Source organism: Macrobrachium nipponense, chromosome 3 (assembly GCF_015104395.2).
Source record: "Macrobrachium nipponense isolate FS-2020 chromosome 3, ASM1510439v2, whole genome shotgun sequence".
In the NCBI taxonomy this organism is placed as follows: domain Eukaryota; kingdom Metazoa; phylum Arthropoda; class Malacostraca; order Decapoda; family Palaemonidae; genus Macrobrachium; species Macrobrachium nipponense.
This window is the reverse complement of record NC_087202.1, coordinates 133,376,417-133,508,325: the sequence shown is the minus strand read 5'-3', so window position 1 is coordinate 133,508,325 and position 131,909 is coordinate 133,376,417. Positions and strand designations below refer to the sequence as shown.

The 131,909-nt window shown below is 42.9% G+C and overlaps 1 long non-coding RNA gene across 1 annotated transcript; it reads right to left on the bottom strand.

The window, feature by feature from the left end:
* Positions 1-10,287: 10,287 nt before the first annotated feature.
* On the bottom strand, positions 10,288-95,442 carry LOC135222293 (uncharacterized). The gene is made up of 3 exons (XR_010316268.1): positions 95,265-95,442; positions 50,895-51,025; positions 10,288-10,425 (listed from the first exon to the last, which is right to left on the bottom strand). It is a non-coding gene; the product is annotated as an uncharacterized LOC135222293 (long non-coding RNA).
* Positions 95,443-131,909: the final 36,467 nt, after the last annotated feature.

The following is a 131,909-nucleotide window of genomic DNA, read 5'->3' as shown; positions in this document are numbered from 1 at the left end:
TTTACGTTTGTTTATCTTTGTTTCGGCAAAATTTCATCATGCCAAAGAGGAAAATACAACGGAAAACATCTCGCTAACATACAGAAGAAGAAAATTCGCTGTAATAAGCCGAGTTAGTGAAGGGGAGAGAGAGAGTTGCGTAGGAAGGAGTGCCCCATCTTGCCTCAAGCAGTGCCCCAGGCTACTATATATGAGCAAAGGGATCATCATTTATGATTAAAATTATGATAAATAAAATAGTTTTGGTTTATTAATACACAAAAAAGAAATATACATTCATAATGATCATTATTTATTAACATTGTCTTTATAGAAATACGAAGAAAAACTTTGAACGCCCGTATCTCAAAACTATACTTATTGACCTTCAAAATCTATCTCCTCATTTAGTTTTAAAGCTATAACATTGGAATTTGGTATATAACTCAGAAAGACATAGAACAATCAAATGGAGCCCTTTTTTCCAATTTTGTTTCGTCTTTTTTTTTTTTAAATTTTTTTCTCCTGATTTATAGGGTTTATTTTTTTACCATATTGAAAAATTCATATCTAGCAAAAAATGACTTTTAGAAAAAAAACATCTCCATTTGATTGGAGCTCTACATCAGGTCTATATATGGTAGTTTTTTTTTTTTTTTTTTTTTTTTTTTACTTTAGTTTAAACCAGACCACTGAGTTAATATTAACTCTCCTAGGGCTGGCCCGAAGGATTAGACATGTTGATTTAAGAAAATCAGTATAATTTTATTATTAAAAATAAATAGATAAATATATTTATATCTGGAATATATATTATCTGAAAAAAAATAAATAAATTACTATCTGGAATATATTATAAATTACTATATATTATATTTTGTCGTATAAATTATTAAATTTAAGGAATTTTAAAATATTAAATAGTGAAAATTTTGTCACTTTCTGATAATATTTCTTTAAAAGAATATCTTCTGAATAATATGTCTCTTTGGGTTTTATATTTTGGACAGATTTTAAAAATATGTTTTACTGTTATTTGTACATTACATATTTCGCACATAGGTATAGGGGCATGGGGGTTACTCATTAGGTAACCATGTGTCAGTTTGGTGTGACCAATTCTTAGCCGTGTCAATATTATTGAATTCTTGCGGCATTTCTGATAGGATGATGGCCACGGGTCTACAGTTTCTTTTATTTCTCTTAATTTATTGGTAGGATGGTTTTCCCCCCCAGTTATTTTGCCATTTTTTCTTAATAACCGACTTGCTGTGCCTAATATAATCTTCTAGTGGCAATAATTCTGCTGATATTGGGAGTGTTCTAGCCTCTTTTGCATAAGTATCTGCTTTTTCATTGCCTTCTAATCCTATATGAGATGGTATCCAACATAGAGTAACAGATATTTTTTGTCTTTTCATTTCATGTAATATATGTCTAATTTCATTTACAATTTTGTTTTTTGGAGTATAAGAGCTTATTGCAGTTATTGAACTTAGTGAATCGCTAAAAGATGGTTACTTCACTAAACTGGTTTTCAGATATAGTTGTTAATGCTGTTTTTATTGCTAGTAATTCAGCAGTGAATACTGATGCTTTGCTTTGTAAGGAGACTTGGATCTTTATATTGTTTCCGTAAACAGCGAATCCAACTCCCATATCATCTTTGGAACCATCAGTATATATGTGATTATTATTGTGTATCTTGATATGTTCCAGAGCATATTGTTTCATAGCAAGGGGATTATTCAATTTATTACTGGGTATTGTACACAATTTCCTACATATCTGGGGAGCACTTATCAACCATGGGGCATTATTTTGCTAAAATTGTAAACTTTAATATTATAAAGGTCATTGTCATTAAATAATCTATTAGCTCTAACGGGGAAGGATGGGATAATTTTTGTATTCCAGAAACAATCTGGATCTTTAAATAAATCTTTGGTTTTTGCTGGACTATTTACAATTTTTAAAGCTCTGCACATCGTTGTTATTTTGAATCTATAAGATAGTGGCATTTCTCCACTTTCTACAATCACGATTGGACTGGTGATGATTTGAATGCTCCAGTGGCTAAACGAAGCCCAAGATGATGCACTGGGTCTAGCATTTTGAGAGTTGTCTCACTAGCAGAACTATAAATTGGACTGCCATATTCTAATATTGGTAGAACTGTAGCCTTATAAAGTTTCAATAATGTTTCTCTATCAGCACCCCATGAAGTGTGGGCTAATTTTTTTTAATATATTTAAAGCTTTCAAGGCCTTTGCTTTGGTATGTTTCACATGGGTGCCTTCCAGTTCAAATGATTGTCAAATATAAGCCCAAGAATTTAACTTCTGGATAAAATTGGATGGGAGTGTTATTCATGGTAAGAGATATAACTTGATTTTTGAGCCAGCGCTGATCCTTATAAAATGTTATTGCTTGTGTTTTTTCAACAGAAAATTTAAATCCAACAGATAATGCCCATTGTTCAATTTTAGCTATGGAGATATTTAAAATTCTTTGGATGTGGCGTAGGTTGTTTGAAGTGTAAAAAATGGCAAAATCATCAACATATAAGCTGTTGTTTACATCTTTTGGAAGCATTTTAACAATATTATTGATTGCTAATGCAAATAATGTGCTGCTTAGTACGCTGCCTTGTGGGATACCTTCTTTTATTTCAAATGTTTCTGATAATACCGTTTCAATTTTAGTCTGGAATGTTCTTTCTGTTAGGAAATTTCGTATAAAAATTGGGAGTTCACCCCTTAGATTTATGTCATATAGAGATTTTAAGATGAATATCCCATGTTGTATCATAAGCCTTTTGAATGTCGAATAAGATTGCGACAGTAATTTTCTTTTGTACAAATCCTCTTTTGATTTGTGATCTTCTAGTGATGTTAATGAGTTTAATGTTGAATGATTTTTCCTACTTCCAGATTGAGTTGCTGCTAGAACTTTATTTTTCTCTAAATACCATATGAGTCTATTATTTACCATCTTTTCCATGAGTTTACAAAGACAACTAGTTAGTGATATAGGTCTATAATTATTTGCTGATGTTGGATCTTTGCCAGGTTTTGGGTATAGGAATTACAATAGCATGTTTCCATGCTTTGGGAAGTAGTTTCTTTTTCCATAAGTGATTATAAAATTTTAATAAGTATTCTTTGGCTTTAATGTTCAGATGTATAAGGAGTTCAAAAGAGATATTATCCTTTCCTGGGGCAGAGTTACTACAAGTTTTTTAGCGCAGCATCAAATTCTTCTAATGTAAATGGGACATTGTAGTATAATTGTTGACTTGTTTCGAAATTAATTATATGTTTCTCTTCATTCTTTTTCCTAATGCGAAAATGTTCATCTAAATTCAGGCTATTGCCTACTGATTCTAGGTGGCGACCTATTATATTTGATATATCTTTTAAATCATGAACTTTTTTCCCATTATGTAATATTGGGGATCTAGGTGATCGACTATATTTGCCATAATTAATTTTTTCTAAATCTATCCCACATTTGTTTAACAGTGTCACCGGAGAAGTCTGCGACGTAATTATGCCAAGATGATTTCCTATTGCTAATAACTTTTTTCCTGAATTGAGCAGATATTTTATTCAATAAAGGTTTGATATAATCAATTTCCATAGCTATTAATACTAACCCTTTCAATGTATATCTATTACTTTTATATAATTTGTTATATCTTTGGTTTAGTCTGTCTAATCGTCTACTCATCTTGTGCTTCAGTATGATAATATCTGAAAGTTCTCTAGACCACCATGGAACAGGATTTATTTTTGGCTTACAAGTTGTCATTGGTATTGATTTATTTCCAGAACTAATTACGAAATCTGTAAAATATTCATTAATTTCATTGTGATCATTGTTACTTTGGAAAGGGGAAACATTTTTAGTAATTAAATCATACTTTTCCCAATCAGCTTTTTTAAAATTAAATTTTGGTACAAATTGTTGATGATTATCTTCAAGACATGTGATTACGATTGGGTAGTGATCACTAGTATAAAGGTCATCCAGAGTATTCCATTCTAATCTGTCTACTAACGAAGTGGAACAAATAGACAGGTCTACAGATGATAGGGTCCCATGAGTTTTTGAAAAGTATGTTGGGATTTCATTTTCATTCAGACAACAGTAGTTTTCTGTAGTTAAGTATTAGATTTAACCTTATGTCTTTCTTACCATGCTCTATCTGCGTCGATGGTACTGGCATCCCATAAAGGGTGGTGAGCATTAAAATCACCTAAAACTAGAATTGGCTCATTGAATTGTGATAAAATATTTGATAATTGAGCCATATCATAATTTTCATTAGGTTGATTATATAGACTGCAGACTAAAATGCTAGTTTTGTTTATCATATGCAGGCGAATTGAAGATATTTGAAATGAATTATTGTTAACTGTAACTTTATCATAGGTTACACGATTATGAACATATATTGCTGTTCCTAACTTGCCTTCTCCTGAAACGGAGGATGCCAGAAAGTAATTACATATTGATGGGACTGGATTATTAACGTGTTGTAAACATATGCACATTGGTTCATGTTGCTTTAGGAGTCTTTGTATTTCACCCAAGTGCATTCGTGTTTTCAGACCGTTTATGTTCCATTGGATAATAGTATAATTGAATGGAACGAAAGTTAAAAGATTATTTTGTATATTTGGTTTTATATATATATAAATTATATATTTTTTTTTAAACTATGGGTAATTATTCGCTTAATTAGCTTTTTCTTTTTGGGTTTTTGACATTTCTGTGTTATCTTCTGATTCAGTGGTGAATTTAATTTCTTCTTGTTTGGCTAAGAAATTGTCTAACACTGCTATTTTACTCTCACGATAGTACTGTAAGTGTCTAATACACATACAATCTTTGGTATGTAATTCTAGCTGGCTTGAGATGTTATCTTTTCTAGCTAAGAAATTCCTTATCACGTTTATCAATTTTTCTTTATTTAAAGGTTTCGTTTCTTTGCAATCTTGCAAAAAACATGTATGGCATCCACACCGTTCATGGTGAGATTCAGTTGGAGGTGTTACGCCTTCTTGGATACACTGCTGACATTCACAATTATCGTTTTGTCTTCCTTGGACAGATTGAAATTTGTCTTTAAATTTTCTTGGAAAGACTGGCGAAGGGTTTAGTTCTTCAGATTTACTTTGAAAAACTATAGAAGAATTCATTGCTTGAAATTTACTTGGAAAGACTGGTGAAGGACTTATTTCATCATTATTATCTAAATTAGGGGATGTTTTCCTGTTGATTTTAGGCATTTTCTTCTTCTTGACGTCATTAGTATTAATTAGAGTTTTTGGAGGGGAAATTATTTCTCTTTCTCGTTTTCTTCTTGTTTGTTCAGCATGATCTTCATTTCCAGTGTCTAGAGATGGCAATTCTTCATCTTTCATTAGTACGTCATAAGGGTTGCTTATTGATACTGTATTGCTAGATTCTCCAAGAGATTTTTTGTTAATTTCTAAGTTTGATGACCTCGTTGTTTGTTTTCATTAGTTTTTCCAGGTATTATAAAATGTTTCTTGGGCATTACTTTTTCTACAGCGTCTCGATATGATTTATTTCTAGAAGGGTCCATTAAACCTCTTGATTTTAATTCTTGCTTTCCTTCTGGAATTGACATGCCAGACCTGCTTATTAGTAGTTTTAATTCAGTGTTATATGTAGAATGGGCATATCTTGATCTCGCATGATGGTCTTGTCCACAATTACAACATTTGGGAACGCCACAGTTCCAGGTGGTTTCATGATCTTCTGAACCACAGAATGCACAAATTGGTTCATTTCTACATTTGTTTTTTGTATGTCCATACTTAGAGCAATTTGTGCATTGAAGAGGCTTTGGTACATGGGGTAATACCTCTCTTCTCTGGCCTTCTATTTTAATATTAGGTGGAAGTGTCTGCCCTTCAAATTTAATTTTAGCTATTCTCAATTTTTTTCCCTGCTGTCTTTTATTTGGGATTTCATATACTTTTACGTTTTCAATATTAGGATATCTAATTTTTAATGAGTTCAATAACAATGTCTCATCTGGTAGGCCATCACAATCATTATTGGGTGGTAACATTACTGTTCCCTCAATGCTGTTCAACTTGTCATGTCTTTCGACTGTGACATTTATCCCATTCATATTATTAAGCATTTGATAATTTTCTGATTGAAGTTTTGTGGTAGCTTCCACTATCCATTCTTTTCTTGTTATAGATCTAAAAGTCATTTCTTTGGTTGGGTACTGAGCTAATAAAATATTTTCAAATTTAGCAGCTGTCAGCTCGGTTTCTGTTTTAAAAACTAAGTATCTTGGCCAAGTGCCATATCCAAATAATGAGTCAAAGTGTACTAATGTAGGATCTGCTCTGTATTTAGGTCGTCTGTTTCGAAAACTATTAATATTTTCCTTTTTTTCATTTATTACTGGAGGAATTTCCTTTTGTGGCATTAAGTATGGTTCCATAGTTATTATATTTGATTTGGGTACGGATCTAGAATCATCGTTTACTTCTTTGTTTACATTTTCCTGAGCCAGTTCCAAGTCCATTCCAGGGTGGTCAACAATGGGGGCCAATGTATCATCCATAGATACGAGTACTGTAATTTTTTCAGCCAGGTAGTCCTCCGCCCACCATATTCCTCAGTAAAACGGAGCCCAACAAGGGAGGGATGTGTTATGCAACTTTAAGTGGCCACCCCTAGAGGCTACAACCTGGTTATACACATGGCTCCCAGAACTTGAGGCGTCATCAGTCCGTCGAGATCAGACCCAGCTCTGGGGGCCATGTTTGACATAAGACTTTCCCCTCGCTCGGGCACGTCAGGTACTCGAATTCTACGGATGGAGAGACATGTCAGTCCTCTTCACCCTCCATCAAATCAGAGGAGCAGTCAGAGCCGTAATCCAATGTAGGTCCAAGGTTGTCAACTAATGGTCACTCATGACAGGGGAAGAAGTTGAGGATTGAAAATAGGAGAAGGCTCAAAAGTGGACCGATCTTAGTCTGGATGCTCAGAACTGGCCTGTGTAGCATGGTTAGACCTGCCAGGGTAGAGCACTACTCCGCTACTGTAGCCCAGTTCATCCTTGCACCACACAAGCCCCACCACCACATCAAGGTGCCGGGCCACTGGTGGGGTATATATGGTAGTAATCCCAGGTCTTAATATTAAATATCAAGGGAGGAGATAGAATTTGAAAAATGGTTATTTTCGGGATAAATTGCCCTGGCGTCACAAAACCGAAGGTCAGAGGCGAAAATCATATGCGGTTTGGAGATGTCCCAAGTCACCTTATTAAGTGGTATGAATGTCAAAGTCCTGTCATTAAAAAACGGCATTAGCCGGCCGCCCCCTTAACCAGGACTGGCCATTTTGTTGGTTCCAGTTGGGTTTGCACTCTTAACTCTTGTTGGGGCAGATTTGGTTTCAACTCTCCCTATTCTATTGCAAGATGCAAGACGTTTACATTTTGGTGTATCATGCATTATGTCCATTATCTAAGGTTGCCTTTCAGCAGCAAAAGCATCTTTGATGTCACTCATTATTTCCTTACAGGAGTGATCTACTAATACCGCAAACTGTGTATCCCTTTTGGGGGAGCTTGCAAAACCTGATTGTGTATCTACAGCTGAGCTGCAGCTGTCTGTTCCCCAGGGGGCAGAAGTCCTGGGTGAATTACTATAACCCTCTGAAATTGCTGCTATTTTCATTGGGTTCAGGTAGATCCTTATACAGATACCTCTCAATTAACGAGAGGGTTACCTTCCTGGAGAGCTCGTGTTAATTAAAAAAATTTTATTTAAACTTATTTTTTCCATAAAAATAACAGGAATAAGGGGGGTTACATTCTTGGACTTGGGGAATGCTGTGCTTTTTTGCTAAGTACAACCGAAGTGGATAACAGTAACATCCGTTTGGTGTATTTCAACCATCATGCGATAGTAAACAAGTACACTGTAATTATGTTATAAACGATGCTATGTAGAACAGGACTGATAAATTTTTATGTCATAACTTCATTTGTGATTGATCGAAGATCAGCAAGGAAATATGCTGTTAAATTTGAACCAAGTTGTAGCTGAAGCTGAGAAAACTGTTCAAGCTGCTAATGACAGTTATTGTGCATTGGCAACAAGGATAAAACTCCAGTAAAGTTATGCCATCAAACACAACCGTAGATAAAATCAAGAGAAAATCAATTTAATCAAAACTAGTGGGCTTAAACAACCAATTTTTCTGTTGTTTTCACACAAATAAAAGGCAAATAACATAACGCTCATATTACAATGAAATCAAGTGAAAATAGCGAACAGGATAGTTTTTTATGCAATAAACATGCTCCCAATGCAATCTGTTAATGAAAAAAATAAATCAGTTCACAACAAGAATTATTCAAGCCATATTTCAACTTCAAAATGTGTCGTATAACAAAAAATTACCTTGTGTCATAAATAATGTATCTAGAAATTCGTGTATGTTAACTATAAGCAAGAAAATTTGCCACAGAACGAGTTAAAATACGGCGAAATAAACTCGTACAGTGAGCCCCCGTATTCGCGTTCTCCGGATTCGCGGACTCACACATTCGCGGATTTCTCTCGGGAACGTTTCGCCGCATTATTCGCGGAAAATTCGCGCACTCGCGGTATTTTTCTATGATAAATATCCACAAATTCCTGGTTTTTTTGATGAATTTCATCATAAAATGCACTTTTTGTGATAAAACTATTAAAAAAACCATGTAGGAAAATTTTTAGTGGGTTTTTCTTGAGTTTTAACTAACAAAATAGGCTGTTTTTAGCATTTTTATAAGGGTTCCAAACATTCGCGGGTTCTAACTATTCACAGGGGGGTCTGGAACGCATCCCCCGCGAATACGGGGGACCACTGTATTTGCCATCAGCTGTTTTTCAAACCAAACCATTGACTGCTATGTTATTATTTTATAACACAATAATATGAGAATACATACAATATTATTAGATACAGTGAAGTAATGTATAACTTTTTAAAAGATCCAAGGAAAAGAGGTATACAGTGGACCCCCCGTATTCGCATTCTCCGGATTCGCGGATTTCTCTTGGGAAAGTTTCCCTGCATTATTCGCGGAAAATTCGCACATTCGCTGTATTTTTCTATGAGAAATATCCACAAATTCCTGGTTTTTGTTATCAATTTCATCATAAAATGCACTTTTTGTGATAAAACTATTAAAAAAACCAAGTATGAAAATTTTTAGTGGTTTTTCTTAAGTTTTAACTAACAAAATAGGCTGTTTTTAGCATTTTTATAGGGGTTCCAAACATTCGCGGATTCTAACTATTCGCGGGAGGGTCTGGTACGCATCCCCCGCGAATACGGGGGGACCACTGTATTATTCATTACGTATGTAATTATACGTAGCTATCAGCAGTGCGACATCGCTCAATTATGCTGATGTCAGAACAAAGCTGGTTCTCATTGTGTCAAATTTTTTTTTTTTTATTAATGAATAAAAAAAATCTTTCGCTTTACTAATAAGTATGTTTTTCCCTTTATTAATAAATAAATACATTTGTTAAGTCACCATGGGGCAACTACAATATCAAAAGATAGTATTTATTTTACTTACAAAATTTAAATTAAATATTTATTTTATTTGAAAAAACTAAATTAGGTGATGTGTAAAAATGACCATTTGTCATTAAAAAGTGCTGGACTGGTCAAGATGGTGGAGCTGGGACACCTTAGACGGCAAAAAAGAAACTTGCCAAGTTTGCCACATCAACTAGGGAAGGGCAGTTGGGATGGATTTAGAAATTATTTACAAAAAGCTGAGGAGGAAAAGATTAAGTATGGAAAAAAGAGCTTTCCAGATAATCTATCAAGCAACTTTTGCCTTCTCATCAGCCTTTGCTACAAACTTCGAAAAAGCAGGAAAGAGAACAAAATGGATGAAATATGCTTGATTGTACCCTCAAGCAAGGGAACTCAAACCTAAGACCATGGAAAGCTATGGTACAATAGCTTTGGCACAGTCCGAATGGAGAACAAGGTTTATATTCAGAGAAACTTTCACTAAGGTGGGTTGTCTTCAAATTCTAAAGGGTCCCTTCCACTTTTTGCTTTGATTTTGGAGTATCCTCCTCCTAGAAAACTTGCCTTCTACAGCTAAAGTCTCTTCTACACTAACTCCTGTGAGCAGGACTGTCAAACCTTGGAGTGAACGTTGCTAAGAAAAAGCCACATTAACCCACTACCATTTCATAAGTACTAATATAAAAAGCATAAACTACTTACTATACTAAGCAGATGACCAACATGGTTGAAATAAAGATCACTGTATTTATTACTTGGATCCAAAGGACATAACGGAATTGACTGCTCTTGTGTATATAAACTTTTGTAGCTTGAAACATGTTTACAATGATCCTGAAATAAATAAATCTTATTAATAATTATATTCACATATAACTCTTGTCAAGGAAAAACATTTCCCTAATATAAAAATTAAAACACTGTTAACTGTGTTATTAATCACTATTTTTATCTGAGCAAATAAAAACTGCAACTTTAGACCACTAACAGTTAATCTTTAATTAAAAATAATAGCTTTTCTATTTCCATCACAATATATACTACAAAATCCTTATTATGTACTTAATCTAAGAGTATGTACATGCAATCTTGACTAAGTTACAAAAGCTTTCACTGCGCACACCAACATAGCATGGCGAGTATGTATAACACCTTGAACTACTATATCAGAAATTTATACATATTAGCAAACACAGTAATTCACTTCTCTATTCTTATAAGTACTACTAAGTGATTTCAGTTTCTCTCAAGTGTGAGCTTTTATCAGCCTTTTCATTTCCTTGAATCCCTACATGGGCAGGGGGGGATCCAACACATTTCAATATTTTTTTCCATTATTATACAATTTGTGAAGTTCAAATTTAATTTGCTTTACAATATTGTTTTTTGGGTCGTAACTTTGAATGGCTTCTATAGCGCTTCTCAAGTTGCTAAAAATCACAAAATTATTGAATGATATTTGCGTGATAATTTTGATGGCTACTGCAATTGCACACAACTCTCCTGTGAAGACTGTGGCATTATTAGGTGTAGAGAATTGATGTGTCTTGTTCTGGGATATAGCTGCATACTCTACTCCATGTTGTGTTTGATTTAGACCCATCTGTATACACTGAGTAATGTGAACTTTTTGTTTTATATGATCTATGGTGTTCTGGGTTACATATATGAGTAAATTTTTTTAATACATATATGAGTAAATTTTTTTTAAACATTTCAACGGTGTGCAAGTCTTTATACTTTATTTATAGTCCAACAGGGTGGACACTTCACTGTTGAAGGTATTTGTACATATCTATATTTAGTGAGACAAACAAACAATCTATTAGCTCTAATTGGGAAAGGTGGTGGATTATTGTTTATAAATAGTATATGTACAGTGGGCCGCCCGTATTCAGGTCTCCGGATTCACGGATTTCTCTCTGGACCTTATCTACCCATTATTTGCGGGGAATTAGCCTATTCGCGGGGTTTTCCGATAAAAATAATCACTAATTAGTGTATTTTGATGTTATTTTCATGACTAAATACATTTTTATGATACAAAAATCATTTAATAATTTTCAAATATTAATACATACTGATTAATACTGCATTAGTAAGTATAATAAGATTAAATGACATCATATAATAATAAAAATAATAATTCTCTCTCTCTCTCTCTCTCTCTCTCTCTCTCTCTCATTTACTGAGACTCATGAATTTTTATAATACATGTACTATATGTGTATAAACCCTTTAACGCCAATTGGACGTATTAAACGTCGATATAAATTGTCTGTTGGGTGCGTGCCGATTGGACGTATATATGTCGATATAAAAAAGTATTTTTAAAAATTCGCGGAAAAATAGTTATAAGCCTACTAGGCGAAAACTTTTAAATCACGCGCCTTGGGGGACGCTGGGAGCTCACGGATCAAGGCGTTGTTTTGTTTACAATCATTACCCAGGTGCGCACGCATGAATTTCTTTCTCCTCGCACTAAAAAGCATCAGTGACACATCTCAGAAATTATTTAGTCACTTTGACATAATTTTTGCGCCATTTCTTATTAGCCGTTACATGTAGTATTATACTATATGAAAATGTGCGCAATTTCATGTAGAATACTACAAAAGACAACTCATGGTTGTAGCTTTTATCAGTTTTGAAATATTTTCATATAAATAACGATAAGAGCTAAATTTTCAACCTTCGGTCAACTTTGACTCTCCCGAAATGGTCGAAAACCGCAATTGTAAGCTAAAACTCTTATATTCTAGTAATATTCAATCATTTACCTTCATTTTGCAACAAATTGGAAGTCTCTAGCACAATATTTCGATTTATGGTGAATTTATGAAAAAAACTTTTTCCTTACGTCCACGTGGTAACACTTCCGAAAAAATCATAAATTTTTTTGTCTGATTGTAGTAATGTTTGCACCATTTTAAATTAACCGTTACATAAAGTTTTATAGTATATGGAAATGTGCGCAATTTCATGTAGAATACAACAAAAAATAACCCATGGTTGTAGCTTTTATCAGTTTTGAAATATTTTCATATAAATAACGATAAGTGCCAAAATTTCAACCTTCGGTCAACTTTGACTCGACCGAAATGGTAAAAAACGCAATTGTAAGCTAAAACTCTTACATTCTGGTAATATTCCATCATTTACCTTTATTTTGCAACAAATTGGAAGTATCTAGCACAATATTTCGATTTTTGGTGAATTTAGGAAAAAAACTTTTTCCTTACGCCCACGCGGTAACACTTTCGGAAAAATCGTCCGATTGTCGTAATGTTTGCACCATTATAAACTAGCCATTACATAAAGTTTTATATGTGAAAATGTGCGCAATTTCATGTGGAATACAACTTTAAATAACCCATGGTTGTAGCTTTTACCAGTTTTGAAATATTTTCATATAAATAACGATGTGCCAAAATTTCAACCTTTGGTCAACTTTGACTCGACCGAAATGGGAAAAAAATGCAATTGTAAGCTAAAACTCTTACATTCTAATAATATTCCATAATTTACCTTTATTTTGCAACAAATTGGAAGTATCTAGCACAATATTTTGATTTATGGTGAATTTAGGAAAAAACTTTTTCCTTACGTCCACACGGTAACACTTTCGGAAAAATCTTAAATTTTTTCGTCCGATTTTCGTAATGTTTGCAGCATTATAAATTAGCCATTACATAAAGTTTTATATGTGAAAATGTGCGCAATTTCATGTGGAATACAACTTTAAACAACCCATGGTTGAAGCTTTTACCAGTTTTGAAATATTTTCATATAAATAACGATGTGCCAAATTTTCAACCTTCGCTCAACTTTGACTCGACCGAAATGGTAAAAAAACGCAATTGTATGCTAAAACTCTTACATTCTAGTAATATTCCATCATTTACCTTTATTTTGCAACAAACAGGAAGTATCTAGCACAATATTTCGAGTTTATGGGGTGAATTTCTTCAAAAAAACTTTTTCCTTACGTCCACGCGGTAACACTTCCGGAAAAATCATAAATTTTTTTGTCCGATTGTCGTAATGTTTGCACGATTATAAATTAGCCATTACATAAAGTTTTATATGTGAAAATGTGCGCAATTTCATGTGGAATACAATTTTAAACAACCCATGGTTGTAGTTTTTACCAGTTTTGAAATATTTTCATATAAATAACGATAAGCGCCAAAATTTCAACCTTCGGTCAACTTTGACTCAACCGAAATGGTAAAAAAACGCAATTGTAAGCTAAAACTATTACATTCTAGTAATATTCAAATATTTACCTTTATTTTGCAACAAATTGGAAGTCTCTAACACAATATTTCGATTTATGGTGAATTTATGAAATAAACATTTTCCTTGCGTCCGCGTAGTAACTCTTCCGAAAAAATCATAAATTTTTTTGTCCGATTGTCGTAATGTTTGCACCATTTTAAATTAGCCGTTACATAAAGTTTTATATATGAAAATGTGTGCAATTTCATGTAGAATACAACAATAACAATCCATGGTTGTAGCTTTTATCACTTTTGAAATATTTTCATATAAATAACGATAAATAGAAAAAATTTGTCCTTCGGTCAACTTTAACTCAACCGAAATGGTCAAAAACTGCAATTGTAAGCTACAACAATTACAGTTTAGTAATATTCAATCAATTACCTTCATTTTACAACAAACGGGAAGTCTCTAGCACAATATTTCGATTTAAGGTGAATTTTTTTAAACTTTTTTTTTTATGTCCACACGTTACGAATTCGTGCATCATTTTGTGATCATATTTTCTCTGTGTTGCCTTGATTGTTTTACAATGTGTTATATACCAAAATGATTGCAATTTAGTGTACAATACAACGAAAAAAAATTAACTTGTTAGCTTTAACCGTTTTGCTCACAGCACGATTTGTATACAATTATGTATGAAATTTTTTTTTGCGCTGTCATATATCCCAATATTTATATAAGATAATGATATTTTTTCTCATTTCTGATGGTTGCATACTAAACTTCAGGCAATAACAAAAAAAGGAGCCAAAAATGAACTCTTAATCTTGAAAACTAAGCGTGCTGTGATTTTTTGAAAAAAACATTTTTTTCGCTTCGGTGCTCACTCGCTAACGTTGCCGGCATAGGGGAGACTATTTTTAAAATACTGCTTCGACGTTTAATGGTTAACGCAGTGGTACCTCGACATACAAAAGGCTCAACTTACGAGGTAAAAATATCATCATATATAAATATTGGGATATATGACAGAGCAATAAAAAATTTCATATATAATTGTATACAAATTGCGCTGTGAGCAAAATGGTTAAAGCTAACAAGTTATTTTTTTTTCATTGTATTGTACACTAAATTGCGCTTATTTTGTTATATAATAAATTGCGATTATTTTGTTATATAACACATTGTAAAACGATCAAGGCAACACAGAGAAAATATTATCACAAAATGATGCATGAATTCGTAATGCGAGGACATAAAAAATTCACCATAAATTGAAATATTGTGCTAGAGACTTCCCATTTGCTGCAAAATGAAGGTAATTGATTGGATATTACTAGACTGTAAGTGTTGTAGCTTACAATTGCAGTTTTTGACCATTTCGGTCGAGTTAAAGTTGACCGAAGGACAAATTTTTTCTATTTGTCGTTATTTATATGAAAATATTTCAAAACTGATAAAAGCTAAAATCATGGGTTGTTTTTAGTTGTATTCTACATGAAATTGCGCAAATTTTCATCTATAAAACTTTATGTAACGGCTAATTTAAAATGGTGCAAACATTACGACAATCGGACGAAAAAATTTATGATTTTTTCGGAAGAGTTACCATGCTGACGTAAGGAAAAAGTTTATTTCATAAATTCACCATAAATCGAAATATTGTGCTAGACTCTCCCACTTCATTGCAAAATAAAGGTAAATGATTGAATATTACTAGAATGTAATAGTTTTAGTTTACAATTGCGTTTTTTTACCATTTCGGTCGAGTCAAAGTTGACCGAAGGTTGAAATTTTGGCACTTGTCATTATTTATTTGAAAATATTTCAAAACTGATAAAAGCTACAACCATGGGTTGTTTTTGGTTGTATTCTACATGAAATTGCACACATTTCCATATATAAAACTTTATGTAACGCCTAATTTAAAATGGTGCAAACATTACGACAATCGGACGAAAAAATGTATGTTTTTCTGGGCTCAGCCCGTGTCGCTTCGTGAAATATCCTTTCAGTTCATATTTCTAAGGTAAATAATGCTAACATTACCAGAGAAAAATAAAAAGGGGATGTCAGAGCATTCTGACTCGCTCACCCTAAATAAAAGAGGGTGTCGGTATGGTACTGGGGCGAGTGAAACCACTACCACGGGCCTCTTGTCATTTAGATCTCTCCTCCACAAAATCCCCTTGCTAGAGAGAGCTGGTACACAGCCAGCGCCAGCAACTACTACTACTTGCTCACCCACGCCAACACCAGCGCCTCTAGCGGCCATCCTTTCCGTTAGCAGCATCCTGCACACGCGTTTTTCTTGCACAGCGATTTTGTGCTTCCGTTTTGGGATTTTTTCTATATCATGGAACTTCAAGCCATCACCGCAGCTAAGTTAAGTACTGCCTAAGTGTTTCACGTAATTTTAGCCAGCTAGGACCCATTTTACCGCTGTTTTTAGGTATTATTACAGTGCCTCCTGCGACATCGCTTCAGGCTCGCCATACCGGCTCGCCTCGTGTGATTCATTCTAGCTCCTTCGGTCTCCCATACCGCTGTAGCTATGTCTGCGCAGTATTTATGCTTATTTCTACATGTGGTGCAAGATGTGCTATTTGTATTTTACTTTTATGGGAATCCTATGCCTTTATGTCTTAGCTCAGTGTTCATGCATGCATGAGCCTTTGTCTAGGTCTGTTAGGGATGTGGGGTTGTATGCCCCTCTCTCTCTTTTTTAGTCCTACCACCCTGGCCGTCGCCCTCCGTTTCTATGTATAGGAAGAGGCCAGTTTCCGAGTAGCTGGGCTTCCTACCTTCCAGGTAGATTAGCCTAGCTTCTCTAGGACGTTGTTTTCCCTTTGTCTTATGATTCCCTTCCTTTCTATTTTGATAACTGTGTTTTTATTATATTGCATGTAGGAGACGGTTTGTGCTAGCCTAGGCTACCTCAGTTCGCCTGGTCTATCCGTCTGCATGGTCCTACCACGTTCGCGGTGGGCCAGACGATCGCCACGAGCCATCAGCTCAGTCCCCCTCCCCTACGCGGGTGGGAAGGCAGGTCGCGCTTGCTCACGGCACCCGGGCTCTCCTCCCCTCCTCCTCTCTCCCCAGAGAGGATACGGGAGTCACGGGAGGGGATTCCTGAGTCTGGCTCTTCATACCGTTCTCACCCTGGGTTCCATGGGGGGGTGGGGTCTCTTGTACACTCGGGTTGGGTTGGCCACCTCGCTCGCTTGTACTCGGACCTCCTCGGTCCCCTCCTTAGCTCTCTCCTACCCCGATGGTCACCCCCCTGTCTACCCACCGCGCCAGCGGCGGCCTCAGCTGGCCCCGCCAGTTCTTCTAGGGGGTGACGGAGAGTAGCACTACTACAAGCATCTATATAAATATACATTTCTGGGCTCAGCTCGTGTCGCTGCGCGAAATATCCTTTAATCTATTATTTCTAGGGTAAATGTACTAACACATACCAGAGAATAAATAAAATAAAGAAAAAGGTCAGTATAACTGACTCGCTCACCCTCCAAGAGGGTGTCGGTATGAACACTAGGCGAGTGAGACCACTACCACGAGCCAAATACCAATAGAAATCTCCCACAACAAAAACCCTCCATGAGGATAGCCGACCCACAGAGGTGGAGCAGCTCGTTACTAACTACTACTCCATCCCACCATGCTGCCGACTGCTGCGCCTCTGGTGGCCATCCTTTCAAGTTAGCGCACACGAGTCGGTTGTGATATTTTTCTCTCTGTGTTTTTTGTGCCCTTTCGTTGGATTTATCTATAATGGAGCGTGCAGCTATTGCAGCAGCTAAGTTAATACTCAGTAATTATGGTTACTTGATTCTTTTCGGCCCTCAGTCAGTATTTACCGTTTTGTTTTTTAGGTATAAATACGAACTCGGGGTCGGAAGCATGGCAGCATGGTTCTGCCGCGTGGTGGGTTCGTTCTCGGTCTCCCATACCTAGAACACCCCTCCCCTATATGTACGCTCTATATTAATTATCGTTTTACCTAGGGTACTGTCTAACTCAGGTTTGCCATGCATGCATGTCTTTTACCTTATTTGGTAGTTTTTCTTCTTTCCAGACCCTAGTCCCGGCTCTTAGTATCGGCCTCTGACTAGCTTTGAGTGGTAGACTTTCCTTCGGGTTAGTCGTACACTCCTGGATTTTTTCTCCTACTTTATTGTTTTCTTTCTTTTATTTATTTAATGGAATTTTGTTATGGTTAGGTTAGTTAGGCGTCTGGCTTAGCCTAGGTCCTGGCTCATCGAGCCTATGCTACCGCTCATCAGTTAGGTTGCTTCCTATAGCATCTCTCTGATCAGCCGGTTTTGGCCCAGTGGGTCTCCATGCTAACCGCTTTTCAGTTCAGTTGCTCCCGATAGCATCTCTCTGATCCAGTTGGTTGGTCCTAGGCTTAGTTGTCTTATGTTAGTCTTACCGTCTCGTGGTCACTACGCGATCACGAGACAGCCAGACGCCTGCCCAGTCCCCTTCCCCCCTCCTCTCGCTCTTCCATTGAGTCGGGGGAGGGTGGGTCGGTCTGCCCACGCTCGCTCCACATACCCGAGCATGCCTCCCTCTCCCCCCCTCAGGCGGAGGGGCCAGGGAGGCGGGACAGACCCAGACTGGACGCGATCTCTCCGGCTCATCGGTCCGGCCCGGTGGTAACGTGGTGGAGGGTACTGGCCTTTCCCCCCATCCGTTGCTTCCTGGTCGCTCCGGTTCGCTCGAGCCTGTATGTCTCCTCGCTCTTCCCGTCCTTACTTGGACTCCTTTCCTGATCGGAGTCCTAGCATCTAGCGGGAAGATGTTAGTCCATCCAGTAGAGTGGACCGGAACATACAGTAGGTCCCTACTAACCTTACCGTATCGCTGAGTTACTACACTCCGCCACGCACTGGACTCGTTCCGGTTCGTTTGAGTTTTAGGTTTAAGTGTTATTAGATTAACTATAAGTTTATCTTAAGTACCTTAAACCTTCCCCCCCCCTTATGTCTTACCGGATATCTCCGGGATTATAGCCTATTCAGGCGATGCAGGGGGGGGTTATGCCCAAATTTTTTCCGAGCTCCGGCATGCAACGGAGTTCTTCTGTCCTTTAGCCTGTAAGTGTTATTCTTTAAGATACTCATGTGTCTTCCCACTTACAGGCCACCAACTGTGAGCATCCGGGATGCGCCGCCACACTTCAGGACCATGTGGACACGAAGTTTGCCGGTCCCATGCTCCATGCGCGACTCTGCACGGGGACATCCAGGTCTGGTACCATGAGACGTGTACCATATGTTACGATCTGGTGAGCCAGCTTTTAGAAGGGGTGAGTATTCCATCTCCGCTTCTGTTTTAGTGCTTAAGTTTTCATCATCCACTTTAACTTAAGGCATCTAAGTTTAAGTTATATTTTAAGTTTAGTTTTAAGTGATTCTTAAATCTAATCTTCGCCCTCTCTTCCAGGCGCCGGCAGTGAAAGATACCGCTCTGGCAACCCTGCGGGCCTGGGTCGGCGGTTTTGGGAAGAACGCCGCCAAGGGTATGCCCTACATCTTGGAGAAGCGGTTGGCGCTGTTAATCTTCCCCGGAGGCAAGGCGACAGGATACGTCGACCCAGTAGAGGCGGCCCCTACTATCGCCTTCATCCAACAACAGCTGGCTGCCTCATTAACCGACCAAGACCAGGATATCTCCACGGACGTCGCGACTTTAGATATTAATGTGGAACCTATGGTAGGTGTAGACGACCTGTTGGTCGAGGTAGGTATGGTGGACACCCAAGGGTCACCCTTGGGTGTGACTGTTTCTTCTACTCCTGCAACCTCTCCATCCTTCCAAGGCTTTACAGGCGATGAATATTATACTCCTCCTGACGCTTCGGTTAGACCTAAGGTCAAGGGTCAAGCAGTGAAATCCTTGACTAAGACGTCGTCGTCTTCTAAGAAGTCGACTTCGGCGTCTTCCTCCTCACGTAAGTCTCCGGCTGGCAATCCCGGAGCAGATAGGTCTAAAGCTTCTGGCTCCGGCTCTAAGTCCTCGAGGAGTAAATCCTCTAGAGAGAGATCTCGCACCCCGGCAGAGTCACCAGTTCCGCTACCCTTAGTTCCGGTTCAGAGCCACCCCTCCACCTCCGCAGCAGCTCCGGCCTTGGACTCCAATGCTGGCCTGTTGCAACAGGTGGGCGACCTGGTTGGGTCCTTAAAGAGTAGCATGGAACAAATGATCTCTCGTCTGTCGGATAGGATTACTTCCCAGGACTCCATTATAGCCGGACTGAGAGAAGCCCCTCTAGCCTCTCCTTCACTTTCCAATACGAGTGGAACTCAGCTTCCTCCGTATGACTCACTACCTCCGTTCTCGATGAACAATCCATGGAGAGTAGCATCATACGCCCCCTTCCAAGACGGTCTCATCTCCATACCGGAATTCGGAACTCGAAGGATAGAGGACTTCGAGTTCTTTCCGGAAGGCCTCCAGCCTCCGTTCATAGGCTACGCAAGGCTTACAGCTTCACCATGGTTCGGGATGATAGGGTACCAAAGGAGACAGTCCTCTATTCACGAGAACCAGGCTCAGAGAGAATGGCTCAGATGTTTAGAGGACATGGATTGTTCTAATACCAGGATACAACCTTTCAAGAGTCCCTTTACCATTTTCACAATGGAGGAGAGTACCCCGCTCCCGTTCCTGACAAAGATCGCTAGGTCTACCATCCCAGCGGCCCAGAAGGGGGAATCCATGCCTCAATTAAAGGAAGCAGATCCCACATCTCCGTTGCTCCCCTCAGCCGGAGAATTGTGGGAGGACTTGCCAAACACCTTCTCAGCTGGCAAACTCAAACCGGACTGTGCTATGGAGCAGTTTGGTGAAAAGCTACCCAGGCTCCCAGATAGCCTTATTCAGGCTGATTTGACGCGAAATCGCGATTAGCCAGATCGATTAACTCTATGGCTATGTCCGAGGTAGCAACCATAGCTTATGGCTCAGAACCGCTTTTTAAGCTCATGACCAAAGCCCTGACTCAAACGGTACAGTCGGATATGTTTGAGTTTGCCACTGCTAGAACGAATTGTAGGAAGCATGTCCTGCAAGAGGCAACCATTCGACATGAGCCGAATAGGTTACTCTCGTCTAAACATCTGGGGAGCAGATCTCTTCCAGAAGCTATGGTGAAGGAAGTACAGTCAGAGGCTACGAGGCTAAACCAGAGCCTTAAGGACCGTTGGGGCCTTACGGCTAAGAGGAGCAAAGACTTAACACCTAAAGGTAAGGGACAGAGGAAACCTAGGCGTTTCCATCCTTACCAGAAAAAAGCAGCCACGCTTTCCTCAGCAAGTTCCAACGGTGCACTTAGTGCAAACTGCCCAACCTTCCACCTCTAAGGCTCAATCACAGCCAATTTATGTGATATCCCCTCAGCCTCAGCCTCCACCTCTTACGCCATCTCCCCAGCTTACAATCAAGCCTTCGAGAGTCAAGCTTCGCAGAAGTATGACCGCTCGGGTAAGGAGCAGAGGTAAGCGTTCCTTTCGTGGAGAGGATCGGGAGGCCCCTTTAACAGGGGAAAGCACTTCAGAGGAGGCCGAGGCGGTTACCAGAACCAATGAAGAACTTCAGGTAGGAGGGAGGCTGTTTCACTTTCGCCACCGGTGGAACTTCAGCGAATGGGCTCAGAGCATAGTGTCAAAAGGCCTGGGTGGAGCTGGTTGACGAACCCACCTCCATCCAGACCTTTCCGTCAACTTCCTTCCAAGGAATTGACAGAGTACGCAGACGACCTCCTTCAGAAAGGAGCTATAGCGAGAGTCAAGAGATTAAAATTTCAAGGTCGCTTGTTCAGCGTGCCAAAGAAAGGCTCACAAAAAAGAAGGGTAATCTTAGACTTGTCCCGCTTAAACTAGCCATCCGCTGCGACAAGTTCAAGATGCTCACGATCTCACAGGTGCGGACCTTACTTCCCCGTGGGGCCGTCACCCACCTCTATCGATCTTACAGACGCCTACTATCATCCCTCCATTGTCAAGACACTTCCGTCCATATCTGGGTTTCAAGATAGGAGACCAGACATTCTCCTTCAAGGTAGTCCCCTTCGGACTCAACGTGGCACCCAGGGTGTTCACGAAACTAGCGGAAGTGGTAGTACAACAACTCAGATCGCAAGGGATTATGGTAGTAGCGTATCTCGACGATTGGTTGATCTGGGCTTCAAACAGTCGAGGAATGCAACAGAGCTACACTGAAAGTGATTCAGTTCCTGGAATATCTAGGCTTCAAGATAAACAGGACCAAGTCAAGACTCACTCCAGAGTCAGACTTTCAGTGGCTGGGCATTCAATGGAATCTATCCTCCAATACTCTGTCGATTCCATCAACCAAAAGGAAAGAAATAGCGAAGTCAGTCAAGCAATTTCTAAGTCACAAACTGGCGTCAAGGAGAGCTCAGGAGAGGATCCTGGGTTCTCTCCAGTTGCATCATTGACGAACGTCTTAATGAAAGCCAAACTGAAAGACCTAACCAGAATCTGGCGCTCACGAGCAAATGTCAGGTCCAGGGGACAAACTATCCTCAGTCCCTCTGATTCTAAAGAATCGACTTCGGCGTGGTCGAAAGCAAGAATTTGTCAGTGTCAGTACCCCTTCAGTTCCCTCCACCAGGGATTACCATCCACACAGACGCGTCCTTAAGCGGTTGGGGAGGGTATTCCCAGGTCCAAAAGGTTCAAGGAACTTGGTCACCTCAGTTCGAGTCAGTTCCAGATAAACGTACTGGAGGCAATGGCAGTGTTCTTGACTCTAAAAGGTTGGGCCCACCAAAGTACTCCCACATAAAGCTAGTTCTGGACAGCGCAGTGGTAGTACATTGTATAAACAGAGGAGGCTCCAAGTCACGTCATCTAAATCATGTGATGGTAGCCATCTTCTCTCCCTGGCAGACAAGTTCAGTTGTTGGCATCTCTCCTCCACTCACATAGCTGGAGTGAGAAACGTCATAGCAGACGCGTTATCCCGATCAGTACCACTAGAGTCGGAATGGTCACTGGACAACAGTTCGTTCCAATGGATCCTCCAAAGAGTCCCAGGGCTACAGGTGGATCTCTTCGCGTCCCAAGCGAATCACAAAACTCCCCTGTTATGTAGCCCCCAACCTGGACCCTCTGGCTTATGCCACGGACGCCCTGGCTCTAGACTGGAACAACTGGAAGAAGATTTATGTCTTCCCCCAGTGAATCTTCTTATGAAAGTTTTAAACAAACTCAGGACGTTCAAGGGTCAATGGCTCTAGTAGCCCAGACTGGCCGAAGAGCAATTGGTAATCCTCTTAATTCTGGAGCTGGGCCTTCGTCCTCTTCGGATCCCCAATCCCAGGCTCTCCCAGTCAGTACAAACGAAGACTGTGTTCGCTCCTCAGGGATTCTCAAAACCCTAACTTTATGGATTTCATGAAGTTTGCGGCAAAAAAAAAGAGATGCGAATATTGACCCTCAGAATATTCTCTTCCTGGAATCCGATAAAAGGGATTCAACTTTGAGACAGTATGATGCTGCTGTCAAAAAGTTAGCAATCTCTGAGAGAATCTGATATTAGAATCATGACAGTTAATTCAGCTATATCCTTTTTCAGATCCTTATTTGAAAAAGGTTTAGCAGCTAGCACGATTACGACAAACAAGTCAGCCTTGAAAAAGATATTTCAATTTGGGTTCAACATAGACTTGACGGATTCCTACTTCTCGTCTATTCCTAAGGCATGTGCTAGACTTAGACCTTCTGTAAGGCCTACGTCAGTTTCATGTTCTTAAACGATGTTCTAAAACTGGCTTCAGAAACCGATAATGACACATGCTCGTTTATAATGCTCTTAAGGAAAAACACTGTTTTTATTAAGCTTAGCTTCAGGAGCAAGAATTTCAGAACTGTCGGCTTTGTCCAGAGATCCGGATCATATTCAATTCCTTCCCACAGGGGAGGTACTACTTTCTCCGGAACGTAGCTTTTTAGCAAAGAATGAAGACCCTTTGATGAGGTGGGAACCTTGGAAGGTACTACCCCTTCCACAGGACATATCTCTTTGCCCAGTTACAACTTTACGAGCCTTTCTGTCCAGGACCTCCTCATCCTCATAGGGTCCCCTCTTTAAGAGGGAAAAAGGTGGAACTTTATCCATTAAAGGCATCAGGCAACAAATCCTGTACTTTATTAAGCAAGCCAATCCTGACTCTTTCCCGAAAGTACATGATGTCAGGGCAGTAGCCACCTCATTACTTATTTCCAACACATGAACTTCGATGAGTTGAAAAAGTATACCGGATGGAAATCGCGACAGTGTTCAAAACGCCATTACTTAAGTCCTTGGAAGCTCTGAAATTTTCAGCAGTAGCAGCGGGAAACATAGTTTCCCCTGATTCTAGTTAAATTGTAGTAGAAGATTCAGTCCTCCTTTCTACCTGCTTCACCCAACAGTTCGTCTATTCCTACCGTGTTCATTTACATTCACCTGGTGTCTTAGCTGCTTATATGATGATGTAGTGTGTGCCCCCTATTTTTTGACTAGGGACACTCACAGATGATTATGGATTTTTGATCTCATGGATGTTACCCCCTTATTTTTATGCTAGGGGATACATCTCATTTATAATGGTTATGGGTTTTGTATATTAAGTCATATGCATTCCTTATATATATCCTTGTTGTTTAATTTCTTCATTTGATTATTTAATTGCTATTATATTTTGATACATGCCTTTACACAGATACCATTTTGTTACATGTAAGCCAATTTACCTCTGTACATATGTAATTACCTTATGATAAGAAACTGTTTAGAATTAAGGGTAATTTAAGCATATTTCTATTTTGTATCACTGTGTATTTGTATCTTTTTAGCAATTATATTCTTTTTTATATTTACTTTATTTTTTATTTGAGACCTATTCTGATTTATTTTATTACTTTTGTTTACAATCTTGTGCTATTTCTCTGGTACGATTTCGCGCAGCGACAGAGCTGAGCCCAGAAAAGGGATTTTGACGTAAGGAAAAATCTATTCTGGGCGATTGGCTCGTGTCGCAGCGAAATCCCACCCTACCCATCCCTTCGCCAAGATTGTCTGCTAACTTCAGGATGGGCCACCAGAGGCGCAGCAGTCCGGCAGCATGGGATGGAGTAGTAGTAGTACGAGCTGCTCACTCTGTGGGTCGCTCTCCTCATGGAGGGTTTTTTGTTGTGGGAGATTTCTATTGGTATTTGCTCGTGGTAGTGGTCTCACTCGCCTAGTGTTCATACCGACACCCTCCTGGAGGGTGAGCGAGTCAGTTATACTGACCTTTTTCTTTATTTTATTTATTCTCTGGTATGTGTTAGTACATTTACCCTAGAAATAATAGATTAAAGGATATTTCGCTGGCGACACGAGCCAATCGCCCAGAAATAGATTTTTCCTTACGTCAAAATCCCTTTTCTGGGCTCAGCTCGTGTCGCTTGCGCGAAATATCCTTTAATCTATTATTTCTAGGGTAAATGTACTAACACATACCAGAGAATAAAATAAAATAAAGAAAAAGGTCAGTATAACTGACTCGCTCACCCTCTAGGAGGGTGTCGGTTAGAACACTAGGCGAGTGAGAACCACTACCACGAGCCAAATGCCAATAGAAATCTCCCACTACAAAACCCTCCAAGAGGGGAGCCGTCCCACAGAGAGAGCAGCTCGTACTATACTACTCCATCCCACGCTCGCGACTGCTGCGCCTCTGGTGGCCATCCTTTTCAGTTAGCTCACACGAGTCACACGTGTTATTTTTCTCTCTGTGATTTTTGTGCCCTTTCTTCGGATTTTCGATAATGGAGCGTGCAGGCTATTGCAGCAGCTAAGTTAAGTACTCAGTATTTACGGTTAGCGAGTTTTTTCCGTCCCCGAGACAGTATTTGCCGTTTTTTAGGTACAAATACGTTTCTCGGGGGCTGGAAGCATGGCAGCATGGTCCTGCCGCATGTTGGGTTCGTTCTTGGTCTCCCATACCTAGAACATCCCTTATTATTTACGCTCTATTTGATTATCCGCGTCGTTGTAGGTCTACTCAGGTTGTCATACATGTATGTATTTCACCTTATGTAGGCTTTTTCTATCCAGACCCTAGTCCAGGTTCTTAGTATCGGCCCTGACTAGCTTTGAGTGGTAGACTCGCCTTCGGGCTAGTCGCACACTCCTGGATTTTTTCTCCTGCTTTTTTACCTTCTTTCTTTCATTTTTATTATATATATTTATATGTTTTGTCACTGTGAGGTTAGTTAGCGTCTGGCTTAGCCTAGGTCCCGGCTCGTAGAGCCTAGTCTACGTTGATCGTTCGGTCGCTTCCACATAGCTTCTCTCTGATCAGTTGGTTTAGCCCTATGGGCTATATGCTACCGCTTTTCAGTTCAGGTTGCTTCCCGATAGCTTCTCTCTGATCAGTTGGTTGGCCTAGGCTTGGTTACCGTATCTTAGTTTACCAGCCTCGTGGTCACTACGTGATCACGAGTCAGCCAGACGCCTGCCAGTCCCCCTCCCCCTCTCCCGCTCTCCCATAGAGCGGGTCGGGGGGGGTGGGTCGGTCTAGGTCCTTGCTCGCCCCGCATGCCCGAGCCTGGCTCCCCCTCTCCCCTCCACCGGAGGGACCTGGGAGTCCGACAGTCCCTGACTGGTTCCGACCTCTCCGCTTCTCGGCTCGGCCGGGTGGTACGTTGTGGGGGGCCCTGGCCTTGGGCCTTTACTTCCTTGCCGCTACTTTGGGCTAGCCGAGTCTGTATTTTCATCTTGGGCCCCCCCATCCCTTATAGAGCTCCCTATCGGAGCCCTGGTATCCAGCGGAAGGGTATAGTCCACCGTAGTTGGACCGGAGCATACAGTAGGTCTTTACTAACCGTACCGTATTGCTGAGTTACTACACTCCGCTTCACTGGACCTAGTCCGGTTCATTGCATGTAGGTTTAAGTTATCTTTAAGTTTATCTTAAGTTTCTTAAACCATCCCTACCCCTCCCTTTCATTTTACCGGATCTCTCCGGGATTATAGCCTATTCAGGCAATGCAGGGAGGGGTTATGCCCAAATTTTTTCCGAGCTCCGGCATGTAACGGAGTTCTTTGTCCTTAGTCTGTAAGTGTTCCCCCTTTAAGATACTCATGTGTTCTTCCCACTTACAGGCCACCAACTGTGAGCATCCGGGAGTTCCGCTACACTTCAGGACCCCACCGTGGACATGAAGTTTGCCGGTCCCATGCTCCATGCGCGACTCCGCACGGGGACATCCAGGTCTGGTACCATGAGACGTGTACCATATGTTACGATCTGGTGAGCCAGCTTTTGGAAGGCGTAAGTATTCCATCTCCGCATGCTGCTCCGCTTCTTTAGTACTTAAGTTTACGTTATTTTACTTTAACTTAAGGCATCTAGTTTAAGTTATATTCTAAGTTTTAGTTTTAAGTGATTCTTAAATCTAAAATATACCCTCTCTTACAGGCTCCGGCAGTAAGAGATACGGCATTGGCTACCCTGCGGCCTGGTCGGAGGTTTTGGCAAGAACGCCGCCAAGGGTCAGCCCTACATACTGGAGAAGCGATTAGCTCTGTTAATCTTTCCCGGAGGCAAGGCGACTGGGTACGTCGACCCCGGTAGAGGCGGACCCCTCTATTGCCTTTATCCAACAACAACTGGCGGCCTCCTACACAGAACAGGACCAGGATATCTCCACGGATGTCGCAACCCTGGATAAAATAATGTTGAACCTATGGTAGGTATAGACGACCTGTTGGCCGAGGTAAGTAATGCAGGATACCCAAGGGTCTCCCTTGGGAGTGACTGTTTCTTCTACCCCTGCAACTCTCCATCCTTCCAAGGCTTTACGGGTGATGAGTTATATACTCCCCTCCAGAGGCTTCGGTTAGACCTAAGATCAAGTCCAAACATATGACCTTGACTAAGACGTCATCGTCTTCGAAGAAGACGTCCTCGTCTTCTTCCTCGCGCAAGTCTCCGGCTCGTAATCCCGGCCCAGACAGGTCTAAAGGGTCTAGCTCCGGCTCAAAGTCCTCAAAGAGTAAACCTAAGGAGAAATCCCGCACCCCGGCAGTATCACCAGTTCCACTACCTTTGGTGCCTATTCAGAGTCTCCCCTCCACCTCCGCAGCAGCTCCGGCTTTGGACACCAATGCTGGCCTGTTGCAACAGGTGGGCGACTAGTGGGCTCCCTTAAGACGAGTATGGAACATATGATATCCCGCTGTCGGACAGGATCACTTCTCAGGACACTATTATAGCCGGTCTAAGAGAAGCCCTCTTGCCTCTCCCTCAACCTCCAACACTAGCGGCGGATCTCAGCTTCCCCCGCATGACTCGCTGCCCGCTTTCTCCCATGAACAATCCTTGGAGAGTAGCATCATACGCCCCCTTCCAAGATGGTCTCATCTCCATAACCGGAGTTTGGAACTCGAAGAATAGAGGACTTCGAGTTCTACCCGGAAGGCCTACAGCCTCCCTTCATAGGCTACGCTAGGCTCACGCCTTCGGCTATGGTTAGGGAGATGACAGGGTTACCAAAGGAGAACAGTCCTCTATTCTCGAGACCAGGCTCAGCGAGAATGGCTCAGTGTTTAGAGGGACATGGACTGTTCGAACACCAAGATCCAACCATTCAAAGTCCCTTTACCATTTTCACGATGGACGAGAGTACCCCGCTCCCTTTCCTAACCAAGATAGCTAGGTCGACCATCTCAGCAGCTCAGAAAGGGGAACCCATGCCTCAGTTAAAAGAAGCAGACCCCACATCTCCGTTGCTCCCTTCAATTGGAGAATTGTGGGAAGACTTGCCTAATACTTTCACAGCTGGCAAACTCAAACCTGACTGTGCTATGGAGCAGTTTGGTGAAAAGCTGCCAGGCTCCCTGATAGTCTTATTCAAGCGGAATTTGACTCGAAAACACGACTAGCCAGGTTCAATCAACCTGATGGCTATGTTCTGAGGTAGCAACCATGGCTTATGGTTCAGAACCAATTTTTAAGCTTATGACCAAAGCCCTGACTCAAACGGTGCAGTCAGATATGTTCGAGTTTGCCACTGCCAGAACGAATTGTAGGAAGCAGTCCTGCTAGAGGCAACCATTCGTCATGAACCGAATAGGTTACTCTCTTCTACATCTGGGGCGCAGATCTCTTCCCAGAGGCTATGGTAAAGGAAGTCCAGGCAGAGGCTACGAGGTTGAACCAGGAGCCTTGAAGGACCGTTGGGGTCTTACGGCTAGGAGAAGGCAAGACCTGACACCAAAAGGTAAGGGGCAAAGGAAACCAGACGTTTCCAGCCTTACCAAAAGAAGCAACCGCGCTTCCCTCAACAAGTTCCTACAGTGCCGTTAGTGCAGACAGCCCAGCCCTCCACGTCTAAAGGTCAATCACAAATCACTAGCCTATTTATGTGATATCCCCTCAGCCTCAGCCCTCTACCTCATACGCCATCTCTCCAGCTTACAATCAAGCCTTCGAGAGTCAAGCTTCTCAGAAGTATGACCGCTCGAACAAGGGAGGCAGAGGTAAGCGGTCCTTTCGTGGGAGAGGATCGGGAGGCCCCTTCAATAGGGGAAAGCACTTCAGAGGAGGTCGAGGGGGTTTTTACCAGCACCAATGAAGAACTTCAGGTAGGAGGGAGGCTGTTTCACTTTCGCCACCGGTGGAACTTCAGCCAGTGGGCTCAGAGCATAGTGTCAAAAAGGCTGGGTTGGAGCTGGTTGACGAACCCACCTCCAGCCAGACCTTTCCGTCAACTTCCTTCCAAGGAATTGACAGAGTACGCAGAGGACCTCCTTCAGAAAGGAGCTATAGTCAAAGTCAAAAGGTTAAAATTTCAAGGTCGCTTGTTCAGCGTTCCAAAGAAAGGCTCAAACAAAGAAGGGTAATCTTAGACTTGTCCCGCTTAAACTTAGCCATCCGCTGCGACAAGTTCAAGATGCTCACGATCTCACAGGTGCGGACCTTACTTCCCCGTGGCGGCCGTCACCACCTCTATCGATCTTACAGACGCCTACTATCATATCCCTATTGCAAGACACTTCCGTCCGTATCTGGGATTCAAGATAGGAGATCAGACGTTCTCCTTCTTCAAGGTAGTCCCTTCGGCTCAACGTGGCACCCAGGGTGTTCACGAAGCTTAGCGGAAGTAAGTAGTGCACAGCTCAAGAGCTCAAGGGATTATGGTAGTAGCGTATCTCGACGATTGGTTGATCTGGGCCCCATCAGTCGAAGAATGCAACAAGGCCACACTGAAAGTGATCCAATTCCTAGTAAATATCTAGGATTCAAGATAAACAGATCCAAATCAAGACTCACTCCAGAGTCAAACTTTCAGTGGCTAGGCATTCAATGGAATCTATCCTCACACACTCTGTCGATTCCATCCACCAAAAGGAAAGAAATAGCGAAGTCAGTCAAGCAATTTCTAAGTCACAAACTAGCATCCAGGAGAGCTCAGGAAAGGATCCTCGGCTCTCTCCAGTTTGCTTCAGTAACGAACATCTTAATGAAAGCCAAACTAAAAGATCTAACCAGGATCTGGCGCTCACGAGCAAATGTCAGGTCCAGGGACAAGCTATCCTCAGTGCCTCTGATTCTAAAGAACCGGCTTCGACCGTGGGCAAAAGTCAAGAATCTGTCAGTGTCAGTTCCTCTTCAGTTCCCTCCACCAGGGATCACCATCCACACAGACGCGTCCTTAAGCGGCTGGGCGGGTAGGGGTACTCCCAAGTCAAAAGGTTCAAGGAATTTGGTCACCCCAGTTCCGTCAGTTCCATATTAAACGTACTGGAGGCAATGGCAGTTTTCTTGACTCTGAAAAGATTACGCCCACCAAGGTACTCCCACATAAAGCTAGTCTTGGACAGCGCAGTGGTAGTACATTGCATAAACAGAGGAGGCTCCAAGTCGCGTCATCTAAACCACGTCATGATAGCCATCTTCTCCCTGGCAGACAAATTCAGTTGGCATCTTTCCTCCACCCCACCCATAGCTGGAGTGAGAAACGTCATAGCAGACGCCCTATCCCGATCAGTACCCCTAGAGTCGGAATGGTCTCTAGACGAGAGTTCGTTCCAATGGAATCCTTCAAAGAGTCCCAGGGCTACAGGTGGATCTCTTCGCATCACAAGCAAACCACAAACTACCGTGTTATGTAGCCCCCAACCTGGACCCTCTGGCTTACGCCACGGACGCCCTGGCTCTGGACTGGAACAACTGGGAGAAGATTTACGTCTTCCCTCCAGTGAATCTCCTTATGAAGGTATTAGACAAACAAACTCAGGACATTCAGGGGTCAAGTGGCTCTAGTAGCCCCAGACTGGCCGAAGAGCAATTGGTACCCATGATTCTGGAACTGGGCCTTCGTCCCCTTCGGATCCCCAGTCCCAAGCTCTCCCAGTCAGTACAAACGAAGACTGTGTTTCGCTTCCTCAGGGATTCTCAAAACCCTAACTTTATGGATTTCATGAAGTTTGCGGCAAAAAGAGATGCGAATATTGACCCTCAGAATATTCTTTTCCTGGAATCCGATAAAAGGGATTCAACTTTGAGGCAGTATGATGCTGCCGTTCAAAAAGTTAGCAATCTTCCTGAGGGAGTCAGATATCAGATTCATGACAGTTAATTCTGCTATATCCTTTTTCAGATCTTTATTTGAAAAGGGTTTAGCAGCTAGCACTATTACGACAAACAAGTCAGCATTGAAAAAGATATTTCAATTTGGATTTAACATAGACTTGACAGATACCTATTTCTCGTCTATTCCTAAAGCATGTGCTATACCTTAGGCCCTCTGTCAGGACCTACGTCAGTTTCATGGTTCTTAAACGATTTGTTTCTAAAACTGGCTTCCCCGAAACCGATAATGTCACATGCTCGTTTATGATGCTCCTAAGGAAAACTCTGTTTTTATTAAGCCTAGCTTCAGGAGCAAGAATTTCAGAACTGTCGGCTTTATCCAGAGATCCGGATCATGTTCAATTCCTTCCCACAGGGGAAGTGCTACTTTCTCCGGAACGTAGTTTTTTAGCAAAGAATGAAGATCCTTTGATGAGGTGGGAACCTTGGAAGGTATTACCCCTTCGCAAGATGTTTCCCTTTGTCCAGTTTCAACCTTACGAGCCTTTCTATCCAGGACCTCCTCTTCCTCATCGGGCCCCTCTTTAGGAGGGAAAAAAGGTGGTACTTTATCCATCTAAAGGCATCAGGCAACAAATCCTGTACTTTATCAAACAAGCCAATCCTGACTCCTTTCCAAAAGCACATGATGTCAGGGCAGTATCCACCGTCAAATTTAAGTTACTTCCAGCATATGAGTTTTGATGATTTAAAGAAGTATACCGGATGGAAATCGCGGCAGTGTTCAAACGTCACTACCTTAAGTCCTTGGAAGCTCTGAAATTCCCAGCAGTAGCAGCGGGTAACATAGTTTCCCCTGACTCTAGTTAGATTATAGTAGAAGATTCAGTCCTCCTTTCTACCTGCCTCACCCAACAGTTCGTCTATTCCTACCTTGTTCATTAGCTTAGCATTCACCTTGTGTCTTAGCTTGCTTTTATGATATATAGTGTCCCTTTTGTCTGGTTAGGGACACACACAGCTGATTACCATACTGATCTCATAGATGTTATCCCCTTATTTTTATGCTAGGGGATACATCATATTACAATGGTTACGGTTTTGTATATTAAGTCATAATACATTCCTGAGATATATATTTTTGTGATTGATCAAATATTTATGTAACTTTATATTAATTGCTATTTCTATTTTGATACATGTTGTTACACAGATTTATTATGATAGGTAATCATTTTACCTATTTGTATATATGTAAATTACCTTATATTATTAACATAATTAGTTTTAAGGGTAATTTAAGCATAATTCTGATTTTGTTTTACTGTGTATTTGTATCTTTTAGCAATTATATTCATTCATTTATTTGTATCTTTTATTTGAGACCTATTTTGTTTTATTATATTCTGTTTACTTTCTTTACAATCTTGTGCTGTTTTCTCTGGTACGATTTCGCGCAAGCGACACGAGCTGAGCCCAGAAAAAGGATTTTGACGTAAGGAAAAATCTATGTCTGGGCGATTGGGCTCGTGTCGCCAGCGAAATACCCCCCTACCCGTCCTTCGCTCAAGATTGTCTGCTAACTTCAGGATGGCCACCAGAGGCGCAGCAGTCGCGAGCGTGGGATGGAGTAGTAGTAGTACGAGCTGCTCTCTCTGTGGGACGGCTCCCCTCTTGGAGGGTTTTGTAGTGGGAGATTTCTATTGGCATTTGGCTCGTGGTAGTGGTCTCACTCGCCTAGTGTTCATACCGACACCCTCCATAGAGGGTGAGCGAGTCAGTTATACTGACCTTTTTCTTTATTTTATTTATTCTCTGGTATGTGTTAGTACATTACCCTAGAAATAATAGATTAAAGGATATTTCGCTGCGACACGAGCCAATCGCCCAGAAATAGATTTTTCCTTACGTCAAAATCCTTTTTTGTTCCTATTGTTATCCTTCAATGTTATCATTATTGTTTGTACATTCCGCTAAGCCGGCGGAGTGCCCGCTCACCAACCGGGTTCTCCTCCTGCCTGCAAAATTTTTATACGGCGGAGCTGCGCTCCACCGATCCTTTTTTTTTTTTTGCTTAACACTCTCACGTTCCTCCGCCGTCCTTGTACTCCTCACCCCGGCGTATAGACTGGTGGCAAGTTTGGGGAAACTCCTTACTCCGGTGCCCCGAAACTATCTGACTAATATACCAGGCCTCACGGACATATCTCTTCAGGAGAACAGGAGAGGGCTAATGCCGAAAATTTTTCACTCCAGCATATAGCGGAGTATTATATCTCTTAACGGGCTAGTCCTGTTAGTAACCGCCAATACTCATGTATCTGTTCACTTACAGGCTACCAATTGCCAGGAATCCGGCTGCAATGCTATATTGCAGGACCCCTGTGGCCACGAGGTCTGCCGGACTCACACCCCCTGCGCCATCCGCTATGGTGACATAGCGGTAATTGGCACCCACGAAGCCTGCTCGATATGCTACGATCTGGTAGAGCAGTTTTCCTCTGGCGTAAGTATATACCGGAATACATTGCTTATAACTGATTATTCAAACAGTCCTATAAGAGATATAAATGACATATAGTTTTAGATAATTAATCATATAACTTTGGGGCTTCGTTGTAAGGATTACAATGACCCTCTCTTCCAGGCTACCGCCGTGAAAGACGCCGCGTCAGCAACCCTGAGGGCCTGGGTCGGCAGGTTCGGGAAGAACGTGACTAAGGGGGCAGCCATACATCCTGGACAAGAGTATGGGCTGTCCCCGCCTCTTCCTGGGCAGGAAATCAAATGGTTACGTCGACCCAGCAGCGGCGGCCCCTTACATCTCCGCGAATCAGCAGCAAGTGGCGCAGGCGCTGGCGGCCCAAGGCAATCCTGGGATCGCGGACGATGTGGCTACTCTGGACCTGAATTTAGAGCCAATGGCAGTAGGTGAATCAGGTAACTTGTTAGTTGAGGTAGGTTTGTTGGGGGCTCAAGGGCTTCCCTTGGGTCCTTCTGGATCTTCATCCCCTAATTACTCTTCTACTTCTTTCCAAGGCTTTTTGGAGAGTGAAATTTCGGTTATGCCGAAATCCACTTTCAGCTATCCCTAAGGGTGAAACGGGAAGCGTGGGGAGCTGATACCCTAGAGAAGACGTCGTCTAAGAAGACCACGTCTTCCGCATCTCATAAGTCTCCGGCTCACCTCCCCAGAGCAGAAAAGTCAAAGTCCTCTTCTACTTTGCATTCCAAAGGGTCCAGGGGCAAGTCCTCGAAGGATAAGGCCCGAGCTTCTACGGAGCCTGAGCCTTCAACTTCTACAGGGACACGTCCCAAGACTCCTATGGTTATCAAGGACCCTAGTCCTTTTGATACTGAGGCATTTACTGCAAATATAATGCAGCAAATGGGGAACTTGGTCGGAAACCTAGTTAACGACAAGTTCGAACAGATGTTTTCACACATCTCCACCTCGTTCGAGGAGTCAGGTCAGTCGATCCGGAGCATTTTGGAGAGACTGACAAACCAAGAGAATCTGATGGTGGGCCTCAGGGAGAATCCCGCAGCAGCTCTCCCACAGTCTGGCATGGCGACGCAACCCATGCCGGACTATGATTCCCTTCCTCCCTTCTCGCAAATAATCCATGGAGGGTTTCATCATACGCCCCCTTTAAAGACGGCATGCTGACGTTGCCGGATTGCGGTACTCGAAGATTAGAAGACTTCGAGTTTCACCCCGCCAACCTCCAACCACCATTTATTGGCTATGCCCGTCTGACAGAGGCGGCAATGAGAAGGGACGATAGGATCCCGAAAGAAACGGTGATCTACAGCCGGGATCAAGCCCAAAGGGAGTGGCTCAGGAGCTTGGAAGATTGGGAGTGTGTAAACACCAAGCTTCAGGCTTTCAAAAGCCCCTTTACTATCTTTGTGGCAGAGGAAAACACCTATCCCTTTCACCACAAAGCTAGCAGAGTTGACTCTACAGGCTGCCATGAAAGACGAGCCTATGCCCCAACTTTGGGAGACGAAGCCAACATCACTTCTCCTTCCAGGAACCGAAGACCTTTGGGCGGATCTCCCAGCTACTTTCCACAGTAGGGAAGCTTAAGCCAGATTGTGCAATAGCACAATTTGGCGAGAGACTCCCTAGGCTTTCTGATAACCTCATCCAAGCAGAATTTGATGCTAGGACTAGGTTAGGGAGGACTTTAAATGATGACGGAGGTTGCCGTGGTGACGTACGGGACAGAACCTCTATTTAAGCTTCTGGCCAAAGCACAGACACACACCGTTCAGTGTGATCTTTGTAGACTTTTGTCCGATAGCAAGATGCAACTGCAGGAAACATGTACTCCAAGAGGTGACTATCATCATGAGCCGAATAAACTACTTGCGTCTTCAATCTGGGGTGATGACCTCTTCCCTGAGGCTGTGGTTAACGAGGTCCAGCACGAAGCAACAAGGCTTAACCAGAGCCTTAAGGTCCGCTGGGGCCTGTCAGCTAAGAGGAAGCCCAAACCTACTTGCTCCGCTTCAAAGAAGCTGAAAAAGCCTAGGAAGTTCCCACCTTTCCAGGCTGCTCAGCAACAACAGGTGGTACACGCTGTGCCAGTGTCCCAGATGGTACAACCATCCACCTCCAAGAACCAGTCCCAACCAATACTCCTACTGACCTCGCAGAATCAGCCCTCTACCTCATACGCAGTATCTCTGGCCTTCAACCCAGTCTTTGAAGGTCAGGCGTTCCAAGCCTTTAATAGGTTTGGAAGAGGAAGTAGGGCCAGAGGTGCATTTTGCTAAAGAGGTGGCGGGGAAGAGCACCTAGCAGAGGCAAGCACTCCGGGGAGGACGTGGATCACGCCCTGCCCCAAGTCAGTGAGAACCCTCAGGTAGGAGGAAGACTGTTCCTCTATCGCCACAGATGGGGATTCAGCAATTGGGCACAAAGTATTGTGTCCAAACGACTGGGATGGAGTTGGACCAAAGGTCCTCCTCAATCCAAGACCTTCCTTCAAAAACCAACAAAGGAATTGACGGAGTATGCACAAGAACTCCTTCAGAAAGGGGTAGTATCAAGAGTCAAGCATTTAAAGTTTCAATGACGCTTGTTCAGCGTGCCAAAGAAAGACTCAACCAAACGAAGAATAATCTTAGACTTGTCCCGTCTAAACTTATTCATTCGTTGCGACAAGTTCAAAATGCTGACTATCTCGCAGGTGCGGACCTTACTTCCCCGTGGGGCCGTCACCACCTCTATCGATCTTACAGACACATACTATCATATTCCAGTTGCAAGACACTTCTGCCCGTACCTAGGCTTCAGACTGGGAGACCAGGCATTCTCCTTCAAAGTGATGCCCTTCGGGTTGAAACGTGGCCCCAGGGTATTCACGAAGTTGGCTGAATCAGTAGTTCAACAACTAAGATCACAGGGAATAATGGTAGTAGCGTATCTGGACGATTGGCTCATTTGGGCAACAACCGTCGAAGAATGCCACAAAGCTACGGTCAAAGTAATACAGTTTCTGGAACATCTGGGGTTCCAAATAAACAAGTCCAAGTCCAGGCTAACGAACTCCCGCTTTCAATGGCTCGGCATTCAATGGGGCTTGAACTCCCCACTCTGTCAATTCCGTTGGTCAAAAGGAAGGAAATAGCCAAAGCAACAAGGCAATTTCTCAAATGGAAATTAACATCAAGGAGAAACCAGGAAAGAATCCTAGGCTCTCTCCAGTTTGCATCAGTTACAGATGTTCTGCTGAAGGCAAGGCTGAAAGATATAAACCGGGTCTGGCGCTCAAGAGCAAACAACAAATCTCGAGACAAGTTGTCAGCCATCCCGCCGATTCTCCGCAAACGACTCCACCCCTGGGCGGAGGTCAAGAACCTATCTAAGTCGATCCCTCTTCAATTTCCCCCTCCGGCGTTGGTTATCCACACGCAGAGCTGGGCACTAAGTACTTTTAATGTACTTAAGTACTATACTAAGTACTCATGCAAAAAGTACTTAAGTACTAAGTACTAAGTACATTTTCTAAAAGTACTTAAGTAGTAAGTACTAAGTACAATAAAGTACTTAAGTACATTTGTATCTATTGTATCACTAAATAATAATTGTTCAACCAAGTGGTATTTACTGAATAGTTACCTTTCAGTTTCCTGCAATTATGAATTTAATACAGTTGTAAAAATAGTAAACAAGTGGTTAAAAAATAGTAAATAAATAAAAATGAACTGACAGGTTACATTCATTTAATGCTGAAGATTATAGATGGCACATTTGGAACAATAAAACTAAACCAAAATAAACTTAAAAGTTACTTTTTGTTAACTTTTTCATAAATGGCACCTTTTCTCACAAAAGACTTGAAGACTTATAGCTACTAATTGAATACAGATTTGTTAAATATTACTAGTATCACAAAAATATGAGTACTAAATTCTTTCACAACACAAAAATACCATCTATTGTATCACTAAAATAATAATTGTTCAACCAAGTGGTACTTATTGAATAGTTACCTTTCCAGTTAAATTCATAATACAGTTTGCAGTGGAAATTTATGTTAGTGGAAGATAACTCAGGTGCAAAATTTATTATTAGCTCTTATTAACATAAGTCGCTCAAATGTTTTGTCAGCCAATGAGGACCTCTTAGGTGTGAGGATCATTCCAGCCACAGAAAAAAGCCTCTCAACTGGAGCAGACGATGGTATAGTTGTATTGTATCTTAAAAATAAAGATTTCACATAGCTCTGCCTGGCTAACCAGTTCAGAACTTGTTCAAAACTCGTAAGAATTTAAAAATCCCAGAAAGCATAACATAACAACAATGGAAATCTTTTTACTATAAACTATTGTGAGTAGCTATGTTAAAATACTTTCAAAACATATGGATTAGGATAATTTAGATGGGAATTACGCATTATTGCGTACATCACAAACAAGGAACTGCACAGATTTTGATTGATCTAGAGCAGTTTAAACAGTCTTTGAACGTCTCAGTTACGCACGTCAGTGTTAGTGAAATTCAACTCTACAGACTATGCATAACATGATCATAGCTATTATTGAATTTACTCAAGTATGTAAAAAAAATCATATAGAACTAAATAAATAATAATTTTATAAAATATTTAATGCAAAGTACTTAAGTACAATAAAAAAGTACTTAAGTACTGTACTTAAGTACTCATTTCTAAAAGTACTTGAAGTACATTTTTAAAGTACACAAATGTACTTAAGTACGTACTTAAGTACTTTTGTACTTAAGTACTGCCCAGCTCTGTCCACACGGACGCTTCTCTAAGCGGATGGGGAGCATACTCCCAATTCAGGAAAGTACAAGGGACTTGGTCACCTCAGTTCCGCCAGCTTCACATAAATGTATTAGAAGCTATGGCAGTATTCCTCACATTGAAGAGGCTTCTACCAGCCAAGAAATCCCACATCAAGCTGGTATTGGACAGTGCAGTAGTAGTACACTGCATCAACAGGGGAGGATCCAAATCAAGTCACGCGAACCACGTCAAAATAGCCATTTTCTCACTAGCAGCCAAATACAAATGGCATCTATCCTCCACTCACCTGGCGGGAGTAAGGAACATGATAGCAGATGCCTTGTCTCGCTCAGTTTCTCTAGAATTGGAGTGGTCTCTGGACAGGCGCTCATTCCAGTGGATATGCCAAAAGGTCCCAGGCCTCCAGGTGGATCTTTTCACATCACAATCGAACCACAAGCTCCCATGCTATGTGGCCCCCAACCTGGACCCTCTGGCTTACGCCACAGACGCCATGTCCATAGATTGGAATCAGTGGAAGAAGATATACATCTTTCCTCCAGTGAATCTTCTATTGAAAGTCCTGAACAAACTCAGGTCTTTCAAAGGGCAAGTTGCTCTAGTAGCCCCGGATTGGCCCAAGAGCAACTGGTTCCCTCTTCTTCTGGAATTGGGTCTCCGGCCTCAACGGATTCCCAATCCCAAGCTATCTCAACCAGTACAAATGAGGACTGTGTTCGCTTCCTCAGGAATTCTCAAAACCCTAACTTTATGGACTTCATGAAGTTCGCGGCTAAAAGAGATGCAAACATTGATCCTCAAAATATCCTTTTCTTAGAATCGGATAAAAGAGAATCAACTTTACGTCAGTATGACGCAGCTGTTAAAAAGCTAGCAAATTTCCTGAAGGAAACAGAATCTCGAACCATGACTAATCTGGCTATCTCCTTCTTCAGATCCTTATTTGAAAAAGGTTTAGCAGCTAGTACTATTACTACCAATAAGTCAGCCTTAAAGAAAATCTTCCAGTTTGGCTTTAAGATAGACTTAACAGACTTATTTTTTGTCTATTCCTAAAGCTTGTGCTAGGCTCAGACCATCAGAGAGACCTAGCTCAGTTTCATGGTTCTTAAATGATGTTCTCAAACTGGCTTCAGATACTGACAACAATTCATGTAGCTATATACCACTCCTAAGGAAAACGTTATTTCTGCTAAGCCTGGCTTCAGGAGCCAGGATATCTGAACTGTCAGCTCTCTCTAGAGACTCTGGCCATATCGAATTTCTTCCATCAGGAGAAGTTCTTCTATCCCCAGACCGTAGCTTTTTGGCCAAAAATGAGGATCCTTTAATGAGATGGGCTCCTTGGAAGATCCTCCCCTCGACCTTACGAGCCTATCTGTCCAGGACATCTTCTAGGTCCTCAGGTCCCTTATTCATAAAAGAGAAAGGTGGCACTATTTCCTTAAAAGGAATTAGGCAACAAATCCTATACTTTATCAAACAAGCCAACCCTGATTCATTCCCCATAGCCCACGACATTAGGGCAGTAGCCACCTCAATTAATTATTTTCAACACATGAATTTCGATGATCTAAAGAAGTATACGGGCTGGAAGTCACAGACAGTATTCAGACGTCACTACTTGAAATCCTTAGAATCTCTTAAATTTCCAGCAGTGGCAGTGGGAAACACAGTTTCTCCTGACACTGCCTAAGTAGTTTTAGTCATAGATCCAGATCTCCTTTCTACCTGCCTCACTAACATTTTTCCTGTGATCCTGCCACCAGGCTCTACCCTAATTTCGAGCCTTAGCTGCCAAAAGGCTATATCGTGATGTTTTCCCTTATTTTTATGCTAGGGTTACTCGCAACTGTATATAATGTATTATTCTAGTTTTAAGTTATCGTAAGTTAGCATAAGTATACTGTTAATTCCTGTTACTATTTTAAGGCTAACATAAGTTACTATAAGTTAGTTTAAGTATTTATACGATAACTTTGTAATATTTAATCTAGATTATACTCATCTTATTTTTTTGTTTTTTACTTGTTTTCTTATTACTTATACTGTTACCTTTTCCCCAAGCTTGTGCTAATTCTCTGGTACTATTTCACGAAGCGACACGGGCTGAGCCCAGAAAAGGGATTTTGACGAAGGAAAAATCTATTTCTGGGCAAGGGCCCATGTCGCCCAGTGAAATCCTGTTTTTTTTTTCTTTCCCACCCTTGTGCCCAAGCTTGGTCTTCTAACTTCAAGGATGGCCGCTAGAGGCACTGGCGTTGGCGTGGGTGAGCAAGTAGTAGTAGTTGCTGGCGCGGGCTGTGTACCAGATCTCTCTAGCAAGGGGATTTTTTGGAGGAGAGATCTAAATGACAAGAGGCCCGTGGTAGTGGTTTCACTCGCCCCAGTACCATACCGACACCCTCTTTTATTTAGGGTGAGCGAGTCAGAATGCTCTGACTTCCCCTTTTTATTTTTCTCTGGTAATGTTAGCATTATTTACCTAAGAAATATGAACTGAAAGGATATTTCACTAGGCGACACGGGCCCTTGCCCAGAAAAAGGATTTTGACGTAAGGAAAAATCTATTTCTGGGCGATTGGCTCGTGTCGCCAGCGAAATATCCTTTAATCTATTATTTCTAGGGTAAATGTACTAACACATACCAGAGAATAAATAAAATAAAGAAAAAGGTCAGTATAACTGACTCGCTCACCCTCTAGGAGGGTGTCGGTATGAACACTAGGCGAGTGAGACCACTACCACGAGCCAAATGCAATAGAAATCTCCCACTACAAAACCCTCCAAGAGGGGAGCCGTCCCACAGAGAGAGCAGCTCGTACTACTACTACTCCATCCCATGCTGCCGACTGCTGCGCCTCTGGTGGCCATCCTGAAGTTAGCAGACAATCTTGAGCGAAGGGATGGGTAGGGTGGGATTTCGCTGGCGACACGAGCCAATCGCCCAGAAATAGATTTTTCCTTACGTCAAAATCCTTTTTCTGGGCTCAGCTCGTGTCGCTTGCGCGAAATCGTACCAGAGAAAACAGCACAAGATTGTATATAAGGTGAACAAGTAATAAAAATAAAATAAAATAGGTCTCAAATAAAAGATAAAATATAAATGAATGAATATAATTGCTAAAAAGATACATATACACAGTAAATTAAAATTAAAACTATGCTTAAATTACCCTTAAAACTAATTATGTTAATAACATAAGGTAATTACATATATATAGGTACAATGATTGCATATCATCAATGAAATCTGTGTAACAAAATGTATCAAAAGAGTAATAGCAATTAATATAAAAATCATAAATACGTTGAGCAATCACAAAAATATCTATCAGGAATGTATATGATTAATAATACAAAACCCGTAACCATTGTAATATGATGTATCCCCTAGCATAAAAATAAGGGGTTAACATCTATGAGATCAATATTGTAATCATCTGTGAGTGTCCCTAACCCGACAAAAGGGGCACTATACAATCATAAAGCAGCTAAGACACAAGGTGAATGCTAATGAACAAGGTAGGAATAGACGAACTGTTGGGTGAGGCAGGTAGAAAGGAGGACTGAATCTTCTACTACAATTTAGCTAGAGTCAGGGGAAAACTTATGTTACCCGCTGCTAATGCTGGGAATTTCAGAGCTTCCAAGGACTTCAGGTAGTGACGTTTTGAACACTGTCGGCGATTTCCATCCGGTATACTTTTTTAAATCATCAAAGTTCATATGTTGGAAGTAATTAATTGAGGTGGCTACTGCCCTGACATCATGTGCTTTTGGGAAAGAGTCAGGATTGGCTTGTTTAATAAAGTACAGGATTTGTTGCCTGATGCCTTTAATGGATAAAGTACCACCTTTTTCCCTCTTAAAAAGAGGGCCCCGATGAGGATGAGGAGGTCCTGGATAGAAAGGCTCGTAAGGTTGAAACTGGACAAAGGGATACATCTTGTGGAAGGGGTAGTACCTTCCAAGGTTCCCACCTCATCAAAGGATCTTCATTCTTTGCTAAAAAGCTACGTTCCGGAGAAAGTAGAACTTCCCCTGTGGGAAGGAATTGAATATGATCCGGATCTCTGGATAAAGCCGACAGTTCTGAAATTCTTGCTCCTGAAGCTAGGCTTAATAAAAATAAGGGGTTTTTCTTAGGAGCATCATAAACGAGCATGTGTCATTATTGGTTTCGGAAGCCAGTTTTAGAACATCGTTTAAGAACCATGAAACTGACGTAGGCCTCACAGAAGGCCTAAGTCTAGCACATGCCTTAGGAATAGACGAGAAGTAGGCATCCGTCAAGTCTATGTTAAATCCAAATTGAAATATCTTTTTCAATGCTGACTTGTTAGTCGTAATCGTGCTAGCTGCTAAACCTTTTTCAAATAAGGATCTGAAAAAGGATATAGCAGAATTAACTGTCATGATTCTGATATCTGACTCTCTCAGGAAGGTTGCTAACTTTTTGACAGCAGCATCATACTGCCTCAAAGTTGAATCCCTTTTATCGGATTCCAGGAAGAGAATATTCTGAGGGTCAATATTCGCATCTCTTTTGCCGCAAACTTCATGAAATCCATAAAGTTAGGGTTTTGAGAATCCCTGAGGAAGCGAACACAGTCTTCGTTTGTACTGATTGGGAGAGCTTGGGACTGGGGATCCGAAGGGGACGAAGGCCCAGTTCCAGAATCAGGGGGTACCAATTGCTCTTCGGCCAGTCTGGGGCTACTAGAGCCACTCGACCCTTGAATGTCCTGAGTTTGTTCAATACTTTCATAAGGAGATTCACTGGAGGGAAGACGTAAATCTTCCCCAGTTGTTCCAGTCTAGAGCTAGGGCGTCCGTGTGGCGTAAGCCAGAGGGTCCAGGTTGGGGGCTACATAACACGGTAGTTTGTGGTTCGCTTGGGATGCGAAGAGAATCCACCTGTAGCCCTGGGACTCTTTGAAGGATCCATTGAAACGAACTTTCGTCTAGTGACCATTCCGATTCTAGGGTACTGATCGGGATAGGGCGTCTGCTATGACGTTTCTCACTCCAGCATGTGGGTGGAGGAAAGATGCCAACTGAATTTGTCTGCCAGGGAGAAGATGGCTATCATGACGTGATTTAGATGACGTGACTTGGAGCCTCCTCTGTTTATGCAATGTACTACCCACTGCGCTGTCCAGGACTAGCTTTATGTGGGAGTACTTTGGTGGAGTAATCTTTTCAGAGTCAAGAACACTGCCATTGCCTCCAGTACGTTTATATGGAACTGACGGAACTGGGTGACCAAATCCCTTGGAAAACCTTTTTGACTTGGGAGTACCCTCCCCAGCCGCTTAAGGACGCGTCTGTGTGGATGGTGATCCCTGTGGAGGGAACTGAAGGGTACTGACACTGATAGATTCTTGACTTTTGCCCACGCGGCCGAAGCCGATTCTTAGAATCAGAGGCACTGAGGATAGCTTGTCCCTGGACCTGACATTTGCTCGTGAGCGCCAGATCCTGGTAGGTCTTTCAGTTTGGCTTTCTCATCAAGCATGTTCGTTACTGATGCAAACTGGAGAGAGCCGAGGATCCTTTCCTGAGCTCTCCTGGATGCTAGTTTGTGACTTAGAAATTGCTTGACTGACTTCGCTATTTCTTTCCTTTTGGTAGATGGAATCGACAGAGTGTGTGAGGATAGATTCCATTGAATGCCTAGCCACTGAAAGTTTGACTCTGGAGTGAGTCTCGACTTGGACTTGTTTATCTTGAATCCTAGATATTCTAGGAACTGGATCACTTTCAGTGTGGCCTTGTTGCATTCTTCGACTGATGGGGCCCAGATCAACCAATCGTCGAGATACGCCACTACCATAATCCCTTGCGCTCTGAGCTGTTGCACTACTACTTCCGCTAGCTTCGTGAACACCCTGGGTGCCACGTTGAGCCCGAATGGAACTACCTTGAAGGAGAATGTCTGATCTCCTATCTTGAATCCCAGATACGGACGGAAGTGTCTTGCAATAGGGATATGATAGTAGGCGTCTGTAAGATCGATAGAGGTGGTGACGGCCCCACGGGGAAGTAAGGTCCGCACCGTGAGATCGTGAGCATCTTGAACTTGTCGCAGCGGATGGCTAAGTTTAAGCGGGACAAGTCTAAGATTACCCTTCTTTTGTGTGAGCCTTTCTTTGGCACGCTGAACAAGCGACCTTGAAATTTTAACCTCTTGACTTTGGCTATAGCTCCTTTCTGAAGGAGGTCCTCCGCGTACTCTGTCAATTCTTTGGAAGGAAGTTGACGGAAAGGTCTGGCTGGAGGTGGGTTCGTCAACCAGCTCCAACCCAGCCCTTTTGACACTATGCTCTGAGCCCACTGGCTGAAGTTCCACGGTGGCGAAAGTGAAACAGCCTCCCTCCTTACCTGAAGTTCTTCATTGGTTCTGGTAACCACCTCGGCCTCCTCTGAAGTGCTTCCCCTATTGAAGGGGCCTCCTGATCCTCTCCCACGAAAGGACCGCTTACCTCTGCCTCCCTTGCCCGAGCGGTCATACTTCTGAGAAGCTTGACTCTCGAAGGCTTGATTGTAAGCTGGAGAGATGGCGTATGAGGTGGAGGGTTGAGGCTGAGGGGATATCACATAAATTGGCTGTGATTGACCTTTAGACGTGGAGGGTTGGGCTGTCTGCACTAACGGCATTGCTGGAACTTGTTGAGGAAAGCGTGGTTGCTTCTTTTGGTAATGGTTGGAAACGTCTGGGTTTCCTCTGTCCCTTTACCTTTAGGTGTCAGGGTCTTGCCTCCTCCTATCCGTTAATACCCCACGGTTCCTTTGAAGGTCTCTGGTTCAACCCTCGTAGCCCATCTGCCTGTACTTCCTTAACCATAGCCTCTGGGAAGAGATCTGCGCCCCAGATGTTAGAAGAGAGTAACCTATTCGGTTCATGTCGAATGTTGCCTCTAGCAGGACATGCTTTCTACAATTCGTTCTAGCAGTGGCAAACTCGAACATATCTGACTGCACCGTTTGAGTCAGGGCTTTGGTCATAAGCTTAAAAATTGGTTCTGAACCATAAGCCATGGTTGCTACCTCAGACATAGCCATCGAGTTGATTGATCTGGCTAGTCGTGATTTTGAGTCAAATTCAGCCTGAATAAGACTATCTGGGAGCCTGGGTAGCTTTTCACCAAACTGCTCCATAGCACAGTCCGGTTTGAGTTGCCAGCTGAGAATGTATTCGGCAAGTCTTCCCACAATTCTCCGATTGAAGGGAGCAACGGAGATGTGGGATCTGCTTCTTTCAACTGAGGCATGGGTTCCCCCTTCTGGGCTGCTGAGATGGTCGACCTTGCTATCTTGGTTAGGAACGGGAGCGGGGTACTCTCATCCATTGTGAAAATGGTAAAGGGACTTTTAAATGGTTGTATCTTGGTGTTCGAACAATCCATGTCCTCTAAACATCTGAGCCATTCTCTCTGAGCCTGGTCTCGAGAATAGAGGACTGTCTCCTTTGGTACCCTATCGTCCCGAACCATAGCCGAAGGCGTGAGCCTTGCGTAGCCTATGAACGGAGGCTGTAGGCCTTCCCGGGTAGAACTCGAAGTCCTCTATTCTTCGAGTTCCAAACTCCGGTATGGAGATGAGACCATCCTGGAAGGGGCGTATGACGCTACTCTCCAAGGGTTGTTCATGGAGCGGGAAGCGAGTCATACGGAGGAAGCTGAGATCCACTAGTGTTGGAGAGTGATGGGAGAGGCTAGAGGGGCTTTCTCTTATGCCCGGCTATAACAGAATCCTGAGAAGTGATCCTGTCTGACAGGCGAGATATCATTTGTTCCATACTACTCTTAAGGGACCCCACTAGGTCGCCCACCTGTTGCAACAGGCCAGCATTGGAGTCCAAAGCCGGAGCTGCTGCGGAGGTGGAGGGGAGCTCTGAATAGGAACCAAAGGTAGTGGAACTGGTGAAACTGCCGGGGTGCGAGATCTCTTCCTGGGTTTACTTTTTCGAGGACTTAGAGCCGGAGCTAGACCCTTTAGACCTGTCTGGGCCGGATTACGAGCCGGGAGACTTACGCGAGGAAGAAGACGAGGACGTCTTCTTCGAAGACGATGACGTCTTAGTCAAGGTCATCACTTTAGACTTGATCTTAGGTCTAACCGAAGCCTCAGGAGGATTATATAATTCATCACCCGTAAAGCCCTTGGTAAGGATGGTAGAGGTTGCAAGGGGTAGAAGAGACAGTCACACCCAAGGGTGACCCTTGGGTACCTGCATTACTTACCTCGACCAACAGGTCGTCTATACCTACCATCGGTTTCAACATTAATATCCAGGGGTTGCGACATCCGTGGAGATATCCTGGTCTGTTCAGTTAAGGAGGCCGCCAGCTGTTGTTGGATGAAGGCAATAGTCGGGTCCGCCTCTACTGGGTCGACGTACCCTGTCGCCTTGCCTCCGGGAAAGATTAATAGTGCTAATCGCTTCTCAAGTATGTAGGGCGACCCTTGGCGGCGTTCTTGCCAAAACCTCCGACCCAGGCCCGCAGGGTAGCCAGTGCTGTATCCTTACTGCCGGAGCCTGTAAGAGAGGGCGTATTTTTAGATTTAAGAATCACTTAAAACTAAAAACTTAGAGTATAACTTAAACTAGATGCCTTAAGTTTAAAGTAAATGATGAAAACTTTAAGTACTAAAAGAAGCGGAAGCAGCTATCCGGGAGATGGCGAAATACTTACGCCTTTCCAAAAGCTGGCTCACCAGATCGTAAACATATGGCTACACGTCTCATGTACCAGACCTGGATGTCCCCGTGCGGAGTCGCGCATGGAGCATGGGACCCGGCAAACTTCGTGTCCACAGGGGTCCTGAAGTGTAGCGGAACATCCCGGATGCTCACAGTTGGTGGTCTGTAAGTGGGAAGACACATGAGTATCTTAAAGGGGAATCACTTACAGACTAAAGGACAAAAGAACTCCGTTAACATGCCGGAGCTCGGAAAAATTTGGCATAACCCCTCCCTACATTGCCTGAATAGGCTATAATCCCGGAGAGATCCGGTAAAATATGAAAGGGAGGGGGGGGGGCTGGGGGATGGTTTAAGGATAACTTAATATAAACTTAAAGATAACTTAAAACCTAAACCACAAGGCGAACCGGACTAGGTCCAGTTGAAGCGGAGTGTAGAAAACTCAGCAATACGGGTAAGGTTAGTAAGACCTACTGTATGCTCCGTCCATCTAATGGGTGGACTAGCTCCTTCCGCTGGATACCAGGACTCCGATCAGGGAGGAGCTCTAGTAAGGAGGGAAGGGCGAGAGGACATACAGGCTCGACGCCTAGCCCGGAGCGACAAGGCAGTAACGGAGGGGGGGAAGGCCAGGGCCCCCACAACGTACCACCCGGCCGGACCGAGAAGCGGAGAGGTCGGGACCAGTCTGTGTCTGTCCGACTCCCTAGCCCCTCCGGCGGAGGGGAGAGGGGGAGGCAGGCTCGGGTATGTGAGGCGGAGCATGGCAGCCGGCCCACCCCCGCCCGACTCTATGGAAGAGCGGAGGGGGGGGGGGACCTGGGGCAGGTGCGTCTGCTGTCCCCGCCGTGATCACGCCAGTGACCACGAGGCGGTAAAACCTGAGATACGGAAACCAAGCCTAGGCCAACCAACTGATCAGAGAGAAGCTATCGGGAAGCAACCTGAACTGAAAAGCGGTAGTATATAGGCCCACAGGGCTAAAACCAACTGATCAGAGAGAAGCTATGTGGAAGCAACCGAACTGATCAGCGGTAGAATAGGCTCCATGAGCCGGGAGCTAGGCTAAAGCCAGACGCCAAAACTAACCTAACAATGACAAAATATATATATATAAATAAAATAAAAATTAAAGAAAGAGGTAAAATAGCAGGAGAAAAAATCCAGGAGTGTACGACTAACCCGAAGGCAAGTCTACCACTCAAAGCTAGTCAGGGTCCGATACTAAGAACCTGGACTAGGATCTGGATAGAAAAAAAGCCTCATAAGGTGATATACATGCATGCATGATAACCTGAGTAGACCTTAAACTAAATAAAGCGGATAATCAAAATAGAGCGTAAACGAATAAGGGATGTTCTAGGTATGGGAGACCAAGAACGAACCCATCACGCGGCAGGACCATGCTGCCATGCTTCCGACCCCGAGACGTATTTATACCTAAAAAACGGCAAATACTGTCTCAGGGACGGAAAAAACCAACTAACCGTAAATACTGAGTACTTAACTTAGCTGCTGCAATAGCTGCACGCTCCATTATCGAAAATCCGAAGAAAGGGCACAAAATACACAGAGAGAAAAATAACACGTGTGACTCGTGCGAGCTAACTGAAAAGGATGGCCACCAGAGGCGCAGCAGTCGGCAGCATGGGATGGAGTAGTAGTAGTACGAGCTGCTCTCTCTGTGGACGGCTCCCCTCTTGGAGGGTTTTGTAGTGGGAGATTTCTATTGGCATTTGGCTCGTGGTAGTGGTCTCACTCGCCTAGTGTTCATACCGACACCCTCCTAGAGGGTGAGCGAGTCAGTTTATACTGACCTTTTTTCTTTATTTTATTTATTCTCTGGTATGGTTGAGTACATTTACCCTAGAAATAATAGATTAAAGGATATTTCGCGCAAGCGACACGAGCTGAGCCCAGAAATCCCTTTTTTTTTTCGGAAGAGTTACCGCACGGATGTAAGGAAAATTTTTTTTTTTCATAAATTCACCAAAAATCAAAATATTGTACTAGAGACTTCCAATTTGTTGCAAAATGAAGGTAAATGATTGAATATTACTAGAATATAAGAGTTTTAGCTTACAAGTTGCATTTTTCGACCATTTTTGGTTAGAGTCAAAGATGACCGAAGGTTGAAATTTTGGCACATCGTTATTTATATGAAAATATTTGTTTTTGTTGTGTTATATACATGAAATTGCACAATTTTTCATATATAATACTCCATGTAACGGCTAATAGAAAATGTTGCAAAAATTATGTCAAAGTAATGAAATAATTTCTGAGATGTGTCGCTGATGCTTTTTAGTGCAAGAAGAAAGAAATTCGTGCTTGCACGCCTGGGTACGATTGTAAACAAACAACGCCTTGATCCGTGAGCTCCCAGCATCCCCCAAGGCACGTGATTCAAAAGTTTCGCCTAGTAGGCCTATAACCACTTTTCCGCGAATTTTTGAAAAAACTTTTTTTTCGTTGACGTACTATAAGTCCAATCGGCACCCGACACAGACAATTTTCGTCGACGTTTAATACGTCCAATCGCGCTAAAGGGGTTAATTTTGCAACTTGACTTTAAAATATTAGGGTGTTATGGGATGATACTCTGAGGTATATTTTGTTTGCTTTCAGAGGGGTCTTTTGCCATTTCGTGGTAGGTTCTGGAACCTAGGAGGGGCACTGTATTTGTTATTGATAAAGTACATTCAGATATATTTAACAAAAAAATTGGTATGTTTTTTGGGGGGCTGGAATGGATTAATAATACATTCCATTCACTTTAAACAGGGAAATTCAATTTGATCTATGAACAAACTGAGTTACGAGCTCCATCACAAAAGAATTAAAACTCGTACATTAAGCTGCCCCGTGCACTACCTATCAACTTTTCCTACAGAGTCGTGTCCCATGAGAGTATTTTATCTGCATCATGCATTCCAATCTTAAACTTCCCTCAAAAAACCCTCTCATCAAGCATGGTCTTCACATGAATCTCTCAAACCTCTGTGTAAAGACCACCAAGTGCTATCCCAAGATCATTAAATAATAGTCTTCAAGGCTGATATTCAGAAGTCCAGTTGGGTAGTACAAAGAGATTGGTAACTCCTTGAAAGACACTAATTTCAAGATAAATTTCTCACTTTATATCAATAGCAAATTAATACAGGCTAGAATCTGAGTAAGGAACAGTGGAGATTACCCAAGGACAGCAGTGTTGCCAATTCACTGGCATCCCCAGTGGTTTTTCTAACTCTTAGTTGGAGATCAAGCCCTTGGTCTCCCTGCCCTCCATTTCGAATTCGGGACCAGCATTGATATCTTACTAAATTCTATAGTGCCAATCAACGACAACTTGTAATCTACTAGTTAGATAAAATTAGAAGACATGAAGTAAAATGTCTCCAAGTTAGAAAATATAAAGTAAAAAGTTTCTAAGTTGGTACACAAGATAAATAAAACTATTAGTACTTACTTTCACATAGTCATTAATATAGCTATTAATGACATCAGGAACATCATATATGATTTCAACTGTAATCTTGCCACCTGATATGCAAACCTCATAAAACACTGTTGCTCTTCATAGACCCGATTCTGAAGCCTCTGTAAATATCCAAGATATGTTTATTGAACAACAATAACATTTTCATTAAAAATAAATGACTCTTTCTTGTTTAGATGGATGCTTGGAGATTTTACATATGTTAATCATATACCATACCCTTTACCAAAATTAATAATTGTTCGGTAAGAATGCAATAAAATTCAATTTTATAATAAAAATGATATTGTTATTGTACAATAAAGTTTCATACATACTTACCTGGCAAGATATATACTTAGCTATAGACTCCGTCGTCCCCGATAGAAATTCGAATTTCGCGGCACACGCTACAGGTAGGTAGGTCAGGTGATCTACCGTCCCGCCGCTGGGTGGCAGGAATAGGAACCATTACCTTCTAGAACCAGATTTTCTCTTCCACCTGTCTCCTGAGGGGCGGCTGGGTGGGCCATTCAATCGTATATCTGCCAGGTAAGTATGTATGAAACTTTATTGTACAATAACAATATCATTTTCATACATTCAACTTCCCTGTCAGATATATACTTAGCTGATTGGCACCTTTGGCGGAGGGTAAGAGACAGCTAATTACTGATTAGACAGGTAAACAACATACGTTTGTAGGTAATAAATAAATAAACCTTGGTTCCTATGTGTTTAGACGAAGGGTCGACTTCCTAGTTATTGCTAGTCGTTAGTCTGCTTCGTCTCAAGAGCCTCAGCGAGGTGTGACCTATGGTTGAAAGCTCTTGTAAGGACTGTCAATGGGGTCTTATCCACTTATTCGACAGAACCTGATGGCAATTGTCACTGGGGTCTTATCCCCTTACATGACAATACACCTATGCCTAGGGGCATAATTAAGGAGCACAACACCGATCCCGATCACCTGCTCCATAACACGAGGGTTTGTGCTTAGTTTGAAAAGAGCTATCCCCAAACTCCTTTCAAACAAACCAAAGAAAAAACACTATGTTAACATAAAAATTAACTCACTTAGTTAAGGATCAGTGTCGGCTCCCTATCCCAGCAACGTTTTCCGTAGACATGTAAAACCACGAGAGAAGGATCTCTTGTAGGTCAACTTGACCTCCTTCGTGCAAAGGGAAGTCAACACAGAGTTGCATCTCCCGTAAGTTACAGCCAATATGTCCTTCACGACATATTGTTATGGAACGAACAAGAATTCCTAAAAGCTCGTACTTCAAGCGCTTTTAATTCTCAGCTGTTTGAGGGAATCATCAAGTTATTCATGAAGTGCTTTAGCGATCACACTTATTTCAAAGAAGACCAGGGCTTCCTTTGAAATGGATCTTTTCTGGATGAAGCCTAGAGCCTGGCTTGCGCCTGGGTGGCGCTTCGCGCCTGGGTGGCTCCTCCCCACTTGCCGGAGTTTCGAACTTGGTAGAGTCTCGAGGATGTCTGGCGATGTCCACATCGGACACTCTTATCTATACGATTTGTTCGCCTCTAGCACATCTGTGCCAGGTTGTAGGCCAGCTCTTTCTCCTCAGACAATGACAGTGTTCTTGTTACTGTTTGCCTCTGGCGTTTTTTTACGCCTGTTTTTGGCATCTGCACCCTGGTTGGCACTACATTGTCCAAAGTCCTGAACATCCACAATAGTTTTATCAGGAGACTGGAGAAGAGTGGAAGAAGTTCTTCCACTTTGAGCTTTGGCCTCTCTCCGGCAAGGGGAGGTGATTGTAGTCCCTACATCAGTAGACAATAGGATATCTAACCGTACGAGAGATAAGAGTCTTCCTCCGAGGAGGGTCCTTCTTGAATACTTCCATTGCTCACGAGATCTCTTCTTACATGTTGAAGGGGTTTCTCGTTGCAGAATCTTCCCTATCCTTGCCCGAAGGAAGGGAAAAAGCCTGGAAGTCGAAGGAGACTAAGAGCTGAAATTGGGAGTACTCCTGATTTCTAGCTCTTTATTGTATCCCTCTGAACACCTTCTGGGAAGCATTTCGAGCCGTCATCGCCTTCCAAAGACTCTGTAGGCAAACGTTTGAACCATTCTACTGTAGATGAAACGTAAGTACCCTGCCTGGACATCGAAACCTCTATCTGAAAACATTGAATCAGGAATAGGGGGTTTTAGTTCTTTTACCAGACATACTATGCTGGCAAGAACCCATTGCCTAATCTCCATAGAATCTGATGCGAGATTCCAATGCTCAAAAAATTCACTTGTCTTCTTGATCGTTTAGGACCCAAGAGAAACAAAGAATTCCCTCATAAAATTTCTCAAAGAAGTTTGATGAGGAGCAGTTCCATCTTGTTGGAACATAGAATCTGTGGCCCACAAAAAGATCCCATTAGAAGTACATGATATCCTACTCTTGTCATATTGAGGTATCGTATAAGATCCCGAAGATCTTAATCCTCTGCTATCTCCAGTTCCTTTATAGAGACAGAGTATAGCCTTTTACTGCATTCTTTGATAGCAGATATATACAAAGGTGATTCTTCCCTCTGAAAGGGAAGAAAAAACCGCTGTGTGGTTCACAGAGGTATCGGAAGAGGACAGTTTCCTCATTCCCTCTAGCACGATCTGCAGCAATTCTATATCTTGTCCATGACTACTTATTGTCATTTACCTTGAAAAATCCTCTATTCATGTCCACTTCGTCGTCAGTCTGCACGCAGACAGACTCAGAGTGGAGAGGTTGTTAAGGTCCATTTATAATAGATGCTGATAGAATATTCAGACTGTCTTGGAAAAGACTTCCAAAACATGCTGTGAGAAGAATGTGACCTCTGTGAATCCAACCTCTCTAAGGCCAAAATGAGGCATAAAGTATTATCCTCTCTTTCTTTGACGCCCAGAATTTATATTTAGGGGAAAAAAGACTAAAGTTTATTTCCCTTTCTATAAAAGATGGCGTATATGCTACCTCTCTTGGTTCGAGGGAAAAGGAAGCAGTTCCTAGCACGGAAGCCTGTTCGTCTTCTACCTTGCTAAGAGATCTATGAAGAAGACTTTTCGCACTTCTCACAACTCTTTGCAATAAATGTTAAACATACATTAACAGTTATTATCGTCGATCGAGAAGGTTCTCACGGACATGCAAAATCTTGCATCGAACCTCTTAAGGATCGTTACATTCCCTGTCTGTTTTCCAAATAGGTTCTCTTTGTTAACGCGAACAGGAGTGAAAAAAAGAGATTCTCGATGCTCTTTGCGATATGAGAGAGTCGTGGAATTGGCCTAAGTGATTAAATAGGTAACGAAATCAGGAACGAATCTTGCCGTTACCGAGCGTGCTGTCTGAGAGGCTACTGGACTCTTAGGTTAATAACTCGCTAAAACGAGAAAATATCTTGGATGGTGCTCTTGGCTCATTGCGCCAGGCTGGCGCTTCTGGCGCAATTTTGCGCCAGGCTGGCGCTTCTGGCGCATTGCGCCAGGTTGGCGCTTTCTTCTAATTCTCTTTATGTTATGTGCCAGAACATCTGTGCCTTTATGGTACCCGACATCCTTTCACATGTTAATTCCGTTCTTAGTAGGAAAAAACTCTTATATACGTAGTATAGTCCATTCAGGGAAACCATTTCTGCCACGAAGAGAATGTTTCCCATCCCACTCATCCATCTTCTCTTGAGCAATATCCGATTCTAAAAAGGTTGTGTGCGTTTCTCGAAAGACTTGACCATACCAGAGTCTTAAAGTTTAATTCTCTACTACATCCATCTTCTCACCTAAGCATGTATTCTAATAAGCCAAGCTTTCGTAAGCATGAGAGCATTTCATTATATAATATAATGTTCTGCTGCATTAGAATCCTTTAATAATGTTACCTACGGTAAACAGCATTGAAAGGTTATAATATCTTTCTTATTGAAAGCTTCTTAGCAAAAGGCAGACAATATTTTATTTATGTTAGCTTAACTATCCCCTCCATTCGAGACTAAGTCCATGATTGTAGGGGGAATATACGGTTAACCATTCGATCCCGTCCCGGTTGGAGAGAGATGTAACCGACTGCTCATGACCGAGAACTGGATGGTACTGTATTGGCCTTACAATGACAGCCCGGCCGTCTCGTTCGCTGCCTGGCTGCATTCATCCTGAGTTGCCAGTTACTTCATTCAATGAAGGAATATAATAAAATTATTCTCGAGCCTAAGGAAGCTCTCAATAATGCAAATTTAAGCCAAACAACCTTTGTTAAATACCGAAGCTGAGTAGGTATTGTCGTAACAAACCTTTTAAGCGAAGTCCTTACCAGGAAAATCCTGTAAGGATATAGATAATTCCGTAGCGAACCACAAAGGCAACTATGGTATGCGTAATGACTTGTCATTCAGTAGTCGTATACACCAAGTCTTCTAACTACATTCTTTCCTCTCCGATGCAGAGAGAGAATGAAAATCTTGCCCTCTTCGTTCTTTCATCAATAAACACGAATTAGTATTAGTAGAAAGAGATCGCAATGAAAACCTAGGATCGAAGAGAATCCCTTCAATTTTTTATTTCTCTTGGAGTGTAAGGCCGTATTCTACGCCTCTAGTTAGTCTTGGAATGGAGCCTCTAATCAATGAATGAAGCTCATACGAATCTTGTTCAATTTGCAAACAATTGCCACTCTTTCTGTAAATGGTTGGTTGCATTATTTTAGAAGGGGAAGATTTTTTAATATCGTCTATTAGTAATGAACTAATTTTTTCAATAAAAAAGGTCGCTAAGGTCTTGTAAACTGAGAGACCTGCTCCCTTATTGGCTTCCAATTCCGATCTATCTTCCATTTCCTGTCCATCAAGTTGGGAGAAGAATGAGCAACCGGAGGAGAGCGCCTCCTTTCGTAGGTGAAGAGCTTCTAGCAGTACCAATTCTAACCTGACAAGGGCTACGGCCGCCTGTGCGACATCTTGAGTCCCCGCCAGGAAAAAAGCCGATCTTGCTCTTGCCTTTACTTGCATTAAGACTATCCTGAGAAGGGCGACGGCCGCCTGTGCAACAACTCCCGTCCTTATCAGGAGAAGGCCTCGAATGTCTTTCACCTTTTGCAGAATCAGGCTCTAACTCCATATCCGATGAAGATCCTGGTTTATAGCTTCAGGTGCTTTGCGCCTCATTTCAGGCGCTTCAGGCGCTTTGCGCTCATTTCAGGCGCTTCAGGCGTTTAAGGCGCTTTGCGCCTCGCTTCAGGCGCTTTGCGCCTCAGTTCAGGCGCTTTGCGCCTCATTTCAGGCGCTTCAGGAGCTTTGCGCCTCGTTTCAGGCGCCCCCCAGGCGCGTTGCGCCTCGTTTCAGGCGCCTCAGGCTCTTTGCATCTAGTTTCAGGCGCTTTGTGCCTCATTTCAGCCGCTTCAGGCGCCTCTTTAGAATCCTCTCGCCTTGTCGGCGATTTGCGCCTGGCCGCCTCGTCCGAGATGTCAAAGACTTCTATCGGACGGGATTTCTTAACGGGAAGGAAGCGATCCTTTCTCCTGGGAGGATCCTTCTTCAAAACTTCTATTAACGAAGATATCTACTGTTGCCTTTCTCCTAGGATCTTCGTAGCGTCGTCTTCTTTCTCCGTATCCAATCTAGGGGAAGGAGGATTTAATGAATAAATGCCTTTCTTCTTCTTCACAGGTGGATAGTCTTCCGGAAAACTTTCCGGGCTAGAATCCCAAGCTGGCGATTTCCACGATCTTTTAGGTCTCGACAGCTTGTCAGAACTCCACCCTATTTTCCTTTCAATGAAGACTCGGATGACGAAAAAACACTGTTTTAGGATGCCTTTCCAACGGCTATCTTTGGCAGTCTGGGACGCTACTACAGATCCTGCCGAGGGGGCGCCCGACCGGTGGGGATTCTCTGAAACCTCCTTAAGGCTTTCGACATTCCTTCTCCTCTGGGCTTGTGAGCTTGGAAGAGGTCTAGGCCTGAGAGCGAGACAGAGCCGATTGGAACGCACCCTCCACTATTTTAGGACGCCTTCCAATGGCGAACTTGGCAGTCTGGGACGTTCGCTACCAGAGTCTGCCGAGGGGATGCCTGATCGGTGGGGATTCTCTGAAACCTCCGTGCGGCTTTCGACATTCTTCTCCTCTGGGCTTGTGAGTTTGGAAGAGGTCTAGACCTGGGAGCGAGACAGAGCCGATCAGACGCACCCTCCACTTCAATGGGAACACTATATTCACTTCTTACCTTTTAACGAGCTCGCATTTTGAGCTACATCCATTATCTTCAAATTTGCATATATAAATTTGTAGTTTCTGTGGAGTAAGAAGGTGATGAGGATGCAACAACTACTAGTAATGCTAATACTCTAACTGCTCGTTAGCACAAATGCTATTAAAAGCTTCTAAAGTAAGCGTATCTAGTTATATGCTTTTCTGACTTCCTAAAGTAGGAAATTAGAGTTTAATATTTCCTCAATAAAGTTGTAACCTTTATTACATGTAATAATGAATAAATATTAATAATTCCCTTTATTGCAAACTATGTGAGTGTCTACCGATAATTTCGGTAGTTTCACTTAATATTTCTTTGAAATTTCGAAGCGAAATTCATTAAAAAGTTAATAAAAAGCATATGCCGAACCAAAGACCCAGTACTTCCCTGCAAAAGACAGCCCAAAAGATCGATGGCGATGAAACACGAAAATCAAGTCAGGAGGAACCGCAACGTATGTTTACATTCCAACCGATAGAGAAAATCTGGTTCTAGAAGGTAATGGTTCCTATTCCTGCCACCCAGCAGCAGGACGGTAGATCGCCTGACCTACCTACCTGTAACGTGTGCCGCGAAATTCGAATTTCTATCGGGGACGACGGAGTCTATAGCTAAGTATATTTCTGACATGGGAAGTGAATGTTTGAAAATTACATTTCTGGGCTCAGCTCGTGTCGCTGCGCGAAATATCCTTTAATCTATTATTTCTAGGGTAAATGTACTAACACATACCAGAGAATAAATAAATAAAGAAAAAGTCAGTATAACTGACTCGCTCACCCTCCCAGAGAGTGTCGGTATGAACACTATGGCGAGTGAGACCACTACCACGAGCCAAATGCCAATAGAATTCTCCCACTACAAAATCCCCCAAGAGGGGAGCCGACCCACAGAGTGGGCAGCACCTACTACTACTACTCCATCCATGCTGCCGACTGCTGCGCCTCTGGTGGCCACCTCCTTTTCAGTTAGCGCACACGATACACACGTGCCATTTTCTTCTCTGTGTTTTTGTGCCCTTTCGTTTGGATTTTATTACAATGGAGCGTGCAGCCATCGCAGCAGCTAAGTTAAGTACTCAGTGTTTATTGCTATTGGTTTTTTCCGGCCCTGAGCACGTATTTGCCGTTTTTTAGGTATAAATACGATCTCTAGGTCGGAAGCATGGCAGCATGGTTCTGCCTCGTGATGGGTCCGTTCTGGGTCTCCCATACCCAGAGCATCCCCTGTCTTTGTACGCTCTATTTTATTATCCGCTTTGTTTAGAGTAAGGTCTACACGGTTTTGTCATGCATGCATGTCTTTTACCTTATGTAGGCTCTTCCATCCAGACCCTAGCCACGGCTCTTAGTATCGGCATCGGCTAGCTTTTGAGTGGTAGGACTTGCCTTCGGGTTAGTCGTACACTCCTGGATTTTTTCTCCTACTATTTGTTTTCTTTCTTTCATTTTATTATTCATATTGTTATCTATGTGATTTTGTTAGGTTAGTTAGGCGTCTGGCTCGCTTAGCCTAGGTCACGGCCTATTGGGCCTTTATGTTACCGCTGGTCAGCTCGGTTGCTTCCCGATAGCATCTCGCTGATCAGTTGGTTATATTTTAGGCTTAGTTGTTGTTCTTATCGCCCCGTGGTCACTATGTGATCACGAGGCAGCCAGACGCCTGTCCAGTCACCTTTCCCCCCTCCCGCTCTTCCATAGAGTCGGGGGGGGTGGCTAGGCCTGCCCATGCTCGCTCCGCATACCCGAGCCTGCCTCCCTCTCTCCCCCCAGGCGGAGGGGGTAGAGGGACGGGACAGACCCAGACTGGACTCGACCTCTCCGGCTCTCGGTCCGGTCGGATGGTAAGGTGGGGGGGGGACTGGCCTTTCCCCCTCTCCATTACTACTTCGTCGCTCCGTTACTAGCCCGAGTCTGTATGCCCCCGCTCTTTCCCACCTTACTAGGGCTCCTTTACCACCGGAGGCCTGGCATCTAGCGGAAACGTGCTTAGTCTACCCCACGGGGTGGACCGGAACATACAGTCGGTCTCGTCTAACCTCTCCGTTTCACTGAGTTATCACTCCGCCACGCACTGGACTTAGTCCGGTACGTTCGTGCTTTTAGGTTTAAGATGTTAAGTTTATTTTAAGTACCTTAACCATCATTCCCCCTCCCTTCTTTTCACCGGATACCTCCGGGGTTTATAGCCTATTCAGGCTAGTAAGGGAGGGCTATGCCCGAATTTTTTCCGAGCTCCGGCATGCAATGGAGTTCTTCTGTCCTTTAGCCTGTAAGTGATATTCTTTAAGATGGCCTCATGTGTCTTTCCACTTACAGACCACCACTGTGAGCATCCGGGATGCGCTGCCACACTTCAGGACCCGTGACACGAAGTTTGCCGGTCCCATGCTCCATGCGCGACTCCGCACGGGGACATCCAGGTCTGGTACCATGAGACGTGTACCATATGTTACGATCTGGTGAGCCAGCTTTTAGACGGGGTAAGTATTCCATCTCCGGTAGCTGGTCCGCATCTGTTTTAGTGCTTAAGTTTGCATCAATTACTCTAACTTAAGGAAATTCAAAGGGCCTTATAGCCCTATAAGTTTAAGTTATACTTTAAGTTATCTTTAGTTTTAAGTTATTCTTAAATCTAATCGATACCCTCTCTTCCAGGCGCCGGCAGTGAGGGATACCGCACTGGCAACCCTGCGGGCCTGGGTCGGCGGTTTCGGGAAGAACGCCGCCAAGGGTATGCCCTACATCCTGGTGAGAAAAGGTTGGCGGGGTTACTAATCTTCCCCGGAGGCAAGGCGACAGGATACGTCGACCCAGCAGAGGCTGCCCCGACTATTGCCTTCATCCAGCAACAGCTGGCTGCCTCATTGACTGACCAAGGCCAGGATATCTCTCGGAAGTCGCGACGTTGGATATTAATGTAGAACCTATGGTAGGTGTAGACGACCTGTTGGTCGAGGTAGGTAAGGTGGACACCCAAGGGATACCCATTGGGCGTAACTGTTTTCTTCTACTCCTGCAACCTCTCCCATCCTTCCAAGGCTTTACGGGTGAGGAATTGTATACTCCTCCTGACGCTTCGGTTAGACCCAAGGTCAAGGGTCAAGCAGTGAAATCCTTGACAAAGACGTCGTCGTCGTCTAAGAAGACGACTTCGGCCTCATCCTCCTCTCGTAAGTCTCCGGCTAGGAATCCCGGAGCAGACAGATCTAAAGCTTCTGGGTCCGGCTCTAAGTCCTCGAGGAGTAAATCCTCCAGAGAGAGATCTCACACTCCGGCTGAGTCGTCAGTTCCGCTACCTTTGGTTCCAATTCAAAGCTACCCCTCCACCTCCGCAGCAGCTCCGGCTTTGGACTCCAATGCTGGCCTGTTACAACAGGTGGGCGACCTGGTTGGGTCTCTAAAGAGTAGCATGGAACAAATGATCTCTCGGTTGTCGGATAGGATTACTTCTCAAGACTCCATTATAGCCGGAACTGAGCCAAGCTCCTCTAGCCTCTCCTCCACCTTCCAAGCAGGTGGAGCCTCAGCTTCCCCGTATGACTCGCTACCTCCGTTCTCGATGAACAAACCCCGTGGAGAGTAGCGTCATACGCCCCCTTCCAAGACGGACTCATTTCTATACCGGAATTTGGAACTCGAAGGATAGAGGACTTCGAGTTCTCTACCCGGAAGATCTTCAGCCTCCGTTCATCGGCTACGCAAGGCTCACCGCCTCAGCCATGATTCGAGATGATAGGGTACCAAAGGAGACGGTCCTCTATTCACGTGACCAGGCTCAGAGAGAATGGCTCAGGTGTTTAGAGGACATGGATTGTTCTAATACGAAAATCCAACCCTTCAAGAGTCCCTTTACGATCTTCACGATGGATGAGAGTACCCCGCTCCCTTTCCTGACTAAGATCGCGACGTCTACCATTCCAGCGGCCCAGAAGGGGGACCCCATGCCTCAACTGAAGGAAGCAGATCCTTACATCTCCATTACTTCCTTCAGCCGGAGAATTATGGGAAGACTTACCGAACACCTTCTCAGCTGGCAAACTCAAACCGGACTGTGCTATGGAGCAGTTTGGTGAAAAGCTACCCAGGCTTCCAGATAGCCTTATTCAGGCTGAATTTTTTGACGCTAAATCGCGATTAGCCAGATCAATAATTCTATGGCTATGACCGAGGTGGCCACCATAGCCTATGGTTCAGAGCCGCTTTTCAAACTTATGACCAAATCCCTGACTCAAACGGTACAGTCAGATATGTTTGAGTTTGCCACTGCTAGAACGAATTGTAGGAAGCATGTCCTACAAGAAGCAACCATTCGGCACGAGCCGAATAGGTTACTCTCGTCAAGCATCTGGGGAGCAGATCTCTTCCCAGAAGCGATGGTGAAGGAAGTCCAGTCAGAGGCTACGAGGTTGAACCAGAGCCTTAAGGACCGTTGGGGCCTTACGGCTAGGAGGAGGCAAGATCCTGCAGCTAGAGGTAAAGGGCAAAGGAAACCCAGGCGTTTCCAGCCCTACCAGAAAAAGCAGCCACGCTTTTCTCAGCAAGTTCCGGCGGTTCCCTTAGTGCAAACAGCCCAGCCCTCCACTTCAAAGGCTCAATCACAGCCAATTTACGTGATCTCCCCTCAGCCTCAACCCTCCACCTCTTATGCCATCTCTCCAGCTTACAATCAAACCTTCGAGAGTCAATCTTCACAGAAGTATGACCGCTCGGGTAAGGGAGGCAGAGGTAAACGTTCCTTTCGTGGGAGAGGATCGGGAGGTCCCTTTAATAGGGGAAAACACTTCAGAGGAGGCCGAGGAGGTTACCAGAACCAATGAAGAACTTCAGGTAGGAGGGAGGCTGTTTCACTTTCGCCACCGGTGGAACTTCAGCAAGTGGGCTCAGAGCATTGTGTCAAAGGCCTGGGTTGGAGCTGGTTAACGAACCCACCTCCATCCAGGCCTTTCCGTCAACTTCCTTCCAAAGAACTGACGGAGTATGCGGAGGATCTCCTTCAAAAAGGAGCTATAGCGAGAGTCAAAAGATTAAAGTTTCAAGGTCGCTTGTTCAGCGTGCAAAGAAAGGCTAACAAAAAAAGAAGAGTAATCTTAGACTTGTCCCGCTTAAACTTAGCCATTCGCTGCGACAAGTTCAAGATGCTCACGATCTCGCAGGTGCGGACCTTACTTCCCCGTGGGGCCGTCACCACCTCTATCGATCTTACAGACGCTTACTATCATATCCCTATTGCAAGACACTTCCGTCCTTATCTAGGCTTCAAGATAGGCGACCAGACATTCTCCTTCAAGGTAGTTCCTTTCGGGCTCAACGTAGCACCCAGAGTGTTTACGAAGCTGGCGGAAATAAGTAGTTGTTCAACAACTCAGATCGCAAGGGGTTATGGTAGTAGCGTATCTCGACGATTGGTTGATCTGGGCTTCAACAGTCGAGGAATGCAACAAAGCAACACTGAAAGTGATTCAGTTCCTGGAATATCTAGGCTTCAAGATAAACAGGACCAAATCAAGACTCACTCCAGAGTCAAACTTTCAGTGGCTAGGCATTCAATGGAATCTTCCTCCCTCCATACTCTGTCGATTCCATCGTCCAAAAGGAAGGAAATAGCAAAGTCAGTCAAGCAATTTCTAAGTCACAAACTGGCTTCAAGAAGATCTCAGGAAAGGATCCTGGGTTCTCTCCAGTTTGCATCAGTGACGAACATCCTAATGAAAGCCAAACTGAAAGACCTAACCAGAATTTGGCGCCTGCACGGGCAAATATCAGGTCCCAGGGACAAATTGTCCTCAGTCCCTCTGATTCTAAAGAATCGACTTCGGCCGTGGGCGAAAGTCAAGAACCTATCGGTGTCAGTGCCCCTTCAGTTTCCTCCTCCAGGGATCACTATCCACACAGACGCTTCATTAACGGTTGGGGAGGATATTCCCAGTTCAAAAAAGGTTCAGGGAACGGGTGGTCACCTCAGTTCCGTCAGTTCCATATAAACGTACTGGAGGCAATGGCACTGTTCTTGACTCTAAAAAGGTTACGTCCGCCAAAGTACTCCCACATAAAGCTAGTCCTGGACAGCGCAGTGGTAGTACATTGTATAAACAGAGGAGGCTCCAAGTCACGTCATCTAAACCATGTCATGGTAGCCATATTCTCCCTGGCGGACAAGTTCAGTTGGCATCTCTCCTCCACCCATATAGCTGGAGTGAGAAACGTCATAGCATGCTCTATCCCGATCAGTACCTCTAGAGTCGGAATGGTCACTGGACAACAGTTTCGTTCCAATGGATTCTTCAGAGAGTCCAGGTCTACAGGTAGATCTCTTCGCATCCCAAGCGAACCACAAACTCCCGTGTTATGTGGCCCCCAACCTGGACCCTCTGGCCTATGCCACGGACGCCCTGGCTCTAGATTGGAACAACTGGGAGAAGATTTATGTCTTTCCTCCGGTGAATCTTCTCATGAAAGTGTTAAACAAACTCAGGACATTCAAGGGTCAAGTGGCTCTAGTAGCCCCAGACTGGCCGAAGAGCAATTGGTACCCTCTCATCCTGGAACTGGGTCTCCGTCCTCTTCGGATCCCCAATCCCAAGCTCTCCCAGTCAGTACAAACGAAGACTGTGTTCGCTTCCTCAGGGATTCTCAAAACCCTAACTTTATGGATTTCATGAAGTTTGCAGCGAAAAGGGATGCGAATATTGACCCTCAGAATATTCTCTTCTTGGAATCAGATAAGAGAGATTCAACTTTGAGACAGTATGATGCTGCTGTCAAAAGTTAGCAACCTTCCTGAAAGAATCAGATATTAAGATCATGACAATCAATTCAGCTATATCCTTTTCAGATCCTTATTTGAAAAAGGCTTAGCAGCTAGCACAATTACGACAAACAAGTCAGCCTTGAAAAAGATTTTTCAATTTGGGTTCAACATAGACTTGACAGATTCCTACTTCTCGTCTATTCCCAAGGCCTGTGCTAGACTTAGACCTTCTGTAAGGCCTACGTCAGTATCATGGTTCTTAAACGATGTTCTAAAAACTGGCTTCAGAAACCAATAATGACACATGCTCATTTATAATGCTGTTAAGAAAAACCCTATTTTTATTAAGCTTGGCCTCAGGAGCTAGAATTTCAGAACTGTCGGCTTTATCCAGAGATCCGGATCATATTCAGTTCCTTCCCACAGGGGAAGTGCTACTTTCACCGGAACGTAGCTTTTTAAGCTAAGAATGAAGATCCTTTGATGAGGTGGGAACCATGGAAGGTACTACCCCTTCCACAAGATATATCTCTTTGCCCAGTTTCAACGTTACGAGCCTTTCTATCTAGGACCTCCTCATCCTCATCGGGTCCTCTCTTTAGGAGAGAAAAAAGGTTGGTAGTCTTTATCTATTAAAGGCATCAGGCAACAAATCCTGTACTTCATTAAACAAGCCAATCCTGACTCTTTCCCAAAAGCACATGATGTCAGGGCAGTAGCCACCTCAATTAACTATTTCCAACATATGAACTTCGATGAGTTGAAAAAGTATACTGGATGGAAATCACCGACAGTGTTCAAACGTCATTACTTAAAGTCCTTGGAAGCCCTGAAATTTTCAGCAGTTGCAGCGGGTAACATAGTTTTCCCCTGACTCTGACTAATCCTTAGTAGAAGATTCAGTCCTCCTTTCTACCTGCCTCACCCAACAGTCGTCTATTCCTGCCTTGTTCATTTACGATCACCTTGTGTCTTAGCTGCTTTAATGATGATATAGTGGGTGTCCCTTATTTTTTTGCTAGGGACACTCACATTTGTGATGATTACTGATCTCGTGGATGTCATCTCCTTATTTTTATGCTAGGAGATACATCTTATTATAATGGTTACGGGTTTTGTATATTAAGTCATATACATTCTTTTATATTTTATTATTGTTGAGTTTGTTTTATTCAACTTGTATATTAATTGCTTTACATAGTTTTGATACATAAGCTTTACACAGATACCATTGTTGTACATATATGATATTTCTCCTGTATATATGTATATTACCTTAAGTTAAGAAATATTATTAGCATTAAGTATAATTAAGTAATATTTCTATTTGTATCACTGTGTATATGTATCTTTATAGCAATTATATTGATTTATTTTTATTTTATCTTTTATTTGAGACCCTTTATATTTTGTTGAATTTCTTTACAATCTTGTCTATTTCTCTGGTACGATTTCGCGCAGCGACACGAGCTGAGCCCAGAAAGGGATTTTGACGTAAGGAAAAATCTATTTCTGGGCGATTGGCTCGTGTCGCCAGCGAAATCCCGCCCTACCCATCCCATCGCCAAGATTGTCTGCTAACTTCAGGATGGCCACCAGAGGCGCAGCAGTCGGCAGCATGGGATGGAGTAGTAGTAGTAGGTGCTGCCCACTCTGTGGGTCGGCTCCCCTCTTGGGGGGATTTTGTAGTGGGAGAATTCTATTGGCATTTGGCTCGTGGTAGTGGTCTCACTCGCCATAGTGTTCATACCGACACTCTCTGGGAGGGTGAGCGAGTCAGTTATACTGACCTTTTTCTTTATTTATTTATTCTCTGGTATGTGTTAGTACATTTACCCTAGAAATAATAGATTAAAGGATATTTCGCTGGCGACACGAGCCAATCGCCCAGAAATAGATTTTTCCTTACGTCAAATCCCTTTTTTATTGCAGTCTTGCTGAACAATTAATTATACAGCTAATTACCCATTGCAAGGATGGGGGGGGGGGGGATCTGTGGATGTATGCTTAATTCAAAAATATTGTAGAATTTTGAAAAAAGGCAAAAGAGCACTGTTAGTGCTTGTTGTACCTTACCTTGTAAAAGTTACTGCAGGAGAATACTGCCTCTGGTCAGAGCTCATCTTACATAATAGGAAGGCTTGGTGTATGACCAAAGAGTAGCCTCTACATTGAGTGGAGTATCTTTGTAGTCATGGTAGTTCACCGCTGACTTAAGATACAAAATAAACTATTGCCCTTGCCCTGGGCAAAGACCAGAAATAACAACCATGAAAGGCAAACAGTAACTGTCACCTACACCAAATTAAAAAACCCTTTTAACCCACCATACTAAACCAAATGAACCGGTGAGCACTCCAGGTACCGAGTACCCCCAAGCTTCCCTTGAACTCGTCAACCTTGATAAAAGGTGAAAAAATTAACAGAGAGGGTACCCCCCTATGCCGTTTCTCCCAACACCATGCCAGCTACCGATAGTGGACTGAGGGATTTACAATCTTCGAACACTGTTTTGATTTCCTTCAAATAATGTACCTCAAAGATGGATCTGGACCTCCAAAAGGTATTTTGAATGATAGCAGATAGCGACAGGTTGTGAAAAAAAGCAAGGGAAGTCGCTACCGCTCAAACTTCATGGGCTTTCACTCTCAGTATTGGGAAATCCGCATTGTTCGCTTGAGAATGAGCCTCTACAATTAACTCTCTCAGAAAGAAGGAGATTGCATTTTCTGAGAAAGGCAGAGAGGAATTCTTAACAGAACACCATAAGCGAGGTGACTGACCTCTAATCTTCTCCATTCTGCGGAGGTAAAACCTTGATGCCCGCACAGGATATAAAAGTCTTTCTTCCTCCTCCTGGCCTAGTAAGACTGTTAAGTTCCTGAGAATGAAGGAGCGTGGTCATGGATTAGAAGGTTTTTCTCATTTTAAGTAAGAAAATCTAGAGCTACAGAGCAAAGCACATCGCTGTAAGAGAAGCCCAACTTCTTATCCATTGCTGCAGCTCGCTAACTTGTCTTGCTGACGCTAAGGCTACTAAAAATAAAGTCTTCTTGTTTAGACTTCCTAACGACAAAGAAGGTAAAGGCTCAAAGGAAGGACCCGAAAACCATTTAAGTACAATATGTATTGAGATTCCAAGATATTGAGTTCTTCGACAATTTGGAAGTCTCGAAGGATTTAATTATTTCAGAAAGATCCATATTCATGGAGAAGTCTGAACTTCTGTGTCTGAAAATCATTTAATTGTTGATGGGGCTAAATGCTTCATGTCCCTTAGGAAGAGAAGGAAGTCTGCTATTTTGCTCACAGACGTCTCGGAAGAAGAGACTTTAGTTTGTCTACACCATCTTCGAAATATTCCCCATTTACCTTGGTATAGTCTGTTAGAAGAATTTCTTCTGCAGTTCGCAATAGCTTCTGCAGCTCATTTCAAAAAACCCTTCGCTTTGACAAGACTCCTGACAGTCTGAATCCTTTCAGACCTAGAGTGGATAGTTCTTGGTGGGATCTTTCAAAGTGTGGTTGTCTGAGTAGACATTTCTTTAGAGGTAAAAGTCTTGGAAAGTCTCCGAGCAGGTCGAGGAGATCTGGAAAACCTTTCCTTCCTTGGCCAGAATGGGGCAACTAGTGTCAGAAAGACATTTTGATGAAAAGGAACCTTGTTCAGCACCTGTCTTATCAGACCGCATGGGGAAAGGCGTACGCATCCAGGCCGTACCAGTCTAGTAACATTGTGTCGACTGACCATGCAAGCAGATCTGGGACTGGCGAGCAGAACAGAGGAAGCGGTGGTTCCTCGAGGTTACATAAAGATCAACTGTAGGCTTCTCCCAGAGTTTCCATAGGTCTAGGCAGACCTTAGCGTCAAGAGTCCATTCCAATGGCAGTACTTTGTGACATCGACTTAGCTTGTTCACCAGCATGTTCATTTTCCCATACACAAAATGAGGGATCAGCGAGACTTGAAATTTCTCTGCTTACAGTAGCAGATCTTTCACCAGGTTGTATAGAGCGAAATAACGTGATGTAGGAAAGAGCGGTAGAATTGTCCACATGAACTCCAGTTAGTCACAGAGAGAAAGAACCACAGATCAGATTATCAGTGAGAGATCAGCAGCAGTGATCGTTAGAGAGAGACTAGAGACGAAGGAACCGACGAAGTATCAATCAAAAGAAGAGATGTTCGAGAGTTGGTTGGATATTGGTCTAGTCGTCTTCAGGAGTGGACGGTCATGTTTACTCGACGTCGAGCAGACTTCAGAGAAGAAAAGGTCCTGCTACAGGTTTTGGGGAGTTTCTGCCTTTCAAGTAGACTAGTTTCTGCAATACGGAGTCAAGAGGACGACTGCAATTGCCGCTCTACATTTATGAAGCCAGCGCGTCGAATTGTCAAATTGACTAGCAAGTATTTGAATTGCCTCACTGTTCCCCCAGTTCATGCAGTGTAAGATTCTATCTTTTTATGTAAATAGGAGATACCATTCTGCATTTACCTTTGTTAGTAAGCTTGTAAATAAACCTTTGTTGTGTTAGTGTTTCTTTCTATATTCGTATCCCCAGTTTCAACTATTGGTGTTGAAATATTTTTTTTTATTATTATTTCATATCGAACCTGAAGCGGACCTCTCTCAGAGGCCGTAACACTGTGTCAACCCTGGCCAGGATATTTCGACACCGTAACATTGTCTCTGAGATCTCAGAGGCCGTAACAAAACTCATACACACTCTCAGGCACAGTCGCCAACAACTTCCTCACTAACTCTTTATACTCATTTATCCCTTCGTCCAAAAACTTTTTCCTGGCTAATGTTTCCAACCTGCACACATACATCAACAACGACTCACCAACATTCATTTTTACCTCATCAAAACCGTTTTCACCTATATATCTAACACTACTCTTTATCCTCTTCGCCTGTTCCACAATCCTGGCTTTCACCCTCTCATAAGGCACATTCCCTACACTCATCATTACCCCATACATACTCAACAAAAATCCCATCAAAAAGCTACCCAACTCTCTTCCCCAGACTCTCTTGTTATCCCCATACTTTGCCTCTCAATACCTCTCATATTCCTTAAAAAAAGTCCCCTATGTCCCTACTACCATATTCCTCGTGTTGTGCACATTGGGGTACCTCTCTCACATACACAGCCTTTCGTACTTCCCGCTCACTCTCACTCTCACTTTTGCTACTTCCATTCTGATCTCTCTTAACCTCGTCCAAATACAACGAATCAACTTCCATACTAACATCCATCCTCTTGCTTACGCTCTTCTTACCCTTCTTTCTACCTACCTGTTTCCACTCACCGCTATCTAAACCTCTCTCAGCCCTTTCCCTAATGTATTCAGTCCTAGTCTCATCCTGTCCGTCATCCTTACTAGCCTTCTTTCCCTAAGTCTTCTTTTCCTCAGTCCCCTTCTTAATCTTGTCCTCAGGTTTATCCTTCTTTCCCTTACTTATCACAGCCAAATCACCTTCGTCACTCGTAGTTTCATCCACTCGCTCTTCCCCTTTCTTTACCACTCCTGGCCCATCACAAGACCCAGTAGGCCTACCTACTACTGCTCCCTCTCCCATGAATCCCTTCACCATCTCCTGCACTGCCTTCATCATTATTCTGAATTTTTCATCCATTATTTCAACCACTCTCTCTTCTGCTCCTTTCACTTCTTTCATTTCCACTTTTGCACTCCTTAGCATTCTCTGATTTCTTCTAACTCGCTCTCCAGCTCCTCACACTCAATCCTTAACCTCTCATTCTCCACTTCCAACCTTTGCTTAGCTTCCCTCGCCAAACGCAACTCATCCTTCAGCCTCTCCACCTCACTAAATCCTTCCATCCCAAATTTCTTTCACCAATCACACAACTCATTACCACAATAGTCCCTGCAGCTGCCGCACCAACAGTCCCTGTTCGGGTGCCAAAAAATAATGTGACGGGATCACAAGCTTAAAAACAAGCGGTAAATCCCCCCCACATAAACTTAATCTATCTGGCTACCAAATCACACTTTCCTCTTTACACTACAGAATACAGCAGGACAATTGACCCATACCTACACAGAACAAAAAAAATGCAAACACATGTACCTACCCAACTCCAGATACTCCGGGGTAGGCTGTGCTGTCCGCTGGATAGGCTATAGGCTAGCCGACACACAACCACTGTTGATAACCAAACACAACCCAACCAACCATGACCCACGACCCCACAACAACCTAACAACCCGACAAATCACTGTGCAGACGAACACCAACAGCCCGAAGGAACATGGCAACAACACGACTTACCCCAGCACAACAACCCACCAACACTGCCCCAACCACCACTCACAGACACTGAAACGCACTACCAACCTCTTCAACCTCACCACAACCAGACAGACACACGCACAACAACTTTACAACACCGAAATCAATCAAATAACACATCAACAGACAAGACTGCTGCCAAAACTAACTTTATGCCTTCCACGAATGCCTTACTTCTTACGACCCTCATAACAGACTCCTGCCACCGATCTAGAAAACAGAGCACCACAACAGACACGCTTCCGACCGCAATTTAACCCTTTCCATTTATTCTTCCACCAATCTCTCTCTCTCTATCTCTCTCTTCTCTCTCTCGTCTCTCTCTCTCTATCTCTCTTCTCTCTCTCTCTCTCTCATGCAACCCTTGGAGACGTTGTCAAATATAAACTACTATCATTACTCTTCCATAGCTCGAGTCAGTCGGTAACTTAGCACTGAACGACACACCTTTCCAATGGTGCTCAGTCGAATCCTGCTGGAGCATTCCAGGATCGACATAGGGAGCAACTGCCTTTGGGCAAACCCCAACATTCTCCCTTGGACACCGTATTCTCTCCCTGGGCAGGAGGCAGGGGCCAGTGACCTTTGTCTAGCAGAACTGTCAGGACAAACAGCTGCCCCCTCAGACTGCACTGAACTGACACTTTTCACTTCACTTGGAGCCTTTTCCATGAAAGACTTAACAGATAACCCTAACTGCATAACAGTATTGGATAATACATCGAACTTTTTCTCAAACATAGACTTGAGACTGGCAATGGTGTCAGGAGAAACTGCACGGGAAGCTGGAGAAGGAGTTACAGGAGCAGGAGTAGGAGGACTCAAGATCAGAGACATAAACAGAGAAGAAGGAGAAGGAATAGGCACAGGTGTTTCGATAAAAGAAGCAGAAGCTAAACTAGCTTTACTCTCAGCTCTAAGAGCCGCTTTCCTCTTCCTATCCTTAACTATCTTCTCAGAGTGAGAAACAACAACTTTCCATGGTTGCTCACTCCAATCCTTGCATTCTTAGCAAGTAGACTCCCTAGAACACTCAGATCCCCTACATTTAATGCACTTGGAGTGCAAATTATAGATGGTTTTAACTAGTCTAGTTTTGCAGCCCCCAATGCAAAACCTAACTACAATGGTATCTCAACATACGAAAGTCTCAACTTACGAAAAATTCAAGTTACAAAAGCAAATACGAAGATTTTTTTGGCTTTATATACGAAAATAGTTCAGGTTACGAAAGGTTGTTGCTGTAAAGTCCCGAGATTCGCCTGGACCACCGACGACAATTTTAAAATTCGCGCGCCGCCAACTGAGTAGACTCGCCACCATCCTCCCACTCTCCCATTGGTTCCTGATGCTAGTCACTGCCATCAGATCCTGCTCTCCTATTGGTCAGCATCTCTCCCATCGTGCTCTACGTAAAGGCGTCTTTCGCCCACTGCTTCGCACCTTCGTTCATTCTATACAATTTAGTTTATTAACATAAATTCGTTAGTGATTTCGTTGTAGTACTACTTTATCGTGTTGTGTGAGAACTTTAGTACATACGTATACTACACAACTTAATTACGTACAGTATATACGTAGTCGTGGGTCCCAAGAAAGTTACTGAAGTTCATGGAAAGATGATGTTTTCTTTGGAGACAAAGATGGAGATCATTAAAAAATATGAAGTTGGCATGCGGTTGAGTGTGATCGCTAAGGAATATGGCCGAAATCCATCGACGATAGGCACCATCCTTAAGCAGAAGGAAGCCATCAAAGCAGCTACACCTTCCAAGGGTGTGACTATTTTGTCTAGCATGAGGAGCCACGTGCATGACGAGATGGAGAGGCTGCTTCTAGTCTGGATAAAAGACAAAGAAATCGCTGGCGATATGATAACTGAGACGGCAATCTGCCACAAGGCCAGCGCTGTTTTCGGCGATTTGATTGCCCAGGCCGAAGACAACTGAGAAGGGCCATCGACACCAACCCCAGACTTCAAGGCTTCTCATGAGTGGTTTGAAAAATTAAGGAAACTGACTGGCATCCATTCGGTGGTGCGGCATGGGGAGGCGGCCAGCTCAGACACGAAAGCGACCAAAGCCTTTATTAAGATGTTTGACAAGATGACGTTCAATAAGGCTACAGTTCTCTGCAAGTCTTCAACTGTGATGAGACTGGCCTTTTTTGGAAAAAATGCCTCGTCGGACGTACATCAAGCAGGAAGCGAAGAAGCTACCAGAGCATAAGCCTATGAAAGACAGGCTTACGCTCGCACTTTGTTCCAACGCCAGTGGGATTGCAAGGCGAAGCCCCTACTTGTCTATCATTCAGACTCCTCGAGCCTTCAAGGCCCACAAAGTGCTAAAGGAGAACCTTCCAGTGATGTGGAGGGCTAATGCGAAAGCCTGGGTAACGAGACTTTTGTTTGCCGAGTGGGTAAATCTGTGTTTCGGCCCAACAGTGAAGAAATTCTTGGAAAAGAAGCACCTCCGTCTGAAATGTCTGCTGTTGTTGGACAATGCCCCTGCTCACCCTCCTGGCCTCAAGGAAGATATCCTAGCAGAGTATTCTTTTATCAAGGTTCTTTATCTTCTGCCTAACACCACCCCTCTCCTCAAGCCCATGGACCAGCAAGTGATATCGAACTTCAAGAAGCTGTATACGAAACATCTTTTCAAGAGACGTTACGACATCACCGATACCACAAACCTCACCTTACGTGAATTTTGGAAGGAGCATTTCGATGTTGTGATATACATCCGACTCATCAATCAAGCTTGGCAGGAGGTTTCGAGGCAAACCTTGAATTCTTTGTGGAGGAAACTCTGGCCTGATGCCGTATCCACCAGAGACTTCAAGGGATTCGACATGGGCGAAGCTGGTGCAGATTCAGAATCAGTTGATGATCCTGAAACTGTTTCGCAACCAGATCTTGATGAGATCGTTGAACTCGGCAAGTCCATGGGGATGGTCATCGACGAGGATGACATCAATGACCTTCTCGAGGAGCACTAAGAGGAGCTTACAATGGATGACCTGAAGGAGTTAGAGGCCATGCAACATAACGTCGTTCAAGAAGAGTTCGGAGGAGGAGGACGACCCTAAGACAACGGCAGAGATTAAGGATGCTCTAGCTGCTTTTCATAGGTGCAATCATTTGTAGAAAAGAGACACCCCGCAGAGGCTTACACAGGTCGTATGCTTGCGCAGTTTGATGACGTTTGTCCAAGTCGTTTCAGGAACATTGTCAAAAGTAGGCAGAAGCAATCTTCCTTGGATAGTTATTTTTTAAAGAGAACTTTAGTAGGAGTAAGCAAAAAGGAAGATCCAATTGATACTACAAAAAAAACAGAAAGTTGAAAGTGGTGAAGAAATTGAAATTTTGTAAAAATAAAAAAAAAAGGTAAAAAAAAATTTAAAAATAAAAAAAAGAAAAAAATTTTAAGTTTTTTGTAAAGTTAAGTGCTACGGTTTTGTTAATGTGTTTCATAAAGTTTAGCTATGTTTCCTGACATTTTTTAATGTGTTTTGTAAAGTTAAGTGTACGTACTAACAAGTTTTCTGCCGTCTGTCCTCCTACTCTGTCGCCACTTTCGGAGATAGGTTCACTCGAAAGGTAAGGTTCCAAATTTTACTACATACATACGTATGTACATACAGTATTTCTTGTATACCATGTACACTAATACACTTTATTTACAGGGACTATGTAGTACATATTAGTAGTACGTATTAAGTTAGGTATTGAATGGTCCAAATTGTTGTATTTCATTGTTTATTGGTCAATTTAGCTTTATGATAAAGTTTAATGGGGTGTTTTTGTAGGGCTTGAAACGAATTAGGCAATTTACATGTAAAATGCGGTTCAAGATACAAAAAACTCAGGTTACGAAGGCCGTCTCGGAACGGATTAATTTCGTATGTTGAGGTACCACTGTACCGATAGACTAGAGTCCGATATGATGGTATGACCACATATTGGAGAAATGAAAACTAGCTAAAATAGTTTCAAATCAACAATACAATGTTTTAGGTCTTACCGATATTGATAAGAAATACTTCCCAAAAGATGAAGAACAAGTCTGCACTGACCACTGATGTTCACCGCTGGCAAAGAACGAATTGTTGTTATCTGAACAGTTGTACCTGCACCTCCCTCAAATGGAGGGAGATGACTCCACCTCCATCGGTGATGGCGGCGCCACCACGAAGTTTTAAATCTATTGTCTGCCATTGTAGGGAACCTACAGCTGAATAATTTTTTGGTAAGACACTGCAATAAAAATATTATTTACCACCAATCAGCATGCGTACTTAGTCTCCCTTACTAATTTTTAGGCTGATTCAATTCTAGTGGAAGCAGTTGGTAAGCATCAACACTACATACCATCGATTTGAAGGAATCGGGTGGGAAAGTGTTTCCATTACTTCTACTTTATACCTTAAATTCATTGAAGGCAACTTTTAGACTAGTTAAAGTCAAGAAGCAGGCAGCTCATGAGCTACTTGTAACCTTGACTTCAAGGGAGCAAGTACTGCACCTTTTTCTCACATGATGTCTTATATATTTGCTCATAAATATACCCATGGGTTCCTGTTGGTTTTAGTTCTTATCTTTTATGATAGCATGTCAGTTATAATTGTAATTTTGCAAAGGAAAGTGCAAAAAAATCTAAGAAAAAGCACACTATAATCCAAAACAATTACTGTATCTTTAATCTCAGTACATTTACCTACAAATATTTAACTCCAAATTTACTCAGAATTTGTTACTGATTTTAGTTCTTATCTGTTTTGATATTGTATGAGCTGTAATTATAATTTTACACTATAAAATAAATTTATTTATAAAAAAAAAAACATATAACTGTGCAAAATTTACAATTGTCTTGTAAAAGAGGCCCTTATAAGGAGTTATAAATAGTTATTTTCAACTTCTTGTAGAAGATGGGGAAATTTGTTTAGAATTTTTCTTCTTACACCTTGTGCATTTGCATATCTTCCTTTTTCTATTGATGCATTTTTTCTTAAATTGGCTAACCTCAAAGTTTGCAGGACCTGGGGTGCTGCTTACTGATTTCTTAGCCCGGCTCTTAAGGTTTAAGGGTAAAAGAGCAACCTGTGTCTCCTCCTTTCTTGCTTGGATGTGTAAAGGTCATTAAGATTAGGAGATTAAAGAATCAGGTCTCCGAGCTTCAGCTTTGATTAAGCATGTCCAATATTCCTAATGGAGGAATACAAAAGATTCTAGATCCACTTAGATAGAAAGAGGTAATCCACCACCTAGATCTCAGACATCTCAGAAGAAAAGCAATCGAGTCTGAGACACCAGCTTTGGAAAATGGACTGCTCAGTCTAGTAGGCAGTGTAAGAGGAATGTCTTAGGCCTCCTACGATAGCTTGTACTCTACATCATGAAAACTCTTACGGAAGACTTCTGGCAATTGCCTGGGCAAGAGTTCTACCCATGGAGGAATCTCTTGAAACTAGAATGCTTAAGACATGGTTGGTGGAAGGATCTTAGCTAGAGTACCAAAAAACATAGCAGGTTAGGAAACCACTCCCTGGGCCAGAACTGGGATTAGAGAGTCACAATAAGCCTGAAAAAATCTAGCATTTCCTGTCTGTTGTCCAGGTTATATGGAACAGTAAAGCCGTGGAGCACCTCTACTCAAGTGGAAACTTTGTGGCCAAGGGGATATTTGATAACTAGCAAGGTATCAATGGAGTTATGCAACGAAGTTGTCCACAGGCTAGCATAGCATAAAAAAATACACTTGAGGAGTGGGCAAAGGTTCCTTGAAGAGGCACACAGGTTTAAATTTGGTTTGCCCCACAAAATCCACAGATCCCAACAAACCATAGTGGGAAGAAAACATTTCTGACGGCTCGGTACATCCATCCGAACTTTCCAATTTCCATGAATAATTGTGTGGATCAGCAGACTTGACTGATCTAACCTGAGGGACTCTGTTGTTAGTTGTGGGGGAACTTGAGATACAGCCTCCCTCCCTACATAAATTCATTAGGACTGTGGTCTTGAGAAAGAGGGATACTATAGACTACTAGATGTGAACTAGGGTAGGGGAGCAGACTAGTGGATCCAAGATCTATTCCGTCGAGAAGACTTGTTCCTGACAGATTAGCTCATCTGCTAATACATTGGTCTTTCCTTGGATAAACCTGGTTATTATCCTGGTATCGTTCTATTTTGCCCAGAAGAGAAGATCTCTCACCGCCTCATACAGAGAGACCAACCAAGTCCCCCCTTGCTTCGCTATGTAAGAGAGGCCTGTTGTATTGTCCGAGTGGACTACAATTGTCGTTCTTTACTTCTTGTGAGAAGGACTGAAGGCCTAAATGTACCGCCATTAGTTCTTTCACATTTATGTGAAAAGACTTTAGCTCTGGGGACCATATCCCTGATGCCTTGCTCTTCTCTGAGAAGTTCCTGTCGGGGCTCAAAGGAAAAAGACACTTTCCTTGTGAAAATCTCTCCTTGGAGTTCCACCACTGAGAGTCCTCCTTTATTTCTTTCATCAGTGGAAACGAGAACGAGTCTGGAAGAACCTTTCTGTTTCAGCTCGCTTTCAAAAAGAACTGTAGTGGTCTGAGATGTAGTCTGCCCAGGTGAACGAACTGTTCCATTGACAAAAGAAAACCGAGAAGGCTCATCTAATTGTTGGCTGAGCATTCTTCAAGCGTAAGGATCTCCTGTACCTTCTTTAGACAACACTCTATCCTTTTCGGTGTTGGAAAACCCCAAAAATCCTGAGACATCATTATCATCCCCAAATATTAAGTCCTCTGAGAGTGATAAACTGAGACTATTGGTGATTCACTAATACCTAATTCTTGTACTAACAAGTCTTCCTGGGGTCCTCCATGCACTGATTCTCCAAATTGGCTCTGAGAAGCCAGTTATCCAAATACAAGAAGATTCTTATCCCCTTTGCAATGGGAACAATCACTCTGGTGAAAAACTGTGGCGCCATTGAAAGACCGAAGCAAAGAGCTCGAAATTGATAAGTCCTTCCTTCAAATACAGACCTGAGGTATTTCCTGGAACTGGAATGAACAGGTACATGGAAATATGTGTCCTGCAGGCCTAAAGAAGTCATCCAATCTCCTGGGCGAATGGATGACAGGACTGACTGGTGTGTTTCCATCTTGAAACTTGCTTCAAGACAAAGAGGTTGAGAGTGCTGACATCCAAGATGGGCATCCAGCCCCCTGATGACTTGGGGACCACAATGAGGTGGTTGTAGAAACCTGGAGAATGAAAGTCTTGCGCTGGCTCTATTGCCCCCTATTTTAAAAGTCGTAACTTCTGCAAGTGCCGAAAACCTTTCTGACTCTTGCAAATAAGCAGTCAATATGACTGGCGTGTTGACTAAGGGAGGCATTTTTACAAAGGGGATGATATAACCTCTTTTCAGAACCTTCACTACACAGGTTTCTGCTCCCTTCTTCTGCCACATTGTCTCCTCACTTGCGAGAGGGGCCTTTAGCAGAGAATTTTGTGACTGCCTTCGAGGTAAGCGGGTACTTCCTCTGAAGTGGGAGAAAGATCTCAGTCTGGACAAAAAGAGCTCTGCCCTCGGAGGAAGAGAATGTTTAATATTAACAGTGGGAGTCTCCTTTGGGCTCTTGGAGGACTACGCAAGATCCTGAATACTTTTCTTCTGCAACTCAGAGGCTACTTTTGAGACAACAAACCTGATCTTTGAGTTGCCATCACTCCCTCAGAGGTGCAAGAGCACCAAAGCTTCCTCTTCTTCAGAGTTCTCAATGTATACATAGGAGCCATCTGTAATTCCCCTGTCACTACAAGACAACAATCCAAACCAGTCCAAAGCAAAATTCTCTGGCAAGACCGAGCAGGATCTTATTTTGCGAGCCAAGTCACCCACTGCCCAATCAAGAAAATTCAAAACTTCCAACACTTTGAAGATTTTCTTCGATAGATGCACCAATTCTGAGGCCAAAAATAAAATCTCTGCCAAAGTGAAGGCAGAGCATTTGGCCGAATCTACTACTAAACATCACAGTTTTTGAAACTAAATTGTATTTTCCTAACTATACAAACCTGAGGTCCTTTACATAAGGAATTACTTTCAGCGTAGGCTGGAATTATGTCCTGGATGTAAACACCACTTTGCCTTTCAGCCCAGGTTCTGATTGACGGGTGGCATGAGGTGGGCATAAATGTATAGAACCTCAGGATTGTATAGTTAATAAAAATACAATTTACTTTCAAAAATTGTGATTTGTTCCTACATGATATCCAAACCCTTGGTCCTTTACATAAGGAAGACTCACTGATTGGAGGGAAGAAAGTTAGTGAGCCTCTAAAACTGACTTCTGCTCACCTAGGTTATTCCTCCTGGTCATAAGAGACAACTTGATCGGAGTATAGGAGCTGCATGATCAACAGTCAGACTTCTGGGTCTTTCCAAAATGAGTGAGGAATCATAACTCATCCAAAAAAGGGTTGGAAAGAACATTTTAGAGTTGGAGGCATTAATGCAAAGTTCTGGAAAGGGTTTGCATTATTGCCAGTCTCTTTCCTCCCCTTGCCAGAGAAAGGAGCAGGATTACTTCTATGATTCTGATAAGAAAAATGGAAAGGAAGCCCGATGTGTAAGCTTACTGCATCAATCGCCCGACCAGGCAGTGTAAGTTCAAGTTGTATCCTCAAACCTCAAGAAAGAGGAGTAGAAGGACGAGAAGGGAAAGGTGGAGAAGCCATTCACTCTCGCATCCTTCTTACCTCTAGAACCACACATCATTCATGAGATGCAACTTGTACTCTTGAAGGAGCCAGGTAAGCAAACACAACCTGCAAGCATCCACCACCGGTCCAAGGAAAAGAGGTTCCAAGAACCTGTGGGCAGACCAAAAGGAGGAAAGATATAATTATGGTCGCAATGAGACCTCAGCTATCTTCCGATCCGACATATTCTTCGGAGTAATGAAATGTATCCATCCTCTGGACCATTCAACCACATGAAGTCTCTCATGATCTCGTAAAACTCAGGGAAAGATATGTCGTTGGACTCTTCTGCATTGGCAGTCTGCAGTGGATAAAGGCATCGACATTCAATGAAGGGTGTCAATCCTTCATGGGTACAGCAACAAACCAATAGGACAAAGTAATGACTGATCTGGATCAACCAATACAAAGTCCACAGTGCAGATCATGAAGGACTCAGACTCGTCAACAGATGCCGACTGACTGTGCTGTCACACATCAGAGATGTAGTCATGACATGACACCCGCCTTTCGAAGGGTTATGCTGAGAATAACCATAACAAATTGTCCATCTTGTTCGCCAACGATGTTAAGAGACGAGATGATGATTCTCGGAAGGTATACGCATATCAAACGATAATCAATTGCCTTCTAGAGACAGAGGTCCCTGTGATGGCAAGACAAAAGTTTCTCATCAGTTGTTGAATCTCAAACAAGGAGAAACAATACTATATTACTAGTAAATGACTAAGGTGAATGTGGACCTATGTCTTCCCAGTTGAATCGAGAGAAGTAAACTTTCAAGATTCTGATCATAGAAAACATCCCGTCGATGACACCAACCACTGGAGACAGCTTTAATCCGTTGTTTTACAGAGGACTGAAAAAGCAAATCCGCTATTTCATTGCTGCTCGGCAAGAAAGTCTGAGCTTGCAATGAAGGCGGAGAGTCTTTCAGTAATGAAAACACAGGGATTGTACTGCCTGAAGAACTGCTTCTTGTGGGTTGGGTCAGGGAGGAAGTTTCTATTTACTTTGGAAGCAGAGCTAGTCGGGCAGGGAACAGGCGATGTCTTCCATTAATCATTTACAATTCAGGGTGAACAAAGAATAATTGAACACCTTACAAATTAGGAAATGTACATTAGAAGACAAAACTCAAATTGTCTGAAGAAAATCATTCTGCATCATCGCAGTGGCAGGTGGGGCAGGTGCGATGTAACAGAAGACTAGGCTACAGACTTCTGTTATATCGTGGGGTAAACAGAAAGATGTTAAGTCTAATGAGATATATCTATGTAAGAAAATTCTCGCGACGGTAAATGTGGTGCAGGAGAGATGGGCATTATGCGAGAATTCCGATCCAACCAAAGACCTAAGTCTGTGACTGCTGGGCAGAGAGCTTTGAATTGGTAGTTAACCCTCGACAGAGGGGAAACAATACCAAACCGAAAAAAATCTCAGAGAGCGAGCACTACTGAGACAGAGCCCTATACCACTCGCTCAACTTGTCATACTGAGTTGCCTGGTAGTGCATTCCATGAAGGAATGCATTCGGCTAGAACCATAGAGCACAAAAAGGATACGTTCGAGCATCACATTTCAACCAAAATGGGAGGGAAGAAAACCCTCTTGTTTGGTGATAATGCAAATACTGTGGTGTTGTTGGGAAACAATACTACTAGTTATCTCAAAATCAAAACCGGTAACTCTTGGGAGACCTGAAAGGCTGTCCTGAGTTTCAGGTTAATTAAGAGAAGGTACTATTCGTCTCAGTCACATACCAGAAAAATTAACTTACAGATACACGCCTACTACCGGGCAATGCAACTGATAACAGAAGCATGTCGCAAGAAAAATATACAGTGGTACCTCGAGATACTAAATTAATCCGTTCCGAGACGGCCTTCGTATCATGAGTTTTTCATATCTTGGAACACATTTTACATGTAAAATGGCTAATCCCTTCCAAGCCCTCCAAAAACACCCCCCAGTAAATTATATTTCCAGGCCTAAAACACATGTTCTAGGGTTACAACGCCAATCCGACGGAAGAAATATGACTTCAAAAAGGCTAAATACTGTACATACTTCATTAATATTCAACTGCATGTAATGTTCAACCCCATTTTTACTGCATATATTAGGACTTTAGCATATGTCCCTTAGCAATAAGCCTAGCCTATGTTAGCGGTTGCTACTGTAGCCTAGTCTATGATTCTGACATCTAAACCTAAAAGCTAAAAGCTTAGAATATGCCAATAAAATGTATAAATAATCAGTATGTACTCAGTTTCCCAATAATTATTATTAATTCATCATTAACTATAATACACAAACAAACAAAAAACAAACCTTCCAATCGATTGTTTACATTCAGCTCTTACCCATCTTACGAGTATCGAACGAGCGCCAAGCAATCATTTTTCCTAGCACACAGTAAGCCATAAATTGTCATTTCTGGGCTCAGCTCGTGTCGCTGCGCGAAATATCCTTTAATCTATTATTTCTAGGGTAAATGTACTAACACATACCAGAGAATAAATAAATAAAGAAAAAGGTCAGTATAACTGACTCGCTCACCCTCCAGAGGGTGTCGGTATGAACACTATGGCGAGTGAGACCACTACCACGAGCCAAATGCCAACAGAATTCTCCCACTACAAAATCCCCCAAGAGGAGAGCCGACCCACAGAGTGGGCAGCACCAACTACTACTACTCCATCCCATGCTGCCGACTGCTGCGCCTCTGGTGGCCATCCTTTTCAGTTAGCGCACTCGATACACACGTGCCATTTTCTTCTCTGTGTTTTTGTGCCCTTTCCTTTGGATTTTATTACCATGGAGCGTGCAGCCATCGCAGCAGCTAAGTTAAGTACTCAGTGTTTATTGCTAATTGGTTTTTTCCGGCCCTGAGCACGTATTTGCCGTTTTTAGGTATAAATACGATCTCTAGGTCGGAAGCATGGCAGCATGGTTCTGCCTCGTGGTGGGTCCGTTCTGGGTCGCCCATACCCAGAACATCCCCTGGCTTATGTACGCTCTATTTTATTTATCCGCTTTGTTTAGGGTACGGTCTACACGGTTTTGTCATGCATGCATGTCTTTTACCTTATGTAGGCTCTTCCATCCAGACCCTAGCCACGGCTCTTAGTATCGGCCTCGGCTAGCTTTGGCGTGGTAGACTTGCCTTCGGGGGTTAGGTCGTACACTCCTGGATTTTTTTTCTCCTACTATTTTGTTTTCTTTCTTTTCATTTTATTATTCATTTGTATTATTTATGTGATATTTGTTAGGTTAGTTAGGCGTCTGGCTCGCTTAGCCTAGGTCATGGCCCATTGGGCCTATATGTTACCGCTCTTCAGCTCGGTTGCTTCCCGATAGCATCTCTCTGATCAGTTGGTTATGTTTCTAGGCTTAGTTGTTGTTCTTATCGCCCCGTGGTCACTATGTGATCACGAGGCAGCCAGACGCCTGTCCAGTCACCTTTCCCCCCTCCCGCTCTTCCATAGGGTCGGGGAGGGTGGGTAGGCCTGCCCATGCTCGCTCCACATACCCGAGCCTGCCTCCCTCTCTCCCCCCAGGCGGAGGGGGTAGAGGGACGGGACAGGCCCAGACTGGACTCGACCTCTCCGGCTTCTCGTCCGGTCGGATGGTAAAGTGGGGGGGACTGGCCTTTCCCCCCCTCCATTACTACTCCGCCGCTCCGTTACTAGCCCGAGTCTGTATGCCCCTTGCTCTTTCCCACCTTACTAGGGCTCCTTTACCACCGGAGACCTGGCATCCAGCGGAAAGGTGCTAGTCTACCCCACGGGGTGGACCGGAACATACAGTCGGTCCCTTCTAACCTCTCCGTTTCACCGAGTTATACACTCCGCCACGCACTGGACTTAGTCCGGTACGTTCGAGCTTTTAGGTTTAAGATCTATTATGTTAAACTATTAAGTTTATCTTAAGTACCTTAACCATCCCCCCTCCCTTCGTGTTTCACCGGATACCTCCGGGTATAGCCTATTCAGGCGATTAAGGGAGGGGCTATGCCCAAAATTTTTTCCGAGCTCCGGCATGCAACGGAGTTCTTCTGTCCTTTAGCCTGTAAGTGATAGTCTTTAAGATACTCATGTGTCTTTTCACTTACAGACCACCAACTGTGAGCATCCGGAGCGCCGCACACTTCAGGACCCATTGTGGACAACGAAGTTTGCCGGTCCCCCCATGCTCCATGCGCGACTCCGCACGGGGACATCCAGGTCTGGTACCATGAAACGTGTACCATAGTTTTACGATCTGGTGAGCCAGCTTTTAGACGGGGTAAGTATTCCATCTTCCGGTAGCTGGTCCTCATCTGTTATAGTGCTTAAGTTTTACATCAATCACTCTAAACTTAAGGTAAATTCAAGGGGCCTTATAGCCCCTATAATTTTAAGTTATGCTTTAAGTTAGCTTTAGTTTTAAGTTATTCTTAAATCTAATCAATACCCTCTCTTCCAGGCGCCGGCCGTGAGGGATACCGCACTGGCAACCCTGCGGGCCTGGGTCGGCGGTTTCGGGAAGAACGCCGCCAAGGGTATGCCCTACATCCTGGAGAAAAGGTTGGCGTACTAATCTTCCCCGGAGGCAAGGCGACAGGATACGTCGACCCAGTAGAGGCGGCCCCGACTATCGCCTTCATCCAGCAACAGCTGGCTGCCTCATTGACTGACCAAGGCCAGGACATCTCCTCGGAAGTCGCGACGCTGGATATTAATGTAGAACCTATGGTAGGTGTGGACGACCTGTTGGTCGAGGTAGGTAAGTTGGACACCCAAGGGATACCCTTGGGTGCAACTGCTTCTTCTACTCCTGCAACCTCTCCATCCTTCCAAGGCTTTACGGGTAACGAATTATATACTCCTCCTGACGCTTCAGTTAGACCCAAGGTCAAGGGTCAAGCAGTGAAATCCTTGACGAAGACGTCGTCGTCGTCTAAGAAGACGGCTTCGGCGTCATCCTCTTCTCGTAAGTCTCCGGCTAGGAATCCCGGAGCAGAGAGATCTAAAGCTTCTGGGTCCGGCTCTAAGTCCTCGAGGAGTAAAATCCTCCAGAGAGAGATCTCACACTCCAGCGAGTCGTCAGTTCCGCTACCCTTGGTTCCAATTCAGAGCCACCCTCCACCTCCGCAGCAGCTCCGGCTTTGGACTCCAATGCTGGTCTGTTACAACAGGTGGGCGACCTGGTTGGGTCTCTGAAGAGTAGCATGGAACAAATGATCTCTCGGTTGTCGGATAGGATTACCTCTCAAGACAGCATTAATAGCCGGACTGAGCCAAGCTCCTCTAGCCTCTCCTCCACCTTTCAATACAGGTGGAGCCCAGCTTCCCCCGTATGACTCTCTACCTCCGTTCTCAATGAACAACCCTTGGAGAGTAGCGTCATACGCCCCCTTCCAAGACGGACTCATTTCTATCCCGGAATGTGGAACTCGGAGGATCGAGGACTTCGAGTTCTACCCGGAAGACCTTCAGCCTCCCGTTCATCGGCTACGCAAGGCTCACCGCCTCAGCCATGACTCGGGATGATAAAGTACCAAAGGAGTCAGTCCTCTATTCACCGTGACCAGGCTCAGAGAGAATGGCTCAGGTGTCTAAGAGGACATGGATTGTTCCAATACGAAAATCCAACCTTTCAAGAGTCCGTTTACGATCTTACGATGGATGAGAGTACCCCGCTCCCTTTCCTGACAAGATCGCGACGTCTACCATTCCAGCGGCCCAGAAGGGGGACCCCATGCCTCAACTGAAGGAAGCAGATCCTACATCTCCGTTACTTCCTTCAGCCGGAGAATTGTGGGAAGACTTACCTAACACCTTCTCAGCTGGCAAACTCAAACCGGACTGTGCTATGGAGCAGTTTGGTGAGAAGCTACCTAGGCTTCCAGATAGCCTTATTCAGGCAGAATTTGACGCCAAATCGCGGTTAGCCAGATCTATTAATTCCATGGCTATGACCGAGGTGGCTACCATAGCCTATGGGTCAGAACCGCTCTTCAAGCTTCTTACCAAATCCTTGACTCAAACGGTACAGTCAGATATGTTTGAGTTTGCCACTGCTAGGACGAATTGTAGGAAACATGTCCTACAAGAAGCAACTATTCGGCACGAGCCGAATAGGTTACTTGCGTCGAGCATCTGGGGAGCAGACCTCTTCCCAGAAGCGATGGTGAAGGAGGTTCAGTCAGAGGCTACGAGGTTGAACCAGAGCCTTAAGGACCATTGGGGTCTTACGGCCAAGAGACGACCAGATCTAGCAGCTAGGGGTAAGGGTCAAAGGAAACCTAGACGGTTCCAGCCCTACCAGAAAAAGCAGCCACGCTTTTCTCAGCAAGTTCCGGCTGTTCCCTTAGTGCAAACAGCCCAACCTTCCACCTCAAAGGCTCAATCACAGCCGATTTACGTTATCTCCCCTCAGCCTCGACCTCCACCTCTTACGCCTCTCGTCTCCAGCTTAAAATCAAGCCTTCGAGAGTCAAGCTTCACAGAAGTATGACCGCTCGGGTAAGGGAGGCAGAAGGTAAGCGATCCTTTCGTGGGAGAGGATCGGGAGGTCCCTTTAATAGGGGAAAACATTTCAGGGGAGGCCGAGGAGGCTACCAGAACCAATGAGGAATTTCAGGTAGGAGGGAGGCTGTTTCACTTTCGTCACCGGTGGAGCTTCAGCAAGTGGGCTCAGAGCATTGTGTCAAAAGGCCTGGGTTGGAGCTGGTTAACGAACCCACCCCCATCCAGACCTTTCCGCCAACTTCCTTCCAAGGAATTGACGGAGTATGCGGAGGATCTCCTTCAGAAAGGAGCTATAGCGAGAGTCAAAAGGTTAAAATTTCAAGGACGCTTGTTCAGCGTGCCAAAGAAAGGCTCACAAAAAAGAAGGGTAATCTTAGACTTGTCCCGCTTAACTTAGCCATTCGCTGCGACAAGTTCAAGATGCTCACGATCTCGCAGGTACGGACCTTACTTCCCCGTGGGGCCCGTCACCACCTCTATCGATCTTACAGACGCTTACTATCATATCCCTATTGCAAGACACTTCCGTCCGTATCTGGGCTTCAAGATAGGAGACCAGACATTCTCCTTCAAGGTAGTTCCTTTCGGGCTCAACGTAGCACCCAGGGTGTTTACGAAGCTGGCGGAAGTAGTAGTTCAACAACTCAGATCCGCAAGGGATTATGGTAGTAGCGTATCTCGACGATTGGTTGATCTGGGCTTCAACAGTCGAGGAATGCAACAGAGCAACACTGAAAGTAATTCAGTTCCTGGAATATCTAGGCTTCAAGATAAACAGGACCAAGTCAAGACTCACCCCAGAGTCAAACTTTCAGTGGCTAGGCATTCAATGGAATCTATCCTCCCATACTCTGTCGATTCCATCATCCAAAAGAAAGGAAATAGCGAAGTCAGTCAAACAATTTCTGAGTCACAAACTGGCATCAAGAAGATCCCAGGAAAGGATCTTGGGTTCGCTCCAGTTTGCATCAGTGACGAACATCTTAATGAAAGCCAAACTGAAAGACCTAACCAGAATCTGGCGCTCACGAGCAAATGTCAGGTCCAGGGACAAATTATCCTCAGTACCTCTGATTCTAAAGAATCGACTCCGACCATGGGCGAAAGTCAAGAACTTGTCGGTGTCAGTGCCCCTTCAGTTTCCTCCACCAGGGATCACCATCCACACAGACGCATCATTAAGCGGTTGGGGAGGATATTCCCAGTTCAAAAAGGTTCAAGGAACGTGGTCACCTCAGTTCCGTCAGTTCCATATAAACGGACTGGAAGCAATGGCAGTGTTCTTGACTCTAAAAAGGTTACGCCCGCCAAAGTACTCCCACATAAAGCTAGTCCTGGACAGCGCAGTGGTGGTACATTGTGTGAACAGAGGAGGCTCCAAGTCACGTCATCTAAATCACGTCATGGTAGCCATCTTCTCCCTGGCGGACAAGTTCAGTTGGCATCTCTCCTCCACTCCATATAGCTGGAGTGAGAAACGTCATAGCAGATGCTCTATCCCGATCAGTACCTCTAGAGTCGGAATGGGTCAACTGGACCAACAGTTCGTTCCAATGGATTCTTCAGAGAGTTCCAGGTCTACAGGTGGATCTCTTCGCATCTCAAACGAACCACAAACTCCCGTGTTATGTGGCCCCCAACCTGGACCTCTGGCCTATGCCACGGACGCCCTGGCTCTAGACTGGAACAACTGGGAGAAGATTTATGTCTTTCCTCCGGTGAATCTTCTCATGAAAGTCTTAAACAAACTCAGGACATTCAAGGGTCAAGTGGCTCTAGTAGCCCCAGACTGGCCGAAAAGCAATTGGTACCCTCTCATTCTGGAACTGGGTCTTCGCCCTCTTCGGATCCCCAATCCCAGGCTCTCCCAGTCAGTACAAACGAAGACTGTGTTCGCTTCCTCAGGGATTCTCAAAACCCTAACTTTATGGATTTCATGAAGTTTGCAGCAAAAAGGGATGCGAATATTGACCCTCAGAATATTCTCTTCTTGGAATCCGATAAAAGAGATTCAACTTTGAGACAGTATGATGCTGCTGTCAAAAAGTTAGCAACCTTCCTGAAAGAATCAGATATTAGGATCATGACAATCAATTCAGCTATATCCTTTTTCAGATCCTTATTTGAAAAAGGCTTAGCAGCTAGCACAATTATGACAACAAGTCAGCCTTGAAAAAGATTTTTCAATTTGGGTTCAACATAGACTTGACAGACTCCTACTTCTCGTCTATTCCCAAGGCATGTGCTAGACTTAGGCCTTCGGTAAGGCCTACGTCAGTATCATGGTTCTTAAATGATGTTCTAAAGCTGGCTTCAGAAACCAATAATGACACATGCTCGTTTATAATGCTCTCAGGAGCTAGAATTTCAGAACTGTCGGCGTTATCCAGAGATCCGGATCATATTCAGTTCCTTCCCACAGGGGAAGTGCTACTTTCTCCGGAACGTAGCTTTCTATAGCAAAGAATGAAGATCCTTTGATGAGGTGGGAACCATGGAAGGTACTACCCCTTCCACAAGATGTATCTCTTTGCCCAGTTTCAGCCTTACGAGCCTTTCTATCTAGGACCTCCTCATCATCATCGGGTCCTCTCTTTAAGAGAGAAAAAGGTGGCACTTTATCTATTAAAGGCATCAGGCAACAAATCCTGTACTTCATTAAACAAGCCAATCCTGACTCTTTCCCAAAAGCACATGATGTCAGGGCAGTAGCCACCTCAATTAACTATTTCCAACATATGAACTTCGATGAGTTGAAAAAGTATACTGGATGGAAATCGCCGACAGTGTTCAAACGTCATTACTTAAAGTCCTTGGAAGCTCTGAAATTTTCAGCAGTTGCAGCGGGGAACATAGTTTCCCCTGACTCTGACTAATCTTTAGTAGAAGATCCAGTCCTCCTTTCTACCTGCCTCACCCAACAGTTCGTCTATTCCTGCCTTGTTCATTTACGGTCACCTGTGTCTTAGCTGCTTTTATGATGATGTAGTGGGTGTCCCTTATTTTTTTTTTTTTTTTTTTTTTTTTTTTTTTTTTTTTTTTTTTTTTCTCAGGACACTCACATTTGATGTTGGATATTGATCTCCTGGATGTCATCTCCTTATTTTTATGCTAGGAGATACATCTTATTGTAATGGTTACGGGTTTTTGTATATTAAGTCATATACATTCTTTTATATATTATTATTGTTGAGTTTGTTTTATTCAACTTTATGTTAATTGCTTTAGAATGTTTTGATACATAGCTTTACACAGATACCATTTTTGTACATATATACATATTTCTCCTGTATATATGTATATTACCTTAAGTTAAGAAATATTATTAGAATTAAGTGTAATTTAAGCAATATTTCTATTTGTATCACTGTGTATATGTATCCTTATTAGCAATTATATTCGTTTGTTTATTTTTATTTTATCTTTTATTTGAGACCTCTTTGTATTTTGTTGAATTCTTTACAATCTTGTGCTATTTCTCTGGTACGATTTCGCGCAGCGACACGAGGCTTGAGCCCCGAAAAGGGTATTTTGACGTAAGGAAAAATCTATTTCTTGGGCGATTTGGGCTCGTGTCGCCCAGCGAAATCCCGCCCTACCCGTCCCATCGCCAAGATTGTCTGCTAACTTCAGGATGGCCACCAGAGGCGCAGCAGTCGGCAGCATGGGATGGAGTAGTAGTAGTTGGTGCTGCCCACTCTGTGGGTCGGCTCTCCTCTTGGGGGATTTTGTAGTGGGAGAATTCTGTTGGCATTTTGGCTCGTGGTAGTGGTCTCACTCGCCATAGTGTTCATACCGACACCCTCTGGGAGGTGTTGTGAGCGAGTCAGTTATACTGACCTTTTTCTTTATTTATTTATTCTCTGGTATGTGTTAGTACATTTACCCTAGAAATAATAGATTAAAGGATATTTCGCTGGCGACACGAGCCAATCGCCCAGAAATAGATTTTTCCTTACGTCAAAATCCCTTTAGTATCTCTCTTCAACTAATGAAACTACCAAACAGTATAATAACCATTCATTTCTATTCTTTATTCTATCTTTACCTAATGGAGATACCGAGTTACTGACAGCTATAATGAAACATACGTATACGTAACATAATAATAAAACAGAAGAATTCTAAAAAATTTATTGGCAGTCTGATTTATTTTATATTTTATGATATCTAATTCAAAATTTCTTTATTAAATGTATTGCATGTACTCATTTCAAATAATTATTAAGTAACCATTAACTATAATAAACAAACAAAAAAAAGCTTCCAAACATCTGTTTACATCCAGCACTTGTATCGAACGATCGCCAAGCAATCACTTTTACACAGTAAGCCATAAATTTTCATTATCTCTCTTCAACTACTGAAACTACCAAACAGTATAATAACCATTCATTTCTATTCTTTATTCTATCTTTACCTAATGTTTTTTTTTTATTAAATGTATTGCATGAATAAGTTTTTCAATTTACAGCAACCTTTTACCAATAGAATACTTAAAGCACAAGGGGTAGATGCTGACCAATAGGAGAGCAGGACCTTACGGGGTGACTAGCATCAGGAACCAATGGGAGAGCGGGAGGATGGTGGCGAGTTTACTCAGTTGGCGGCGCGGGAGTTTTAAAATTGTTCTCTGTGGTCCGGGCGAATCTCAGGACTTTACAGCAACAACTTTTTGTATGTAGAGCAGTAAAATTTTTCGCATTGGCTTTCGTATCTTGAGTTTTTCGTAAGTAGAGCCTTTCGTATCTTGAGGTACTACTGTACTAGCATATTTGTAAGTTCCTGTAAATTGCACTCCAGCCTAATTCTTCTTCATTCAAGGGACAAGAATGAGGACTGGAAGCAGACCTTCATTCTCTAATGAAGCGAGCGAAGGTGAAGTTTTCCCGAAGATAGATTTCTACAGTGATAACAGGATACCGAAGACGACTAGTTCAAGCCGAACTGGTTGTTCCCAAAACAGTAGCACTGGAGAGGTGTTCAAACCTCTCAGTGATATCCATCCTGAACAGAGTGACATATGATCGATAAGATCCTAAGATTGAACCAAAAACATAGTCTCTCGGGTCCGAACTCTGAGGAGTAGACTCCATAGAATTCCTCTTATTTCCTTGTTCATTCCAGTATAATCAAGAAGTAGAGGGGAAAAAAGAGTGGAGGATTGACTGTTCTTGCCCACTCTTCCCTGAACTTGTGATGTTCTCACTCTGTTAAACGAAGCATTCATTTACTAAAACTGTTTCGTTCTCATGAATGCGAGCGAAAGTTGACCAGATTTAAATGCAGTAATAGCTGGCGAGAACTTTCCACAACTTGCTACGCATCTATCTTCTCCATGATCAAACCTCACGAAGAGGACTACACAGAGGTCCTCCTCCTATCTCCTTCAGATGCTTTGTCCCGAAGGACAGCAACATCAATCTTGGCACCTAAAGAATAGCCATTCCTGCCTTTCATAGGTGGGCCCGAGCCACCAATGTGGCTCAGTCCCTTCTCTCGTCCTGTGCCACTATCGTGATGGAGAGAAGACTACCTATCACTGACTGTGGATGTATGACCCCCCTTGAGGGTTGCACACTCAGAGAGATCCGTACACAGGTATACCTGATGCAGCCCCGGTTCCATGAGCAGTGCCCTTGGAAACAGACAAGAGAACGAACCTGGGTTTGAACTCCTGGGGCTCCTGGGACACTACATTTTGTGGATAGCATCCAGGTTCCCACTCTGGAAGGAGCAGGTGAGCTGAAGAGACATGCCAATTACTTCCTCTCCATGGAAAGGATGCAGACCCTTAGAAGTCTCGAAGCAAGACTTCTTAAGGGGCAGAGAATACCTTCCTCTTCTTAGGATGTGGAACCCTTTAAAGAGGGAGGTTAGAGGAATCAGATGATTGGGAATGCCTGTTGCCCGAGTGTTTGGAAATCTCAGAAAACCAAATCACTCTGTGATCGCTAGAAATTCCAAGGAATTCAAGCATTCAGCAAGATTCCCGGGTAGCATAGTATAATAATTATCAGGAATTCTCATCTTGCCCAAGTGTTTGCAGATTGCAGAAGACCAAAACACTCGGAGAGTGCTAAAAATTCCAAAGAATTTTAAGCGCTCGGTGAGACCCCTGAAATTTGTCAAACAATCATCAGGGTGGGGCCCCTCCTCTCTCCTCTAATCCCGTAAAAATCAAGGAGGAATGGGCATAAAAACCAGTCCTAAATGTGAGCATTTAAGACTGGAATGACTACAATTCAATAGAATATACAATCGAGGCTCCCAAAATGCAAGAACCCATAGGGGACTGTGAATTGAAATCCATCCAAAGGATAGAAAAAGCCATGGAGAAGTAGTCTTCACTTTTGACATAAGATCCTTCCTCAACAACATGGACATACGTCCGGTAAGACCCTAGGGTCCCTTCAGAAATGTAGTCCCCTGACGTTGAATACTACGAAGAGCACTCTGCATAATCCCTACTATTCATCTCGCCCCTCCCAGCATAGCCATAGGAAGTAGAGGGATTAGGTGAGGAAGGCTGGACGCTCTCGCTCACCTTGCTAGTGGAACTAGCAGGAGAAGCAAGTCATGGACAGCCATCAACCTAAGGTGATGGCTGCGACGCAAGTCTAGGAAAGCTGTATCATCTGGAGAAAACGCTTTCCCAAGGAGGGTTACAAAACTGTTGTACGGCAGGCAAAATGTTCGCCACCACTGAGACCAGTCAGTCATGCAAACATGACCATTGTCTGGGTAGGGCTGAGTGTGCACCTGACTGGAGAGCTGATACCATCCTCCGACACATCCCAGTCCTCGTTGAGGCTGAAACCTCTCAAGAGGACCGAATGGGGGGGGCCTACTGGTCTCCGCGTGTACGGTCCCGTGGGACTATCATGTCAACCCTGGGAACTGAGCAATTACCGGGAGAGCGATCAACAGCAAGGCATGAGTCACCTAAGCAATTCTCTCCTTTCTTCCACTCCATGGCCGAATTGTGACGGTGAGCGGACTCAACATCACCAACTATGGATGCACGCGAATCCGAAGATTTACGTGCACTTAGGGACTCGCGAACGAGTGCCCGGCACGGAATGAGTCTTAGGAGCAGAACCTCTAGGATTAGCAGCAAAAGTGCAAACTGAAGTTTGCGCTTCTACGGCTCCTGACACGCTAGACCCTAGGGACAGAGTGATGGTTCCTGTTCCTGAAGGAAGACCCAGATGCCTTCTCAGTTTGATGAGACTTCTTAGGAGAAAACTACCTTCTCCATCTTTGGCAGGGAGCCTTAGAAGTCGAAGAGGTGGAGGCTGATGAAAAATATGATGATTCCGAAGAGGAAGATGACAACACTCGACGAGCTCTCTTCCTCTTCGACGTCTCTAAATTCTGCAAGACTTCTTCAACAGGATGAGGTATATTTACCAGCAGGAATAGAGTTAATAATCACACGGCAGCAGCGAAGGCTTTGTCCAGTGATGAAACTCCAGGATAGAATTGGTAAATGAATATGATTTCCAGCAAGAACAGTACACACACTCGAGGACCAATATCACAGCATGCTACAAGTCACAGGTACAATTCCAAGGGTAGGATAACCAATACAAAGAGATATCCAACCATCTACCGCTGTAATCACTATCACCGCTGTTAGCCTGTAAAAGAAAGAAAATATGATTTAAAGTAATAAGGATACTCCTCTCGCATCCAAGGGCACCGCCTCCAAAATGAGAGGAGATCCCCAAGCACCAAAACCAAATGCTCCCTCTTCTACTTTATCCGATACCTGGCAAAAGGACGAAGGAGAAGAGGAATTACCAGAAGAAACAAAGGACAAACCTCCGAAGTTCCCCTTGGTGATTTCCAAAGCGTAAGTGTAAATTTCTGATGAATACATGTCTCGTCCTAATGTTAAAGGGCGAAAATATGTACTAATAAAGATGTTGGCATACCCTTGCCACCGACCCTTAACGCAAAGTAGAAAGGCAGCCATCACAAAAAGTGGTTTCGCATATTAATTATCAAAGTCAATTAATTAATATCAAAAAACAATATATACATATATATTCAAAATAAAAAAATTAAAGATCCCACCATGACACTCGAATAAATGTTAGATGCTGACCTCATTGTGGTTTCTTTTATGGAGTTCTTTATGTTTACAATATTATTGGTTCTGTCAGGAGAATTATCTACTTACTTCCCCTAGGAACAGTTTTTTCTGAGTAGGTTTTCTTTTGCCAATACCAGAAAGGGTAGGTGGGGAGGAAAAAGTTGAAAACCATTGTTCTATATCCTTAAAAGCTTTCTCTGCTGAAGAAAGAACCATCTTTAGTATGTTGGAAGATGCAGAAGTAGGTATATCCATGAGTAAAGTTGATGTGGGCGACGAGGGAGTGGTAAGCGAAAAGAAGGCAAGATACGCAGTCAAGAGGAGCTTCATTGAAGCGACATACGCAGAAGAGGTAACCTGATCCACTGTCTCTTCCTCTTCTGACGAAATGGGAGAAAGATCTGCAGAAGCTTGTGGTGTATCTGCAACCAGAGGAGCCTGAGAAATCATAGCTATTATAGGCATCTGAGGAGGCTCTGCACCTATGAGCACCTGAGGGTGTTCTGCACTTGTGGGGGCTTGAAGTGTCCTAGCCACTACTGGCGCCTGAGTCGTAGTGGGCACTTGAGACGTCTTGGGAGCTTTACTAAGTAAAGCTAGAATGCTATCTAGCTTTGGCTGAATAGGATCCACTTCAGCAGATGCAGTGGGAGCTACTGGAGGAACAGAGTCCAATGGGCGCTCAGGCGCAACTGCACATTGCTGTAACTCCACATAGGCAGGCAATACCTGGTGCTTGTTGACATTAGAGGAGTCTGGCGCCAAGGGGCGCTTGACTGCTTCCGACATATTCTCTCATTCCAATCATGACACTCATTACATCTCACATTCACCAAATATAGTACTTATCCACGGCAATTTGCTCACATGGAATGAATATCGTAAGACTCTTTGGTCAACCTAGTCTTACAACCATTTGCAAAATACCTAATGTTAGCAACACTAGTGTCCAACAAGTTGAAAAAAAAGTGAGACAAGTCAGTAAACAAGTCCAAAACTATCAAGTCCTTAAAAGAACCTAAATCTAACTAATATCGCAGAGTCGACCAAAACAATGCAATTAATACTTCCCTAAATGCTGATAAACAAAAGGAAAAGTCAAGAATTCCAGAACTAACTGCAGCTGACAACCAGTCTCAACCAGTCTGTAGCCATTAGCTGGCAGAAACAAATTGAGCTCTTTGCCAAATGGTTCCTCTCTTACCATAAGGGGGCAGGGCCATTGCTAACTAACCAAAATAAAATAGAAAATTAGCGAAATCCGCGAATTTCAGAATTTAACTGCCGGGCGAGTGAAACTCTTAGCTATATAATTACTGGGTAAGACCCATAATTAAAACTGTTTTAATATTTTTGAGGGTCTGGAACTCACTAATTGTTTTCGGATTTCGTGGGAGGTTCCGGAATGGATTATTTACAAAATCTGAGCTTCCACTGTATAATATCACTCTCCTACTTTAAGCATTCATTATCTCTGTTTCCTATTCACATGATAGTAACTAGGGCTTTTATATAGATAGTATTTTGGCATAGATTCTTAACTGTGCCCTGCAAAACATAAGATTTTCAAAACAATCACTTGGGAACAACTAATTGTGTGTGGAAAACATCATTTATAAACCTATTTGACAGAAACCTATTTGAGAGAAGAAAACTTACCAAATAATTCTCATATTCAATTGCCTCAGCAGGAGTCACTGGGGAGCGAATTTTGAACTTGACAAAGGCCCTCAGGTATGCTTTGTGTTCATCATGGTTCAAACTAGATTTATAAGGTATCATGACAGGGCAAGTTTTCTTGATAAAGTGGTAATGTCGTTGAAATATTCGGTCAACCTGGAAAATTAACAACATATATTAGTTGTCACCATGAACCATATACTAAAGATAAAATACAATAATCAGCTCCGGTATATATTCAACAATATATTTCAATAAACTTTCTACAAATACAGACAGTGGCATGAAATTAAAATCACTCCTTCAAATTAGTATAGTTTGTATAGTGAAAGCCACTAAAATCCTGGAAAATGAAAAATGACAAATTTTAGAATCAATTTGTCTTTTTCATAGTTAACAAACAAATGAATTATTTGGATATACTTACCAACTGATAAAGTTAGCTTAACAGATATTTCCGCTTTTAAGATGACCTTTAAATCCTGAAATTCACTCCTAAAAATTGGACTAGCCTCAGCCTCAGTGCGATAACCACCAACATGTATGAAGATTCACATTATGATATAAACTGATAACAAAGGTTATAAAACATTTTCACCTTATATAACACAGTGGGCCTGCCGTGGGCCTGCCGTATTCACATTCTCAGGATTCCCGGATGGAACCTATCTAAAAATTATTTGCTGGCGAACTCGCTCATTCGCAGGTTTTTATGCAGAACGTATCTATAAAATTATTCACAGGCCCCCCGCTATTCGCAGATGCAACATTTTTTTGTACAGCAGTATTCTGTATTTTCATGTTATTTACTGTATAATATGTGACATTAAATATTATTATATAATATTAAATCTAATTGCTCTACTGCTTCGTGGGTAATTATCTTTTTCTACTACTCAACAACCTTCCTTTCCCCTCCATTTTTTGGCCGCCTCACGTCTAATGACCAAATTTTTCAACTGTCACTCAAACTACCACTTGAACTGTTGCTAACCTTTGTTTTGCTGCTTTGTAAACTGATAATTTTTCGTTTTTCTATCATTGGTCTCTACCACTAACGATCGGTGCTTTTTTTTTATATCCTCGAATAATGAAATATAGTACTACTTGAACTCCATAGAGTTGTGCTTTTTTTTTTCCATTTTTCTATGACAATAACTTTTTCGGCTTCCTTACTGGCTATCTCTGACCTGCTTGGACTTGCTACTATCAATCTTTTTCTCCTACTGATGGGTACCTTAGGGTTTAAAGGGGTCTGTAACCTTGCCTGTTCACATTTTTTAAAAAATGTTTGCTGCATCAGCTCCATTAATTTCGTATAGTGTCTTCTCTACTTTCCGTATCAAGGATTTCTCAATGTTGCTAAAACTGGCGAGCAATGTGCCAAGGGATCGTCAAATCCGGTATAGTCATACTGAATCATATTTATTACTGCAACTACAAGTTTTCTCTCTCTCTCTCTCTCTCTCTCTCTCTCTCTCTCTCTCTCTCTCTCTCTCTCTCTCTCTCTCTCTCTCTCTCTCTCTCTCTCGATGCAACGTTTCACCCAGATCTGCCAGGGCATTATCACAGCGATGGTTGCTGGAGGACTGAATCTTGGTGGCAAGTCCTTCTCTTTATATCATGGTCATGCAGACACCCACACAGAACTGGATGGAGCTTCACAAATGATGCTTAACAATGGTTACTCCAACAAGCTGATCAACAGGGAGATAAGGGCAGCTTTGAACAAATGGTACATGGAGGATGAAGAGAATGAAGAGAATCCCCCCTCCAAGGATGTACACATTTTCTGCAAGTCCTTCATGCACCACAGATACAAAGAAGAGGAGAGATGTATCAAGAAGATTGTAGAAGAGAACTTCACCCCCGTGGAGGAAGTGAAGAGGCAATCTCTTATAATCTATTACAAGAACCGAAGGACAAGAGACCTGGTTATGAGGAATAACCCAGCACCGCCTGCAGGAGACCCCCCTGAAGCAGAATAATGTCGTCTACCAGTACACATGCCCTATCCAAGGATGTCCTGGAGTCTATTTTGGAATGACTACATTACAACAAAGAGGATCTCCTGTCATTCCTAGAACGGTGCCATCAAACACCACGCCCTCACCACCCACCAACAGCACGTTGTGCAAGAGGACATTGTTAAAAACACAGATAATCGGAAGAGCCCCGATCAGCAACGCCTATGCCTCCTTGAGGCGTTATTCATCCTAGAACAAAAATTCCTCCTAAATACGACACAGGATTTCTTCCTGCTGCCCACCTGTGTAAGGAAGACCCAGCCCCCCTTTCCAGAGGATAACGCCAGTGCCCAGGATGGGACCAATATTGAAGAGGATGGTAGTAATACCAGGAGTGACATCACCACAGTCACAGCCAATGAAAACCCAGCTCCAGGTGACGCCACACACCTGAGAAGGCCAACGAGCCTCAAGCGTTTCCGATGCCTGGCCGCCATGCCACCAAGATTCAGTCCTCCAGCAACCATCGCTGTGGTAGTACCCTGGCAGATCTGGGCAAAACATCACAGAGAGAGAGAGAGAGAGAGAGAGAGAGAGAGAGAGAGAGAGAGAGAGAGAGAGAGAGAGAACAACTTGTAGTAGCATTAATAAATATTATTCAATATGAAAATCCCTTGGCACGTTGCTTGCCAGTTTTAGCAACATTGAGAAATCCTTGATAAGGAAAATAGAGAAGACTCTATACAAAATTAATGGAGCTGATGCAGCAATCATTTTTCACAAGACTTGCCTGTTCACCTTTCCTTTCACTTGCAAATCATACCATCTCACCTACATATCCCATTGAGATCATAAATAAAGGCTTACCTCGTATCTTTAAACTCATCTTTCCATCTGCAAAATATTTATATGACCTACGGGCTGCTCTGTGAGCAAGAGCCCATGCTGGCATAAGGCCAACTTAATCTACAATAACAACAATATTAAATCATACGGCATCTAATGGTGATGAATGTTGATTATAGATGATATTATGGCTGTGCAACTTGATGAATAATGGAAGATAAGACTGCACAGCAAAGGAGAGGGGCTACATATCCTGAGAGGGCGCCTCTTCACCTTCTTCAGGAGGCGCTTTGTCAGGGATTTCGGGAGGCACCACCTTCTCAAGGTAATTGTGTAATAATTACATATATATATAATTTACAAGATCTGTAAATATAAACCAATGACCTGGGGTCATGGCATTAGGAGGTTCTAACGTGACCAAAGCAGACCTAGATTAGCTATGCGCTGTCTGCAGTAGCCTGATCTAGCTCAAAGCTTTGTCAACATTTTTATGTTATGATAACTTTGCACAACAATTTCCATGGGAAGCGGTTGACCTGTTAACCTACGCCGGAAACTTGTAACTTCCGAGCCGGCGGACTACGTATGGTGTTTTTTTTATATGAATTGCTTAGATAGCTAATGTTCCGCTATCGACGCGATGCTTTAGAATGGCAGTTCCACGCCAACGATCAAACATATCGGTCGTCCGACCGAGCTGCATCTCCTAGTATGGAGTTACAGAATAAAGTTGTTATCTTGTCAACTTGCCTGTTTGAATCATCTCCTCTAGTCAAGAAAGAACCTCTCTACTAAGATATCCAAGGGAGATGAGAGGAACCAAAAAAATACTTACGAATGACAGTCGTAAGGAGAACACAAAAAAGTCTATCGCCAAGCGATAAGACATTAGATGTGGTGGCAGCGTATAACGGAAAATATAATTAACAAGACCCATATCAGCCGACCGAAGGTCTACAAGAACTAACTTCCACCTTCAACATCAAACTAAACAGAGGAAACGGGATCTTCAATCAACGCAACAGTTTATGAAGACGCAACTATGTCCTTCATCGAGAGGAATACAAGCATTTAACACTGACGTTTGAGCAACTGTTGTCACTTATCTTCGAGAATCTACACCGGACGAGAGCAGCATCGAACATCAACGGAAAGAAGAAAACAAACACAGGGAACATCACCCGATCTAGCAAGGACGGAGGCTGTGACGTCATCAATCTTGGACTTCCCCGCGCATCGTGCACCGAGAGAAGACCGTGACGTCATCACGACTTCCGACGCGAGACGTAGACAGGAACTGAGACGTCATCCCATGTCAACAATCCTTCGCAATATAATCTGGAGCTAAGTACCATTTTTATCTATTCAGGTCTTTTCCTCAGTGAAGTGTTGTTCATCAAGAGTCGATCGTCCAGTATTCTGGGGGTGAGTTGTTCGCCATATTAATCTTCCTTCATTACAGAACCAATCTTCAACTACGAGGTTCTCGCCCGCAGATTAATTTTTTTTTCTCTTCTCGTTGTCATTAACCGTTTCTTGCAGGAATTCTCCGTATAATATTTTATCATATTATCTGTATTTTTGTATCTTTTGGGGATTTTCCTATTATTATAACACACTTATACAGTACATTGCTTATGCGTTTCGTAGTGGTCGAGTGTACTCTATAGATATTTTGATAGGATTGCAAGGAATAGAAGTGATAAGAAAAAAGTGAAAGCCGAAATGGCAACCACTCCGCTGGCAACCCCAACGTGGTGACTCTCGTTAGCGCGAGTTCAGCGATTGTCCCTTTTCAAGGTCGGGTCAATGGGTTCCTGCCTCAAAATGTTGAGGCATGGATCTCATCTGTAGACGCTCATTTAAATGCAAAAGCATCACAGACCCAGCAGTACAATTACAGGAGGCCAAGAGCTTCATTGACTTTGCAAAAGGAAGACGCAGTGCGTATCTAATGGGGGGTTTGTTTCTTTCCAAGGAGGCGCTTACATGGGACGAGTTCAAAATTAGATTACGTGCCGTGTATGGGGGTGAAGAGGCTTTAGATGTAGTATTGCATTGAGAAATATCCTTAACAAGCCTCCATGACTCAGCTCAATGTTGTCGAGCGGGCGGCGCTAATTGCCGACCGGCTAAATGAATATCAGGATAGTTTTTAAGTAACTCCGGGTGGGTTGCGGGTGCTAAAATCAAAGTGAAAGATTTTATCCGTTTGATCTACCTTACGTCTATCACTGCAATGTTGCCTGAAGCGTTAGTACGGTGTTTTGATAAAAAATTGCAGCCCGACAGTACGGAATTAGATGTGTATAAACAAATCAAAAAACACATGTCTAAATGTACCGACCTAGATCCTTCGCTCATTCAAGTTTTTGCAAAAAATGAGAACAAGCCACAACAAGTAAATGTGGTACATAATAATAATCAAGTTGCAGGGATGGTTTGTTATAACTGTAAACGACCAGGTCACATGATTTCAGACTGTCGGACGCGTTTTTGTTCAATACACAATAGTTCAACTCATTCATATAACCGTTGCTACTCGAGGAATCAACAGCAGAATGCATGACGACGCAACCAGTTGCCAGTGCAAATAAAAAGAAGGGTCCTCAGTACTATAAGAAGAAACAAACCAAACGGAAATTCTGCACAACAGCAGAAACAAACAAATCGTGCTTCAGGTACCTCTGTTCCTGTGCCGTCTAGCCAGAACTCGCAAGGGCAAGCGAATTTCAGGGTGTGATAAACAAAACAAATACCACGTAGTTCACTCCAAGGGGGGAGAGAGGGCGATGTTGGGTCATCAATATCAACATCTTTTGTATCAAATAATCAGTTTAATCATTTATCAGATCATTGTGAGACAATTGATTTTCCTATGAAACACACGGCCGAATCAAAAAAATCTGTGCAGGTTCCCGTAGATTTGCAACAAGATTCATGCAATTATTAGTCAAAACGAGTTGCGACCAACCTTACATGCAGTAAATTTGGACCATAAGTCATTCACCTTGTTCTTTGATTCTGGTAGTCCACGTAATATATGGATTTAAGGACTCATCATTTACTCTTTTCAAATTTCCCTATAGAAAAGTCCGGAATAAGGCTCTCAGGAACATTGTAATATGAATCTTAAATGTTGTGGGCGTAACTCGTGTACAGTACAAGGTCGGTAAGCGCACGTTTGCTGATACCTTTGTCGTTGTACAAAACATTAATATGTATCCCGCAGTAATTATCGGATACCCGTCTATGGGCACTCAAAATATTATCTTAGCACCTGCAAAACACGGCGTGTATATCAAAGGGAAATTCTATAGGTCTTCTAATACCCTAAATCTGTTTTAGATAATAAAGAGACAGACAGAGTTGTCACTTACATTACGGAACCAATCACCTGTCTCATGACCAAGAAATAATACAGGCACCCAACAGAACTCTCGCTCACCCGTAATATCAGCTTGCACGCAAACTCTCGAGCCTAACGTAACTTCAAATATATTAGTGCGTGTAAAGAGAACCTTGCCAGGATCTGAAACATTAATCCTTTCCGAAACTCTGAAAACACACGGATTATCCGTCACACAAGCCGTTTATACAGTCGGCTCACAACAACAATGTAACATCGAAGTCTATAATCATTTGAATACCACTTTAGTAATCCACAAAATCAACATATCTTGGATGCCGAAGTTTATAAACATCGCATTCTTACCGTAGCTGAGATAAATCACGCTCAATCAGTCGCGGATGAAACCCTTTTGCAATCTATAAAGAACAAAATCAATCAGGACATTCAAGAAGAAGAAATTCAGCAGAAATTTTTGAATCTGTTAACTAAATATCATGATGTTTTTTCCACTACGGATGGAACCTTAGGAAAAACGGATGTCATCGAGCATCAAATCAGGCTCAAGGACAAACAGAAAGTAATCTATGTACCTTCGTACCGACTTCCTATGAAATTTCAGAATGAGATAACAGAGGAAGTAGGTAAAATGTTAAAGGAAGGAGTCATTAGGAAATCAAACAGCCCTTATAATTTTCCGTTAATAGTAGTACCGAAAAAAGATCGAACTTGGCGGATATGCGTAGTATTTTCGTCGTTTAAATGAAGAAACAATCCCTGACAGATTCCCAGTACCATGTACCGATGATATCCTATCTTTACTAGGCCAGAATAAATATTTCACAAGCCTAGACTTACTAAAAGGATTTCATCAGATTCCGATGGAACAAGAGAGTATCCCATACACTGCCTTCAGCACAGCCAGGGGAACTTATGAATTTTTGCGTATGCCTTTTGGTTTACGTTGTGCTCCTATAACTTTTACTCGTATGATAAACGTCGTGTTTGGAGACTTGTTGGGAGATGTCCTACATGCCTACATGGATGACTTAGTAATCTTTTCCAACACATTGGAAGAACATTTACGTAAATTGGAGTTAGTGTTACAAAGGTTAAGGCAGCATAATTTAAGGGTAAAGATAAGTAAGTGAATTTTTTAAAAACAGAACTAGTTCTATCTAGGTTTCACGGTTTCTAGTGAAGGTCTTAAAGTCGTCCACGATAAGGTGTCGGCTATCCGTAACTTTCCGATACCTACTAACGTCAAAGGAATACAGCAATTTTTAGGATGCAGCGGCTACTATCGCCGCTTCATCCGCAACTACTCAATCATAGCCGCTCCCCTAACCGATCTTATAAAAAAGGGCGTAGATTTCGTATGGTCTGAAAGTCATCAACAGGCGTTCGATAAATTGAAAGATGAACTGTGTAGTTCTCCTATCTTGAAATTTCCTGACTTCGGTAAGGAATTTTTCATAGCAACAGACGCCTCAGACCTAGGAGTAGGTGGGGTTATTGCTTCAACAATATGATAAACAGTTTTCCCTATAGCTTTTTATTCACGTAAACTGAGACCTTCCGAAAGTAAATATGCAGTAATAGACAAGGAAGGGCTCGCTATTGTTAATTCACTCGTGCACTTTAAATTCATAATATACGGTTATCCCGTCAAGGTTCTCACTGATCATAAGCCCCTAACCGACTTCTTTAAAGGCTTTAGTCACAGCCCCAAGCGAACTCGGTGGCACATGATCATTCAGGACTTGGCGCGAGGATCGGGTATTTACCTGGGGAAAAGCAAAATATCATTGCTGACGCATTATCACGCAACCCCTCTTCATCTTGTACCGAGCCATTAGCTGAATTAATAGATATCTCAACCTCCACGCCCGTTGTTAAAACTATATCTGAACAGGAAGATCTGGGCTGGAGTACTGAACTATTACAGACGGAAACAAAGAAAAGATCCGCAAATAGAAAAAATCATCATTGCGTTAAACGGAAATCCGAAGGAAAAGAATACCTAAAAGTATAAGCAGCAGAATTATATCCTACAGGACAATATCCTGTGTAGATCCGTGACGAGGAAAACCCGCAACACACCGCAGTTGAATAACAACCAGGTGGTGGTGCCTATCTCACTCATACCCACTGTCTTAAAGTGGTTGCATGAAAATCCACTGCACGGACACCCGGGTTATACCTTGATGTCACAGAAAGCCAAATCCTTATTTTATTGGCATACGATGCTTACAGATATAAAAAAGCACATAGCAAATTGTCGCACTTGTCAAGAATACAAAGGGCACACGAAGACACCTGTCAGCCTAGGGGCTTACCCCGTGCCAAATCAACCCTTTGAAAGAGTACATTTAGATTTATTAACAGGGTTTTACGACGTCAGGGACAGAGGAAATAAGCACCTCCTAGTAATTATAGACGCTTTGACTCGATATACAGAACTTATAGCGCTTAAAACAAAAACCGCGGTCGAGTGCGCTAGGAAGTTTTACGAGTGCTACATTTGTAAACATGGAATTCCACACATCATTATCTCAGACTCGGGCGGGGAGTTCAATAATCATTTCCTTAACTCCTTGTGCGAATTCCTTTGTATAAAGAAAATCAATACCATGATCTATCACCCAGAGTCTAATGGGCTAGTGGAAAGGGCAAATCGTAAGGTTTTAAACATTTTAAGGGTCACCTTAGGGGGGGCAGATCCCAACTGGGACATTGCCATACCTGCGGTACTAAGCACACTTAATCACTCGTATCATGTGTCTATTAAAATGACACCGCACGAGGCACTGTACGGTATCCCCGGCCCGAACGCCTTTTCACATCTTAAAGCCTACAACTAATTTATCAAATCCTCTAAAGGATGTTATGGATGCAAGCATAAGTCGATATAATATATAATTCGTAAGAATTTAGAAGAAGCACAGATCATAATGAAAAAAAATCATGATAAAATAGCTAAGCCAACTAGAACATATGCCGTGGGCGATCAGGTATACATACAAGTATACGTACGTAAAGGTTTAAATTATAAACTGACACCTAAGTTTGAAGGCCCGTTTACATTTTAGAAAATTTAACGGCCAATAGAGTTTAGGGTTCAAAATGTATCCAAACCCACTGATGTGAGAATAGTCCCATTGGCACATATCAGAATCTAAAGAAAGGTAGATGGAGTGAGGGAAAAAATGGTTGGTATTTATGAAACTTGTATAATAATTTATATATATATCTATTAATCATATTGTATGTAAACCTATTCTTTTACGCGAGTTATTACATATGTTCTACTCATTGCAGGTTTCAAAAATGAATCTGTTATTGTTAGGAGTGATATTGTGTATTCAGACATCTTTGTTGTATGGAAAGAGCGCTAGGACGAAAGAAATAGAATTTAATCATGGCTCGATTATTGAGAGAATCGATGATGTATTCATCGTGTCAAGTAATATTGTTATCGAAGTAGATATGCATGCTATTTTCTTACCTGAAGATGACGTCCTTAACTTAAAGAATGACCTGATGAGGTTTGGTATTTCCCTTAAGGAATGCATGAACGTAATTTCATGCTAACTCAGAGATTTCACTAGCTCAAACACTAAGCGCGCGGAAATGTTGTCTTATGATATCAAAATCAAATAAAAACCGCCGAGGCAGAAGAACTCGCTCGTGACCTGCTGATGTGGTCTGTGCGGCACAATACTCTTGAACGCCGCAACCCGCTTATTCTAGCTGGACTAAACATCTTAGGATCAGTTGCGAATCTAGGCTTAGGAATCTCAAATCGCCTCAAGATAAATAATCAAAATAAAAAGAATTGAGTTTTTGCAACACGAAACCGAACTGGCCTTATCTGAACTTCGCAGCCAGTTATCTTCGATCAATCAAATAATGAATATCGTTAATGAACATTCAAATAATATCGATCAGGTCATGGAAGTTCAACATTTGCTGGCTACTTTAGCTTACTATAGTTCGAAAATAGATCATTATCCGTGTGAAAATATCACTTTTATTGAAAAGTCAAAAGATTACGTAGAAGCAATTACGTTAGCAACAAAGGGTGTGTTATCTCCTCACCTCATGCCTATTAAAGATCTGACGTTAACTTTAGAAAACGGACGGGAGAAGCTAGGTTATATTCCTTTATTAGATGCCCATAAAGTAGAATTCTATTATAGCCTAATATCAGTCAGCGTTGAAAATTATAGAATTATGATCACAATTCCTTTTGATTCTTCCGATGCTTGGCAATCATACAAAATAGCACCGTTTCCTACTTTCATGACGAATAACTCAAATCCAGTAATATCCAATTTAACGGGGCATGTACTGATTTCTTCTGATAAGAAATCATTTACAGTCATTAAAGACTTAGATAAACTCACTCACTGTTCAGAAGCCATGAATAATAAAATTTGTACAGCTGACTCTTTTGAATTCTATCCTCATATCAACGGATTCATGTGAGTTAGACATAGTGCTAAACGGCTCTCTCTCTCATACAAGCGAAGGTTGTCTGGGGAACTTTATCCCTTTTACGGTAATAAATTCAATTACAGGATGAATAATGGTTCTTGGATCCGTTATGATAAGGCCGGATTCGACGTCATGTGTCCGGACAATACCACCGCCCATGCCCCTATCTTCGTAGCAGCCGATGGTTGTACGGGGACATCTACAAACTATACCGTCAGAGGGGTCAACACGATAATACGTGAGAAGGCGTATTTCGCGAACTACACGTGGGCTACCACAATCATCCCATCACTACCGGTCTCCCTCCCATACAACGCGCGAGTAGCTCATCGTCTGACGCAACTGGCTGAGATGACCCACGCGTCATCGACTTATGCAGGTGGAGAAAATCTTCGCTACTACATTCTGCTAGCCGTGTTCAGCGTGACGGCCATATTGGTTATCGCCGTCAACATCTTTGCTTGGCGTAGGCTAAGGCGTAAACAGAAGGATCTCCAAGGGAACGTACTGGCCCGTCTAGATGACGTACCCGTTAAACTCAAGTCGTTTGCGTTTAGGGCCGCCTGAACCTGGCCACTTCAGTTCGTGCCTAGGGAATTGTCTGGAATTGTGTTGTGTGTGAAAAGCGGTCCGTATGCTGGCAAAAATGTAGGACAAGAAAGACTCACGCCTTTGCATTTGAACAGTTAAAGTATCTCCAGGGCGCCTAATAAATCATTATAGCCCAATATTATACATTAATATATTTCTAAAGGTATTTTTCCGGGCACCTAATAAAATATCACCCTATATATTGAAATTTCTGCAGAATTACATTGTTATACTATTATACAATTATATTTATCTATTACAAAGGGTGTCAAGTACTCTTTAACAATTATCCATGATCATGCTATAATCATTATTTAGTAACCATTATTCTTAATCAGGTTACCTGTTTATCATATTAATCATGTATACATGTTTTGATTTTTACCTTTTTATTATTTTTGGGTACATAATCCTTATTATTACCAAACATGGATCTATATTTTCCATGCATTTATCTTGTTTATGAATATGTCAACAAGGGTATGTAACAGAACCTTTTTATGCATTTAATCACTTAGTATGTTACGAGCACGCTCCTATGGACAATGTTTAAAGTAATTTTTTTTGTTATTCAAGGCTTGAATAGGTAGCAGACCGAGCCTAATGTAATAATTACATATATATATAATTTACAACGATCTGTAAATATAAACCAATGACCTGGGGTCATGGCATTAGGAGGGGTTCTACGTGACCAAAGCAGACCTAGATTACGCTATGCGCTGTCTGCAGTAGCCTGATCTAGCTCAAAGCTTTGTCAACATTTTTATGTTATGATAACTTTGCACAACAATTTCCATGGGAAGCGTTTGACCTGTTAACCTACGCCGGAAAAACTTGTAACTTCCGAGCCGGCGGACTACGTATGTGTTTTTATATGAATTGCTTAGATAGCTAATGTTCCGCTATCGACGCGATGCTTTAGAATGGCAGTTCCACGCCAACGATCAAACATATCGGTCGTCCGACCGAGCTGCATCTCTAGTATGGAGTTACAGAATAAAGTTGTTATCTTGTCAACTTGCCTGTTTGAATCATCTCCTCTAGTCAAGAAAGAACCTCTCTACTAAGATATCCAAGGGATATGAGAGGAAACCAAAAAAAAATACTTACGAATGACATCGTAAGGATAAGAACACAAAAAAGTCTATCGCCAAGCGATAAGACATTAGAATTGTACATCTGCACAAACAAGGTATGATAGGGTTCCACTATTTCATTAATTAATAATACTGATGAAAGTTGTGGCCCTTTCTCTATTTTTATGCCATGCCTTGACCATTGTTTGTACCTCCCTATCCCTGACCAAATTGTAGAGACCAAAAACTTTTTCAAAGGCCTGGTCTGTTGGTGGGGAAGCAGTACTTGTCTAAGAATGGCCTCCCCAAGTATTTTGCCCTGCTCACACTCATTCCCAGTGCAGGTGACTGCACTTTCAGTCACGCAGTAATGGGCTGCTACTTCTCCATGACTTCTGCTCTCTCTTAACATGAAACTCATGTCTAATTTCTCCTCATTTGTCATTAACTGTAAGGGCCTCTGACACTTAGGCTCTTTACCAGAAGCCTTAGGAGAAGCAGAACATCTGGAGGACATTTTAAAGAATAATTCTTACTCCGTAGTAGTGTATACTATACCACACACGCAAAAAACACACAAAGGAGAGAGCATTGAACTGTACGTACGTATTGAGTCAATTGGGTACTGTATGCGCATTGACATTTTGTGCAGACTGTACATTTTTTAAATGTTTTGTTTTAAGATGATTTCTAAATATTATATGTATGTAAGCAGAGCATATCTAAAATACATAAGACAACGGTAATAGCAGGGTACGTATGTTTTCATCTGCGGCACACAGTATTTTCATGCATACGCACTGAGAATATTTCCATGACTAAATACATTTTTTATGATAAAAAAAGATTTATTAATTTTCAAATATTATAGTTCTGTAACAAGTTAATGTAAACACAGCATAATTTCAATAACATAATTGGTTTTTTGTAAAAGAAGCTTCACCCAAGCCAACTATCCACCGATAAACAACCCTTAGGATGCCATGACGCCCTCTTAGTGCAGTACCCAGACAAAATGATACTCGACATGTTTATTGGCTGTCGTCTGGAAAGCAGCCAATCCAGGACCAGCATTCATTTTCCTTGTCGCTCAATGGCTGTACACTTGGCGTTGATTGGTTGAAATCCGAGTCCCATCTTGTAGGTATCGCGCATCCCTCCTCCTTTAGCCTTACTGCATAAAAAGTTACTGATATATGCAAACGTAATCACAAAGCTGTGTTTTATGTATCAGCAAGTATCAGTGTGAATCATGCCGAAAATGGCCCATAAAAAGCGCCCAGCTTCTTCTAAGGTTTCTGGCAAAAAGCCTAAGAAGGAAGACCATAATGAAGCTTGATGATAAGGTGAAAGTTCTCAATATGTTGAAGGCAGACATGGGGAAGCAGCATCGGCCAACAAAGAGGTGGCTGCAAAATATCCCTAGACCTTTGAGAAGATTTTTCAGGTGTGTGGGAATGAGACTGGCTTTATGCTCAAACCAGGCCTCATTGACTTGGCTGAAAATCCCAGGGCACTAAAAATTATGAATAAGGCATTGCTGCCTGTGTTCTGGATGCACAATCCCAAGGCCTGGATCACCAAAGTCCTTACAGAGTACTGGTTCCATTATAGCTTCATTCCTCAAGTTAGACAATACCTGGCTGATTTGAACAAGGAGTAAGCAAAAAGAAAGATCCAATTGATACTACGAAAAAACAGAAAGTTGAAATTGGTAAAGAAATTGAAATATTGGAAAAAAAAAAAGTATAAAAAAGTAAAAAAAAAAGAAAAAAAGAAAAAAAATTTAATTTTAAGTTATTTGTAAAGTTAAGTGTTACGGTTTTGTTAACCCTTAAACGCTGACTGGACGTATTTTACGTCGACATTTTTTGTCTTTCGGGTGCCGACTGGACGTATTTTACGTCGACATACAAAAGTTTTTTTAAAAATTCGCAGAAAAATACTTTTAGGCCTACCAGCCGAAAACTCTTGAATCACGCGCCTTGGGGGATGCTGGGAGTTCACGGATCAAGGTGTTGTTTTGTTTACAATTGTTACGCAAGCGCGAATTTCTTTCTTGCCGCACTAAAAAGTATCTGTGACACATCTCGGATATTATTTCGTCACTTTTACATAATTTTTGTACCATTTTAAATTAGCCGTTACATGGAGTATTATATATGAAAATGTGCGCATTTTTATGTAGAATACAACAATAAAATACTCATGATTGTAGCTTTTATCAGTTTTTAGATATTTTCATATAAATAATGATAAGTGCCAAAATTTCAACCTTCGGTCAACTTTGACTCTACCGAAATGGTCGAAAAACGCAATTGCAAGCTAAAACTCTTATATTTTAGTAATATTAAATCATTTACCATAATTTTGCAACTAATTGGAAGTCTCTACCACAATATTTTGATTTATGGTGAATTTATGAAAAAACTTTTTCCTTACGTCCGCGCGGTAACTCTTCCGAAAAAAATCATACATGCGATTGTGGTAATCTTAGCACCATTTTAAAATTAGCCGTTACATAAAGTTTTATAAATGTAAATGTGCGCAATTTCATGCACAATACAAATTAAAACAACCCATGGTTGTAGCTTTTATCAATTTTGAAATATTTTCATATAAAAAATGATAAGTGACAAATTTTCAACCTTTGGTCAACTTTAACTCCACTGAAATGGTCGAAAAACGCAATTGTAAGCTAAAACACTCATATTCTAGTAATATTCAATCATTTACCTTCATTTTTCAACAAATTGGCAGTCTCTAGCACAATATTTCGATTTATGGTGAATTTATGAAAAAAATAACATTTTCTTTACGTCCGCGCGGTAACTATTCCGAAAAAATCATACATGCGATTGTGGTAATGTTTGCACCATTTTAAATTAGCCGTTACACAAAGTTTTATATATGAAAATGTGCGCAATTTCATGTAGAATACAACATAAAATAATTGAAGGTTGTAGCTTTTCTCATTTCCGAAATATTTGCATATAAATCACGATAAATAGAAAAAAACCAAGTTCGGTCAACTTTGACTCTACCGAAATGGTCAAAAAACGTAATTGTAAGCTAAAACTCTTACAGTCTAGTAATATTCAGTCATTTATCTTAATCTTGAAACAAATTCGAAGTCTCTAGCACAATATTTAGATTTATGGTGAATTTAAAAAAAAAAACTTTCCTTCCCTCCACACGCGGATTCTCCGCCACAAATCTCCGAAATGCGTACGTCCCATTCTCGGAATATTTGCTCCATTTCATATTAGGCATTTCATAGAGTTTTATATATGAAAATGTGCACAATTTCATGTAGAATAAAACGAAAAATATTTGAAGGTTGTAGCTTTTCTAATTTCCTAAATAATTGCATATAAAGAAAATATATAAAAAAATTCTACATTCGGTCAACTTTTAACTCGTCAGATATGGTCGAAAACTGCAATTGTAAGCTAATACTCTTACAGTATAGTAATATTCAATCATTTGTATTCATTTTGAAAGAAATTGGAAGTCTCTAGAACAAGATTTAGATTTATGGTGAATTTTTGAAAAAAAGAAAAAAAATATTGTTTATGTCAGCGCGTTACGAATTCATGCATTATTTTGTGATAATATTTTCTCTTGTGTTGCTTTTATCGTTTTACAATGTGTTATATACCAAAATGATCGCAATTTAGTGTACATTACAACGAAAAAAATAACTTGTTACCTTTAACCGTTTTGCGCACAGCGCAATTTGAATAAAATTATATATGAAATTTAGTTTTTGCGCGATCATATATCACATTATTTATGTATGATAATGATAATTTTTTTCTTTTCTGATGGTTGCATACTAAACTTCAGCCAATGACAAAAAAAAGGAGCCAAAAATTAACTCTTAATCTTGATAACTAAGTGCGCTGTGATTTTTTGAAAAAAATATTTTTTCCGCTTCCGCGCTCACTCCGAAACACCTCCGGCACACGGGAGACAATTTTTGTTTTACCGCTTCAGCGTTTAAGGGTTAATGTGTTTCGTAAAGTTTAGTCTGTGTTTCCTAACATTTTTAATGTGTTTCGTAAAGTTAAGTGTACATACTATGTAACAAATTTTCTGCTGTTTGTCCTCTTTCTCTGTCGTCACTTTCGGAGATAGCCTCACTCGAAAGGTAAGGTTCCACATTCTACTACGTACGTACATATGTACGTACATTATTTCTTGTATACCATCTACACTAATACACTTTATTTACAGGTATACTATGTAGTACATATTATTAGTACGTATTAAGTTAGGTATTGAATGGTCCAAATTATTGTATTTCATTGTTTATTGGTCAATTTAGCTTTATTATAAAATTTACTGGGGTGTTTTTGTAGGGCTTGGAATGAATTAGACAATTTACATGTAAAATGCCGAGTCAAGATACGAAAAGCTCAGGTTACGAAGGCCGCCTCTGAACGGATTAATTTTGTATGTCGAGTTGCCACTGTATTTGCGGGATCTGGCTATTCATAGGGGTGTGTCTAGTACGCATGCCCCCGCGAATATGGGGGGAACATTATAGTATTGGCATATCTTCATAAGAAATAACCTATTTGAGGGATAATTCTATATCAATGAAACCAACTTTTATCTATGCTATCTGAGCTGGGAAACTGTAAACATCACGTTACAGTTGCGGTCGCAGTAACCTTTATGTTTCAGTAACCTTTCAGAAATTTCAATGATTGTGTAATTAAGGTAGTAATAAAATTTAGGATAACATAACATTCATTTTTCATTTAAAAATTTCTTATACATATCACAAGATTCATCACAAATCACCATCGTAGGGATTCCAGTCTGTTTCTGGTGAGTCTCGACTTCGACTTTCTCGTCGCTATCATATAAATCATCTTCGCTACCATTCAACGTATTATTTAAATGATTTTATGAGACTTTCTACTTTCATTTGTTCCACCATGCTTTTTTAACAATATCGCAGCAAACACCAAGTGAGGTAACATGTACAGTCGTTTGTAACTGTTTAGAACAATTCAGCCATATGAACAACAATCATATACGATAATTATCGTACATTATTGTGTTGTTATCAGCGGTTGTTTGTGAATGGTGATGAGAAGTAAACAAAACAATGGTTTCCCTTTTAAGCAACGTATGTATGAAAACATGATATAGAATTGGTTTTGTTAAACCCAGCTTTGATAATTTACAAAAACGAATGTATCTCTGAATTAAGTTCCATTAGGCAACTAACGAAAGTGATGATGTCTCGGTAAAACATGATCAGCTGATTATATTTTAAGAATAAACAAAACCAGAATGCAAATGGCACATCACTGCTCTGTTCATATATCATAGTATGATAATACATGCAATATGATTGGATACAGTAAAACAAGTTTTATTAAAATTATCATTACCATTCTCATACAACTATTAATCAACTTTGCAAGTGGATATCTATCAGTGTAACAACCTAACAGAAGCAATGCTCTCTCTCTCTCTCTCTCTCTCTCTCTCTCTCTCTCTCTCTCTCTCTCTCATCTCTCTCTCTCTCTCTCTCTCTCTCTCTCTCTCATTGTCTAATAATAATGATACTCCTCCATCCTCCACTAAAAAAATTCCGGTTTTTAGAATTCTGAATGAAGCAATTGTAAACCTGTCCTGACATAAACAACCAAATTGAGAAACAGCTGATTGCTAACATCATTTACCATAACTATCGAGCATTCTCAATGGTGGCTTCTATAAGCAAAAATAAAATACATTTTTGTTAATCCCTCATGCAGCAGAGATCTCAAGAAAGAACACTAGTAAATTATTGCTGCAGGTTACAGCCTAGGCTGAATAAAACAAATAACGGCCAGGCAGAAGTGATGTTCAGAACTGTAGAAATCACACCTAATGCTAATACAATGAAGCAATATGTGCACGTTTCAACCAACCCTCGTTAATTTACAAGAAAAGTTACCTCCGAATTATATCTCCTCTAACAACTAATGGCAAGGAAGATATTGATAATATACTCAATCAGCTGAGATTTTGAGAATGTAAACAATATCAAATGCAAATGGCGTACATGATGATGTTTAAATTCAGTAATATAGTAACAATATGATAATAATATGTAATAGTAATACTGTAATTGGATACATCAAGCAAAACAACCTTTATTTAAGTAATCATTAGTTGTACTGTTTAACTTATGCAAATAATTACTCTTCTCCAAAAACCTTACGGTTTTGTAATTTAGACGTCGTCTTATATTAAAGAATTGAAATAAATCCATGAAAATTTGCCATGATTTTTTATGTCTTATCTAAAGGTTGTCTTATACATGGAAATATACGGTATATCTTTTCACCATTAGGTGTGATCAGCAATAAAAAAAAAAATAAGTAAAATAAATCAATGAAGCTTGGATAACCATCTGGGACTGTCTCTGTAAGCACCTGTTTCCCACCAGGTGGCACTGGAATGTTTACGTTCTTATCAGAATTCTTCATGACCAACCACAAAGATGTGGTGAGGCTGGGTGTGTGTCCATTTTAACAGTAGGTTAAGTATCCAAATAATTAATTTGATAACAGAAATTTTCATTATTTGGAATGAATCTTTCCAAATACATAATGACAATGACAATGAATAACAATGTTGGGTTAGCGCTTCTAGAGAAACAATGTTCAGCCAAGCAAGCTAAAAGCTTTTAATGGTGGGATAAAGCTTCTCAATACTCCTGCCCATTGCATGTGATCCTCAATGGCAAGTATGGCTGCCAGACATTGGAATTGCAACACGGTGTAAGGCCCTCGTAGTGAGACTTGTCAGAGGATCCTTACAGAGAAAATAAGACTCTATCTCGCAGAGCACTAATGACCCCTGTGCCAGAGTCGAAAGCCCATAACCGACAATGAAAACTAAAGACAACTACCATCTTCAGATATGAAGGTGTGCTGGTATACACCAAAGTGTTACTTCATGCTCCCAAAATTTACCAATGCGATTTCTTAACAACTAACGAAAAGACAGAACAGAGAGCAAGGTTACTATCAAATTTGGTCCAGGAGAAAGCATCCCTGTCGCAACGACAGGACTACGGCTTTACACATACAGGTTGTCCCAAGTTACAGCAGCACCAACTCAAGGCATTCAGATCTTCCAGTGCTTTCACAAATAATTTTTCTGGGCTCAGCTCGTGTCGCTGCGCGAAAAAAAAACAATATCCTTTAATCTATTATTTCTAGGGTAAATGTGCTAACTAACACATACCAGAGAATAAATGAAATAAAGAAAAAGGTTCAGTATAACTGACTCGCTCACCCTCCCACCCCAGAGAGTGTCGGTATGAACACTATGGCGAGTGAGACCACTAACCACGAGCCAAATGCCAATAGAATTCTCCCACTACAAAATCCCCCCAAAGAGGGGAGCCGACCCACAGAGTGGGCAGCACCTACTACTACTACTCCATCCCATGCTGCCGACCTGCTGCGCCTCTGGTGGCCATCCTTTTCAGTTAGCGCACACGATACACGTGCCATTTCTTCTCTGTGTTTTTGGGCCCTTTCTTTTTGGATTTTATTACCATGGAGCGTGCAGCCATCGCAGCAGCTAAGTTAAGTACTCAGTGTTTATTGCTATTTGGTTTTTTTTTTCCGGCCCTGAGCACGTATTTGCCGTTTTTTAGGTATAAATGCGATCTCTAGGTCGGAAGCATGGCAGCATGGTTCTGCCTCGTGATGGGTCCGTTCTGGGTCGCCCATACCCAGAACATCCCCTGACTTTTGTACGCTCTATTTTATTATCCGCTTTGTTTAGGGTAGGGTACTACACGGTTTTGTCATGCATGCATGTCTTTTACCTTATGTAGGTGCTCTTCCATCCAGACCCTAGCCACGGCTCTTAGTATCGGCCTCGGCTAGCTTTGAGTGGTAGACTTGCCTTCGGGTTAGTCGTACACTCCTGGATTTTTTTCTCCTACTATTTTTGTTTTTCTTTCTTTCATTTTATTATTCATTTTATTATCTATGTGATATTGTTAGGTTAGTTAGGCGTCTGGCTCGCTTAGCCTAGGTCATGGCCCATTGGGCCTTTATGTTACCGCTTGTCAGCTCGGTTGCTTTCCCGATAGCATCTCTCTGATCAGTTGGTTATGTTTTAGGCTTAGTTGTTGTTCTTAATCGCCCCGTGGTCCCACTATGTGTTCACGAGGCAGCCATTACGCCTGTCCAGTCACCTTCCCCCCTCCCGCTCTTCCATAGGGTCGGGGGGGGTGGCTAGGCCTGCCCATGCTCGCTCCGCATACCCGAGCCTGCCTCCCTCTCTCCCCCCCAGGCGGAGGGGGTAGAGGGGACGGGACAGACCCAGAACTGGACTCGGACCTCTCCGGCTCCTCGGTCCGGTCGGATGGTAAGGTGGGGGGGACTGGCCTTTCCCCCTCTCCATTACTACTCCGTCGCTCCGTTACTAGCCCGAGTCTGTATGCCCCTTGCTCTTTCCCACACTTTACTAGGGCTCCTTTACCACCGGAGACCTGGCATCTAGAGGAAAGGTGCTAAGTCTACCCCACGGGGTGGACCGGAACATACAGTCGGTCCCTTCTAACCTCTCCGTTTCACTGAGTTATCACTCCGCCACGCACTGGACTTAGTCCGGTACGTTCGAGCTTTTAGGTTTAAGATGTTAAGTTATTTTAAGTACCTTAAACCATTCCCCCTCCCTTCTTATTTCACCGGATACCTCCGGGGTTTATAGCCTATTCAGGCGATTAAGAAGGGAGGGGCTATGCCCGAATTTTTTTCCGAGCTCCGGCATGCAACGGAGTCTTCTGTCCTTTAGCCTGTAAGTGATATTCTTTAAGATACTCATGTGTCTTTCCACTTACAGACCACCAACTGTGAGCATCCGGGATGCGCCGCCACACTTCAGGACCCATGTGGACACGAAGTTTTGCCTTTTGGTCCCATGCTCCATGGCGCGACTGCCGCACGGGGGACATCCAGGTCTGGTACCATGAGACGTGTACCATATGTTACGATCTGGTGAGCCAGCTTTTAGACGGGGGTAAGTATTCCATCTCCGGTAGCTGGTCCGCATCTGTTATAGTGCTTAAGTTTTCATCAATCACTCTAACTTAAGGAAATTCAAGGGCCCCTTATAGCCCCTATAATTTTAAGTTATGCTTTAAGTTAGCTTTAGTTTTAAGTTATTCTTAAATCTAATCAATACCCTCTCTTCCAGGCGCCGGCAGTGAGGGATACCGCACTGGCAACCCTGCGGGCCTGGGTCGGCGGTTTTCGGGAAGAACGCCGCCAAGGGTATGCCCTACATCCTGGAGAAAAGGTTGGCGGTACTAATCTTCCCCGGAGGCAAGGACGACAGGATACGTCGACCCAGTAGAGGCGGCCCCGACTATCGCCTTCATCCAGCAACAGCTGGCTGCCTCATTGACTGACCAAGGCCAGGACATCTCCTCGAAGTCGCGACGTTGGATATTAATGTAGAACCTATGGTAGGTGTAGACGACCTGCTGGTCGAGGTAGGTAAGGTGGACACCCAAGGGATACCCTTGGGTGCAACTGTTTCTTCTACTCCTGCAACCTCTCCATCATTCCAAGGCTTTACGGGTGATGAATTATATACCTCCTCCTGACGCTTTTCGGTTAGACCCAAGGTCAAGGGTCAAGCAGTGAAATCCTTGACAAAGACGTCGTCGTCGTCTAAGAAGACGGCTTCGGCGTCATCCTCCTCTCGTAAGTCTCCGGCTAGGAATCCCGGAGCAGACAGATCTAAAGCTTCTGGGTCCGGCTCTAAGTCCTCGAGGAGTAAATCCTCCAGAGAGAGATCTCACACTCCGGCAGAGTCGTCAGTTCCGCTACCCTTGGTTCCAATTCAGAGCCCACCCTCCACCTCCGCAGCAGCTCCGGCTTTGGACTCCAATGCTGCCTGTTACAACAGGTGGGCGACCTGGTTGGGTCTCTGAAGAGTAGCATGGAACAAATGATCTCTCGGTTGTCGGATAGGATTACTTCTCAAGACTCCATTATAGCCGGACTGAGCCAAGCTCCTCTAGCCTCTCCTCCACCTTCAATACAGGTGGAGCCCAGCTTCCCCGTATGACTCTCTACCTCCGTTCTCGATGAACAACCCTTTGGAGAGTAGCGTCATACGCCCCCTTCCAAGACGGACTCATTTCTATACCGGAATTTGGAACTCGAAGGATCGAGGACTTCGAGTTCTACCCGGAAGACCTTCAGCCTCCGTTCATCGGCTACGCAAGGCTCACCGCCTCAGCCATGGTTCGGGATGATAGGGTACCAAAGGAGACAGTCCTCTATTCACGTGACCAGGCTCAGAGAGAATGGCTCAGGTGTTTAGAGGACATGGATTGTTCTAATACGAAAATCCAACCTTTCAAGAGTCCGTTTACGATCTTTACGATGGATGAGAGTACCCCGCTCCCTTTCCTGACAAAGATCGCGACGTCTACCATTCCAGCGGCCCAGAAGGGGGACCCATGCCTCACTGAAGGAAGCAGATCCTACATCTCCGTTACTTCCTTCGGCCGGAGAATTGTGGGAAGACTTGCCTAACACCTTCTCAGCTGGCAAACTCAAACCGGACTGTGCTATGGAGCAGTTTGGTGAAAAGCTACCCAGGCTTCCAGATAGCCTTATTCAGGCTGAATTTGACGCCAAATCGCGGTTAGCCAGATCGATTAATTCCATGGCTATGACCGAGGTGGCCACCATAGCCTATGGTTCAGAGCCGCTTTTCAAACTTATGACCAAATCCCTGACTCAAACGGTACAGTCAGATATGTTTGAGTTTGCCACTGCTAGGACGAATTGTAGGAAGCATGTCCTACAAGAAGCAACCATTCGGCACGAGCCGAATAGGTTACTTGCGTCGAGCATCTGGGGAGCGGACCTCTTCCCAGAAGCGATGGTGAAGGAAGTCCAGTCAGAGGCTACGAGGTTGAACCAGAGCCTTAAGGACCGTTGGGGTCTTACGGCCAAGAGGAGGCAAGATCTAGCAGCTAGAGGTAAGGGCCAAAGGAAACCCAGGCGTTTCCAGCCCTACCAGAAAAAGCAGCCACGCTTTTCTCAGCAAGTTCCGGCGGTTCCCTTAGTGCAAACAGCCCAACCTTCCACTTCAAAGGCTCATCACAGCCGATTTACGTGATCTCCCCTCAGCCTCAGCCCTCCACCTCTTACGCCATCTCTCCAGCTTACAATCAAGCCTTCGAGAGTCAATCTTCACAGAAGTATGACCGCTCGGGTAAGGGAGGCAGAGGTAAGCGTTCCTTTCGTGGGAGAGGATCGGGAGGTCCCTTTAATAGGGGAAAACACTTCAGAGGAGGCCGAGGAGGCTACCAGAACCAATGAGGAATTTCAGGTAGGAGGGAGGCTGTTTCACTTTCGCCACCGGTGGAACTTCAGCAAGTGGGCTCAGAGCATTGTGTCAAAAGGCCTGGGTTGGAGCTGGTTACGAACCCAAACCCCCATCCAGGCCTTTCCGTCAACTTCCTTCCAAGGAACTGACGGAGTATGAGGAGGATCTCCTTCAGAAAGGAGCTATAGCGAGAGTCAAAAGGCGGTTAAAATTTCAAGGTCGCTTGTTCAGCGTGCCAAAGAAAGGCTCACAAAAAAGAAGAGTAATCTTAGACTTGTCCCGCTTAAACTTAGCCATTCGCTGCGACAAGTTCAAGATGCTCACGATCTCGCAGGTGCGGACCTTACTTCCCCGTGGGGCCGTCACCACCTCTATCGATCTTACAGACGCTTACTATCATATCCCTATGCAAGACACTTCCGTCCGTATCTGGGGGGCTTCAAGATAGGAGACCAGACATTCTCCTTCAAGGTAGTTCCTTTCGGGCTCAACATAGCACCCAGAGTGTTTACGAAGCTGGCGGAAGTAGTTTGTTCAACAACTCAGATCGCAAGGGGTTATGGTAGTAGCGTATCTCGACGATTGGTTGATCTGGGCTTCAACAGTCGAGGAATGCAACAAAGCAACACTGAAAGTGATTCAGTTCCTGGAATATCTAGGCTTCAAGATAAACAGGACCAAGTCAAGACTCACTCCAGAGTCAAACTTTCATGTGGCTAGGCATTCAATGGAATCTATCCTCCCATACTCTGTCGATTCCATCATCCAAGAGGAAGGAAATAGCGAAGTCAGTCAAGCAATTCTGAGTCACAAACTGGCTTCAAGAAGATCTCAGGAAAGGATCCTGGGTTCTCTCCAGTTTGCATCAGTGACGAACATCCTAATGAAAGCTAAACTGAAAGGACTAACCAGAATCTGGCGCTCACGAGCAAATGTCAGGTCCAGGGACAAATTGTCCTCAGTCCCTCTGATTCTAAAGAATCGACTTCGGGCCGTGGACGAAAGTCAAGAACCTGTCGGTGTCAGTGCCCCTTCAGTTTCCTCCACCAGGGATCACTATCCACACAAGACGCTTCATTAAGCGGTTGGGGAGGATATTCCCAGTTCAAAAAGGTTCAAGGAACGTGGTCACCTCAGTTCCGTCAGTTCCATATAAATGTACTGGAGGCAATGGCACTGTTCTTTGACTCTAAAAAGGTTACGTCCGCCAAAGTACTCCCACATAAAGCTAGTCCTGGACAGCGCAGTGGTAGTACATTGTATAAAACAGAGGAGGCTCCAAGTCACGTCATCTAAATCATGTCATGGTAGCCATATTCTCCCTGGGCGGACAAGTTTCAGTTGGCATCTCTCCTCCACCCATATAGCTGGAGTGAGAAACGTCATAGCAGATGCTCTATCCCGATCAGTACCTCTAGAGTCGGAATGGTCACTGGACAACAGTTTCGTTCCAATGGATTCTTCAGAGAGTTTCCAGGTCTACAGGTAGATCTCTTCGCATCCCAAGCGAACCACAAACTCCCGTGTTATGTGGCCCCCAACCTGGACCCTCTGGCCTATGCCACGGACGCCCTGGCTCTAGACTGGAACAACTGGGGAGAGGATTTATGTCTTTCCTCCAGTGAATCTTCTCATGAAAGTGTAAACAAACTCAGGACATTCAAGGGGTCAAGTGGCTCTAGTAGCCCCAGCAGACTGGCCGAAGAGCAATTGGTACCCTCTCATCCTGGAACTGGGTCTCCGTCCTCTTCGGATCCCCAATCCCAAGCTCTCCCAGTCAGTACAAACGAAGACTGTGTTCGCTTCCTCAGGGATTCTCAAAACCCACCCTAACTTTATGGATTTCATGAAGTTTGCAGCGAAGAGGGATGCGAATATTGACCCTCAGAATATTCTCTTCTTGGAATCCGATAAAAGAGATTCAACTTTGAGACAGTATGATGCTGCTGTCAAAAAGTTAGCAACCTTCCTGAAAGAATCAGATATTAGAATCATGACAATCAATTCAGCTATATCCTTTTTCAGATCCTTATTTGAAAAAGGCTTAGCAGCTAGCACAATTACGACAAACAAGTCAGCCTTGAAAAAGATTTGTTCAATTTGGGTTCAACATAGACTTGACAGATTCCTATTTCTCGTCTATTCCCAAGGCCTGTGCTAGACTTAGACCTTCTGTAAGGCCTACGTCAGTAATCATGGTTCTTAAAACGATGTTCTAAAACTGGCTTCAGAAACCAATAATGACACATGCTCGTTTATAATGCTCTTAAGAAAAACCCTATTTTTATTAGCTTGGCCTCAGGAGCTAGAATTTCAGAACTGTCGGCTTTATCCAGAAGATCCGGATCATATCAGTTCCTTCCCACAGGGGAAGTGCTACTTTCGCCGGAACGGTAGTCTTTTTAGCTAAGAATGAAGATCCTTTGATGAGGTGGGAACCATGGAAGGTACTACCCCTTCCACAAGATATATCTCTTTGCCCCAGTTTCAGCTTTACGAGCCTTTCTATCTAGGACCTCCTCATCCTCATCGGGTCCTCTCTTTAGGAGAGAAAAAGGTGTACTTTATCTATTAAAGGCATCAGGCAACAAATCCTGTACTTCATTAAACCAAGCCAATCCTGACTCTTTCCCAAAAGCACATGATGTCAGAGCAGTAGCCACCTCAATTAACTATTTCCAACATATGAACTTCGATGAGTTGAAAAAGTATACTGGATGGAAATCGCCGACAGTGTTCAAGCGTCATTACTTAAAGTCCTTGGAAGCCCTGAAATTTTCAGCAGTTGCAGCGGGTAACATAGTTTCCCCTGACTCTTGACTAATCCTTAGTAGAAGATCCAGTCCTCCTTTCTACCTGCCTCAACCCAACAGTTCGTCTATTCCTGCCTTGTTCATTTACGGTCACCTTGTGTCTTAGCTGCTTTAATGATGTATAGTGGGGGTGTCCCTTATTTTTTTGCTAGGGACACTCACATTTGTGATGATTACTGATCTCGTGGATGTCATCTCCTTATTTTTTATCTAGGAGATTACATCTTATTATAATGGTTACGGGTTTTGTATATTAAGTCATATACATTCTTTTTATATTTTATTATTGTTGAGTTTGTTTTTATTCAACTTTTATGTTAATTGCTTTAGATTGTTTTGATACATAGCTTTAACACAGATACCATTGTTGTACATATATGATATTTCTCCTGTATATTATGTATATTACCTTAAGTTAAGAAATATTATTAGCATTAAGTATAATTAAGTATATTTCTATTTGTATCACTGTGTATATGTATCTTTATTAGCAATTATATTGATTTTTATTTTTATTTTATCTTTTATTTGAGACCTCTTTATATTTTGTTGAATTTCTTTACAATCTTGTGCTATTTCTCTGGTACGATTTCGCGCAGCGGACACGAGCTGAGCCCAGAAAAGGGATTTGACGTAAGGAAAAATCTATTTCTGGGCGATTGGCTCGTGTCGCCAGCGAAATATCCTTTAATCTATTATTTCTAGGGTAAAATGTACTAACACATACCAGAGAATAAATAAAAATAAAGAAAAAGGTCAGTAATAAACTGACTCGCTCTCACCTCCAAGAGGGTGTCGGTATGAACACTAGGCGAGTGAGACCACTACCACGAGCCAAATGCCAATAGAAATCTCCCACTACAAAAAACCCTCCATGAGGGGAGCCGACCCACAGAGTGAGCAGCTCGTACTACTACTACTCCATCCCCCATGCTGCCGACTGCTGCGCCTCTGGTGGCCATCCTGAAGTTAGCAGACACTCTTGGGCGAAGGGATGGGTAGGGTGGGATTTCGCTGGCGACACGAGCCAATCGCCCAGAAATAGATTTTTCCTTACGTCAAAATCCCTTTTCTGGCTCAGCTCGTGTCGCTGCGCGAAATCGTACCAGAGAAATAGCACAAGATTGTAAACAAAAGTAACAAAATAAATCAGAATAGGTCTCAAATAAAAGAAAAAAATAAATATAAAAAAGAATATAATTGCTAAAAAGATACATATACACAGTGATACAAAAATAGAAATATGCTTAAATTACACTTAATTCTATTCATGTTTCTTAACATAAGGTAATTTACATATATACAGAGGTAAAAATGGCTTACATGTAATCAAAATGGTATCTGTGTAAAGGCATGTATCAAAAATATTATAGCAATTAATATAATCAAATGAACAAATTAATCAACAATGATAATATATAAAGGAATGTATATGACTTAATATACAAAACCCGTAACCATTATAAATAAGATGTATCCCCTAGCATAAAAATAAGGGGGTAACATCCATGAGATCAATATCTATAATCATCTGTGAGTGTCCCTAGCAAAAAAATAAGGGGCACCCACTACACCATCATAAAAGCAGCTAAGACACAAGGTGAATGTAAATGAACAGGCAGGAATAGACGAACTGTTGGGTGAGGCAGGTAGAAAGGAGGACTGAATCTTCTACTACAGATTAGCTAGAGTCAGGGTAAACTATGTTACCCGCGTGCTACTGCTGAAAATTTCAGAGCTTCCAAGGACTTAAGGTAATGAACGTTTGAACACTGTCGGCGATTTCCATCCGGTATACTTTTTCAACTCATCGAAGTTCATTATGTTGGAAATAATTAATTGAGGTGGCTACTGCCCTGACATCATGTGCTTTCGGGAAAGAGTCAGGATTGGCTTGCTTAATAAAGTACAGGATTTGTTGCCTGATGCCTTTAATGGATAAAGTTCCACCTTTTTCCCTCTTAAAGATGGGGACCCGATGAGGGATGAGGAGGTCCTGGACAGAAAGGCTCGTAAGGTTGAAACTGGGCAAAGAGATACATCTTGTGGAAGGGGTAGTACCTTCCAAGGTTGCCCACCTCATCAAAGGATCTTCATTCTTTGCTAAAAAGCTACGTTCCGGAGAAAGTAGGACTTCCCCTGTGGGAAGGAATTTGATATGATCCGGATCTCTGGATAAGCCGACAGTTCTGAAATTCTTGCTCCTGAAGCTAAGCTTAATAAAAAAAAATAGGGTTTTTCTTAAGAGCATTATAAACGAGCATGTGTCATTATCGGTTTCTGAAGCCAGTTTTAGAACATCGTTTAAGAACCATGAAACTGACGTAGGCCTTACAGAAGGTCTAAGTCTAGCACATGCCTTAGGAAATAGACGAGAAGTAGGAATCCGTCAAGTCTATGTTGAACCCAAATTGAAATATCTTTTTCAAGGCTGACTTGTTTGTCGTAATCGTGCTAGCTGCTAAACCAAAAATTTTTCAAATAAGGATCTGAAAAAGGATATAGCTGAATTAACTGTCATGATTCTAATATCTGATTCTCTCAGGAATTGATTGCTAACTTTTTGACAGCAGCATCATACTGTCTCAAAGTTGAATCCCTTTTATCGGATTCCAAGAAGAGAATATTCTGAGGGTCAATATTCGCATCTCTTTTTGCCGCAAACTTCATGAAATCCATAAAGTTAGGGTTTTGAGAATCCCTGAGGCAGCGAACACAGTCTTCGTTTGTACTGACTGGGAGAGCCTGGGATTGGGGATCCGAAGAGGACGAAGGCCCAGTTTCCAGAATTAGGGGATACCAATTGCTCTTCGGCCAGTCTGGGGCTACTAGAGCCACTTGACCCTTGAATGTCCTTGAGTTTGTTTAAAAGAACTTTCATGAGAAGATTCACTGGAGGGAAGACATAAATCTTCTTCCAGTTGTTCCAGTCTAGAGCCAGGGCGTCCGTGGCATAGGCCAGAGGGTCCAGGTTGGGGGCTAACATAACACGGCAGTTTGTGGTTCGCTTGAGATGCGAAGAGATCCACCTGTAGCCCTGGAACTCTTTGAAGGATCCATTGGAACGAACTGGTTGTCCAGTGACCATTCCGACTCTAGGGGCACTGATCGGGATAGCGCGTCTGCTATGACGTTTCTCACTACCCAGCTATGTGAGTGGAGGAGAGATGCCAACTGAACTTGTCTGCCAGGGAGAAGATGGCTACCATGACATGATTAGATGACGTGACTTGGAGGCCTCCTCTGTTATACAATGTACTACCACTGCGCTGTCCAGGACTAGCTTTATGTGGGAGTACTTTGGTGGGCGCACCATTTTTAGAGTCAAGAACACTGCCATTGCCTTCCAGTACGTTATATGGAACTGACGGAACTGAGGTGACCAAGTCCTTGAACCTTTTTGACCTGGGAATACCCTCCCCAACCGCTTAAGGACGCGTCTGTGTGGATGGTGATCCCTGGTGGAGGGAACTGAAGGGGGGTACTGACATCTGACAAATTCTTTTTGACTTCGCCCACGGCCGAAGTCGATTCTTTAGAATCATAGACTGAGGATAGTTTGTCCCTGGACCTGACATTTGCTCGTGAGCGCCAGATTCTGGTTAGGTCTTTCAGTTTGGCTTTCATTAAGACGTTCGTCACTGATGCAAACTGGAGAGAACCCAGGATCCTTTTGCCTGAGTCCTCCTTGACGCCAGTTTGTGACTTAGAAATTGCTTGACTGACTTCGCTATTTCTTTCCTTTTGGTTTGATGGAATCGACAGAGTATGGGAGGATAGATTCCATTGAATGCCCAGCCACTGAAAGTTTGACTCTGGAGTGAGTCTTGACTTGGTCCTGTTTATCTTGAAGCCTAGATATTCCAGGAACTGAATCACTTTCAGTGTAGCTCTGTTGCATTCCTCGACTGTTGAAGCCAGATCAACCAATCGTCGAGATACGCTACTACCATAATCCCTTGTGTCCTGAGTTGTTGCACTACCACTTCCGCTAGCTTCGTGAACACCCTGGGTGCCACGTTGAGTCCGAAGGGAACTACCTTGAAGGAGAATGTCTGGTCTCCTATCTTGAAACCCAGATACGGACGGAAGTGTCTTGCAATAGGGATATGATAGTAGGCGTCTGTAAGATCGATAGAGGTGGTGACGGCCCCACGGGGAAGTAAGGTCCGCACCTGCGAGATCGTGAGCATCTTGAACTTGTCGCAGCGGATGGCTAAGTTTAAGCGGGACAAGTCTAAGATTACCCCTTCTTTTTTGTGAGCCTTTCTTTGGCACGCTGAACAAGCGACCTTGAAATTTTAATCTCTTGACTCTCGCTATAGCTCCTTTCTGAAGGAGGTCCTCCGCGTACTCTGTCAATTCCTTGGAAGGAAGTTGACGGAAAGGTCTGGATGGAGGTGGGTTCGTCAACCAGCTCCAACCCAGGCCTTTTGACACTTACGCTCTGAGCCCATTCGCTGAAGTTCCACCGGTGGGCGAAAGTGAAACAGCCTCCCTCCTACCTGAAGTTCTTCATTGGTTTCTGGTAACCGCCTCGGCCTCCTCTGAAGTGCTTTCCCCTATTAAAGGGGCCTTCCGATCCTCTCCCACGAAAGGAACTCTTACCTCTGCCTCCCTTACCCGAGCGGTCACTTCTGTGAAGCTTGACTCTCGAAGGCTTGATTGTAAGCTGGAGAGATGGCGTAAGAGGTGGAGGGCTGAGGCTGAGGGGATATCACATAAATTGGCTGTGATTGAGCTTTAGAAGTGGAAGGTTGGGCTGTTTGCACTAAGGGCACCGCTGGAACTTGCTGAGGAAAGCGTGGCTGCTTTTTCTGGTAAGGTTGGAAACGCCTGGGTTTCCTCTGCCCCTTACCTTTAGCTGTTAGGTCTTGCCTCCTCTTAGCCGTAAGGCCCCAACGAATCCTTAAGGCTCTGGTTCAACCTCGTAGCCTCTGACTGGACTTCCTTCACCATAGCTTCTGGGAAGAGATCTGCTCCCCAGATGTTAGACGAGAGTAACCTATTCGGCTCATGCCGAATGGTTGCCTCTTGTAGGACATGCTTCCTACAATTCGTTCTAGCAGTGGCAAACTCAAACATATCTGACTGTACCGTTTTGAGTCAGGGATTTGGTCATGAGCTTAAAAAGCGGTTCTGAGCCATAGGCTATGGTTGCTACCTCGGTCATAGCCATAGAGTTTAATTGATCTGGCTAATCGCGATTTCGCGTCAAATTCAGCCTGAATAAGGCTATCTGGGAGCCTGGGTAGCTTTTCACCAAAACTGCTCCATAGCACAGTCCGGTTTGAGTTGCCAGCTGAGAAGGTGTTTCGGCAAGTCTTCCACAATTCTCCGGCTGAGAGAGTAACGGAGATGTGGGATCTGCTTCCTTCAATTGAGGTATGGGTTCCCCCGCCCCCTTCTGGGCCGCTGGGATGGAAGACCTCGCGATCTTTGTCAGGAACGGGAGCGGGGTACTCTCATCCATTGTGAAAATGGTAAAGGGACTCTTAAAAGGTTGTATCTTGGTATTAGAACAATCCATGTCCTCTAAACACCTGAGCCATTCTCTCTGAGCCCTGGTCTCGTGAATAGAGGACTGTCTCCTTTGGTACCCTATCATCCCGAACCATGGCTGAAGCTGTGAGCCTTGCGTAGCCTATGAACGGAGGCTGGAGGTCTTCCGGGTAGAACTCGAAGTCCTCTAACCTTCGAGTTCCAAATTCCGGTATAGAAATGAGACCGTCTTGGAAGGGGGCGTATGACGCTACTCTCCATGGGTTGTTCATCGAGAACGGATGGTAGCGAGTCATACGGAGGAAGCTGAGTTCCACTTGTATTGGAAAGTGGAGGAGAGGCTAGAGGGGCTTCTCTCAGTCCCGGCTATAATGGAGTCTTGGGAAGTAATCCTATCCGACAATCGAGAGATCATTTGTTCCATGCTACTCTTTAGGGACCCAACCAGGTCGCCCACCTGTTGCAACAGGCCAGCATTGGAGTCAAAGCCGGAGCTGCTGCGGAGGTGGAGGGGTGGCTCTGAATCGGAACCAAGGGTAGCTGAACTGGTGACTCTGCCGGAGTGCGAGATCTCTCTCTGGAGGATTTACTCCCTCGAGGACTTAGAGCCGGAGCTAGAAGCTTTAGACCTGTCTGCTCCGGGATTCCCACCGAGACTTACGCGAGGAGGATGAAGCCGAAGTCGTCTTCTTAGACGACGACGACGTCTTAGTCAAGGATTTCACTGCTTGACCCTTGACCTTAGGTCTAACCGAAGCGTCAGGAGGAGTATACAATTCATCACCTGTAAAGCCTTGGAAGGATGGAGAGGTTGCAGGAGTAGAAGAAACAGTTACGCCCAAGGGTGACCCTTGGGTGTCCACCTTACCTACCTCGACCAAACAGGTCGTCTACACCTACCATAGGTTCCACATTAATATCTAAAGTCGCGACGTCCGTGGAGATATCCTGTCTTGGTCAGTTAATGAGGCAGCCAGCTGTTGTTGGATGAACGGCGATAGTCGGGGCCGCCTCTACTTGGGTCGACGTTATCCTGTCCGCCTTGCCTCCTGGGGAAGATTAATACCGCCAACCGTTTTCTCTAGGATGTAGGGCATACCCTTGGGGCGGTTTTTTTGTTCTTCCCAAAACCGCCGACCCCAGGCCCGCAGGGTTGCCAGTGCGGTATCCCTCACTGCCGGCGCCTGGAAGAGAGGGCGTAGATTAGATTTAAGAATCACTTAAAACTAAAACTTAAAGTATAACTTAAACTTAGATGCTAAGTCAAAGTGAATGATGAAAAACTTAAGCACTAAAACAGAAGCGGAGCAGGCTACCGGAGATGGAATACTTACCCCGTCTAAAAGCTGGCTCACCAGATCGTAACATAATGGTACACGTCTCATGGTACCAGACCTGGATGTCCCCGTTGCGGAGTCGCGCATGAGCATGGGGACCGCAAACTTCGTGTCCACATGGGTCCTGAAGTGTGGCGGCGCATCCGGATGCTCAACGTTGGTGGCCTGTAAGTGGGAAGAACACATGAGTATCTTAAAGAATATCACTTACAGGCTAAAGGACAGAAGAACTCCGTTGCATGCCGGAGCTCGGAAAAAAAATTTGGGGCATAAAACCCCTCCCTGCTTCGCCTGAATAGGCTATAATCCCGGAGAGATCCGGTAAGCATGTGGGGGGAGGTGGGGGGGATGGTTTAAGGTACTTAAGATAAACTTATAGTTAATCTAATAACACTTAAACCACCTAAACTCAAACGAACCGGAACCCAAGTCCAGTGCGTAGCGGAGTGTAGTAACTCAGCAATACGGTAAGGTTAGCAGGGGACCCACTGTATGTCCGGTCCACTCTACTGGGTGGACTAACATCTTTCCGCTGGATGCCAGGACTCCGGTCAGGAAAGGAGCCCTAGTAAGGTGGGAAAGAGCGAGAAGACATACAGGCTCGAGCTAGCACGGAGCGACAAGGTAGCAACGGATGGTGGGGGGGGAAAGGCCAGTACCCCCCAAACACGCTTACCACCCGGCCGGGACCGAGAAGCCGGAGAGGTCGAGTCCAGTCTGGGTCTGTCCCGTCTCCCTAGCCCCTCCGCCTGGGGGAGAGAGGGAGGCAGGCCTCGGGTATGTGGAGCGAGCATGGGCAGACCGACCCACCCTTCCCCCGACTCTATGGAAGAGCGGGAGGGGGGGGGAAGGTGACGTGCAGGCGTCTGGCTGTCTCGTGATCACGTAGTGACCACGAGGCGGTAAGACCAAAACAAGACAACTAAGCCTAGGGCAAATCAACTGATCAGAGATGCTATCGGGAAGCAACTGAACTGAAAAGCAGTAGCATATAGGCCCAACTGGGCCAAAACCAACTGATCAGAGAGATGCTATAGGGAAGCAAACCCGAACTGATGAGCGGTAGTATAGGCTCAATGAGCCAGGACCTAGGCTAAGCCAGACGCCTAACAAACCTAACTATAACAAATACATAGTATAATTAAATAAAAATAAAAAGGAAAGAAAGCAATATAGTAGGAGAAAAAATCCAGGAGTGTACGACTAACCCGAAGGCAAGTCTACACTCAAAGCTAGTCAGAGGCCGATACTAAGAGCCGGGACTAGGGTCTGGATAGAAGAAGCCTACATAAGGTAAAAGACATGCATGCATGACAAACCTGAGTAGACAGTACCCTAAGTAAAACGGATAACTAATATAGAGCGTACATAGATAAGGGGATGTTCTAGGTATGGGAGACCAAGAACAAACCCACCACGAGGCAGAACCATGCTGCCATGCTTCCGACCCAGAGTTCGTATTTATACCTAAAAAACGGCCAATACTGTCTCAGGCCGGAAAAAACCAACTAACCATAAATACTGAGTACTTAACTTAGCTGCTGCGATAGCTGCACGCTCCATTATAGATAAATCCAACGAAAGGGAAAGGGCACAAAAAACACAGAGAGAAAAATAGCACGTGTGACTCTGGTGTGCTAACTGAAAAGGATGTCCACCAGAGGCGCAGCAGTCGGCAGCATGGGATGGAGTAGTAGTAGTACGAGCTGCTCACTCTGTGGGTCGGCTCCCTCATGGAGGGTTTTTGTAGTGGGAGATTTCTATTGGCATTTGGCTCGTGGTAGTGGTCTCACTCGCCTAGTGTTCATACCGACACCCTCTTGGAGGGTGAGCGAGTCAGTTATACTGACCTTTTTCTTTATTTTATTTATTCTCTGGTATGTGTTAGTACATTTACCCTAGAAATAATAGATTAAAGGATATTTCGCGCAGCGACACGAGCTGAGCCCAGAAAAGGGATTTTGACGTAAGGAAAAATCTATTTCTGGGCGATTGGCTCGTGTCGCCAGCGAAATCCCGCCCTACCCATCCCATCGCCAAGATTGTCTGCTAACTTCAGGATGGCCACCAGAGGCGCAGCAGTCGGCAGCATGGGATGGAGTAGTAGTAGTAGGTGCTGCCCACTCTGTGGGTCGGCTCCCCTCTTGGGGGATTTTGTAGTGGGAGAATTCTATTGGCATTTGGCTCGTGGTAGTGGTCTCACTCGCCATAGTGTTCATACCGACAACTCTCGGGTGGGAGGGGGGTGAGCGAGTCAGTTTTATACTGACCTTTTTCTTTATTTATTTATTCTCTGGTATGTGGTTAGTACATTTACCCTAGAAATAATAGATTAAAGGATATTTCGCTGGCGACACGAGCCAATCGCCCAGAAATAGATTTTTCCTTACGTCAAAATCCCTTTATTAAGAACAGGTAGTTACTAGTTATGGCAGCATAACCAAGTCACGGCACCGTAAGAGCCGTTAACGGCACTTATAATAAGAATAAGTGTCTAGTTATGGTGCTGTAAGTACCAATAAAGTGCTGTTAAAGCGGCGCTTACAGCACCCATTAATTAATAAGCACCGACTTGAGGTGGATATTGACTTACAGCGCACCACTGGAACAGAACGCCACCTGTAAGGAGACTGTCTGTACTAAATTTGAACATTTCATAAATAATGAGGCAGCTACATCTCCCCTGAGCTGCACAACAACTTTCTCTAACAAAAGGTTTTAAAAGAAATAAAGGAGGGCTAACAGTACTACTTCCAAAAATGATAAAAGTTCAAGGAGTGTTTGACCTACTAACATCACAGACAAATTCTTAATACTTCCTCTTAAAGGTTTATGTCTGTCCAGGTAAATCATTAATTTATCACATCCTCAACTTTCAGTGCCACCAACTTAAGGCGATTTGATCTTACTGGGCTTTTTAATGCCTTTAAGTTGCTGTATATACTCTGGATAAGCACCAAGATCAATAAACTGATACACAAGTCTAGAAGTGGAGGGCCTTCTACACTTAAGGATTGCTTCCTTGGCCATTCTATAAATGCCCTTAGTTCATAACAGACAATTGATAATCTCCACACGGTCGGATGATGCAAAATTGATGGAATCTCCTCAAAAAGATTGCTGAGGAGACCTTTCCTGAACAGAAGAAGAGGAACATTGACCATCTGGAAAGGAAGTTAGGGGAACCATTCCCTATGAGGCCACCATCAAGCTATCAAAATCATCCTTGTGTTCTGAAAAGCTCACAACTTG